The 112,428-nt window shown below is 39.7% G+C and overlaps 16 protein-coding genes, 1 non-coding gene and 1 pseudogene across 19 annotated transcripts in view; 12 read left to right on the top strand and 6 right to left on the bottom strand.

The window, feature by feature from the left end:
* The window catches only part of LOC129108518 (histone H4), a 374-nt gene extending 308 nt beyond the window's left edge, over positions 1-66 (top strand). The window contains exon 1 of the mRNA XM_054620359.1: positions 1-66. This exon is cut by the window's left edge and continues 308 nt beyond it. Within this exon, the coding sequence (XP_054476334.1) occupies positions 1-59 (59 nt within the window). The 3' untranslated portion in view covers positions 60-66.
* A 2,290-nt stretch (positions 67-2,356) lies between these two features.
* Positions 2,357-3,815, top strand: LOC129108485 (histone H1-like). The gene has a single exon (XM_054620328.1). It carries the CDS (start codon positions 2,683-2,685, stop codon positions 3,292-3,294), a length of 612 nt encoding a protein of 203 aa, XP_054476303.1. The 5' UTR covers positions 2,357-2,682; the 3' UTR covers positions 3,295-3,815.
* A 1,049-nt stretch (positions 3,816-4,864) lies between these two features.
* LOC129108502 (histone H2B-like) lies at positions 4,865-5,695 on the bottom strand. Its single transcript, XM_054620345.1, has one exon. The coding sequence runs from the start codon at positions 5,678-5,680 to the stop codon at positions 5,306-5,308; it is 375 nt and encodes a 124-aa protein (XP_054476320.1). The 5' UTR covers positions 5,681-5,695; the 3' UTR covers positions 4,865-5,305.
* Positions 5,696-10,370: 4,675 nt separating this feature from the next.
* LOC129108499 (histone H2A) lies at positions 10,371-11,684 on the bottom strand. The gene has a single exon (XM_054620342.1). It carries the CDS (start codon positions 11,435-11,437, stop codon positions 11,051-11,053), a length of 387 nt encoding a protein of 128 aa, XP_054476317.1. The 5' UTR covers positions 11,438-11,684; the 3' UTR covers positions 10,371-11,050.
* Positions 11,685-11,773: 89 nt separating this feature from the next.
* LOC129108498 (histone H3) lies at positions 11,774-12,225 on the top strand. The gene has a single exon (XM_054620341.1). The coding sequence runs from the start codon at positions 11,796-11,798 to the stop codon at positions 12,204-12,206; it is 411 nt and encodes a 136-aa protein (XP_054476316.1). The 5' UTR covers positions 11,774-11,795; the 3' UTR covers positions 12,207-12,225.
* A 2,507-nt stretch (positions 12,226-14,732) lies between these two features.
* On the top strand, positions 14,733-19,076 carry LOC129107928 (uncharacterized; annotated as a pseudogene).
* A 2,010-nt stretch (positions 19,077-21,086) lies between these two features.
* tgm2l (transglutaminase 2, like) lies at positions 21,087-29,901 on the top strand. The gene is made up of 15 exons (XM_054620605.1): positions 21,087-21,102; positions 21,813-21,983; positions 23,151-23,381; positions 23,882-24,000; positions 24,582-24,710; positions 25,092-25,269; positions 25,620-25,761; positions 25,860-25,963; positions 26,290-26,432; positions 26,556-26,655; positions 27,004-27,149; positions 27,344-27,473; positions 27,628-27,788; positions 28,649-28,785; positions 29,449-29,901. Exons 1-15 carry the CDS (start codon positions 21,087-21,089, stop codon positions 29,621-29,623), a joined length of 2,082 nt encoding a protein of 693 aa, XP_054476580.1. The 3' UTR covers positions 29,624-29,901.
* A 1,545-nt stretch (positions 29,902-31,446) lies between these two features.
* trnal-cag (transfer RNA leucine (anticodon CAG)) lies at positions 31,447-31,529 on the top strand. Its single transcript has one exon. It is a non-coding gene; the product is annotated as a tRNA-Leu (tRNA).
* Positions 31,530-32,893: 1,364 nt separating this feature from the next.
* pllp (plasmolipin) lies at positions 32,894-42,810 on the top strand. 2 transcript variants are annotated; one of them, XM_054619841.1, is made up of 5 exons: positions 32,894-33,023; positions 33,196-33,505; positions 39,192-39,365; positions 40,045-40,161; positions 41,260-42,810. In XM_054619841.1, the coding sequence occupies exons 2-5, from the start codon at positions 33,341-33,343 to the stop codon at positions 41,365-41,367; spliced, it is 564 nt and encodes a 187-aa protein (XP_054475816.1). In that variant the 5' UTR covers positions 32,894-33,023; positions 33,196-33,340; the 3' UTR covers positions 41,368-42,810. The 2 variants fall into 2 exon arrangements, with proteins under 2 accessions (XP_054475816.1, XP_054475815.1); XM_054619840.1 differs by having other exon boundaries at positions 32,894-33,064.
* An 849-nt stretch (positions 42,811-43,659) lies between these two features.
* arl2bp (ADP-ribosylation factor-like 2 binding protein) lies at positions 43,660-46,223 on the bottom strand. Its single transcript, XM_054619842.1, has 7 exons — positions 46,113-46,223; positions 45,672-45,747; positions 45,202-45,263; positions 44,743-44,849; positions 44,398-44,483; positions 44,047-44,143; positions 43,660-43,805 (listed from the first exon to the last, which is right to left on the bottom strand). Exons 1-7 carry the CDS (start codon positions 46,129-46,131, stop codon positions 43,707-43,709), a joined length of 546 nt encoding a protein of 181 aa, XP_054475817.1. The 5' UTR covers positions 46,132-46,223; the 3' UTR covers positions 43,660-43,706.
* Positions 46,224-46,659: 436 nt separating this feature from the next.
* rspry1 (ring finger and SPRY domain containing 1) lies at positions 46,660-61,527 on the bottom strand. The gene is made up of 15 exons (XM_054620701.1): positions 61,108-61,527; positions 59,990-60,608; positions 57,019-57,071; positions 55,439-55,551; positions 54,228-54,354; positions 53,785-53,843; positions 52,417-52,483; positions 51,889-52,020; positions 51,637-51,752; positions 51,288-51,431; positions 51,075-51,186; positions 50,694-50,796; positions 50,268-50,420; positions 49,316-49,420; positions 46,660-49,099 (listed from the first exon to the last, which is right to left on the bottom strand). Exons 2-15 carry the CDS (start codon positions 60,385-60,387, stop codon positions 49,003-49,005), a joined length of 1,779 nt encoding a protein of 592 aa, XP_054476676.1. The 5' UTR covers positions 60,388-60,608; positions 61,108-61,527; the 3' UTR covers positions 46,660-49,002.
* A 1,168-nt stretch (positions 61,528-62,695) lies between these two features.
* On the bottom strand, positions 62,696-63,342 carry LOC129108893 (piercer of microtubule wall 2 protein). The gene is made up of 2 exons (XM_054620817.1): positions 63,284-63,342; positions 62,696-63,121 (listed from the first exon to the last, which is right to left on the bottom strand). The coding sequence occupies exon 2, from the start codon at positions 63,071-63,073 to the stop codon at positions 62,756-62,758; it is 318 nt and encodes a 105-aa protein (XP_054476792.1). The 5' UTR covers positions 63,074-63,121; positions 63,284-63,342; the 3' UTR covers positions 62,696-62,755.
* A 442-nt stretch (positions 63,343-63,784) lies between these two features.
* anapc13 (anaphase promoting complex subunit 13) lies at positions 63,785-65,282 on the top strand. The gene is made up of 2 exons (XM_054620695.1): positions 63,785-64,181; positions 64,989-65,282. The coding sequence occupies exons 1-2, from the start codon at positions 64,083-64,085 to the stop codon at positions 65,112-65,114; spliced, it is 225 nt and encodes a 74-aa protein (XP_054476670.1). The 5' UTR covers positions 63,785-64,082; the 3' UTR covers positions 65,115-65,282.
* A 171-nt stretch (positions 65,283-65,453) lies between these two features.
* On the bottom strand, positions 65,454-70,866 carry LOC129108713 (lathosterol oxidase-like). Of its 2 annotated transcripts, none has more exons than XM_054620613.1 (8): positions 70,757-70,866; positions 69,818-69,854; positions 68,970-69,166; positions 67,184-67,401; positions 66,977-67,109; positions 66,704-66,804; positions 66,244-66,372; positions 65,454-66,087 (listed from the first exon to the last, which is right to left on the bottom strand). In XM_054620613.1, the coding sequence occupies exons 4-8, from the start codon at positions 67,391-67,393 to the stop codon at positions 65,818-65,820; spliced, it is 843 nt and encodes a 280-aa protein (XP_054476588.1). In that variant the 5' UTR covers positions 67,394-67,401; positions 68,970-69,166; positions 69,818-69,854; positions 70,757-70,866; the 3' UTR covers positions 65,454-65,817. The 2 variants fall into 2 exon arrangements, with proteins under 2 accessions (XP_054476588.1, XP_054476589.1); XM_054620614.1 differs by having other exon boundaries at positions 65,503-66,087; positions 70,750-70,866.
* Positions 70,867-73,205: 2,339 nt separating this feature from the next.
* LOC129108399 (metallothionein B) lies at positions 73,206-74,246 on the top strand. The gene is made up of 3 exons (XM_054620196.1): positions 73,206-73,399; positions 73,519-73,584; positions 74,010-74,246. The coding sequence occupies exons 1-3, from the start codon at positions 73,375-73,377 to the stop codon at positions 74,099-74,101; spliced, it is 183 nt and encodes a 60-aa protein (XP_054476171.1). The 5' UTR covers positions 73,206-73,374; the 3' UTR covers positions 74,102-74,246.
* A 647-nt stretch (positions 74,247-74,893) lies between these two features.
* On the top strand, positions 74,894-76,129 carry steep1 (STING1 ER exit protein 1). Its single transcript, XM_054620680.1, has one exon. It carries the CDS (start codon positions 75,155-75,157, stop codon positions 75,830-75,832), a length of 678 nt encoding a protein of 225 aa, XP_054476655.1. The 5' UTR covers positions 74,894-75,154; the 3' UTR covers positions 75,833-76,129.
* Positions 76,130-77,375: 1,246 nt separating this feature from the next.
* Positions 77,376-78,751, top strand: LOC129108547 (metallothionein B-like). The gene is made up of 3 exons (XM_054620403.1): positions 77,376-77,602; positions 77,734-77,799; positions 78,492-78,751. The coding sequence occupies exons 1-3, from the start codon at positions 77,578-77,580 to the stop codon at positions 78,581-78,583; spliced, it is 183 nt and encodes a 60-aa protein (XP_054476378.1). The 5' UTR covers positions 77,376-77,577; the 3' UTR covers positions 78,584-78,751.
* A 2,227-nt stretch (positions 78,752-80,978) lies between these two features.
* Positions 80,979-108,120, top strand: nup93 (nucleoporin 93). The gene is made up of 22 exons (XM_054619704.1): positions 80,979-81,176; positions 82,699-82,879; positions 83,440-83,557; positions 93,942-94,004; positions 95,557-95,685; positions 96,732-96,806; positions 97,854-97,946; positions 98,111-98,250; positions 98,435-98,567; positions 98,862-99,019; positions 99,123-99,288; positions 99,444-99,537; positions 103,267-103,458; positions 103,542-103,668; positions 103,859-103,931; positions 104,350-104,394; positions 105,915-106,031; positions 106,165-106,283; positions 106,372-106,489; positions 107,039-107,122; positions 107,224-107,352; positions 107,729-108,120. Exons 2-22 carry the CDS (start codon positions 82,701-82,703, stop codon positions 107,837-107,839), a joined length of 2,463 nt encoding a protein of 820 aa, XP_054475679.1. The 5' UTR covers positions 80,979-81,176; positions 82,699-82,700; the 3' UTR covers positions 107,840-108,120.
* The last annotated feature ends 4,308 nt before the right edge of the window (positions 108,121-112,428 follow it).

Genomic DNA, 112,428 nt, shown 5'->3' with positions numbered 1-112,428 from the left:
TGGATGTGGTGTATGCTCTGAAGAGACAGGGACGCACTCTGTACGGCTTCGGGGGATAAACACTGAACGATCCTTAATAAAAATCAAAGGCCCTTTTAAGGGCCATCCAATTACTCTATTTAAAGAGTTTGCTTCCTTTACACTGACATTTATTTTCATTAAACGTTGTGAAATGCACTGATTTTGTAGATCATGCAATATATGATGATGTGGTTAATATTCTATTTGCGGCTGCGAACGATCAGTTTTGTTAGAGTCCATGTGCTCTGACTTGACGTGATTCGGTTACTAATGTTCCAGGTCTGTAAACGGTGGTAAAAAAAATCCTAAAGATGACCGACTCTTCCTGTTTCAGTTTTAGGTTGATGCAACACAGACTTCTTTGTGTCCGACGCTGTTAAATCGGAGACTAAAAATGAATGGTCCAGAATATAAACCACACAGTATTTGCTCTTAATCTTCAACTGACATAGGACCTCAATCTCCTCCGCAGATACAGAGCAGACTGTATCTACTGAGGAGACTGAGGTCCTTTGGCGTGCAGGGAGCAATCCTGAAGACCTTCTTTGACTGTGTGGTGGCATCAGCCATTTTTTTTTTTTTTTTTTTTTTTTTTTTTTTTAATGCAGTGGTCTGCTGGAGCAGCAGCATCTCGACAGCTGACAGGAAGAGAATAAATAAACTTGTCAAGAAAGCCAGCAGTGTGCTGGGGTGTTCACTGGATACGGTGGGAGACAGGAGGATGATGGCCAAGCTGTCATCCCTGATGAACAACACCTCCCACCCCATGCGGGACACCCTGGCAGCTCTGTGCAGCTCCTTCAGCCACCGGCTGCTTCACCCCCGGTGTGTGAAGGAGAGGTACTGCACAACCAGCTCTGCTCCCAGCAGACCACATGACACTAATACACTGTGCAATACAATATTTATAATAGTTTCTGTCTGTATATATAATATTACCGTGGATTGTCTACTGTTCTTTACTGTTTTTTATTGCTCATTTGCTTATTTATAATACTTATTTGGATCTTGTGTTTTTTATTTATTTACTATGTCTCTTGTTTTGCACTATCCTCTTTGCTGCTGTAATCCTGTAAATTTCCCCACTGCGGGACTAATACAGGATTATTTTATCTTATCTTATCTTAAAGCAATTTCACAAATGATGTGTCAAGGGTCAACCGACATTTTTTTTCTTCTTCTAATTGTTGAAGTATTAAAATAGAGCTAAAGATGATCCTAGACAACTAGTAGTGAGAGGTTGTCTATGGGATGCATGGCAGACAGAAGATAAAGTGGTTATTTTGTAGTGCTAATAAGTATATGCTGTATATAATTGTGATTTAAGTAATATATTAATAACCATTATATTTAAGATGACCTCAGTACAGCAATGAGGAGCGAGGCCAGGCCTAGAACCAAAGAAGGAAGTAAGACTTGCAGTTCTGCTCCCAGTGATATAAAACTAAATGACCCATGGTAGAAGTAGTGATACAATAGGTCAAACATTTGGAAATGTATCATTTTTATTTCTACAATGACAAAAATACTTGTTTTTGCCCTTTTGGATCAAACCGGTTTAATTATGTTAGAAAGGGGACTATGAGCTGTTTACACTAGCTCTAAGCAGCTTAGAATACAGTATCCACTAATGACTAGACTAAGATTTGTTTTAATCAATAAATATTAACATTTCTTTAAAATGCCTTTACCAGCTGAATTGTGTTTTCAGCAAGAAAAAAAGATGATGTAAAAATTATAGTCGGGAGCCTTGTAGAACATCTGTATAATAAAAAATAAAGGGATCTATATGTGCTAATATGGATTAGCATTGATCAGCAATTAGTATCAGCAGCTAAAAAACATTATCAGGAATCTCTAAAAGTAATGTTTGTTTCCCTTTTTTCTTTAGTGCCCATGTCTTACTCTGATCCGTGATACAATCTGAACATTGAGTTTTATAATCTGTTGCACAACTATATATAAAGCATTACTTTTCTGTCCCATACAGGTGACATTTATTTGACAGTGTGTTTGATCATTAATAGTAGATCTACTTCTGACTATTTAAAGTAGTTTTTAGAAGAGGACATGTTCCTTCTCACAGTGTTCAGCTCTGATAGTAATTCTGGCTAAAATGCACCATAAGCTTCGGCCATCATCAGTGTGTTTGCTGCTCCAAGAATAACTTCAGTTTATTAAAAACTGATCAGTGTTAGATAGTTATTTTTACATTGTGGTCCCGAACAAACATGTGGACCAGTTGGAAAACAACTTTTGACGGAGCTCTGATGCATTTAAATCATTTTAGGAGAGAAATTAGAGGGAAAAGTCGCTCATCAGTGCTGTCCACGGCGGTAAGTAGGTGAGGTTTGGAGGCTCCTCAAACAAAATACAGAGATCATCAGAGCTCTACATGACTTCAATATGAAGAGAAACATGTCCGCTATCGGCTCCCTTCACTGTTAGTCTTCAGTACTTCTTCCACATTCAGTTTTTCCTCTTTTATCGGTGAAGAGAAAACACAAGTGACTCTGCTTTCAGAGTGCACAGAGGAGCCACGAGCTGGGTTGAGTCTCCACGGTTCTCATGGTGTGTTTAAGTGCAGCCCCCTGCTCTGAGCTCTTCAACAGTCAGACAGACTCTCTGTTACCGTGAGGACGAACACATCAACGCTACAAAATGGCAGAAGTAGCTCCAGCTGCAGCTCCCGCTGCGGCCAAAGTAGCCAAGAAGAAGGTGTCCAAGCCGAAGAAGACTGGTCCCAGCGTCGCTGAGCTCATCGTTAAAGCTGTGGCCGCATCCAAGGAGCGGAGCGGCGTGTCTGCGGCCGCCGTCAAGAAGGCTCTGGCCGCCGGAGGATACGATGTGGATAAGAACAACTCCCGGGTCAAGACCGCCATCAAGAACCTGGTGACTAAGGGGACTCTGGTCCAGACCAAGGGGACCGGGGCCTCTGGCTCCTTCAAGATAAGCAAGACGGCTGTCGAGAAACCGGTCAAGAAAGCCGCTCCTAAAGCCAAGAAGCCCGCAGCTAAGAAACCCGCAGCGGCCAAAAAGCCCAAAGCAGCGGCAGTAAAGAAACCAGCAGTCGCTAAGAAGTCACCGAAGAAGGCCAAGAAACCCGCAGCGGCCAAGAAACCAACAAAGAGCCCCAAGAAGGCGACCAAGAGCCCCAAAAAAGTAGCAAAGAGTCCCAAGAAGGTGGTCAAAAAGGCCCCCGCACCCAAGAAATCCCCCGCTAAGAAGGCTGCCAAGCCCAAAGCAAAGAAGGCAGCACCCAAGAAGAAGTGAGCTGTTATCTCAACAACAAACACTCCGATAAAAGGCTCTTTTAAGAGCCACCCACATCATCTTTAAGAGCATATTCCTGAAAATGTTTGTACTGAGATTCATAAAACAATGTAAGGAGGAAAAGTGCATTATAAGATTACTTCACTAATCACAATCTAAACCTATGTAGGTGAAAAGGTTAAGAATATTGACCTCAAACTGAATTGATTTACTACATAAATCAGTTTCAGTCCAGTTGAAAATGAACGTGAATGTCTGAAAGTTCAGGATGAGATGGAGCAGCACAATTTGCAGCTACTCTTCACATCTAGCCAGTGACCCTAAACAGATGCGTACTTGGCACAATAAAAACAGATTTTTAGGCACCTTATTTACATCATACCAATAAGTGCAATCGCAGTAAGTGAAACAGACCTACATGAATTCATTGATATCATACTGTTATCACTTTTTTTGACAGGTTTATTTTTTTTAAAGGCATACAAACCAGACAACTATTTAATAAATAACATGAACTCTGATTTTGTATTCTATACTTTGTGTCATTGTACTGGCATAATGATGGTCTGCATTCGCAAAACAAAGCCACATCCATGAACAGTTATTTAATATGTGTTTAGCACCAATTAGCATAACATATTATTAGTATTGGACCAGGTTTTACTTTCACAACTCAAAAACATTAAGTGATTAATCAGCACTTGGACAACAGGAACACGTCTTCTTTAAAGAGCACTTTCCTGTTTTTTTGAGATTTCAATTAACTGTTTAGGTTAAATTATCTTCGATTCAAAATAGATTTAGGAGGAAAATGAGGTATTTATGGCAAATTAACAAGTGAAAAAAGGCTATATTCATGTTGGCATAAAATTATATAACTCACTGGTTTCACAAAAATTCTGTGAATACAAATACATCCCCACTTCTAGTAGTGGTCACTCTACCTATTTAACAAACCTTGATATGAAAGCTGTAATGTATCAAATGGGTTATTGTCCCTCCAAATATCTCAAACACATTAAGTGGTTAGATGCCTTTTAGAAGTTTTTTGACCACCTACATTAAAATGAGCTAAGGGATATAATTTCATTTTTAAAAGAATCATAAGTGACTTCATTTGAAAACATCTCAACTGGAGTGTCATGGTAAGATGTGTTCATGAAAAGCTACTGTTCAATTTTAGATCCTAAAGTCAACTCTGCCAGCTGGGATTGGCTCAACTGCAATGCTAAGTGGGATAATCAGAAGCTAATTATACAGATATAAATTCAGAATGATTGATATCATGAAATCAACTTCATTTTTGGCAATAAGATTTTTGCCACTACCATAACCTACAAATGAGGATTTTGTAAACTCATCTGTCGACTATCAACAGGTTCATGATCTAAACATGTAGACTTTGAAATTGGTTAGTAAGACAAAGTTGAACCTTTCTGGTATAAGTGCTTAAGATTTTCCACAGATGCTTTAAATTGATCTGTAGATATCAGCAGAAGACACATAATTAGAGACCGCTAAAACATAAGTTGAAAAACTCTTAAATAGGAAGTAAGAAAAGGATCCCCGACTTAGTTTCTTTAATATTTATAACAGCCAGATGCATTTTTGCAGTGCTCTCTGGTTACCCATTAAGGACTGAACAAAGAACCATAGTAATATGTGCAAGACAAGATAGCTTCTGATCATATGCAGGTTATACTAGTACTCTTGAGTTTCATAATCAGCTTTATTGCACATACAAGATTGACTCCAATTCTCCAAAGATCATACATTTTTCAGGAAAATAGAATTACTTGATGGTCCTTGTTAATAAAGGCTGATCTAGCCATAGTATATTCCACTGCCACAGTGAAAAGACAGCCTTGTGCAGCAGCATCATGTAGATTCTTGGAAATAACATTCGCATTTAGTCATGAATAATCTTATTGAACAGGAACAAGTCTTCAGAAGAAGTGTGTGGCTCTTAAAAGAGCCTTTGGGTTGTTGGTCTACATCAGGTTTATCAGGTTTACTTGGAGCTCGTGTACTTGGTCACGGCCTTGGTTCCCTCAGACACGGCGTGCTTCGCCAGCTCACCGGGCAGCAGCAGGCGGACAGCGGTCTGGATCTCCCTGGAGGTGATGGTGGAGCGCTTGTTGTAGTGAGCCAGACGAGAGGCCTCACCGGCGATGCGCTCAAAGATGTCGCTCACGAACGAGTTCATGATGCCCATGGCCTTGGAGGAGATGCCGGTATCAGGGTGGACCTGCTTCATCACTTTGTACACGTAGATGGCGTAGCTCTCCTTCCTGGACTTTCTCCTCTTCTTGCCAGTCTTGCTGACGCTCTTAGCGACGGCTTTCTTGGAGCCCTTCTTGGGCGCTTTAACTACTGCGTCAGGCATGATTCTTGGTTTCCTTCTGGGACTGAAGATGCCTGAAATAGCGCAGGCCGGTCAATATATATCATCTTGATGCAAATTAGACTGTGCTGTTGCTTGAACAGGATTGGCTGTCTTCTGAGTGTATCAACTTGATGCAAATTGTACTGTGCTGTTGCTTGAACAGGATTGGCTGTCTTCTGAGCAGGACTGAGCATGCGCCAAAGGCGTAAACGTCCCTGTGAGCAGATTTATTTAGTGTTTGAGTGACTAAGTTACTGTAGGTTATACAAAGTTATAAAACAAACAGGTTTACATCAATCTTCAAGGGAACAAATGGGTCATATTATACCTGATGTAATTATGAGAGATGAAAGGTTTTGTACTGCACAAACCTGCCTCTCTGTATAAGCACAAATTATTTAATTCACTGGAATAAATAACTTTAAAGGTTCTTAAAACTTCCAAGATTTATGCGTTTGTTTTTTTATTTCACCAGACAGGGTTGTACAATTAAATGTAAATTGTAACCCCTTCTTGCAACACACCCATAGAACATGCAAATATTTTATTCAAACATATTACAATCCATGATTATTATTATTTTTCTTCAGAAAGCTTTGAGTTCATAACAAGTTTACATTTCATAAATACACACGCAATTTATAAATATACATGCATAATATACAATTACTGGTACAGATACAAGAAAAAGTGCTGTGTGCAGCTTTTCAAATTCTCATATTGTGCCAAGGAAGGGTCTGTTTTTTATTTATCTAAAGTTCTCCTCCTTCTGAGTTCAGTCAGGAGGTGTTTGATCACCATGTTGCTGTCTATAACAGTTTGATCTATTGCCATAATACATCTGGTTTTCCAAAGTTTTAAACATGTAATGCTGATGATCAGTTGGAAAAGTTCTTGTTGTTTGACAGGAATTTTCTCATCCAACAGACCATACATCCCAGAATTATAATTAAAATGAAAAACTAGACCAAGACCATGAAGCATGGACCAGACCTCTCGAGTTCTGTAACAGTCCATAAGCAGGTGTTGTTGCATTTCATCCTCGTTACAATAAATCATGGGACATTTTTTAGTAGTTACATAACAATTCCATGAAACAGTCGCTCTGATGCTCTCTGAGAGGTTTTTGTTTTTTATTATTTCAATTACATCCTTTCCTTCAATATCAGTTCAGTTTTTGTATTTAATAAACCCACCATATTTGAAATTGTTGATTTAAAAAATGTTTTACTAGATAGACCATTCCAGTCTACCCCTATGTGTAGATACTGAGTAGAAAAACTTCCAAATATTCATTTATATGCAGGGCCTTGTCTGAGTCTCCCTCTTCTCTTTCTCCATCTGGAGCGATCTCCTACCCAGAGAGCATTTCTGGGTATGGCAGCTGAAACATTTTTAACAAAGGCGATATATAATCCAGCACCCAGCTCTACAGCCCCTTACCCACAGTATTCTTTACTTTTAGACATAAATTCTCTTTTAGTGACTTCCCTCATTGTGCCCCAGATTAAGTTAACACACTGTTTGTTCAACTGAATTATAATTTTGTTGGATGGAGGAAAAATATTAGATAAAAAAAGTAGTTTAGATAAGATAAAGGTCTTGACTATATGAACTCTACTTTTATAGTATTTTTGTTTCACCTCTTCTTTAATTTCACACAATTTATTCTCCCAGTTTTTTTACTACTTTCTCTGTTACAAAAAGTTAAACCCAGTATTTTAATTTCTTGATTAACTTTATTTCTAATATTCCATTTATCATACTCGTCTCGAATCCAAACTCCCTCTGTTTTGTTATGATTTAATTTAGCTCCAGATGCTAGTTCGTATAGCGTTAGATGATTAGTTATTTCATTCATCCATGATTACCAGCTCCTCAACCTAACAAATGTCACATAAACCAGTTAAAAGCTTTTTCTTTTTTTTTCTTGTTCACTATTTTACACTGTCCATTGACAGGGGTGCTGAATTACTGTAGCTGTGGCCCTTCGAATCCTCCTTTATTTCAGTTTTTTTCCAATTGCTTAAACACTAACAATGATTTACAACAGCCCTTGGTACTGCACTCCAATCTACACTTTCCATGTTGCCTAGCTCAAGACAACATTGCATGTGATGAGGATGAAGTTTTATTGCTACAGTTAAGGCGATATCCAGCCCTTATTTTTCTTTTTCTTTTCCGAGCACAAATGTTTTTGATTTCTCCTACTGCAACATTGTTTTTTTGAGGAGAAAATAATCAAGTTTTCCTTCTTACTTGTATTGATATTGTGTTACCTTTGGAATACACATCCATACTTTACACATTTTGGTGCCTGTGTGTATGTGTGTTTGCTAAATGTATGTCAAAACTTTGTTGTAAACCGCTAAGCCTGCACACAAAAAGAGTGTTTATCATCTTAACTATTTTATGCGTAACTGGTGCTTCGTGTGTTCATTCAAATGATGGTAAGTGTGAACCTTATTGACAAAAAGACAATTTTCTAAAAGAGTTTACGATGTCTAACTTGCTTGCTGTATCTTCTGCATACACATACACACACATACACATACACATACACATACACACACATATATATACATATATATATATATATATATATATATATATATATAAATATATATATATATATATATACAGTGGGTACGGAAAGTATTCAGACCCCTTTAAATTTTTCACTCTTTGTTTCATTGCAGCCATTTGCTAAAATCAAAAAGTTCATTTTTTTTTTCGCATTAATGTACACTCAGCAACCCATCTTGACAGAAAAAAACAGAAATGTAGAAATTTTTGCAAATTTATTAAAAAAGAAAAACTGAAATATCACATGGTCATAAGTATTCAGACCCTTTGCTGTGACACTCATATTTAACTCACATGCTGTCCATTTCTTCTGATCCTCCTTGAGATGGTTCTACTCCTTCATTGGAGTCCAGCTGTGTTTAATTAAACTGATTGGACTTGATTAGGAAAGGCACACACCTGTCTATATAAGACCTTACAGCATCACAGTGCATGTCAGGATTGGATGGTGACAAATGAGAATCATGAGGTTCAAGGAACTGCCCAAGGAGCTCAGAGACAGAATTGTGGCAAGGCACAGATCTGGCCAAGGTTACAAAAAATTTCTGCAGCACTCAAGGTTCCTAAGAGCACAGTGGCCTCCATAATCCTTAAATGGAAGAAGTATGGGATGACCAGAACTCTTCCTAGACCTGGCCCAGTCAGCCAAACTGAGCACTCTGGAGGAGAAGTTTTCCCAAAGATCACTGTGGCTGAGCTCCAGAGATGCAGTAGGGAGATGGGAGAAAGTTCCACAAAGTCAACTATCACTGCAGCCCTCCACCAGTCGGGGATTTATGGCAGAGTGATGAGCAGTGCCTCTCCTCAGTGCAAGACATATGAAAGCCTGCATAGAGTTTGCCAAAAAACACATGGAGGACTCCCAAACTATGAGAAATAAGATTCTCTGGTCTGATGAGACCAAGATTGAACTTTTTTGGCGTTAATTCTAAGCGGGTTTCATGTGTGAGAGAAACCAGGCACTGCTCATCACCTGCCCAATACAATCCCAACAGTGAAACATGGTGGTGGCAGCATCATGCTATGGGGGTGTTTTCTCATCTGCAGGGACAGGACGACTGGTTGCAATTGAAGGAAAGATGAATGCGGCCAAGTACAGAGATATCCTGGAAGAAAACCTCCTCCAGAGTGCTCAGGACCTCAGACTGGGCCAAGGTTCACCTTCCAACAAGACAATGACCCAAGCACACAGCTAAAATAACAAAGGAGTGGCTTAGGAACAAGTCTGTGACCATTCTTGACTGGCCCAGCTAGAGCCCTGACCTAAACCCAATTGAGCATCTCTGGAGAGACCTGAAAATGGCTGTCCACCAACGTTCACCATCCAACCTGACAGAACTGGAGAGGATCTGCAAGGAAGAATGGCAGAGGATCCCCAAATCCAGGTGTGAGAAACTTGTTGCATCAATGAACCAAGAAGACTCATGGCTGTACTAGCTCAAAATGGACAGCTTCTACTCAATACTGAGCAAAGGGTCTGAATACTTATGACCATGTGATATTTCAGTTTTTCTTTTTTAATAAATTTGCAAAAATTTCTGTTTTTTTCTGTCAAGATGGGTTGCTGAGTGTACATTAATGCGAAAAAAAAATGAACTTTTTCAATTTTAGCAAATGGCTGCAATGAAAGAAAGGGTGAAAAATTTAAAGGGGTCTGAATACTTTCCGTACACACACACATACATATATGGGAATCTAGACATGTAGCCCATAATCGATAGTGTGGTTCTTGTGCTTACTATGAAATAGTTTGGGGCCAGCAACACCTCAAGGAAACTAGTACAATCAATTGTTTCTATGAGACAGTTTATTTAGCAGAAGAACTTCCTTTGTCAGCTTGTTGCACTTCAACAATGGCAAAAACAACGGGTTTAATAAAAAACGTAAAAACTTGCACTTTCAACAGTGAAATCCAATTTCACAACATAATGAGCTGCTGTTTACATCACTGAAGGTGGACAACATTTTTGGTAGATAAAGTGGCAACCAAGTGCATATTCTTAAAATCAGGGTCAGTTTTATATTCTGTCTCTATTTAACTTTCCAATTAGATCTTAATCTGCAACCAATTTGATAATTGTTGGCCATTTTTTAAAGCAAAAAATATAAAAAAATAAAATCACTTTTTCATAGTGAAGTTTGGAGGCTTTTCTTTATCATACGGGATAGCTCACAGATTACATTTGGGTTTTGTAGCATTTGGACACAGTACATTTGAATGAATCACCTTGGGATGTAGAGAATTATGAAAGGCATTTTATTTTACATTAGAGACAAGGAAGATTATTTGAGAAAATAATTGCCATACAAGTTGATAATGAAAATCAAATGCAATTCCAGCCCTGAAAAAAACAAGCATACCATTACTATTATACTATTAACAGCTTTACATGGATTTTACATGACTGAAATGATACAAACATAGCACTGATTGCAATGCTTTCCCGTCACATTTTGCCAAAACAGAATAACTTGCTTTACTCGTGTTCTTTTTTAAAATCAATAGATTTTTCTCAATGTATCAAGCAAATGGGACACAACCCTTATTTTGTGTGCAAAGTCAACTCTGGAATAACTACCGTTGGGCCCAACTTTAGATCAATAAACCAAATTAATATTTTAGATTTCATATGCACATTAACATCTTATTCATGCGGTGATGTTCATTTACAATATGGTTTTCGCCAGTAAATGGCATGAATGAATAGCTCTTTATCAGATGAGTGTTTGGCTCTTAAAAGAGCCTTTTTGGTGCTGGTTCCAGCAGACAGAGAGTCTCCATGTTTACTTGGACTTGGCGGCCTTCTCGGTCTTCTTGGGCAGCAGGACCGCCTGGATGTTGGGCAGCACGCCGCCCTGAGCGATGGTCACTCCGCCCAGCAGTTTGTTGAGCTCCTCGTCGTTGCGGACAGCCAGCTGCAGGTGACGGGGGATGATACGAGTCTTCTTGTTGTCGCGAGCAGCGTTTCCAGCCAACTCCAGGATCTCAGCGGTCAGGTACTCCAGCACCGCCGCCAGGTAGACGGGGGCGCCGGCACCGACCCGCTGCGCGTAGTTCCCTTTACGCAGCAGCCTGTGAACACGACCGACTGGGAACTGGAGCCCAGCACGAGAGGAGCGGGTCTTTGCCTTAGCTCTGGCTTTTCCTCCGGTTTTCCCTCTGCCACTCATCGTTAGATGCGTTTAGAGAAATGAAAGTGGCAATACAACCGAAACCCTCCTTTTTAAGTCCGCGGAGGGTTCTTGACACACAAACCAATCAGAGAAGAGGTTTCCAGCAGAGAAGCAGAGGGCGGCCCTCTCTGGATTTTGGCGGACATTTTGAAATGTTTTTCCGCCAATGATCAGCAGAGACCGGGCGGGGGGTCGCTTCTCCAGGCGGGGCTGAGCTCCACGAGGAGCCCCTCACCAATCAGGAGCCGGAGGTCTGAAGCTGCGTCACCGTTTCTCCGCCGGTCCCACAGTTTAAGAGCAGCGTGTCTCCGCTTTGACTTCATATTTCTCCCGATCAGAGCAAGAAGAAGAAGTCATGGCAAGAACCAAGCAGACCGCTCGCAAGTCCACCGGAGGCAAAGCCCCCAGGAAGCAGCTGGCCACCAAGGCTGCCCGTAAGAGCGCCCCGGCCACCGGCGGCGTGAAGAAGCCTCATCGGTACAGGCCCGGTACCGTGGCTCTGAGAGAGATCCGTCGCTACCAGAAATCCACCGAGCTGCTGATCCGCAAGCTGCCCTTCCAGCGTCTGGTGAGAGAAATCGCTCAGGATTTCAAGACCGACCTGCGCTTCCAGAGCTCCGCTGTTATGGCTCTGCAGGAGTCCAGCGAGGCTTACCTGGTCGGCCTGTTTGAGGACACCAACCTGTGCGCCATCCACGCCAAGAGGGTCACCATCATGCCCAAAGACATCCAGCTGGCCCGTCGCATCCGCGGAGAGCGAGCTTAAACTGTCTGCTGATCCACAAACCACAACAGCTCTTTTAAGAGCCAACTCACTCTACACTGAAGAGCTCATTCCTCTGAATTCCACTGAAAACGCATGTTTTACTATCAATGGAAACAGATCCTTTAGGGTTCAGAGTACTGGTATTATTCTTGCTACAGCCTAATAATTTGAAGGCTGCATGTTAGGGTGAATAGATTATTAAATACTAAATTGGAATCCAAGCAAATAACACAGGAAGAACAAGAAATGGGAAATGACTTGACACATGGCACAAACCCATTCATTCATAAATAAAGGTACAAAGTCGAGGAGAAAACAATCAAAGCCAATAACATCAATGACATAACATGATAACCTAATAAAACATTGAGAAACAAAGGGCTACATCTCGTACCAGGTATTCAAGGACATCCCCAATAATAAATAATACAGAGACACAATCATTTTGGTGCGATGGTAGATTTTTGATATAATCCAAAAAATGGTTGTGAAATCTTGTTAGATGTTTTTTATTTTATTCTTCAACCGATATCTTATTTTCTCTAAAGGTATACAACCAATCATAACAGAGAGCCACTATCAAATTTAGCGAGGGACATCTGATTTCCATTCTCTCTTGTTCTTCTTTATTTAAGCAAAGAGTATTTAGCTGAGTTAAAGATTTTAGCTGAAAGGCCGATGCTCCTTCATGCACAGATGAGAGGAGAGCGACCCTCTAGCATAACAATTAATACTTAAAGAGTGTGTAAGTGTGGGAAGAGATTGGGTGACGAAGTTAGAAGCTTATCAGCCTCACCATTTCTAGACACATTTCTCCCAAAACACACTCTTTGCACAATAATTTGCACTGAGTCTGAAAGAGTACCACATTTTGCTCCCACATATTTCTTTGAGACTTATCGTGTTGCTAATAATAAGGTTGGTAAGATTTAGTAAAGCTACCCAATAAACATATCTCCGGGTCCAATAGAAAGTCATCACCATGACTCCTGGAAAGGGTGTCACATACCCCCTGCCAAATCCTCTTTGGTTTAGGGCACTGCCATGTGGAGTGTAACAATGTTCCCTCTTTTAAGTTCACATCTAAAACAAAGGGGAGAAATGTTGGAGTTGTACTTGTGCAATGTATACAGGGTGAGCTAGAGATGATGGAGCAAGTTAAATTGTGTCAATCTTTATCTAGAATTTAAAATAGAGGTAGCACCATTTCTGCACAGTTCACCCCAAAATTCCTCATCCAGATTTAATCCCAGGTCATTCTCCCATCTAATTCTGGATCCATCCAAATCAGGTCTTAATACACTCCACATAAGAGCTTCATCCACTCTACAAATTGTTTTAAACAATTTGTTGGTCGGAATAACACAATTTTTCCACAGGAGTCACAGTTTGTAAATTCCACAGACATTCACGTTTAACTCTAATGAAATCATGTGACGGCAGGTAACTGAAGAAATCTTTATTTGTCTAGCAATATTTCTGTTTAAACTGTTCAAAAGACATAAAGACCCAATCTTCATAGCAGTACCCTAGATTACTAATTATCTAACCATAATCTAAAATGTAAATAAAAGTTAACCTTCTGATTTATCTTTGGTATCAGTATATTTCTCCATAAAGGGGTTTAGGGGAGAGGTTTAGTGTCTGCTCAGGGAGAGAGCACCACCACTAACAGTTAGTCTCTTGAAAAATTGTCTCTTTCCCACAAAGCATATAATCAAACCTTATTTCATAAAACATGATGAATACAGTCTAAAGCAAATTATCTGACTGATATGATTTGTTAAAGTCTGCTGATTTCTCCGGTTTTGTTCTAATATATTTTTGTTAATTACAAATCATACAGACCAGAAATTAAGCTAAACCACACTATGTAAACTTAACTTAAATAAATACAGTGAGAGAGTGAACTAAATAAAGACTCAAAGAGACAAGAACAACAGACAGAATACTGAATTGATATCTACTGATTTGTCTACACAGAGTCCCATCATGATTGTCCTCTACATTGTACTTAAGTAATTATAAAGAACATTTTTGAGTACAAAACTCTTTTGATTGCCTTTCATCAACATGTAGTTGGAGACATTATATCCTGAATAATGCTGTTGCTCAGTAGGTGAAGCTAATGCACCAAAGAGTTAAATATCAACTGTCATTAAAATCCAAAGCAGAAGAATAGCCCTGCCTCTGTCTTCAATTACCTCTGTAGGTTCTCTTGTTTGACTCAAGATGGATTAATACTAGTTGTCTTTACGCCTTCATAGCTTACCTACAAAAGAGACTTTGAAGTTCTCTTCTTTCAAAAAGCGCTTCTTGAAAAAAAATGCTAACCAAAAGTTGAAAGACTTTCAAAAACCCTTAAAGAATAAGAGCTTTTAGATTGTTCAATAATTATTAGGAAGAGCAAAATCAAAATAGCCTTTTCAATAAGAGGGTAAAGGCCATTATGTTTTAAGAAAGCAGGGACATGCCCATTTACCATATTAATCATGATTGATATGTGATATAATTCTCGGCAAAACAATGCGGCAGTTCTGTGCCAACTTCCCTAAGTTGGCATTAGGGACGAAGATCGAAGTGACGTGCATGGGATCATACGTGGGATAATGTGTGTCAGAGGAGAGACAAATTGGTTCAAATTTGGTAAGGACTGAGGGCGATAAGGTTAATTCAAACTGATCATAGGAGGGTAGTGAGATCTGTCAATTTAGCGATTAAAGAATCTAAGGACATATATAATTGATGTATTTTATAGGCATAGTTATTGATGTATTTATTTAATATAGGTTAAAATGATTATTAATATGGTGGATTAATGAAATATAAAAGTTTAAATGATAATGAAGGTACTGAGGTAATATTTACTCAGAGGGTAATAGAGATTCAATGGCTCCTCTCTTTCAACAGACTTGCTGTTAGAACTGTTGTTTCATGGAGTTTTTTGGTAACAACAAAAACATGGCCAATGATTAATTGTAACGGTGATGAAACACGGCAACATCTGTTTGTAGACTGTTACAGAGCTCCGGAGGTCTGGTCCAAGGCTTCGGTCAGGTTTTTTGTATCTAAATGATAACTCTAATGAATGGTCTGTTTTATGAGATCATGTCTGTCAAATAAAAATTACTTTTTCCAACTCATCGTCAGTATAGTGTGTTTGGAGAGGTGGAGAACGAGATGTTCCATGGTCATCCAGCAGAAAGTGATAGGCAGCGACATGATAGTTAAACAGGAACTTTCTGACCTCACAAGGAGAACTTTGGACAGAAATTAGATCCTTCCCTTGAATGAACTGAACGTTTGATCTTGGAGTCTCACATGGGCTCCAACGCTCCCCAAACTCACCTTCATCACACAGAACCTTATTTGTATTTATTGTATCTGTAATTTGTGTATTTAAGTAAATGTACATTTTATTTTATTTTATTTTGTTAAAAAACAAAAAGCTGTGGAAATGAATACCTCTCTCTTTGTCATCTGTTGTCTTCATTGTGCTGCCAGGTCACGCCTTAAACCTGCTCCTAATGCCTGTTTGGCCAACTATGGATAAGACTGAAGTTCACTGGGTATGATCAAGCACCTACACGTTAGATTTTTGGTGGAGATGTTATTTCAGTCTGCCTTGAGGCCCCCCTCCATTGCTTCCTGGAAATAGCTTCCTTAGAAATTGAATGACCCAAAATGAATATATTGGACAGTTGAATCCTCAATCAAGATTGATGTCACAACTGTGTTTGTTAAATTCCCCAAATAAAGATCACATTTACTTTTCACTTGCCCAATCGGACAACTGCATGAGGCGTTCCACTTGCTCAAACACAGAATTCACTTGCCCTGAAATGATTATAATGATATTTGATCAAAAAGGTAAGAAGGTAAACTTTTACACCATTAAGTTATACGATAATTTATATTAGTAGTTACAGTGGAATTTTGAAAGAAGGTTACCTAAAAAGTGTTCAAAACAGGAAACACTTCTATTAAATATAAAACATGATGCTGGGATGTGATACATATGGCAGCAAGTGCATGTTTTTCTAGCAAGAATGCTAATGTTAGGCTATAGCCTGGCCAAGCTAATGCTAAAGCTATATATATGTATGTATATATGTATATATATGTATATATATATATATATATATATATATATATATATATATATATATATCTTATATATATATGTGTATATATATATATGTGTGTGTATGTGATATATATATATGTGTGTCTGTATATATATATATATATATATATATATATATATATATATATATATATATATATTTATTGATAAAACATGTCATCTTTATAATTCAGTGATATGTGACCTACTTAAGCAGATTAGGTTGATTGAGCATGAAAACACTGTGTATGCAATGCATACAGTAGTCCTGTTAGTTATATACTAGATAGGATATTTTTAAATTGACATCGTCATGTAAGTATAAAAAATAAAATATCACTATATTGAAAATTAATAGATCTTTTTAAAGAGCTGCTGCTACACATATTTGTTACAATGCTGATGTGTTGCAGTAAGAAACGAGTGCTTAAAATGAAGCACTTCCTCTTGTGGCATATAGTTAGCATCTGTGTTTCTACGTGTGAGTCTTTGTGTGTGTGAGTGTGTGTCTGAGAGGGTGCGTGTGTGTTTGTGTGTTGGTATTGCGCAGATTGAGTAGTAGAGGACAATGAAGCATTGCATCGACCTTCAAGTCCCTGACTATCAGTGAGTCACTCTTTTGACACTGTTTTCCTGCGAAATGAGCAACCCAGCCTTCCACAGCTGAGTTCTCTGGAAGGCGTTAACTCAAAACGTTAACTCAACAAAATGTTTGTTTGTTTAACGATCCGATCTTTCATTGGTTTGTAACAGCAAGTGTTTCAACTGGAATTTTGAGGCACAAATGCATAAAGGAAGCATGGCTGTCGTAGAATAAAAGACTTTGCTTGTCATGGGGTGTACCAGATTTGTCTTCTGTCAAAGGAAATTATTCAAGTGACTTCAGGTATTTCAGGATGGGTTTGTAGAATCCAAGCCTGAGGCCATGGACATTGAAAGTTGTTAACAACGCAGACAGGAATGCTAGGGAGTTGCTTTATGGGAAGTGTAGTATCTTGCATTTTTGTAGCCTGATCTACCATAATGAGGTAATGTGGACTTGTATCTTGAGCTGAGTCAGTCAATAACAAGGGGCATGTACATGATACATCCCTTTTCAGTGAAAGGGTTGTAGTGTGTGTCAGTCCATGTCACTGTTCAACCGTTATAGCACTGTAGTGACAATCCTCACTATTCAATGTCTGTATATGTGTGGACTGGGTGCTTGGGTTTTTCCTCGATGCTATTTATTGTACGGTGCTTATTGTGTTTGTGTTTATTCTTATTTCTATGAGTCACAGACTTCATTATCTCCTTGTTTCCTGCCCTTGAGGCAGACAACACAGCAGCCACCACCAGCTATCTGTGGGCACTGGGATCTGTATTACGATGCAGTAAGCTCTCGAGTCACACCAACAGATTCTATGTCTCTCAATCTGGAATCAAACAGTCCAGCCAAAACACCTGACTGTACACAGATGATCTACATTTTATGCTTCAAAGAGAGGCAATACAAACCAAAGACAAACTGAGTGTCAAACCAGCCCCTGCTGGAACACTGTTCAATGTTGACGCAACATTACAAAATTGACATTGCAGACTGATGTTGGCATCAATAGAGTCATGTTGTTAATTCAGCTAAAAATGAACTATGATATGCACTGCGTTGGACCGTTTTACGAGGACTCAGCATGAGATACAACACACTCAGCATGAGTGATTCAACTGAATGAATACATAAGGTCAAACTAAGATGTGAAATAAAAGGCTGGTCAGAAGTTGGAGACCTCACTTTGAAGCAGTAGCTCATATTGCATAATTACTTTCGTAAGAGTCGGATGAGAGAGGAAGTAACTGGATGTGTATCCTCTATTGTGTTGGAACTGCGCTGAGGTTGTGTTACGGCCCTCTCTCTAAAACATATTCATGTGCACCGAAAACCAACATTCAATATAATCTGTTTTCTAAAAGAGAAGAAGGGGTAGGAAATAAACATTTGAAGTATGATTTATTATATGAAATACATGTCTCGTAATACTGATGGAGGTGTTTATTTTATTCTACAAACCTTCCGTTGCATAACATTAGGCCTTCTTTACGGCGTGGCTACAAAACTAAATAGAACGGTAAATGACTTGTTTAACTAAATGCAAACAATCTGCATAAACGCACTTTGTTAAAGTCAAAGTGGAGAGAGACAGACACACAATCAGATGGTGGAGAGGAGAACCCTGCAAACAATACACTGGATGAAATTAATTGTGTGACTAAGTGAAATACAACTCTTTTTAAAAAATATTATAATAAACCAATGTTAACATGGACCTAAATACTAAAACTACAGTGTAAAATAGTCTGTTACAAGTAAAAGTATTAGCATCAAAAAGCCCCCAGGAAGCAGCTGGCCACCAAGGCTGCCCGTAAGAGCGCCCCGGCGGCGTGAAGAAGCCTCACCGGTACAGGCCCGGTACCGTGGCTCTGAGAGAGATCCGTCGCTACCAGAAATCCACCGAGCTGCTGATCCGCAAGCTGCCCTTCCAGCGTCTGGTGAGAGAAATCGCTCAGGATTTCAAGACCGACCTGCGCTTCCAGAGCTCCGCTGTTATGGCTCTGCAGGAGTCCAGCGAGGCTTACCTGGTCGGCCTGTTTGAGGACACCAACCTGTGCGCCATCCACGCCAAGAGGGTCACCATCATGCCCAAAGACATCCAGCTGGCCCGTCGCATCCGCGGAGAGCGAGCTTAAACTGTCTGCTGATCCACAAACCACAACAGCTCTTTTAAGAGCCAACTCACTCTACACTGAAGAACTCATTCCTCTGAATTCCACTGAAAACGCATGTTTTACTATCAATGGAAACAGTTCCTTTAGGGTTCAGAGTACTGGTATTATTCTTGCTACAGCCTAATAATTTGAAGGCTGCATGTTAGGGTGAATAGATTATTAAATACTAAATTGGAATCCAAGCAAATAACACAGGGGAAGAATAAGTAATGGGAAATGACTTGACACATGGCACAAACCCATTCATTCATAAATAAAAGTACAAAGTCGAGGAGAAAACTCAAACAATCAAAGCAAACAACATCAATGACATAACATGATAACCTAATAAAACATTGAGAAACAAAGGGCTACATCTCGTACCAGGTATTCAAGGACATCCCCAATAATAAATAATACAGAGACACAATCATTTTGGTGCGATGGTAGATTTTTGATATAATCCAAAAAATGGTTGTGAAATCTTGTTAGATGTTTTTTCTTTTATTCTTCAACCAATATCTTATTTTCTCTAAAGGTATACAACCAATCATAACAGAGAAAAATGTTCCCTCTTTTAAGTTCACATCTAAAACAAAGGGGAGAAATGTTGGAGTTGTACTTGTGCAATGTATACAGGGTGAGCAAGAGATGATGGAGCAAGTTAAATTGTGTCAATCTTTATCTAGAATTTAAAATAGAGGTAGCACCATTTCTGCACAGTTCACCCCAAAATTCCTCATCCAGATTTAATCCCAGGTCATTCTCCCATCTAATTCTGGATCCATCCAAATCAGGTCTTAATACACTCCACATAAGAGCTTCATCCACTCTACAGATTGTTTTAAACAATTTGTTGGTCGGAATAACACAATTTCACAGTTTGTAAATTCTGTGGAATTTACAAACTGTAAATGAAGCATTGCATCGACCTCCAAGTCCCTGACTATCAGCGAGTCACTCTTTTGACACTTTGGTGTGATCGGGGAATGCTTAGGTCAGTTAAAGACCTTGTTTTCCTGTGAAATGACCAACCCAGCCTTCCACAGAGTTCTCTGGAAGGCGTTAACTCAAAACGTTAACTCAACAAAATGTTTGTTTGTTTAACAATCCGATCTTTCACTGATTTGTAACAGTAAGTGTTTCAACTGGAATTGTTTGCATTTTGGTTTATTCTTTAATACTACATCATCATTTATTAGTTGATTATATTTTTTATTATTTATATGAATCTGCAAAGCAACTTAAACAATTGAATAAATGTAATGGAGTAAGTCTTACAATATAAACATCTGAGATGAAGTGGAGTAGAGTAGTACCTCAAAATTGTACTTTAGTATAGTTCTTGAATTAATGTAGTTAATAAAATTCCACTAATACTAATTACGAACAACTACTTATATTTTGAACATTAAAATGTATAATTAATCAGGAAAGTAAACAATAGAACTTGTCCATAAAAAAGAAATCCTTGTGGAAGAACCCCCATACTGAGGTCCAGGCTCAGTCCCAAATGTCCTGAAATGTTATACATTTTTACATATTTGTACACGTTTATCAGTCTTAATAATTCGAAAAATAACTAAAAACACCTTTTCGTAGTAGTTGTAGCTGGATGCCTTTTTCAAGTTAGAGCAACAGCCCCTCAAAATGTACGTGCATGCCCCTTGTACACAAGAAACAGCCACCCTTCAACATATACAGCAACAAAGACAACAGTGTCTCAGACGGGATGAGAAACTCACTTTAAACTTACACTCACACACGGCAAACCCACTCACTCATGCTCACACCCAAAGAGAACTGTAGGGTTTTAGTAAGTGATGTCAGAGGTCACAGATGTGAAATTGTTGGAGTGAGTGAGTGTTTTAGGGTGAGTGTGTGTCAGAGAGGTGGGAGGGACAGTCTTGTGTGTATAAATACAGGACTGTGATGGACACCGACAAGAAGAGTGTAAAGACACCTGAGGACACTTGGAGCAACATTTAATTAGACGTGTATAGGAAAGAGCTATGGCGAACCTCAGTGGTAAGTGATTCTATCTATTTATCGTTCTACCATTCTATCTATCTATCTATCTATCTATCTATCTATCTATCTATCTCTCTCATTTGTGCTTTTTGTCAAGATATCTTGCTCCCTCTCTCTGCAGTCCATATTTCAAACTTTATGGGAGATTATAATGTGTGTGAAAAATGTGCTGATGCATGACTTGACACTTGGGTGTGATAGTGTGATATGACCCATCCTGATTCCTGCAGTGAGTACAAGTCTGGCTGAGACAGGGATCAGACTGGCCAAAGGAGGCTACATTTGATAGAATTTTTTTAATATATATTATTTGTTTGCTTTTAGCATAGCATCATGCTAAAGTACATTGATTGAGCTACATTTATCGTTCGAACAGATTTAGTTTCCCCCAGTTTAGCACATTTATTGATTTTACTTTAAAGGAAAGTTCAACATTATGGGAAATACACTTATTCACTTTATGGCAGAAGGTAGATGAAAAAATGTATAATGTCTTAATTTGAAGCTACAACGAGTAGACAGTTAGCTTAGGTTAACATAAAAACTGCAAACAGGTGTATATTTCCCAAAAATGTCCAACTATTTAAAAAAAATAGTGAGGTCACAACTAAGGTGAACACTTCATCGCTGCCAATATTTTATTTGGCAACAATACAGCCGACCACTGACACAGTTTATTGCAGACTGATTGTTGTTTGTCTCTTTAGGTTTGATTATGGATGTGGATCTGAGAAGTCATGAAAACAACTTGGCTCACCGCACCAGGGAGATCGATAGGGAGCGCCTGATTGTCCGCAGGGGTCAGCCGTTCTCCATTACTGTGCAGTGCTCTGATACTCTGCCTCCTAATTACCACCTGGGACTGGCTCTGCATCTTGGTGAGTACAGCCACACTGAGAAGATACTCGGGTGGTTAGCTTAATGGGTTGTCCGCTAGTCCAATGTAAACTATTCTCCATTTACAAAGGAAATGGTCTACCTTTTCAAGACAAAATGAGTTTAAAACAAAAAATACCTATTCAGTAAGTAAGTATGCATTTTGACACATCAGATCTTGACGCCACAGTCAATTCAATCCTTTAACCAAAAGTTTCTTTAGCCTGCTCTCTAGACCGGAGTTTATTATTGTCTTCCAAGTAAGCTTCATCATTCTCTAACTTTGAATAACTTGTAACTTTTACCAGATTCACTACCAATTCATAGCTAAAGCAGAAAAAAAGAGGCAAATATGTGCAATATTAGGTGACAAGGCTAGGCCACGTGGTTATCTGAGTGGTAGAAGCTTAATATTGATTCCCAACACTCAAGTCCTGCTGTACATGAACATTAAACACGTTTCATACATGAAAATAAACAAGCTCACAAGCAAGTAAAATATATATATATATATATAAATATATATATTATATATATATATATATATTAAATATAAAAAAAATACATTATAAATTTTAGAGCAGCTGTCTCTGTTCTGTGCTACATTCAAACTGGGTCATACCCGGGAAGCATTACTTGTGCCTGTGTTTATAATAAAGAAAAGCTCATTGACCATTTTTAATATTTTTTTGGAGGACTATGAAGCTCCATGTAACAGAGGAATTAGCTACATCAGGTTTTGGCTACACAGGCTTGTAACTCACTTGTTACTTGTTAGTAGGGGCAGTTGGTATTTGTTGCCAATAAAAACAGAGTATCAGCAGCTCTCCTTAATAATAACAAATAAAAATAATAACAGCTTTCCTACAACAACCTGCGAGTTGCTAGATATCCTGAGCCCTTTAAAAAAGGAGTAGTGAACAAATGGAGTTAAGGTAGAAGTTAGTCATTCTTAGACCCAAACTACAGTGTTCGTATGTAAACAACTTGGTTTCTTGTCCTGAATCCTCCATTTAATTTATGGTGACAAAGTGTTTTTCCATCACCTGTCCTACGCAGACTGCTAATGCAATTTTTAGTGATTCTGGCTCAGACAAACAGCAAGAAGCTGAACTGATGGTACGACAATCCGTTTCATTAACTGTATAAGTGTTTTTATGTTTCTTCAGGTAAGAAAGACGAGGTGGTGATCAAGGTTCAGAAGGAGCATGGGGCCGGAGACAAGTGGTGGTTCAACCAGCAGGGAGTGCAGGATGAAATGCTGCTGACTCTGCACAGTCCACCGAACGCTATCATTGGCCACTACCGTCTGGCTGTGTTGATGATGTCACCTGAAGGACGCATTTTGGAGAAGATCGACAAAAATAGGTTCCACCTGCTCTATAACCCGTGGTGCAAAGGTAAACATAAAGCAAAGTGCACACTCTGTCTCTTATGTGCTTTCTCCAAGAGGACTGACTACACATTCACACACTACAGCTTTTAAACGTCATCATCCAGCTCCTGACATTTTATGTTTGTTCTCAGTTTCATAATCAAACATGCATCTTGAGTCCTCAGCAGAAAAAAAAACATAGTTTACATTCAGCCATGGTTTCCCACATCATCCCCTCGCATGGTGCACCCATGACAAAGACATAAACCTTATGACAGGTCTCCATCGTCACGTTTCAACCCCACATTTATCATCACCAGCATTATGAAAACACCAAATGCTGGAGATTCTCACAGTGCAACAGTGTCAGGTTTTTAGAATTGAGGCCCTCAAACGCTATGATAATAATAAAATAATTCATACTGCAAATTTATGCTGTTGTTTCTGCTTTTTGGCTGCTTCTGATTCCTGTGAATGTGTCACTCTAAAGAGTTTCTTGTGTGTGTGTGTGTGTGTGTGTTCCAGATGATGTGGTGTACCTCCCTGATGAGAGTCTACTCCAGGAGTATGTTATGAATGAAGATGGAGTCATTTACATGGGTTCCTGGGATAGCATTCGCAGTATTCCCTGGAGTTATGGACAGGTAGCTCTCTCTCTCTCTAACACTAACACACCCGCCACACACGCACACACACACACACACACACACACACACACACACACACACACACACACACACACACACACACACACACACACACACACACACACACACACACACACACACACACACACACACACACACACACACACACACACACACACACAGTGTGAATGGGTTAAGTATGTCTGTGTCTATCAGGCCAGTAGTTGGCCTGTGTGAATTGTCACAGCATTGTGACATCGGACAGTCGAGGCTTCAGCTGGATCAGGAAATCTGTTTGTTGGACGGAAGAAACTTCTGGACGGGAGGTGAGAGAATGTATCCAAACCACACAAACAAGGGCTTGTTCCTTCGCTGCTCACTGCTGAAGGCAAAGAGGAAGACAAACAGATAGAAAGCAGAAAGACAGACAGGGAGGTGATGTAAGATACAGACTGGCCAATGGGAAACAAATGTGATTTGAAATCTGTTTTAAACAAGGTTATAAGCCTCTCCTGTTCAACAACCAACCTTACCTCTCTTGTTTTCTCTCCTTCACACTGTGTTTCTCTGTCTCTCAGTTTGAGGACTATGTGATGGACATCTGTTTTGAAGTCCTGGACAACTCCAAGGATGCCCTGAAAAACTCAGAGATGGACATCAAGCTCAGATCTGACCCCGTCTATGTCGGCAGGACAATCACTGCAATGGTGACGATCTCTTTAACGCTCTGCTTAAACAGCACAGAAGGTTTAAAAACACTACAAGAAAAGACATTTTATTTTCTTAGTCGACACTCATATGATATCCAACCAACCTGATCCAACCAATATGCCAATTATATAAGCTTTTACATGTAATGTCATAAGCACCTGGGAAAAGTCGCTCCTTCTCCAAAAACAGATCATTAGGACCCCATAGAGGAGTTGTCAGGGTACTTACCTCCCTGTATCATTGTCAAATGATCCCTACATTCAAACCTATACACATTTTGTCAGGAAGATACATGAAAGTCTTACCTATTCACTGCTTCATGAAGTGATACTCAGCTTTCAAGATTTTCCCTCAACATGTTGTATCCACCCGTCCAGGTGAACTCTAACGATGACAGGGGTGTGTTGATCGGTCGCTGGGAGAAGCCGTACTCTGGTGGAGTCGCACCGTACAGATGGACCGGAAGTGTGCCGATCCTCCAACAGTGGAGCAAGGGCGGGGTGAGGGCGGTCAAATATGGGCAGTGCTGGGTGTTTGCTGCTGTCGCCTGCACAGGTGAGGCTCCCACAGATTTCACTGCTGCATGATTCAATGATCCCCATGCAACTTGCAACTGTATAAGGCATGTTTTGGAAGGAATATTTTGGGAAATACCATTGTTTGCTTTTAGTAAGAAAAAAAACTGATATCACTCTCGGGTGAATTCCCAATAAAAGATATGCATACTATCTAATTTAAATATATTCAAATAGAAAGTGTCCCCCCAATACCTTAAAACCCAAGTATCAACAGAATAAAGTCAATTTGGGGAGACATGAAAAAAAAAAAAAAGTTAGGATTGAAAAGAATTTAGGCAGAGAACAAAGGAAAGAGTTGTCACAATCTGATCTGTGTTATCCTCACAGTGCTGCGCTGTCTGGGAATCCCAACACGCCTCATAACCAACTACGCCTCAGCCCATGACGCCGATGGAAACCTTTCCATTGACATCCTGCGAAATGAAAGACTGGAGAGAATTAACGGAAGAAACACAGCAGACAGTAGCTGGTAGGACCACACACAGATTCTGAATTAGATTTAGTAGTAAGCGTTACATCATCTCATGTAATGAATGAATTCCCCTACTCCTCTCGTCATGAATTTAGGAACTTCCACTGCTGGGTCGAGTCCTGGATGAGGAGAGATGATCTACCCAAAGGAAATGACGGCTGGCAGGTTTTGGACCCGACCCCTCAAGAACGGAGTGATGGTACGTTCCTGATTTTTAACCTTATACAGTATGTGTTATTCACCTCTCTCTCCTACTCATCTGTCTCTCCGTGGTTTGACAAGACATTTCTCACTGTGACCACATTGAAATCTAAACCATATTACATCCTACCTGTTTATTGTCGTTTTTCATCTCTTTTAACTGTTTGCAGGATGGTCACTGCTAGCTTTTTGTGTGATCATTTAGTGATATTTTAGATCAAAGTCTGGTTGGTGTTTCCTATCAGCCAAATAATCCAACTGTAATACCATCTTTAAAGAATAATGCAGGGAGTGATTTATAGAAGAAATTACTTTTATCTTTAGGTGAGTTTTGCTGCGGACCGTGTCCAGTGACGGCCATCAAGGAGGGAAATCTGGGAGTAAAGTATGACGCTCGGTTTGTATTCGCCGAGGTGAACGCTGACATTGTCCAATGGATCATCAAACGCGATGGTAGTCGACAGAAGGTGATTGTCTTTTTTTATGATTCCCTCTCATATGTGCTCAAGTTAAAAAAAGCATCTGCACTTTTTAAAGCCAAATAATTTAAAAATGAATAGTGATAATGATGATTGCTGTAATTGTTACAGCTCGAAGTGGACCAGGCGAGTGTGGGGAGAAATATCAGCACCAAAAGTGTTTACGGCAACCACAGAGAAGATGTCACTCTACACTACAAATATCCTGAGGGTTAGTTGGAAAGTCTAACACACTGGAGTAAATAGAAAAGGATAAGTGATGGCAGAAATGAACAGCAGCCATACTGATAAACTATCAGTACTTATTGACTATCATCACATTCAATTAAGTATACAGCCTTAACCAACCGTGTGTAGGCTCCACCAGTTTAATCTTATGATTGGAAGACTTGTGAGTCAAGAGAAATCATAAAACTGATTGAGCCTTTAACTGATGGATGCTCCAAAGCTCCATGCTTACTGTTACTTCCGTTGTTTAACGTGTGAAATATCTGCTCAGAGTCATCTGTTTAGGCTCATGCTTAGGATCAGTTGTCATTGACAAACGACTTCTCCACAGGCTCCAAGAAGGAGAGAGAGGTGTATGAGAAGGCGGGACGCCCGGTCACGGGGTTGCCCAATGAGAGCACAGAACCAGGACACCTGAAGCTGTCAATCAAGCATGCTAAGCCTGTATTTGGGACAGACTTTGATGTGATTGTTGAGGTATGTCATGCTCAGACTGTAGCTAAATGAAAGGAGGGATTAAATGATAAAATAAGTAGGCTCAATAATGTCATGTATCGAATGTTTCTGCTTATATTCTGTTCTGATTTATGGACATTGTGTGGTATAACATCAGATTGATCACATACAGCGCTCAATCCATTCATCCAGTCATGAATCCATTCTCTCTGCAGGTGAAGAATGAAGGAGGAAGAGAGGCTCATGCTCAGCTGACCATGCTGGCCACCGCTGTAACTTACAATTCTATCCCCCAGGGGGAGTGCAAGAGACAAACAATCAGTGTGACAGTGCCAGCTCACAAAGGTTAGTAGCTCAAATATACACAAAAGGTCCCAGGTGCGGACGCAAACTAAAACAACAGTGATGCTGTGTCCTGCACTCTTTTCTCGCTCTTATTTTGTAGCAGAATGATGTACAAGTTTCCCATTTAATATTGTCCGTGTGTGTGTGTGTTCAGTCCACAAGGAAGTGATGCGTCTGCACTATGACGACTACGCCAGGTGTGTCTCTGAACATAATCCCATCAGGGTGAAAGCCCTCTTAGAGGCTACAGGAGAGAGCGAGCCCATCATGACCGTAGCCGACATCCCACTGAGCATGCCTGAACTCCTCGTACAGGTGAGTGCACACTGAGCATGCCAAGAGGTCATGTTTGGACCGTGACAGCATTTATAAGGTTTAATATGCTTGTATAAGATGTTTAAGATAAGATAAGATAAGATAATCCTTTATTAGTCCCGCAGCGGGGAAATTTGCAGGCTTACAGCAGCGTAGAGTAAAGTGCACACAAGAGACATAGTAGAAGAAGACAAGATAAAAAAAAAAAAAAAAAAAAGTATTATAAATAAGCAATAAAAAAAAAAAAAGTAGAAAAACAACAATGACTGAAATATTATATTTACAGACAGAAAAAAACTATTTTAACTATTTTAACTATTATTGCACAGTGTAATGTAATGTGTAATGTATTGAAAGATAGAGGACTGATTAGAACAAAACTATGAACAATTTGAGTGTGTGCATCTTAGGTAATGTTAAAATAAGATTTAGGGAAGAGTTTGATATTTCATATATAAGATTTAACTGCATGAGACACATTTCACAAATCATTCTTAGAGTATGTTTCAACAGATTCAAAGGTAACGGGAAATATTTACATGAAATTAAAAAATCACCACATTCCCTGTGCATTTTGATATATAAGATCATAATGTTAGCTTTCAAAATGTTCTTCCGTGACCACGTTTGTTTCAAGTTTCTGTATAAAACCACATTTAGATGTATTTGCAATCAGCTGAAATCTCCTTGGATTTTCTGAACATTTTTTGGAGCCCAGCAACCATTTTAGGAACTCAAGAACCTTGCCTGCATTTTGACTGAAGCAACCAGGGTCTGGATTACGTTCTTGGTTCTCGGAAACGGTGCTGTCCTACACTGTAATTTATACCCCGATCAAACAGCTGTCGTCTATTTCCCAGGTGCCTGGGAAGGCTGTTGAATGGGAACAAGTAACAGCCTTCATCTCCTTCACCAATCCTCTACCAGTTCCTCTGAAGGGTGGCGTGTTCACTGTGGAAGGGGCCGGCCTACTGTTGGCCACTGAGATCCTTGTTAAGTGAGTACTGACGCTGCCACCTTCCCTGCAACGCATATGCAAAGAATTGACAGGCAATGTGTAACATCACTGCATATATCACACACACTAGAGTAAGAGACAATTGTTATATCTAATCATCCTTTCAAACAAACTGTCTAAAAGTACATTCATATGCAGTCCGCCCGATGAAGGTCAGGCGCCGAAGCCTCACAAATAAATATACCCTTGCAAGTAAGACAGCGTGCAGGATTTTGTTTGCAACTTTCGATCACTTCCTCTCTCATACACACTCATAACACATGTGCAAAGTCTTCTTCTTGTTTGAATATCTAAACATCCAACATGAATTGAAAAATGAGGCCTAGACTGACACTAACTGTCAGCCTGGTCTCCAAAAACTTTGGAGTCTATGTTAGAAGTTCAGAAGCACAATAGATCAGAAATGTGTATTTTTTTCAGTTCAAAATTTGCTTTTGTTTCCAAACTAGCAGTATTTCTTCAGTGGGTCTTGTTGTATGATAATTTTCAATATGAAATAAACTATTTAGCAGCAACTACCTTGATTGTCATTCATACTCCCCTGAGGATGACTCTCAAATACTTTTCATGTAGCAATGGCAACAGATCAAAACTATAATATAACATTTAAGCATTCATCTCTCTCCCTCTCTTTTTTTTCAGTGGTGATATATTTCCCGGCCAGAAGGTGTCTGTCAGGCTGTCCTTCTCACCCACGCGGCCTGGGGTCAAGAAGTTCCTTGTGGACTTTGACTCTGACAGACTGAAAGACGTGAAGGGAGTCGCCACTGTGGTTGTCCACAAGAAATACCACCCTAGAAATACTGGGCGTTATTGAATTCCTCACAGTATTTTCAAATGATACATGTGTCTTCCATGATAACTGTGACCTTATCCACTAAGAAATACTGGATACAGTGTTTAATTACCTTAAAGCCACTATTTGTCAGATTAGAACATTTCTGACTTTGCATTATGCCTGGCACTGGATGGAAATGCCCAGAAAGACAACAGGTGATGCCCTCTATTCCGCAAATAACGTAAACAAAGAATAATTTTCCTTTTGTTTATGTTCCTCCTGAGTACCATTTCTTTTCTTTATTTCTTACTTGACTGAGTTGCTAAATTTAATACATTTCCTTCCATTTTTGTTATCTTCTCCTGATCAACTTTACAGCAGATTTTTTGTCTCTGATAATGAAATAACCACCATCAGGGTTAAACACATTGTGCTACTTGCTTTGTTTTGCATACTTGCTGAAAAGTGATTTTACAAAAAATTATGTTTTATGTTGTGTTTCTTAATTTCCTCATTGCACTGTTTCCAATGTTCCAAATGTGATTGGAAGAAACTATAATTATTTCAGATTTGTTAATCCTAATATGATTATGAATGTTTTGTAATAATGCTGTATTCAAGCTGATATGACACATGCTAGCATGCTTTCAATAAAAAAAAAATATATTTTCACCATTATATACTTGATCTGACATGTTATTACTGTAACACTGATGTCTTAGCTATGCAATGGGATGGCTATCTGCAACATTTAAAGTGTACAGAGAAAGTTATTCCGCATAAGAGAGACTCATACTGTCAGTCAAGGAGTTGGAGTTTAAAATACTCTCGAAACATAAGACCTCTGCAAGCTGTGAAGGAACAAGCCCTTGTTTGTGTGGTTTGGATACATTCTCGCACCTCCTGTCCAACAAACAGATTTCCTGATCCAGCTGGAGCCCTGAGTCTCCGATGTGTGACAATTCACACAGGCCAACTACTGGCCTGATAGACACAGACATTCTCAACCCATTCACGCAGTGTGTGTGTGTGTGTGTGTGTGTGTGTGTGTGTGTGTGTGTGTGTGTGTGTGTGTGTGTGTGTGTGTGTGTGTGTGTGTGTGTGTTAGAGAGAGAAAGGGCTACCTGTCCATAACTCGAGGGAATACTGTTGATGTTGGATGTAATCCCAGTTCCCCATGTAAATTACTCTTTAGTTAAGTTGTTTTACTTACTCTTCATTACTAACATACTCCTGGAGCAGAATCGCATCACCATTTACGCATGGTGTAAACCGAGCCCAGGTGTGTCCAATGCTGCTGATTACACTCAATCCGTTCTGCAGTCCTGGAGATCGAAAGCAGAGATGAGGAACCAGATAGAGGTGCCGTCACAGTGGTGCCTCACATACTGGATTGCAGATTGTAGTCTCTCCAGACAACCAGAACAGTATTACAGTGAGATTACTCATGGGAAAACAGGAACGTGAACCACACTGGGCCACACTAGTTGTCTGCGACCTTTAGTTTCCTATTTCACAACAAAGAGTTTTCTAAGGAATTTACGGCAGCTGGTAAATGCACAAAACTATTTTCAAATTTCAATATTGATTTCAATATTGCTCAATTTGTAGGTTTTGTCCAAAATACGAGTCGGAGTCTGACGATTAGCCTACAACAAAAGGCAGGTGTTTGTACCACTACAGCTAAAACACCAGCAGAGAGAGCAAGAGAGCAATGTTGTTGTGACGCTGTTGCTGCTGTGAAACATAGCAAAACTACGCTGTCTTCTGGTAAAAACATAGTCTAGTAGTATAAATATTTAAAAAAACGTGGAAAGTAGTAGCATCTATTTGGATAATTGTTTTACAATAAATATCTTCAAGTCAGGATGGCCGAGCGGTCTAAGGCGCTGCGTTCAGGTCGCAGTCTCCCCTGGAGGCGTGGGTTCGAATCCCACTTCTGACAATAATCTTTTCTTACAGATAAATGCTACGACCAGCAGAACTCCGGTCATTGTCGGTTTCTACACATTTACCACACACTTAACGACTTGTTTACGCATACGACATCGTTTGCCAAACATCTGATAAACACACATTTTACATACATATTCAATACAAACTTTATTATCAATTTTAGTGGAAATTTGAATTTGACTTTTTACTGCTCAGCAGAATAGAGTAGGCCAATCAATATGTAGGCCTACCTCCATAAAGAAAGAAAATCAGCTTAAATTAGGGCTCGGAAATATATATAAATTGTGATCTATTTATTGTACTGTAGGCTATAGTCTTTTTTTCTTGGCTGTTGTGTTTTTGTGTGTTTGTATGTTATTTGTACTATCCGTATGTTTCATGACACTTATATGACATAGTGTGTATTAAGTAAATGTTATGGGGTGGATGATGGTTGCTATTATTCTCTTTTTTCTTCTTCTCTTCTTTCAATGTTAGAAATAAGATTACATTTTTTCCAGTAGCCTAAACACTGAACCAGTTTCACTTAGAAACACCAGCACACAAAAGTCTTCCTCAATGTTGTTTTCTGCCAGTTCTGTAGGATTTTTTTGATTTTGAGTTACACATTTTACAGCATCAGTCATATGTGTCATTTATTAAACTCACCTAGCTGTCTTAATATGATGGCCAAGCTGTCATCCCTGATGAACAACACCTCTCACCCCATGCAGGACACCCTGGCAGCTCTGTGCAGCTCCTTCAGCCACCGGCTGCTTCACCCCCGGTGTGTGAAGGAGAGGTACCGCAGGTCCTTCCTTCCTGCTGCTGTCAGGCTGCACAACCAGCTCTGCTCCCAGCAGACCACATGACACATGACAATAAAAACACTGTGCAATAATAGTTAAAATAGTTTTTTTTCTGTCTGTAAATATTATATTTCAGTTGTTGTGTTTTTCTACTGTTTTTGTTGCTTATTTATAATACTTTTTTTTTTTTTTTTTTTTTTTTTTTTTTTATCTTGTCTTTCTTTGCTATGTCTCTTGTGTGCACTATCCTCTATGCTGCTGTAAGCCTGCAAATTTCCCCGCTGCGGGACTAATAAAGGATTATCTTATCGTATCTTATCTTATCTTATACAAGGACAAATATGCACATACAAAAACATCAACACCAAGAGGGTGTAACTGAGAATAGTTGTGCTTTTTCTTGCTCCACCTCCGCCTAGTTTTCAAACACATTAATGAGTCACACACACAAGCCTTTGAAACCTATATGGGAGGTGCTAGGAGGAGATAAAGATGGTAAAAAAGGGACAGAATAAAGCACATAGAGAGAGGATGACGAAATACTCAATGTGTGTTTTTGTGTGAGTGTAAGAGAGAGAGAGAGAAAGAGGGTGAGGTGTACAGACACACACACACACACCTGCACCATTAGACACCTGTCAGAGCAGTTGGAGAGAGTAACTGCTGGATATCGGAGCCTGGAGGTTTCACTGGAGGTCTCCTCTTTAACTCTTTGGACAGTTTTCTTTTTATGACTGTATGGACTTTGTACATTTGTGTTTTATTTAATATTTGTGTTTTGGACATAACTTAACTTTAACCTGAAGGTTCAGTCTTGCTGTTGCCGTCAGTACATGTTGTGAATGGTTACTGAATCCCAACATTCAGGTATTTTTGGAGGAGTGAAAACTGTTGGAGGAGGAGAGCTTTCATCACAGACGTTTATCCTGCGACTGAATCCCATCCTTAAGGAGAGTTTGCTTTTGGTGCTGCTGTTTTCCAAGACACCCGTCTTCAACTAAGCTGCGTGATCATGGCGGACTTCCCGTCCAAGGTTACCACGGAAACCAGCTCCCCAAACTCCCAAAACTCTCAGCAGGGGGGCAACAGCCTCGGAGGGCTGGCCGCCAACGTCACCACTATGATGGACATGTCCTTTATCCGAAGCATCCCGGCCATCCTCATGATTGCTGAAATAGTATGTAACAGACGCAGAGCTGTTTTTACTCGATTCAACTGTGTACAGTGCAAACTTCTGTTCTATTCTAATCTATTTTGATTCTCTCTCCCAAAGCATTCTGACTTGCTTACCCCGTCTGTGGCATACATCTTTAAAAGAAACAGTTAAATAGTAATAGTAAAAGTTTTTATTCTTATTCATTTCCTTAAAAGGCTGGGCTTTATACTTTCTAGCAAATCTTACTCAAAGAGGAGTAAGATTCATTTTGGAGAGTCTAGTCTCTAGTCTAGCATTTGGCTGGAAAGAATTTAAGGCAGCAGGACAGTGTATGTGTGATCAACTCAAAATAAACTGCAGTGGCCATGCTCATCATAATGAAGGAACATGTAGCCCAATGCACCTGTGTAGCTCATTTGTATGATTTTAATAGTTTTTAAATGATAATGAGGCTATATGAAGACATATCAGACGTTGGGTGTTAAAGCAACACTTCAATTCCCTGTTTTTTTTACCATAAAGAATATGTTCAGAAAATCTCAAAACTTGCCTTTAAACTGGTATTTTATTTTACACGTATGAAGTTGGTTTGCTCTTATTTTATACAAATAGACAACTTAAAACTGCCAGTCCATGTTTGCTCTCATATAACGGCAGCACCAATGTGTTAACAAGCCAATGTGTGGATAGGGTTATCTAGGAAACCTGTTTTACCTGTCATTACTGAGGATGAGTTATGAGCAAAGATGATAAACTGTCGAACATGCATTCAACATTACAGCTGCTGCTATATAGATATTTGTATGGCTTTTTCTGCTGCCACAGGAATTTGAATGTGTGTCAATAAGCTTCAGTTGGTGCACCATAAATATCACTGACTGTATATCAACGAAACAAATGACTGTCAGTGGTCAAAGCCTCTGCTGTTTTGCTTGGAGGTGTTCACACAGGGTTACGTCTGGTCAAGTCAGAAACAGGCATAGAGCTGAGAGCTGAAAATTAAATTAATGAGGCATTTCTGAGATAAAATTTGATTGTGAGAGTGAGTGGGACGTGTAATTATGTTTGCTCTAATGCAGGGTTGGAAGATTGAATTAAGCACAGAGGCTATCAGGAACACAGTGCTGAGCTTCAGCTCAAACTCATTTCCCCTCTCCGGTGATGTATTTGCTTTAAACTCTGTCCACACAGAGGACATGTGACAGGAGATCTTTGTCCCCTGGTAGGCCCTGTCCCATCCTGTCACACCCCTCTGACCATCCCTTCATTACATTGAACCTATAACTTCGTCTTTAAGGACCGAGCTACAATGTTTACTCTGTATATAATGTGACTGATAATCATATGTCACCTATCCGTGCTTTATGAGTGGCAAACTTTTATTGGCTTTTGATGGCATTGTAGTAGTAGGGCCAGTTATTTAGGGGTATCAAAATGTTTATTAACTCTGGTTAAGTTTATGAGGTGTGGCAGGTAAACCTTGAGGGGAATTTCAACATTTCTCTCCCAAATGACAAGGAGAGGGGACAATGTATTCAAGAAAATCAACAGCAACCTTGGGCTATAATGTTTCTGGTAGTGCGTGAGTGTGTACAAATAAACAGGCTTGTTCCAATGTGAATACACAATAAATAAGATAAGATAAGATAAGATAATCCTTTATTAGTCCCGCAGCGGGGAAATTTGCATATATACTAAACTAATGTGACAGTAAATCATCATGGCCAAATTTAGCCATACAGGAGCTTAGTCTTTACAGGCATGTTGATAATGTGTGTTGTGGCACTTATAGTTTCAGGTGATTTGTTTTGAGCAGAGATGTGTTAGCCTATCTTATCAGGTCATCATTTGAGCTGCACCTGACTGAACTGTATTAAATATGTCTAATTTCACTTACTTGTCAAACTTAATTCCAAACTAATTCTTACCCAGAATGAGTAAGACGACTTTTTCAAAAAGGTTGTTTTACTGGTCAGACTTTTCACATCTAGTTACTTCAAGCTAACCGTGGGCAGGTTTTATTGAAACTGGATACATATTTAAATGATGCCACCACTTTTATAATTACACAATAATAATTTAGCTACCGCTTCCAAGAGTTGTATATAGTCAGTTTAAATAAAGAGAATTTGCTGCAATTTGATAGCATCAAAAACCAGTCGCAGCAAAGACAGAAACATATTGTAAGTATCTTATTCCATGGTATTTGAGTCTTTTTATCTCAGTTTAATTACTTTAAGCTTGTTGAATCTTGGTTCGAGTTGGTGTGACACAGTTTCTTACAATGACACTGTAATTTAAAAGGGTTTGTTTGTTTGTTTGTTTTTGTGGCCTTTAATCCTCATAGAACAGGCATTTGCTGGATTTCCAGTAGTCTTCGTGTGTGTGTGTGTGTGTGTGTGTGTGTGTGTGTGTGTGTGTGTGTGTGTGTGTGTGTGTGTGTGTGTGTGTGTGTGTGTGTGTGTGTGTGTGTGTGTGTGTGTGTGTGTGTGTGTGTGTGTGTGGCAAGGTAATTTTCCATTTTCCCCGCCCATACTTGGGCAACAACAACAGAAAGGGAACTAGTAGAAAAGTTATTTGAAAAGGTTTCAAAACCAAACGTCTTTCTTTTCTACGTCATTCATTTATCTTCAGTGTGTGTTACATTGATAGAAGAGCCAGTTCTCCTTTTAAACTGTCAGCACTTAATGGAATACTGATAAATAATATGCCCAATCCATTCAGCGGTATAAGAGACATCTACATAATAAATAAGTACTGGAATCTGTTGTGATGTGCATGGTTAAACTTGATAGATGTTTAGACAGACAGTGAAAAGATAAAGTCCTCCTTATCACACCATTACACATTATTTCCCCTTTATCCTGGGACTGTTTTGTAAACAGTTATAAATTCAGTGAAAAAGCAATAAAAAGGTGGGATACATGTGTTTAATTTAAGTTGCTTTCTGCACAAGTAATCGTGTTAAAACCCTTAATGCCCCGGTAGTGTAGTGCTATTAATCATGTAATAAATTTGCTGTTTATCTTGGTGGGAACATATAACAGTTTTAGTCAGGAAGTTAAGTATATCTGCTGTTCCTCTAGTTCATAACAGAGCGCTTTGTAAAGGTCAACATCAGAGTGTTTACTGTGTGTGTATCAGGTGTGTAAAAAGTGAAACTTGAGCTCTGCATACATAATAGACTGTTCTTTCATGTCCTTTCTCATGGGACAGAAGCAGAGAGACACAGAGGCAGAGAGAGGAGCCTGGTGTTGTTTCTGTCTGGATATTGCCTCTGTTTTAAAGAGCCTATGTGGTGAATTTTAGGTTTGAATTTCAGACATAAATGTACTGTAAACTATAAAGACCCTGGCCAACGATGCTGGCAGCATCTATCACTCTCTATATATTACATTGACCGTTGTTTATGAGAAAATAGGTTCACATTTTTGCCATGAAATGTAGTGCACACATTCATGTTCTGCTGGGATGAATTGTAATTACTTTTGAATTCATTTTAATCTAAAAGTTCAGCAGCAAAATTCCCTAGTTATAAGCATTTGTGGATTAAAGCTAAATCAATAATCATGATCAACGGTGAATACGTTTAATTTATTAATTTCCATTTGCTGCATGATCAGAAACATTCATTTGCAAACATAAATTAGTTTTGTAATATGTATAATTTAGTTTATTGCTGTGACAGCAACGACATGATAAGGATTTTTGTTATTTCATTTTTTCAACTAGCGACAATGGCAGCCAGCCATAACAGAATAAAGCTCTTTCTGTCATAACAGTTAGTACTACTATACCGAAGGCCTCTCCTTTACTCTGGTGACTCATTACAGCCATCTGAAGGCAGCAGGTGTCCGTTCCATTTGCACTTACTGATGTTACACACCCTCATGTTTACGCAAGGCAGATCCGCTGGTTACATTTTGTGCAACCGGCATCAGACTGTTGTAAAATAACAACAGAACCTCTCCATGCTTATGTGCACATCAAAACGTGATTTTGATTCATTATTCTGCACAGTTTCAGCAGGCGTGTTGGATGCTGACTCATTGAAAAATTTCCATGGAGCTGTAAACTGTTTTCAATGTGTCTGTTCCCAACACCTCTGTAAAATAATAACTTAAAATAACAGGTTTGATTTGCTCATAACAATTGGGCTTTCTGTTATTTCAACAGTCTGATGCGGGTTGCATAAAACGTAACCAGCGGATCTGCCTTGCGTAAACTTGACAGTGTGTAACATTATTCCAGTAAGAGACTGCAGGTGGAACGGATACCTGCTTCTTTCAGATGGCTGTACAGAGTCACCAGAGTAAAGGAGAGGCCTTCAGTATATTAACTGTCATGGACTCTGAACTCCTCCCTCTAGCCCCCTCCTCACATACTACTGACATTGACTGTTGTTATCCGTACTCATCTGGTTTGTGTTTTTATGTATTTGTGCTTCAGAGGATAACATATTGTATCAAAAGCAAATTCCAATGTCCTTTGTCGTATGGCTAATTAACAATCTAATCTAAACTTGTGTGACAAACTTATTCTGCCACAGCTGGCATTAATGCCATAACCCTGGTTGAGATATTAGCATTATCATGTTATAGAATAAAGTTACTGATGCTATCAAAGAAATTAACTAATTTATACTTATGTTTGCAAATTCAGCTTTCTGTTCACGTAGTAAACAGATGAGTCAAATTGAATATATCAGCTAACGAACCAGATTTTTCCCTTTAGGAGTTAGTGGGTATAAACAGAACTAAAGAGAGTGAATATTGGTCATAAATTCCTCAGGGGACCGAAAACTGACCTCTAAAAATTGCTAATGTGATTTGATAATTGATAATGGGCAACTGTTTGCTAACATGTTAGTCATGTCATCGTATAATCACGTGATAGTAATTGTTGTCTTTACAGCTACCGTTTCCCCAAAGTGGCCAAACAATGGATCAATACAAGTTTAAAAAGACTACTTTCTGAAGATGCCCACATAAACTCAAACTACTGAAGCCTCATATTAACTTTGGCTGTGGTCAAACTGGTCAGCCTATCTTTGCACCGAACGAGGACTGTGGATTTCCCGTCTCTAACATTGGATACTGCCAGTATGGAGAGGTGGAGTGATTACGTCAAACTAGAAGGGCACTCCGAGAACGTTAATTGAGCAGCAAATAACTATTTGATGTGTAAAGATATAATGGAGTAATGCAGCCTGAGCAGAGAATAAAGTCGCTCTCGATCTCTCTGTGCGTTGTAAACTAAGCTTCTCTTCTTTGGCAGCAGGTGAGTCCCTCCCTTTATGTCCCACTAGCTAGCTAATAATCACCGCTCTGCACTGCTTTCATATGGTGGTTACCGCTGACAACGCATCATAGTGGAAGTGTAACGCCCACACTCAGGTCCTGTTGGTCTGCGAGCACCGTTAGCCGCCATTGTGGCTGAGCCACTTCTATGTTTGCTTGCGGTTTAAGAAACTATATCCTCCTCTGCGGAGGTAATAACACTTTTAATGCACATGTCCTTTAACAGTTGTGTTAGGATGCAATTGTGTGAGGTAGAGGCTACAAGTTGTCCCTGATATGGTCTCATTTACACATATTTATAAAAAATATTACTACTTTTCTTATATTAAGTTGATGTCTTTTAATGTCGGCATATTTAAGTTGCTGTCGCACTTCAACTCTCTGCTTTATGTCTCTCACCTCTCTAGGTTCTGGGGCTGCTCCAGTGGGCGTTGATAGCCAGCGCCCCCTACACGTTGTTGCCAGCGTATGGCTGGGTGATGTTCGTGGCCGTCACCCTGTGGATCCTCACCACCATCCTCTTCTTTATGATCCTGTTCGGCGCCAAGCAAAAACTCACCTTCGTCCCCTGGCCCATGACGGTAGGATGGGATGAGTGGATGAGAGGGAAGGGGAGAGGAAAGGAAGGGAAAGAGAGAAAAGTGGAATAAAAGGTTTTTGAGAGTGTTATTCCAGGGAGTGCATAAACTAGATTAAATGTGTTTCTTATTTTAAAAATCAAGAGGGCTTTATTGTTATAAAACCCTCTTCATAACAATAAACAGTGATGGCTTAAAAAGCAACAATCTATTGCTTTTCACATATTTCATGTGAAATCATCAAAACTAATTTAAAATGATATCATTGACACCACTGAGTCTCCCTGTGCTGTTGACAATAGTTATATTCAGATGTAGTCTGACTGACGGCACACTCTGGCGAGACAATCTCTCTTCTGTCTCCAAGCAAGATATGAGGGCATTTGGTCATTAAATGCATGATTAATGGTTCGAAACAAGATGAAGATGGATTTAAACTGATGTATCACTGTCAAGGATCAAGGATCATTTTAGGTTTGATCAAATGAAAAGAGGCTGACAAAATAGGACAGTGAAGTAGGTTATGAAAAGAGAATGCCAGAGCAGTGGAAGAGGAGGCAATATTAAGAAAAGCTTGCAAGGGACAGAAAACAAAAGAAAGGTAGGGGCCAATAAGCAAAAGGGGACACATGGACAGAGGCTCTCAGATGAAGTGTGGCTAATATTTCTTCTCTTTTGCTAGGTGATGGCGTATCACGCCATAGCTTCGGTCCTCTATCTGACGGCCTTCCTGGCCAACGCAGTATCCGTGCACCCCTTCCGCTTCACCTATTTCCTTGGATATATGGCAGCTGCTGCTGTAAGACGCCTGACACCACTAACACTGATTCACATACAAACACCTGGTTAATTATGCTACATTATTCTCTGATAATCGGTCAGCAAAGGCACATCCCTGTGAGAGGAAACCAAAGTTTGGTCAACAGATAAAAAATATAGGCCTGCATTCCTCCATTCATTCAGTCAGCCAATGTTTGAACACCCTGCACCTTATCTATTTCCTCCCTCCGTCCTTCCCTCTCACTGCTGTTTGTCTAGGTGTGTTTCTGATAGCATGTTTACTTATCAGGCCGTGGCAGGTACACACACACCTCCGTGTTAAGATGTAAAACAAGCAGGAAAAAGACAAAGGGTGAGGGTTTCTTATGACTCACGTCTGCAGCAAGTCATGTGAGTAGACGTGTTTTTATGTCCAGTTACCTTTGGACCACTGCTGCCACTAGCTCCTCCCCTATGACTAGTCAATGTTCAATCCAGAAAAATGTGAAAGTACTGCATCATGTGGGAAGAGAATGTGTGTGTTCACCAGTGTCAGGAAAAGCTTGCTTCATATGCGGCTTTACATTACATTACATTACATTACAGTCATTTAGCAGACGCTTTTATCCAAAGCGACTTACAGGAAGTGTATTCAACATAGGTATTCAAGAGAACTACTAGTCACCAGAAGTCATAAGTGCATCTCCTTTCTTAAACAAGCATCTCAAAGTATAAGCCAGAGCAAAAGTATAGTGCAGAGGCAGATTACTACGAAAACAATAATTGCGGCTTTATAGTCTTTTCCACATGCTAAAGTCCATGCTGGTTTACAGCCACGGTAGCATTTAGCAGACGTGATTTCACAGCCACACACAGGACCCTGCCCCCTATCCTATCACACACACTTATCAGCGGTCCAGATATACTAGCATTTACTAGGTATAATGGCCGATTAGGACATTAAAGCCATTGAATCACAACTACCTGGAATCTTTATAGATGTGTTTATATAAAGGTGTAAATCTTTGATTTATGTGGGCTGTTGAAGGTTTGATACCTTTGCCCTGCTTCCTGAAGTCATATAAGAGGTTTGATTTTACCTGTTCTTCCCTTTTTCTCTGGTTCTGTGTCTGTTCAGTTCTTTGGCGCCGTGGTGACCTTGGCGTACGGTGCCAGTGCTTTCTTCTCCTATCTGGACTGGAAGGGAGATGGAGGGAACGCTGCCAACAACACAGTGCCATCCTAGGACTCTGGGATGCTGATCTCCTCGTGTTTTCTTTCCCTCAAGATGCTGTAGTTATTTTGATAGTCAACTGTTTAAACGTATTACTGCTCACTCTGGTAACCCAAATCCTGACCTCTTCTCAACCCCAGTATTATCAATAAAATGAAACCTTAGATATCCTGTATTATATTAGTTTTTGGTCCAACTCATTTCATTTGCCGTCACACTACGAAAATAAATTGGAAAATGAACTGTATTACTACAACACAATGTCTTTCTGTGCTGGTGGCCTGCACTGAGGCCTCAAATTCGGGCATTCCTGAAATTATGAAATGAGTGATAATATTGTAAATACGCAAATAAAGACTCTAGATTCAATTATTGGTTATAGTACAGCCTATTGGCATCATATGGTTAGCAACACCGGGTTGCATTTAGAATACACAAAAGATGCCTCACTATGCACCTAAAGTAATAGTTTGACATTTTGGTAAACTAAACTCTTACCTTCTTAGACAAATTGATACCACTCTCAGGTTTGTATGATAAATATGAAGCTACAGCACTGGCAGCAGCTGGTTAGCTTAGCCTAGCATGAAGACTGGACACATGGGGAAACAGCCCTCTTGTTTCTGTCCCCTCACCAGTTCCTCTAAAGCTCACTGATTTATTTTTGTTCATTATCTGAATGACATACTCTGCCATTCTAACAAACATAAGAACATTGTTAAAAAACGTTTCATACAATGGGATCCATTTTGATGAGCTCAAAATATCAATATTAGTCCAAACGGCTTTAAAGGTGTCCTTGGTCAGTCATTGATGTGAAGATCAGATAAGCAGTGTAAACCGTTGTCTTCTGTGAATCGGGGCTTTGAGAAAAAGAGATTAAACACTCTGGTTTCAAGAACTTACTCCAAACTTGACAGCCTGACCAAACTTTGATTATAAAGCTTACCCAAGTGTTTGGTACTATGTTGTGACATTTATCAAGGAGAAACATGAAGATTCCTAATTATTCAAGTTGTTTGTTTAGTATTTCCTGTTTACAGAAAGAGGTTGTTATTGCATTGGTAAGCTTGGTTGAGTATCACTGTGGGTCCATGTCATAACATGTTCTCCTGCCTTTGTTTATGTGACACATCGAAACTTAAGTTCTCCATTGACCACGCCAAAGTACTTATAACGAATTAAAAAATGTCCATGGGAAAAGGTACTCTCTTAATCACGCATGTTATAAAGATGCAGGAAATGAATTACTCTTTAATTATTCAAATGTTGTATTCATAGAGCTGTGGAAAAAAAGTTTGTAACATATTTCCTTTGATTTATATGATACAGTGCTCAACTCCTGTTGTATGTGCCTTTATGAAATGTGTCTTTTTGTACCAAGAATTTGAATACTTGTGAAATCCTGTGGTGAGTGCTGGAGTTCAAGCTGCAAATAAAGCACTAGGTGATGTCAATGTAAGGCTCGTACCTGTTTATTTAAAAAATATCTTTTCACTAACAAATAAAGCATTAACAGTAATTCACCAGTGACATAAGTGTATGTTTACAATGACAGCTGTCATGTTAAGACGAGTAGAAAATACTTGGACATTGTACTGAAAACTATACAGTAGATCAATTGCAGACACATGCATACATCACACAATCACTTAATACATTAAAAATCACTTTCCCAGGCACAAAACTCAATTCTGAGTTTTCAAACTTAATAATAATTTAAAACTTCATGAAACATATTAGTTCTGCTATATTCTTTTCTTAAGAAAAACACATGACGGGCAAAGAGTCAAACATTCAATCATCAAATTGTTTTCCCTGCTTACAAAGAGATTTGTTGATGCCTTTTACATAAGAACCAGTAGGATGAACTGAAAAACACAATCACAAATCTAGTACCAGCCACAGAATTGGGTTCCTTCTCCCCAACCAGGCAGATCTAATAAATGTGAACTCTTATTAAAAACATATAAGTAAATGAGATAATTTGTAATCAAAAGGATTTGGCCTCTCACCTGCAAATTCCAATTTAAAAAATTTGAATATTTCAAGTAGCTGTTATGTCCAGTGAAGTTGCTGGGGGAGTAGAACGAAAGCCAACACCTTCCATCTTCACTGTTTAACTACAAATAACCTCTTGAACACACATGCCATCTTACCAAACACATAAAACACAGAGGAATGCATATGATTTTGCACAGACTATAGATTTACGAGGGAAATGTATCCAGCAGCTCAACATTAGAGCACAAAACTCCCCAAAAAGTGACCACAAGCTAACAACTTTCTGAAGGCCCATGAACTGTAACATAAACATAAAGAGGAGGAGGCAATTTAAAGTTTTGTGAGCGTCACTGCGGTTCAGTGAAGCCACTGTGTTTGGAACCAGCAGGGATCAGAGATGTGACCACCAGCCCTTGACTCAGGTCCAGACCTCGGCCCTCCTTCTCCTAGAAACATACAGATTCATACAGCTGGTATTAAAGCAAAGCATTAAAACAGGACTCATCACCACTTGTTTTTGACCAATTAACACACAGAAAAAGGTGGCACAGACAGTCAACATACCTCCTAAAAGATAGAAATGTGGTGAATTCAAAAATTCACCAATTTCTATTTTGATGAGATCTCTTGTTAAGATTCTCAGTGAAAACGGGATTAAAAATATTCTCCAGTTTGCAAACCACTCACAGCTCTGTATTCCAGAAACATCTCCTTAAAAGCCATGAAGTCAGTGAACGTCAGCAGCATGTCAAAGATATCACCTGGCACCTCCTCTTTGTGTTGCCTGCAGGGTGGAGGAGAGGCACATGGTGAATCCAATCACATTTGCAATGTGCCTTTGTGCCACCTAGTGGCTGGCTGCAGCATAATATTTCTTAGGCCCAACGGGTGCATCAAACAAACTACTGTTTGAGCTATATGGTTGCTTTCACTGACACCATGTATGTCACCAATTGAGTTGAAGTGGTTTAGTTGTTGTAGGAGGAAAACAGCAAGAATAAGATGGTCTCAGGGGAAAGTTATGATGTCAGATCTTACATGAGCCTCTTTATGAAAGTGTTCATGTTGAAGGCGGGGATCCTCTCAATCAGCTGCTGCTCCAGATGTTTCTCCAGCAGGTCAACCTACACAACAGCCATGAGTGTTATTATGAATTAGGTCTCAGTTTACTTTCCTGACTACTTCAGACGTTCAGTAAATCTTAATCTTTGATAGAGCTCTAGGTTGAAATTATAGACAAGGTGATACAATGGTCATGTTCCTGAAAGTAACTGCGTACTAAACTAAGATGGGTTATACAATTCAGATAATCGTCATTGTCATATTCCTTGAAGAAAGCTTTGGGAGTTACATTAGAACATAGCGAGATGTCCAGCAACTCACATATTCATTGAAGATTGGTGTGTAACTGAGCTTGTTCTCGTCAGAGTCCTCAAACTCCAGGTAGTGTTTCTCCATGAAGCTCTGCTGAAGCTGCTGAAACTCCTCCTCTAAAAGGAAGTTATTTGACATGTAGAACATCACCTATTTTCACCATTATATTTATAAGATAACATAAGTTAAGATAAGACAAGATAATATTTTAATAGTCCCACAGTGAGCAAATTAGCAATACTACATTTCATAAAGTCACAGAGGCCTTCATTTTCAGGAAAATTTACACTGTTTTCCTACTCTGTAGATGGATCCATTTGATTTCTAAGCCCAAAGACTGCTAAGATGTGTTTTTCACAACATAATACTATGATGTCAGGTTACTGAAAAATTCATCTTTAACAAATGGGGACATTGAAATAATTATTTAGAAAAGACTGATAAGAGCGATCTCATCACTAATAATACCCATGATGATGTCCTCTATGCAGCCAATAACAGCGTCAAAAGCTGCGTCTGCAGCCGAGGAACTGGAGGGAGAAAAACAAAAGACAAAGATCATATCACCTAAAGGTAGACTTTATATGCAGTTTATCACAATATTACAGTTGTGCATTAATTCTGCTGTCTCTAGCTGTAGACTTGAGTCTCAAAAGGAGAATTTAAGACTTGACTGACCATGCCGTGATACTGCCCTCAAACTTCTTTTGAGTCTTGGAAGTAAATGCTTGTAGGTAAATAAGGTTTTTGCCTGGTAAAGTCCCAATAAAAACAAATAAAAAATAAAGACAGCGAGATACAAGCCTTGCATGGCCACAAAGCTTGAGCATTTACTTTAGCCTTTGCATTTTACTTAAAGAAAACACTATCCACACTGTTAATTACACAGAAGGAGGAGTCAGTGTCAGCAGGTTTGTGACTGGACTCTGGAAACCTACCTTGAAATAGCAAAGTTTTCTTCATCCATGTCAACCATATCTACGATGTTGTCTCCATCTCCACAGCCTCGGACATCTGAAACATGAAAGCAGGCCGCATCTGAATACGCACGTGTTGGTGAATTAAAGCTGTCAGTGAGCTACCAGACAGCTGGCCTCAGACCAGATGTTTCGTTCAATCACAAAGCTGCCTGTCGGGCCTCACTGGTTTTGGTCATTACTTAACGATAGCATAGGCTGGTTTACTGGCTAGGTAAGGTAAAGGTAAACGGTAAAGGTTAGAGCAACGTCAGCTGGACACACATGACGTTAGTTAGCCTTTAAATAACACCAGCAGTCAGTTTGTTGGCTGTATTCCGCATTCTCCGAACTAGAAGGATTACTCTACAACCCCTTAAGAGAAATGAATGTGATTCAGAGGAATTTAATGTAGCTACTTACTGAGTTTCTGAATGTCCATGTTTTTGAACGTCTGGTAAATAGCGACGGTAACGTTGTTACCAAGGAAACGGCGAACGTATGTGCGCAACCGAGTCCCGTCCGGTAGAACAATATTTGTGAACATTGGTTCCTACCTGAGAACATTTCCGCGGGATTATCGAGTTGAGACTTTGTGGTTTCATTTTATTCATTTATTTATAGTCTAAACACATTACTGAGACAACGTTTGCTTCCAAGGTCTCACAAGTTCCCCTGCTCCCTTTGCTGGAATTTCACTCAAATTAAGGAGATAGTTAGTAGTACATAATCTGATTATTACAATTTTTTTCTATCAACAGTTTAAATATTGGCACCTACATTAGTTGTAATAGACTGTTCTCTCAATAATTAATGTCAGAGAAAATGAATGTATAATAGTGTTTAAGTATTTTGTTCTTCATACTGTAAAACCCCTAAATTGGCAAGAAATAATCAGAATATCCTCCTGTTCTTGGGACAAAAGAAGATTTGAGAAGTAAATAAAAAACAATTAGTCAGACAGAAAATATCACATGAACATACATTTATTACAAATATCACAATCCAAGAAACAATAATTCTTCATTCACATCTTTGGGAACTCTGGGGCAAAATTCCTCAATAGATGTTTTAAATACGATCCACAATTTATTCTTTACAATCCTGAATCTCATCTCAAACCTTAAGAGACAAACATATAATTTCTCTCACCTGCATGTACAGTATTAGGTGCTCCAGGAAATACAAGATAGCAAACAGTGACCGGGCCCGTCTATTGTCGCCTACTAAGAGATGCATGTTACCTTTTAGAAATCATTCCAGTATAGTCTCAATGATTTTACAGATCCTGTTCATGCAATTTGGTGGAGCAGTAACTATTCATAAACAATTTGACCAAAATGAATTCAAAATTATTCATTGTGATGATTTGAAATGTCACCAGATTTCTTCTTTCTTTAGTTGTACAAATAGAATTTTTCTACGATCACCATCTCTCATCACCCATTTCCCAAAAACAAATGTCATTCAGTCAATCCAGAGATGCTTCAAGTAAAGAATGGACAGAAAGACGGACAGGTAACAAGGGGTTCTTATAAAGACGGAGGGAGAAAGATGGAGAAATGGCTAAATGAGAGCAGGGAGATGTTTTGTTATGTTGTATAAAGCACAAAGAGGGTCAACACAATTTAATCAGTCTTAAAGATGCATTGAAAGATACGCTTTCAATGTAAAAACTTGTTTTGACAAGATCTATTCTGTAAGCTGTGATTGGTATCAAGTGAAACATAACATGTTTTATTCTGATGTCACTGTGTTGTGTGTAGTTGGTTTGCTAGTTCATGTCAAGTATTCACTGCCAAATCAGACCCAAAATGACAACATCTTAAAAATGACCCTGGGATATTTAGTTAACTGATATTGGTGAAAAACAATTCACTTAAACATTTCACATTTGTTTCAAGCATTTAACTGATCGGCTAATACAACACTATCAATCAACAAAACCTGTTGTACCTCTCAACCGAGTCTCTACATCAGTGTTCACCATCATTAATAACACTAAATTAAATCACATCTTGAGGATTGAAAATAGTTGTCTTAACACAGACGACTATTGTGTGTCATAACAAACTAAAAAATAAGACATATTTACTCAATAGAGCCCGCCTCATGGTTGTGCTGCGTTAAAAGTTGTTGTCAAATTGTAAGCACCAATCAAGCAATCCCAGATACATTCTGAATGTGGTGGAAATTAATTTGTATACTTCTCCCTCACTTGCTCTTAAAACATAAGCACTTATCATTGGGGAGAGAACATGTGATTCATTTACAGATTACCTTTCTGTAAATTCTAATCGCTGTGTATTTATTGGCTGTGGTTGTTGCATACATGACAAAGACTAAGGAAATATCAACATCTGAGAAAAGTCAATAAAGCACAAAAAGCAGCCGGGTCAGCTGTGTTTGAATCAGTTACTTATAATACAGATTCAAGTTGTTGTTTTTTTTTCACTGGTTGTAAAACAAGGATTTTGTCGTTAACGATCTCTATCGCTGATCTCATTTCTAACATTTGTAAACCGAATCAGAAAATTCAAATATTGGATTTGTTTACATTTGACAAAATTAGGTCTTTTTTTGCAAATGGCAAAACCTACCAATGGGAAATCAGTCAGTTCAGAGGGTGAAGCTTACCAAAGGATAGGTGTTGGTATAAACTTGAGAAAAGAGAAAGAAAATGTATCTCGAGAACACCACAATTCGCATATCCCCAAAACATGAAAGTGAGATTCTTAGCAAATGTATCTGTACCTTGAGTTTACTGTACAACAGGCTGTGATCTTTTATGTTACCCAGCCCTTTCAGATCTGTAGACGTGTGCATGACGATGATGGGATTAAATAGTAGTAGCCTGTTGGCTCAAAGCGCAGTGGGATCCTCATATCATAGAGAGGATGTCTGATAACTCTACGCAGGGGCTTGCAGATGAGAGAATGGTTCCGTCTGTAATCTCATTAAATTGTTTCTGCTCCTCATTTTCTGAATCAAACGCCGTTTATAGAAAGTTGACGATACTTGAACCGGCTTCTGTAAAGAGTTGTCAGAAGGATACAACAGAGGAGCTGTAGGCCATTGGGAGAAAGCTCCTGGGGATCCAGCTGTTGTTTAAATTCCCCTCCTCTCATCTCCTCTTTTTCTCCGCTCCACCCCTGCATCGTCGCTTCCTGGTACCAGAAGTCACAGTTCTGGTATCATCACAACTCCCTGGCCCTGTCCTCGTAGCCCCGCTGGGTGATATGGGATTAGAGGAGGAGGGCGAGGCTGTAGGGCTTGTGTGTCTCTCCTTGTTTGAGAAGGGGCAGGAGGTTTGTCAGGAGATATGTGCAATGAGTCTGACGCGGGTCTGGATGTCCTGGCGGCACAGGGGGCACGTCTCTAACTGTAAGGCACACTCCATACACATACCACTGGAGGACAGGGGGGGGACGACATAAAGGAAGATTTTACTATCCATTCATAGCAAATTGACTTGGGTATTAGTCTAACTAACATATTATTTACAAAGACAATACGCTCTCAATGATATTCCATTGAACTATTTGGAAGTTCAATATAATAATTTCAACAGTTGGAATAGTTTGTGACTATCAAGCAGCGTTTGTTCACACCAGATGCACACATACCCATGTCCACAGGGCCGCAGCTCCGTGTCAGCCATGACGTCACAACACAGCGTGCAGCAGTTGTCTCGGATGCTAACCTGCTTAAGTAAGGCCAGACGCCGGTGTCTGTGAAAAACACACAAAAAAAATATTCACAAAAAAGCAGATTAACATTTACCGACATGTATTTAAAAGTGTTTTCCTCTGTGCATATATACTTATTTTGTTAATTATTCCAGTTCTTTTTGCTTGTGTCAATAACAAGTACACCTCTTTGATTCACTGAAATGCAATTCAGTTTTTGTTGATTTTGTCTCAGAGACTTCTTGATTCAGCTTTGTTAATGTTCCAGGTTGTGTTGTTGCATGGGATTGCGATAGAATTGAGTATACAACCTTCTGACAGAGTCATTAAAACCTGATCATTTTAAGCTTAACAAAAGGTGTTATTTAATACAGGCTGGTAGACCCTTCAAATGCCAGACGTTCTGTCTTGTCAAACACAGGTGTAATAAGTCACATTAATAGTGCATTCAATTTCAGTGTTCCACTTCCAGAGTATTGTAGATGCTGGGTCCCTGCCAGGATTTACTGGAAACCCTTAACTGAATAGAGCCATAACTAAGCGCCTGCCAAAAGACGGCTCTGTTGCATTATACAGATCAGACTGTAAAGAGGATGAGTGACCTTCTCTTGTACAAATTTTGTTCTATTCCTTCAAGTCATCTTTTAACCAGTCATTCAATTTACAAAGAGTCTAAAGAGCTGCTTGAATGTGGCCAATAAACTAATGAGAGATCAAAATGTTCTACGTATGCTGGAACAACCCCAAAAGTGTTGAACACTGTGTGCAAATAAATGATTCACTAGTCAGGGGATGATTAGGTAAGACAACAGATTGCAAACTGCCTTCCCAAATTCCAAGTCTATTTTAAACACAAAAGATCACTGTAAGGACCTGCTTCACTTTTTACCTGGGTAGGATGATCTTTTCACTGGGCAGCAGTGAAGCGAAATCGTTGAAGGTGCTGAACTTTACAGAAGGCGGGTGACGGAAAGGCTTGGCCCCAAAGTTAAACTCGCACTGCTGGTAAGACATGAAGCTGGCTGCTGCAAAGAAACCGGACCTGATGGACACAGAGGTGAAGGAAAGATAGGGGTTAATTTGAGAAAGGGACATAAGAGAGAAAAGAGAAATCCACTGGAAAAAGGGAGGAAGGACAGAAAGACAAAGGAAAAGTGTGTATTAAGGAGGACAAACGCTGAAACAAGTCACAGGACTGAGAAAAGAAAAAAAAGGTGACAGATATTAAAGAGATGACTGTGTGTGTGTGTGTGTGTGTGTGTTTGTTTGTTTGTTTGTTTGTTTGTTTGTTTGTTTGTGTGTGTAAGGGGCTTACGTGGCTGAGGAGAAGACCTGTTTCTCCGGCGGCAGCTGATGTCCGTTCAGATAGAAAATCATCTGCTTCTTGCTGAGGTCCAACAGGAAGCCGATGGCATCTCCTAAACAGGCCACACACGCAGAGGAATAAAGTGTTGGCGCGCAGTTATTACTATTATCCGACACTCTGTGTGGGAGGTAAATCAGAGCCTGGCGCTGACAGCAGCGTGTGGGTGCTAAAAATCACAAAAACATCCCAGAGACACTAAAAACGATAAAGCTATTTCTAAACAAATAAGTCATTTAAAGGGTGGTCTCCTCTCTTTTCTAACGTTCAGTCAGACAAACTTTCTTCGAAGTATATTGTTGAGAAACGCTAGTCAGTGTGTGTACTGCATACCCTCCTTCCAGCAGTGGTGAGAGTGAGGTTTACTGCGAGCGTTGTACCAGATGAGCTGCCTGCAGCCATCATACGCACACGAGTATTCATCGTCGCCTATCCCATAGCCCTCCTGTAAAACACACACACACGCACAAAACGCTAAATCATGCAACTGCAAAAAGAAAAACGGATGTGGAAAAGCTAAACAGTACAGACAAAGAAGAGGCGTACATGGTTGAGGAACTTGCTGTCCTTGGTGGCCCATCCGATTTGCATCACGCCTGATGTAATGACCGTCACCTCGTAGTACCAGACGCCTGAATCCACGCAGAATGTACAACGCACGCTCTCAAAGGACGAGGCATCGCATCGGGCCTGAGGAGGGGAGCAAAGAGAGCGAGAGAGAACATCCATAAATCATTTAAATTTTAAATATACACATGAAAAACATTTATAAATCAGGCTAATGGATACAACTTATTAAAATCTCAATGTTGGAAAAGGAGTGGATCTGTTGTTTATCCATGAATTATTCCATATGTGGTTAATTACATAACACACACACAACACACACACACACCTCTAGTCCAGAAGGGGAGATCTTGAGGTACTCGCTGACATCATTGCTGTTGAGCATGGCATTGATGTTGGTGAGGTTGACCTTCTCATAGGTGAACTGACGACCCTCCTTTAGGACTGGACGGAGGACAACAGAGGAAACATTCTCACTTTCCTTTCTTGAGTGACTCACACACTCACCCACAAATTCCTTATTAAAGAGCCTGTAATATGTGATCCATGTTTGTGATGGAATGTGGCTACTTGTACTCACACAGGTTGTCGAGGCTCCACTGTGAGCAGAATCCGACCTGCCTCTTCAGGTAGTCAGGATGCTCTGCCCATGACTCCAGGACAGCGAGTCGATTGCTGATGCATGACTCAGACACCGTCAGTTTGTTTTCACCTGAGGGCAAGAAGATGCACCAGGCACGAGTGTTAAAACAGTCAAACACATTGACGCATTTGGCTGGTGGGGACTACAACAAGTGGAGAGTTTTAGACGTTTTTGCATTTTCTACCAATCAGCAATTTACATTTTGGTTTGGAAATAAACAGGAAAATACTGGTGATTGACAGCACATCTGTGTCTCTACCTTACAGCATACTTTTTCATATGCAAAAGTAAACAAACTACCAACAGTGAAGTTGTATAAAGATTGCCCGTTGTCATGGTATTCCTTTGATTAGGGCACTTTCTGTTTCATCTTTGTGTTCTTTTGTAAGGTAGTCACAAGATTTCAACTGACTCATCATGAATCTTTGATATGAAATGGCCTTAAAATACAGCGAGTGAACTTACTGGTCTGGGAAAACTTCTCCAAAGCGATGAGAGCAAACAGCATGACAGTTGGGTGGGCTTCAGAGCTCTGGAGGAAGATTTACAGGAATGATCATCAACATTTTCTTTCATGGCACTATAATAACAATACACATCTTATATAACTAGGCCTTCTGTTCTTAATTCACAGTGAGCGTGCTTCCAAGGACAGACGTTGGATGAAACACAGATGGTTGAGTGTCTTGTAACTGACATGTCTGAATGCCACTTCACTTTATTGACTTTGTAACCGTCACTCTGTCTTCCTTCTGCAATAATCCGGTAAAATTAAATTCAAATTGTTTCCATATTTATTCAAGCAGCCTTGCACTCTGCATATTTGCACTTTTATATACATTTCATTGTTTTTATGTTCATATATATATATATATAAATATGTATATATACTTTTGCATTTTATATTTCTGTGTAAAAAATTGTTAATGTTTATCCTTTTTTATTCTTCAACCTCCTTGATTTTTTGTTTATTTGTCTGTTTCTGTGAAACCAGTGAGTGCAAGTAACCGATGTCAAATTTGTACGCATACATGGCCAATAAAGCTGATTCTTCCAGGACAAACTCTACTAAGAGAATTGGTCCTCATACATCTGTTAGCTCATGACTTAGAGGTCACTGACAGTCGTATAACTAATATGTATCTACAAAACATATTATTTTTCTTACTCACTCTTCCTCTTTCTCTTTCTATCCAAAGTCCTCCTCAACACATGTTGCAATCATATTAAAAACATGCTTCATATTAAAATGACATTTTTTAAAAGGCAGAACTGAAAGGCTTTTTCTGAGAATCAGCTGCAGGGTTTTTTTCCACTAAAGTTGTCTACATTTGGATGTGGTTTATTACTTTTTGTTGAATCAGTATGGAACTTAATTGCAGAATTGACTCCCTTATAGCTCTGACAAAGCACAGAAGAGCGAGTGGATTGGAAAACACTGAGGTTTTTATCTGATGAATAACAATAACCATTTGAGAATTAGTAATAGAGAGGTCAAATGCCCAACTCATTTGTAAAAACTACCACCCTGGCTGTCTGACATGGTATGGTTCATTTGAAGCATACTCACATCTTAACTTTACATTTACGCAGAATCAGCATGTCTTTTCATCTTTGACTTGGCTTGGTTGCTGCGGTATCACCAGTAAATCAATGACCCTCCCAACGCAATATCCTTGCTTCCACCACAAGCATTAGTGTGTGTGTGTGTGTGTGTGTGTGTGTGTGTGTGTGTGTGTGTGTGTGTGTGTGTGTGTGTGTGTGTGTGTGTGTGTGTGTGTGTGTGTGTGTGTGTGTGTGTGTGTGTGTGTGTGTGTGTGTGTGTGTTTTCACCAGACTCTCTAGAAGGTACTCAAGGGTTCCAGGGCTCAACAATCCAATACTAGCCGGACCTTAAGGAGAAATGTAAAGAAATGGTGTTGATAACTCAAAATCACAAGGAAAAACTATTTCAACCTCTGTGTTAAGAAAGTGACTGTGTTTTCCTAACTTTTAGAGGAGCTGCTTCATGATTCTAAGATTATTTAGTGACTCAGCAAAACTGGTCAAATCTGACTTCAATAAACCACCAAACTGTACATTAGGACATTAAACAGCATCCATGACTCTTTATTTATATAATATATATATATATATATATATATAAAAAAAAATATATTATTCTATTATTAGAATTATTATTAAAATAGTAGAATTACCCCTAAAACAATCCTAAATTGTAATCTGTTGTTTTTCAATGAGCTTGATCACGACTATCGTTAAAATGTGGACTTTACCAGCCAGTTTCTCTGCCAAGCATCCCAGGACAGCTGTGGTGTTTCTGTGTTTAGCAGGATTTAGAGCGTCCTGTTTTGCTACAGCCGAACTCAGACTCAGCATGTCAGACAGTTTCTGGAGAGCATCCTTATGAGAAGAGATGGAGCAGTTACTCTTATGAAAGTCACATACACACAGTCCAAACGTTCAAAGAATGGAGGGATGTAAAATTACAATTTCAGTCACAATGTTCCCAGACCATACATGATTGTAATGGAAATTCTACCAAAAAGATCAAGTTACAAAATATTAAATTCAAGTGTGGGTAAAAGCACGCACACACACACACACACACACACACACACACACACACACACACACACACACACACACACACACACACACACACACACACACACACACACACACACACACACACACACACACACACACACACGCTACTGCTAGCAGTGATTCTCCGGACCAACAGCTGGTGATGCACACCACAAGTAAATCAAATCCACTTTGTGTCAATGATGCAGCAGAAACCAACCCTCATACAATATCATCTGCAGAGCTGCAGTGGCAGCACTTTCATACTTGCAGTGCTACTTATACGCATCACCTGCGGGCAAGGAGTGATACAAGTTTTTATTTCCTTTTTATAACTGCTGTGTGTTAGAGGCTTTGCATCTTATTCATTTTTAAACCTGCACAATATGTTTTGTTAGGTGGAGAATAACTCTGTCGAATACTGGAATGACTACAGAGTTCATACTGTTCAGAGTGTCATACTATGTCCTTTGTCCTCAGGTTACTTTGGACCAGGAGGCAGGGGGTCCCAACCAGATTTTATTTGTCCAAAGGGGAAAAAAGGAGGTGGTGTGGGAGAGAGAGGGAGGGGGGAGCATAGGCCAAATGAAAACAATACATGTGATTAAGTTACAAGCCAGTTCCTCGAGGCTTAAAAACAGCTGATCATGAGGGGTTCCTATCTATGTCCCATTGTACAAACAAGCAATCACCAAAATATACAGGAAAAGCCAAGGGAAAGAGGAAGACAAAGATTGGTTTTCTGATTATAGCTGGGTTAGTTTTGAGATTTCATGTTTTCCCCCTCAGGCTTTGGTCAATGTTGGGGTAAGAAATGTCTATGTTACAGGTCATATCAATTTAAAGTTATTACCCCAAATGACTCCTTCTGTGTCAAACACACTTATTAGCCACTAACCTTAGTGGGCAGGGGACACTCATCCAACAGAAGGGTTATCACTGCAGGGCCAAGCGGATCGTCCAATGGGATCACTCGAATCAGAGACTGGACAACCTCCAGCCAACCATCATCTGAGGGAGAAGAGGGGAAATTATTTAATTAAGACTCAACGGATTCATTGAACGGACCATTCAGATGGTTCTCCTGTTCTCTCATTTTAATGAAACACACTTAAAGTAATTAGCACTATTAGAACCAATGAAACCAGATAACTCGAAGGTAACTGAACTGCGCTGAAATCACTTTGTCAGACAGACCCCTGGATTATGACTATCAGCTGCAACATGAATACTAAAACATCCATTTCCTGTCCATTAGATGGCTCAATAAGAAACTCTCTAACACTTATGAAAGCCCCAGCCAACTGGCTGATGAATAATGTAGCATCATGGCACATGTCAAACAGAAAGTGACTGGCTTGCGGCTTGGCTGCCTTCAAGGTTCAGTGTCTGCAAGCTAACCAGCTTGGCTGTTCAACAACTCGACAACACCACGCCATGTGAGCATCAAACACCATGCGTTCAACTCAAGAATTCAAAAGGCTACTGCATAAACACACACACAGCATGAGAGCATCATTCAAACATATGCAGAAGAAAGTGCCAAAAACACACACAAACATCGACTCAAGCTCCAAAAAGACACCAATCAAAACCAGCCCTGTCAATAAGTAGTGACCAACACATGATGCTGCAATGTTTGAAGCTTGTGACTATGCACCTTCCCCAGGTGATGTAATGTGCTAGAGAAATGCTGAGGCAGGGATATTACTGCAGGATTATAAGCAGCAAACACCTTAGTTTGGCACGAAGGACCTTTTTTACACCTCATTCAAACCTACCCATCTTCTTCAAGTAGGTTTTTAGCGTTTTAGCCCTCAAAACTGTGTTTCTTCTGAACAACAAAACTCAGATCAACCCAATTATGCTTAATGTCAGATCTGCTTTTGAACAACACGTATCAATGGCTAAAAATATAATATCTATATACATCATGGACAGAGTATCAGAAGAGGGCAAATAGGAAAATACATCACTGAACAGAGGAAGAGGGCTGGGACTGTCCGCGGCTTACAAAGCTACTGTAATAATCACTGCCTCAGCAGTTCTCAAAAACAACCCATCAGCTCAGCCCGAGGGGGCTGGGGCAGCATATTCAGAAGAGACCTGTCAAAATTCCTGGGACTCCTCACCAGTCAGTAGAAACTATAAATCCCCTTGATAATTTATGAAAAGCTTTAACTGTACAGTGGATGGTCACTTCAACCTGAAAAAACTTGCACAAGACTAAGAACCAGCCAAGAAATCTTTTCGTCTGTTGAGACATTAGCCTCTTCGTCAAATTACTGTTTCTGAGGAGAGGTAATGTTCCTACATTTTCACATTATAACCTCTGTCTCATTACAAAATGCACAAAAAGTGCTTTTGCATTAAATTAAGTCACATTGTTTTCCATTTCTCAACCAGCTTTTTAACTGGACAAAGTGCTGTCTAATAAGTCCATGCACAGTGAGTTTTGGAGTGTCATTTTTTCCTTACCTGTCTCTGCCATCTCATGCAAAGTGATCATGGAGTAAGGGGGTTCTTGGTCACTGAAAAACAAAAGTTTGGACAGAATGTGATAACAGCCTGTTTCCCACATCTTTTTCATCTGACCTGAAAGCTCTACATCACAAACTCTGCTCTTTTATTTTTTTGCAATATTTGCGTTTATTTATGTGCATCCTTTTCACAAATAAAAGTGCTTTTCATTAAGAGTGTTCAACCAGTAACTTCATCTCATGTCTTTAGGACACTATGATCACTGCATGTGAAATATTATCAAACAAATGATTAATTGCTTTGTGCGCCACTTTGATTGCATCCCACAGAGAGGGGAAGGCAAGCGTAAAAGATTTACTTCAGTGGTTGTTGCTTTTGATGATGATGCTATAACTGTTGCTTGTCATGACTGGTCCCAAACGGAAAACTGCTTTCATTATTACAGCCATAACTTCAGCCAACTTGATCCTCAAGATTCCTAACACAACTAAGAATTACTGTAACTTAGTTTTCTTTAATTCAAGTCAAACATGAACGCATTCTTGGAAATGGACATGCATGTTTCATAAAGGGCTGAAAAAGTATTCAAAAGACAGTGGTTCAAGCTGCAGTATTTATCAGTATTCTCATAAAGTTGTTTTTTTTAAAGATAGAATAATAATTTAGGCTGAAAAATGTCATATTGTACAAACAAGTAATCTTAATATTTTTTTGCAACGAATCCAACACAAACCAAAACTATAGTTTCAAAAATCAACAGCTCTGACAGAGAGTCAACAAATCTGAAGAGTACAGATGTACACATTCTCCACCATATTAGCATTACAACTGCCACAAATACTGAACCTCGACCCTGAAATGCAGTTATTAATTGACAACGTTGGGTGAACTTCTTTATGTACCAGTGCTGCTCAAATGGTAGACTACAGTTTATCTGTGTGGACAAACTGTGCAAGAATAAACATCAATAAAGTGGTGTAAATGTGTGAATTAACAATACTATATGCAGGCAGTTTAACAAGTGGCTGATCAGACATATGCTAATAATATGAAGAAAGTGGTCCGCTTCTTTAAACTATAAACTAGAATTTCTAAACTCACATTTACACAAGTGGTCAAACCAATGGAAAGCTACAGGGGTAGGTGAAAGAAAAGAGACGTACATGAGGCTGCACAGAGCTGTGACAAAGACCCAGGTCGAAATAAATTGATATTAGGATACTTGAGATTTGATAATCTGGAGAAAAAAAAAGATTTGTGCCTAAAGCTGGTGAAAATGGACGTGGAGTCTCTCTGCAGGTGGGACTTTTTACTGCATGAACTCAAGAAGTACAGCTCCACACAATACCGGATCATAAGTGATGCACTAGTGGCCAAGTTCTTCGAGAGGGGACTGAAAATGGTTTCTCATCAAGGTAGACAGAGAAAATTAGGCAACTAGCCCCGAATAGGACCAGACTACACTACCTGTACTTAACATGGGCTTATTTTAACATTCGAGATTTCATTTCTCATGTCAATTAGATATCTCTTCCCTGAACACACTCAATATTCATCCTACCCATATTTTGTTCTCAAAGCCACCCAAACCTCTCCTGATAAAATAGCTGAAAATCCTAATTGGTCATGCTGAACAGCTTTTCTCTATTGAGAATGATAGCTTAGGGGAACTGTAGGATAATGAAAAAAGTGCTTCAGCATCTACGCAGGCAACACAAATCTTACTTCATAATTGCAGCAAGTCATCGCTACATCAAGAGAGGAAACGCAATACATAAAGGAAACTGACTTCCACAAAGTGCTCTCTAAGTAGTTGTACCTTTTGAAACCACTGGTAAAAAAAAAAAAATCGAAAGACTTCTGTGGAGGATGACCAAGGTTTTTCAGTCTGCTGACAATATTTTATCAACATACAGAACAGGTTAACTGTAGAGCACATTTTAACAATAACTTAAATATAAAGATAAGTCCTCAAACAGTTCTGCTCGTTGCGTTTCTTTAGATCGGGTGAAAAAAGGTACTTTTGTCAGTTTGGTCCAAGGTATTTGTTGTCAAAATTGTAGCCTTAAAATGTAAATGTTATAAGCAGGCTATTTTGTGAAATGACAGATTTATTATAAACTTTTAACCCTGACAAGACTACAAAGATGACATCAGGTAAAGACAGAGGAAGTCTGATTTGCAAAGCAGTTTCACCTCGTTGTTGGTGATCTGCAGTAAAAAATGTACAAGACAGAAAAGGTGATATGAATGTAGATATATGTTTGATAGTGCAGTGAGGTTTGATGCCCATGGCATTGTCAAAGTGATAGGATAAACCAAGCTTACACAATACAACATTAGTTGATCTCGAACAGCATTCGTCGCAGTACTTCCCACAGGGGAATTAAAGTAGTGTTGCTGGGGTTTCTGCACAAAATATTTTACTGTGCCGTCAGTTCCAAATAAAGGACACAGGACTTAGTCATCTCAAAGGCGTGACTTCACTGTGTACCCACTACTCCTTCAAAGAGTCGTGCGTGCCATGTTTTTGTGTTCGTGACAACGAAACAACCTTGTGTGATGCTTCTGCTGGAAGACAGTTTGACTGAGCTTCAGTGTCATGAGTAACTTCTATGGTGTCAGTGATGATGGCATTTTACTCCCGCTGCTGTAGTTGACCCTGATGTTAACATAACTAAATTCATGAAAACGAAGAACCCCATCAAGAATATCCAAATGTGCCGAGCAATCACTTCCACTTCTAGTAAATATGCTAGTACACCTTGTGTCCTTTACAGAGCACCGCGGCTGCCTTACATCCACATTTAATTACTACTACTAATTATCTAAACGTAAATGTTCACAAAAGACTTAATCTATTGTTTGTCTCATTGAAAGTATAGAAAACTTATTTTAAAACTGTACAGACCACTGACTCTTCCATTGGCTTTATCTATATAATATCATTACTCTTATTAGGACTTACTTGTCCACCAGTGTCCTGATGACAGCCAATGTGTCCAGCACCAGGCCATCCACATTCTGCTTCTTCCGTCTTGGCTCATGGGGCCCGCGCCCCCGGCGTGGCGGCCTGACTGGGTCCCTGGGTCTACTGCTCCGCGCCTCTCCAGCATCGACACCTACGCCTGTACCGTGATCCACCCGCCTAGCTTGTCCTCGGGTTGCCCTCGACGACCCATGGTGATGATCTTCCAAGTCACTATCCTCCCGGCACACACAGCTGTTACCCATGGTTCCAGTGCCGGAGACCACACTGGCAAGGGTCTCCCAGAATGGAGAGAGGGAGTTTGAGGAGGAAAGAAAGAGCAGAACCCTTGCAAGGCTCCTGCAAGCACAAAAAGTGATCCAGCTGGCTACTATCATATCATTTGGCGAGCTTGGTTTTTGGGTATTCTTGTCCCAGTGGGCTGGGTGGGGTCAATGTAAATAATCATACTGTTGCCAAGCAGATATGTGGGATTGGGTTGGGAGTAATAATGGCAAGTCAAATAGACCGGGAGGGGTCAGGTGATGCAACGAAAAAAGCTTTGAACATCATAGACCGCCCCAGGCTCAGGTCCAGTTCTCATCCAGGGCTTGCATGTCTGTGGAAGCGACACAAACAAAACAGAAAACAAAGAGAGATATTCTAAGTTAAGTCTGTTAAAGCAGTATTTTTTAATTGTTTCCCAGCTGATTTGTGTTTTGCCAGCAGCAAAGCTTTACAGTAGCCGAGGAAACACAACCCTTGAGATAAATGTGAAGCCTGGAAGAAATAAAATAGTGAAAACTAGAAAGAAATCATCAACATTGGCCATTTAGAAGTTTATCTCTCAAGTAAAGTAGCTGCTATACTATGTCTAACATTAGCTGTTTCAATCCATGGTTGTGTTGTGTACGTAGACAGCTCACCGTGTACTGAATTACTGAGACATTTTAGTATTGTTGATAAACAAGATATGTCCAGCTAGCCGGCTAGCCAGCTAGCCACCCACCAAACAGGCACTGTAACATTAGCAGTACCAAATGACAACCAAGTCTCACAAACTCATCATTCCGTCAGTAAACTAGTATGGTCCCGTGTTGACCCAAACGAATACTTACACTGCTACCACTTGGAAAACAGCAGAACTCAAACTCAGTCGATCCGGACTGAAGAAGTTAACACAGCACAGCGCTAACTAGCCAGCTAGGCTACGTGTTGCTGCTAACCAGCTAACCAGCTAACCAGCTAGCGGTTAGCCGGTGTCACTCTCTGATCCTGCTGTCACACCACACCAGTAAGCTAGCGCGAGCGGCACTGGTCTGCGCGTGGTGCTCAGACGCCGGTTCGGTCCTGGGGCTCGTCTGTTTCCTTCACGCGCCCTCACTGGACTCTAAAACAGCACATCCACATGACGACAGGCTCGGACCTCACGCTCACTTAACGACGCTACCCCGCTAGCTGTCGGCTAAGTTCCGTAGCGTTTGCAGCTAAAGGGTTGGCCATCATCAGCTGGGGAGGAGGAGGGGAGGGGAGGAGGGTTTCTGATGAACTCAACGTCAACAGACCTCCGGTTCCCCCTTTCTGTGTCTCCCTTTCTCTCTTTTTTTCATCATCGAAGGAGTGCTACTGCAGGCATCATGTTTTTTGTTTTTTATTTCTGTACCATGTAAACGTTTTCGACATAAAGAACAATGCAACAAGTTATATCAATAACACATGACACAAGATGACAATGCGTCAGGTGAAGTTGCATAAAGTAACGTTGATTACATTGGACAATAGTACCAAACAGGTTAGCTCCTCCAAGTGTTTTATGTCAGAAGATAAACCAACCAAAACAGAGATAATGTGAAGGCACGTGAATGCCAGAAGGGGACTTTCCCAGAGTACATGAACGCTCACCAGAAGTCACAAGATAGAAAAGAAACAACATCAAAACACGGATGCACAGGGCAACTAGATTATCTCCATTTTAAAGGGCACCTTTAAATACATGGTGTCGTAAACTTGAATATTTGAGTCTTTATTGTATAAGAATAATCAAATCAAATTGACGTGCTAGAACAATACAATTCAGAATACATGTGATATTATCATACAGTGGGGATTGTTTCTTCTAACTTTAAAGCTAGAGGAAATGTAATGGGGGAACTAGGGATCAAGAGGTTCAATTTCCCAGGTGAATCTTAATTGTAAATGGTAAAAACAATAAAAATGTTCCAGACTGCAGTCCATTTTAGTAAGTTTATACTTCCTTCTCTATGTAATCATAACAAAAATGGTTTGACATCTATAGGCTTCAAGCCCTTCAGCTGGGATAAGCGACCCGGATGATGGATGGAACTCATGTCTTGTTTGATGTCTCAGAATTTGGGCATCTGAGCTCTCACTCATAGATACGATGGTATACCTAATATAATGGCCACCATATGCAGTTTTGCAAATATGACAGACCAGAACAAATACAATCTTGTTTTGATCTTTACAGCCAGGGATTAAACACTGAATTCCCTAATACCATAAGAAGCAGCTGATGTCTGACATTAATAATTTCTCCATAAGAATGAATAATGAAAAACCTCATAGGCTCTGACCTGATAACATAATATAATGCTGTAATAAAAGGGTCTTGTTATTAAAGAGGACGATTGTGCATGCATTGAGGCATTCTTTTTCCATTTAGACTAATTCACTTAATGGCCCATATCTTCTAAACTAAAACTTCTAATGAATTAAAAACACCACTTCAAGAAGTCAATCATGCATTTATACAGTGTGCTGTAAATTGGGACAGTCATACACCCTGCTTCGGTCTAGGGCAGTATTGAAGGAGTTGTCACAATACATCCCACTCTTGCACAAGTCTTTGGAGAAGCTTTGTGATTTTGGGTGGAAAGTACACGGAGAGCTTTCAAAGGTTGGAGGGAGAAGTCCATATTGACTGGAGGTGGTCCTGTACAGTAGATTGTGGGGCGCTGGAGGGACATCTTTAGCCGCTGGAGTCATCATGCAGGAGAAAACAGGGTTTCCAGGGTTGACACATGTTTCTCTTTCTTCTGCCTGCTGTTCTTGAGAGGCTGACATCACTGCATGGGGATGAGTGATGCTGAGGTTTTCTCTGGTTTTGTTCACCTAATACAAACATCAAAATCAAGCGTATGAAATACATGTGATTGATGAAAAAATAAATATTTAGCTATATAAGGATTTGATGAGTCTTCAATATTGTACAACTTACAAAGACACAAGTTACAAACTCAGAGCTTCATTCTGTCATAAGTTTAATATAGTTACCTTCAAGTGGTGTAAACCAACACAACAATCTGCGACGTCTTTATCTGGCCAAGGCCCGCTGCAGGAAGAGACGTCTGGTTACCATGGAAACTACAAAACATTAAGGGAATGGCCGGTTATAGTCGGTTATATTCGGTTATAGTCGGTTATATTCGGTTATATTAATTGAAAACTGTAATCTGACTAAATTAAATAATCCTACCCAGGGTCCGTTTAGTAGATTTCCCTAGGTCTTTAAACCGCAGCGTTTTTATCTTTTATATAAAATACAGAATACATTTTACTCTTATTATTATCATCATAATTATGAATGTAGTATGTTATTGTTATATGTTATATGTTATTATTATTATTATTATTATTATTATTATTATTATTATTATTAACGTATTATTTGTATTATAGCTATCATAGTTATTATTAATTGGCTGTGACTGAGCTGGCACTGTAACACAGAATGTGTGTAGCCAATGTTCCAGTTCCCCTGCACGTGAAGGCATCATTGTCTACGTCATCACCAAGCGTCAGCTGTTTCGCGCAATTGCCGCATCTGCTTTGCTCAAACGGCTGAGCTAAAAACTAGAAACTGAAATCCGCTTGTTAAAGGAACCATACTCAAACCCAGTTGTTCAAAGACTTTGCTAAATTGTGTTACTACTTGTTTTTTAGGCGTACTGTTCTATGTGTAAGGGTAGCGGAGGACTCTGACAGGCTATCTTTAACTTCTACCATAGCTTGTAAAGTGTTGCTGTTTGCTTGCGGCTGACTCGGCCAGGGGAGAACATCTGTGAGTCAGAGGATGGACAGTGAAATCCAACGAGACGGGAGAGTCCTGGACCTCACTGATGATGCCTGGAGGGAAGACCGACTGCCGTATGAAGATGTCACCATCCCTCTGGTAAATGCTGTGCAAGCAGATCAATGTTAGCATGAGCAACACCTTTTTATAGTTTGATCCCAGGCCAGTGCCGAAATTTCTCTTCGACATTTTGAACAAAGATTTGGTTTTCGTTTAGGAGGACATGTCACTCAAAAGCTAACGTTTCTGTCAATTCAGCGTATTGTATTGATGACAGACAGTATAGTCCCCCAGTGGAGGTCATGACAGGGAACTCCCTAGCATTGTTGGGGCTACCAGTCTTCAACAGGGCACAGTACAGTGTTTTAGGCAATTTACAAATCTAATGAAGCATGCTAAGAAGCAGCCTCAAGTTAATGTTTCTTGAAATCCAGTCAATTTGATCTGCTCTGAGGCAATTGGTGCTAGTCTCAAACTTTTAAAACTGAGAGCAAGTAGCTTTGAGGATGGTAAGCAAAGAAAGCTCTACTTACCTGCTCAAAGTGACAGTGGTCCCCTTTCAGGCTCAACACACTAGCAAATCAGGCCTTACATACTTTCATCCAACATACAACTCATTCTGATCCAACAAATTTGCCCCTGTATGCTTTTAAATGTTGACATACTAATTACTTTTAGTTTAGTTATTTGTTTTTGCAAATAAGTTGTTGTGTCAATAATGAACAACTAAAAGCTCCTCCCCTGTCTAAATATCTGACAAAAAACATTCCTGTTTCATTTGAATTTAGATTGATCTTTTCACCTCAAATATCCAGTTTATGTCTTGACACCATCATACTATTGGTAAAAATGAGAGTGAAGTGCTTCTCTTTTTCAATGCATCTTTTCTCTGCTGTTTTCTGTCAGACTGAATTGCCTGAGGCTGAGCAGGACAACGGAGGCTCCACAGAGTCTGTGAAAGAACAAGAGATGAAGTGGACAGACCTCGCCCTGCAGAGCTTGCACGAAAACACACCGAGCACTGGAAGCTGAAAGACTAATCAGGAATCCAACCGTAGGACAGAAAAAGAAAGTGGACAATGGATTCAAAGACACATTTTATTGTGTCTTTTGAATTATTTAAATTATGTTCCAACTAAGCTGAAATGATGGAAAATGTATTTTGCTTTACTTTTGGATTTATACTGTAGTACTTATAAATATGAATGTAAAATAATAAATTCATAATAACATAAATGAAAAAGAGTAGCATTCAATGTTCTGCCTCTGTTGTTTCTACATTTTCTTCTTATTTTGTGCTGAATTCAGAAAGTCAGGGCGCACATTATGTGTGAGCTCTGGGTAAAAAAACCAGTCTGTCAGCCTTCCATTCCAACAATTGAGGGTTTATTTGAACTAAACGTTCATTTTTGAGGCTTGCTTGAGTACAGGTATCACTTAAACCTCGAGATGGCTGTTCTTTATTCAATATGGTACAGTGTTATTTCCAGCCTACTTGTCTCTAGGCAGTGCATTTATCCATTGTATGGGAAAATATGATGCCCTACAAAACTGCTTTAAATTTTGTTGTATTTAACATTTTCAGTTGGGAAAAGCTCTGTTTAGAGTCACTGGTGGCTGGTTTTGCATCTGATGCATCTGTCTCTTGCATCGTGACCCAGGCTGAGGAATCTCTGTAGGAACCTCCCTGGGGAAGTTTAAACCAGTAAAGAACATCCTGAGTGTAGCTCCGTCATCACTGTGTGTGTGCAGCCTCTGCCATGAGCTTGCGAACGTGGTCATGTGGTCCCTTCCCCAGCAGGGCTGACGGGTGCCGGTAGGAGCCCCCAAAACGATCCCAGAGTGTGAAGTATTGTCCGTAGTTGTAGTTGAAGAAGAGATGATGGTCTACGTGGTGAGCGGCACCATTGATCAGACATATCAGGGGGCCGGGGAGGCGGTAGTCTCCATCGTGTATAGAAATGGTCCAGATGTTGACAAAGACAAAGAGTGAGAGGTAGACCACCTGCAATGCAATGTAAACATGCATATGTCATTTGACATGCAGCTGGACTTGAACTAACTAAAGTCAATTTTTAACATCATTGTGAAATATGCAGTTAAGCTCCTAATTTCCTATACTGTAACGTCAAATGTTTAGAATAGTGTCAAGAAGATTCACCTTGTGAAGGGGAAATATGAAGGGGTAGATGTGATAGGGTAAGCTCTGCAGGAAGCCGTCCAGTGGGTGGAAAGCGTGGCTGGCAAAAGGCGTAGGGATCTTGAATATATGGTGCTGCTTATGTAAGTGCTGAGAGATGGGAACACAAATGCAATGACTGAATATTAGGACTGTGAAAAAATACGTCAGGCAAACGAGGTACAAAAAGATGAAAACAAGTTGATGAGAGCGGTAAAACAGGACCAAAACAGTACAGTAAAGACCTTGCCTTTAAAACCAAAACAATGAAGTGAGAGACGCTAAAATCATCTGAAGAGGGGAACTGCAGAGTCAGGTGATAAAGTACTTTTATCACTTCAAAGGACACCTCTCAAATGACACAGCCATTTGGTTTTATTGTTTATATAAAAACAGTTGTGAGGAGCAGCATTAAACTAGCCATAAACATGTTCAAGCTCACCTTGTAGATGTTCTTATGGTGCATGGAGCGGTGTATCCAGTAGATACACATGTCAGTAAATAACAAGAAACCAACAATGCTCAGGAACAATCCAGGCCAGCCTGAAACAGAAACAAACCAGTACGTTAATGGATATCATTCAGTTTAATTGTTTCATACTCTGTTTTAATAAAAGGAGAAATACTTGATTGTTAGCTATTTTCAGTCAACATTAGGTAAGTCAATTGTGAGTTGAACCCTTGGTTTTAATGTTTCATGTTACTGTTTTCTCACCCAGAGAAGATTTACTGATGTTGTCATAAAGTTTGCTGTTTCCCCTGATCTCCAGGAAGAAAAGGGCCACAGTGGGGAAGCTCATCCAGAAGATGGAGACCGTTGATAGTTGAATCTCTTTTCTTACCTGGTTCTGTAGTTGGATCACACACAAAGTTAGAATCTGCAACAAGTTTGCTTATGAATAGTTTTTAGTTGGTTTCTTACTTTAATAAACAGTGGATGTTTCATGAGCTTATGGTCAAACACATAGTGGAAGCTAAGAGCACCAAAGCCCAGGTAAATCAGCACTGCTCCCAGGTTGGTCACCACCCACAGGCTGATGATCTGACGGAGAGCCCAGTCCTCAGGCCATGAGGCCGGGTAAACAAACGGACTGAAGATGTAGCTATCAGCAATGTTCAGCACATGGTCCATGGCACTGTCTGTGAAGAGAGTGTAATGTAGTGTATGATCAATCTTGCGCTAAACCACCTTGACAGCCTTCTAAAGATTTGTGTGGAAGAGAACGAAACAACAGCACTGTGACGGAAAAGAGCTGGATAAAATTCTGTCAAAAACATAATGTGCAAAGGTAGCAGTTAGTATTGTGTGTTAGATATTCTGTTTCTTTGTGAGGACTCTGTAAAAGACTTGTAAAATCCCAATAAGAACTGGATGGCATTGCAATTTAAAAGAAGCTGTGGATACTGTGTCCATACTTTGAGCTTATGGTTTATAAAAATAAAAATAAAACTTCTTACTACTTAGGCCATTCACAACATGATAAAGTTTCAAGAAAATATAGTTTTAATAGAACCGAATTAAAAGGTAAAAAGAATGATTTCAGGTATTTTAAATGTGTAAGACAAATGATAAAGTTAGACCAAGGTAGCATAACAAACAAAACAAAAACAACTTGTAAAAGAAGGAGCGGAGAGATGCTGCCGCAGCGAAGCAGACAGAGGGAGGCCAACTGGGAACACCAGGCCCAGGTCTCCCAGTCGACAATAAGGAACGCCTGCTACCAGGTATATTTGGAAAACATGACGGACTAACCTGAACAAGACAGGCAGCTTACATACACATTCACCATAGCATGAAACAGCAAGGAGAAAAAAAGGCTAGTTTCAAGACAATGTAATTAAACCATCATACCTGTAGAAATTGCCACAGTCCCAACGCAAACCACTATACCTGTGCCATAATAGCTCAAAATGCTTTATGTCCCCTTCTTTAACTCCTCTATTAATACAACTGTACTTTTTTGAGTGGATGCTTGTTAACTGGACTTCAAATGACAGCCCCTCTTCACCCTTGCTGCTGCTGATTAGAAGTCCTGAGCTTGCTTCTGATATGCTCTGTTTAACATGATTAATTACCATCTCTCCGACCCAATCAGATCACTCAACAGTGAATGCCCCACACCTTTGTTGTGGAATGACCATACGATGCTAAGCACTGTGGACACAGCAGCCACATACATGTGAAGGTAATGCAGAGTAAGTAGAAACTGCAGAAGCTCCATGCAGGCTAGAGCTTCTCTCTCTCAAAAGTAGTTACCCAAGTGATGTAGTTCTCAATATGTCTCAGCTCGACCTTTTTTTTTTAAATTCTTTATAATGGTTTGTATCTAATTTAGATAACTGATTATGACCCTTCACCTCATATGTATGTTTCAAAAACAGGAAGAATGAACCCAAATGGATGAATCGGGAATAATCACCATTAGCAAATGTTACTGTTATAAATCGGAAATAAATACAGCAGCATATCAATTATTCTGTAGGACAGAATGCAGGGCAGTTGCCTTCACTCAAAACAAAATATACCACACACTCTAAAAGCATTTTCACCTTGTTAGCAGCTTTATAAAAACTGAAAATACTTCAGTGTTAAACTCTATGGCTTCTCTAAGAAATCTCAAAAAGGTGTATCATGCTTTTCAAGGATTAATTTGGCAGGACTTTGAAAAAGAGCTCATCGGTGAACTGGTTACTGCTGCTGAACTGACCTGCTTAAGGACGACAGAAGTGTCTGAACCTTCCTGGAATTGGAGCCCTCCTTCCTCCACACACGTATGCGTGTCCACCAGCATTCGATTTGCGACAGTAAGCATATGGCTTAATGTGACAAATTGTTTACTGAAGAATGAACCACGCCCTGCTGATGTCAATTCACCATGCATTCTAGGAAGAATTTTTCTAGAAGCTGGAAGAGAAATAGATGGAAACAGAAATAAACATTTGTCCTGGTGAAACAAGATCCCGACATGCTCAGCAAATAACAAGGAGCCCAGTGACAGCAAGACTTGATCTTCCAGTCAGATCTGCTCTTTTCAGAGTCTTGGTGACATAATCTTCCTTAACATGCTCATAAAAAGTTGTTTTTTAATTAGTTAATTTCTAATAAGTATTGATTCCAATTAATGGAATGTGCTTCATCCTATTATGATATATTAGATTATGTATATAATACATGTAAAATCAACTGAGGTCTTTATCAGATGCATTTATATTCACATCCATAAGTCATCAGAAATGGTATTACAGGAATTAAACCTTGCATTGCCTATTTCAAACAACCCTACATCTGCTTTAATGCAAAATAAAATCACTAGTGCTTGTTCCTTGCCCCATACTGGGTTCAGGGATCAAATTCCCCCCGAACCGTCCCCTGAACTCTGCCCTTTACACACACACACACACACACACACACACACACACACACACACACACACACACACACACACACACACACACACACACACACACACACACACACACACACACACACACACACACACCCCAAAGCATGCACACAGCAAAAGTAAGAACTGGAGGAAAACAAATATTTATTTACCTGTCTTGTGGCTGGACTGTATTTCAACACTTCCAACCTGTCACAAACAGAGAAGTGTTTACTGTGAATGATCTCATGCAAGGAGCTCCTCTTTCTACTCTATGCTTACTGTAGTTAATTTTATTTTTTTAGTCCATTGACACTTATTTAATGTATATCCACACAAGTAACTCTTATATAGTTTGATTAAAGGTGACAATATACAGTGATCATGTTTTGGTTTCCTGCTCCTTCATACATGGGTACATGGTGTACTACATGTCACAAGTGTATCTTTCACTTTCCCTTTGAATAACTTCTAAATATAACAGTAATATTAAAGGTTGAAATGTATGCATACACAGATTGATTCCATTCACATGGCCTAGTTGATTCATAGATTTGAAAAAAATAATTCTGCAGACAAAGTAAAATGCATACTACCTTTTTTTTAATATGCATCTTAAAAACAAATTGCTCAAATACCTGATTTTGGAATTGAGTTCTTTCCTGTCCCACAATGTTTCTCTCTATGTATATAAATGTGTAGATGTCTCCCTCTAGAGCTCGCTGACACAAACAGCACCTCTCTGTGCAGTGTTTGATTGGCACATTTACACCTTTGTGTTCAAGTTACTACGCCAGAATCCAAACTGAGTCCTAACAAACCAAATGAAGAATCACGGCTCACTGAGCTTAATTGGTGTTCTGAAGTGATTTTGCATTTATTATACTTCACTAATCACCTACTCCAACATCCTGTTTAAATAATTAATCTTAACCACTGCAGATGAGTTACTGTAACAATCACACCATCTGTAATTATGTCCCTTCCGCTGAATCAGAAATGACAGAAACTGATTTACACAAGAAAGTCTAGGCTGTTGTAAACGATAACTGTAACTGTCACCCAGGAGGGTGATGGCCAAGCTGTCATCCCTGATGAACAACACCTCTCACCCCATGCAGGACACCCTGGCAGCTCTGTGCAGCTCCTTCAGCCACCGGCTGCTTCACCCCCGGTGTGTGAAGGAGAGGTACCGCAGGTCCTTCCTTCCTGCTGCTGTCAGGCTGCACAACCAACTCTGCTCCCAGCAGACCACATGACCACAGGACAATAATAACATAATAACATGACAATAGAAACCTGTGCAATACATTGCACATTGCACTGTGCAATAATGGTTAAAAAAGTTAAAAGTAGTTGAAATAGTTGTTGTTTTTTTCTCTGTCTGTAAATATAGTATTTCAGTTATTGTTGTTTTTTCTACTGTTTTTTTTATTTTTATTATTGCTTATTTATAATACTTGTTTTATTTTATTTTTCATTTTTTATTTTATTTATTTTTTATCTTATTTTTTATTTTTTATTTTTAGCTTGTCTTCTTCTGCTATGTCTCTTGTGTGCACTTTACTCTGCAAATTTCCCCGCTGCGGGACTAATAAAGGATTATCTTATCTTATCTTATCTTACATTGTTTACACCTCAAGGGTGCCTACGATTCTCTATTTGTTGTGTTTCCCCTTATTCATCCTGAAAGTTACAAAAAAACGTTTCATCACAGCATCACACCTTCTCTATTTCCGTTGAAAGTAGGCTAATTCACTTAAATTAAGTGAAATAATAAAACCAAGGGTACATTTGTTACGGTTGTACTACATAGAGTGGGCATTTTTACATGTGTGTTATTTATTCATTTTTCTGCGTAATTTTGGTTTCTTGGAAGAATGTGGGATCTTATTTTCTCCCAGGAGGCACGTTTCTCGTAATGCCATGTAGACCGTAATGGATGTGTTGTGTTCCTTTTCTTATTATAGTTGTTTGAAAAAAAAAAAAAAAAAAAAAAAAGTTGCACTCAGCTCCAAATCTTCTCTTTTGTAAAGTGATTCACATCGGTCGCGTCATCCCATAATGACAGTTCATTTACCGACGCACTCAGTGGAAAAACACCCAGAGCAGCCGGATGGTGGCGAGCGCAAAACCAGGGGCGATGTTGCCTTCAGGTTCCCACAACAAGCTCCTACATCCGAGAACATTAAAAGTGAATAGTTACCCACCTGCGTCTATGTCTGCTTGTACCCTAATAGTGTAGGCTTCTAACTTCAGTTTCATCATGAAATTGTGGTGATTGTTATTGATAGAAACATTGCTGATCTTTTTGTCCTGCCTATTATTTGATATAGTCTCTGCATTAGCCTATCAAACGCAAAGGCAGCATATTACAACAGCCTATTTACTTTGGTTTGCTCCCGAGCGCTGGGTGAAACGGCCGGGTGCAGAGGAGCGCAAAGGGAATGCACAAAACAAAACACTTGGCAGGTTGTTTGCACCGTGTGCACAGACCCACCGAGAAACCACACGGACCATGTGATGGGAGCAACATGAATGAGGGAATGAAACTGTTCCTGGTATGTTTATCTGGAATTGTTGAACGTCACAATGACATTTACATTTTCATTATCGAGACAAAATAACTTAAAGTTTTTTTAATTACACAAAGGCTAGAACTGAACTGGTATTAGAAATATATATGCAATCTATATCGTGTAAGATGTACTAAATTAAGTAGAGGCATCCATTGTTTGACTCCTCATTGATTATTAAAAATAATAGGTAGAGCAGCAGCTAAATCTATGCTATTTGTAAATTCGGATTGTTTTTAAAAGCACACTTCATATGCTCACCATTAGATCTCAAAATATGAATATGATATTTTTGATATTTATAATGATGTATGCAGTATATCATACACACAGACAGTGTCAGATAATGATTCATGATAAGGGAAATGTCTGACGGACTATCAATGTTGATAAAAAGTAAAAAGCTATACCGGATAATATATTTTAAAATGTTATTTTACCTAATTAAAAAAAAAAAAAATAGGCTATAGGACTTGAATGCTACTAATTTTCTCAACTTTAGGAGCCTTCATTTTGTGAGTAATTACCTAATTACATTTGCCTATTTTATATATTTTGCTCCCCATGGGCTAAATCGGAAGTCTTGATTGCACCCGTGACGCATCTTGACCTTTTCACTCCGCCACATTACTGGACATTTCATTTTGCAAATCCGTGCGCAAAAGAAAAGAGCATGACTTCTATTGAACTTTGCACAACGCAACGTCTCTTCGGCCACACACATGAACAAAGACCAGAACAATAGTGGTAGACACAGGTGCTACTTATTGCCCCCATATAGACTCCCTGAAAATGAAACACTCTATTGCTGAACTCCCGCGTGAGTTAATGCCACAGTTTAAGCGTTGTCTCTCTCTCTCTCTCTCTCTCTCTCTCTCTCTCTCTCTCTCTCTCTCTCTCTCTCTCTCTCTCTCTCTCTCTCTCTCTCTCTCTCTCTCGCTTCTGGGTGGTTAACCAAGAAGTCGTGTGCACAGTCCTCTTTGTAATCATCTACTACGTGCCCGCGTGCTGCGCGACAGGCTCAGTTTGCACCCGGCTCTGTTGTCTCGAGGATGCTATAAAAGCCAAGCCCAACGCTCATGTTCACAACACAGACTCATCCCAGACTATCGACTCAGCATCTTCAGACGAAGACACGAGACATCAACTGAAAAATGGATCCTTGCGACTGCTCCAAATGTAAGTCTCCTTTGGTAACGTTTAGGTTTGGTCTTACTATTTCTCATGATTGTAGTAGTATATTTTTGTTTGTTATCAGCAGACATATGAAGCCCTTCTGCTTGATTTTTGTTTTCCAGCTGGAACCTGCAACTGTGGGGGATCCTGCACTTGCACAAATTGTTCCTGCACCACCTGCAAGAAGAGTAAGTCAAATGACATCGTTACATCGAGTACGGAGTAATTTGTTGGTGATTTAGTTCATCCATTCAGAATGACTGTAGGATGCAATTTGTCCTAATGTCTCTCCCCCGGATCATTAAATTGACTGTGATTTTATATTTCATCAGTACTCTGTAATTAAGCCTGCTAGAGACGTATAATTCTTCCCTATGTTCCGAGTTTATCTAAAATTGCCTCTTTAAATGAAATGTTGGCAACAGCCAGGTGGCTCTAATTGGCTTAATTAACATAACACCTAACATAAAAGGTGTAAACAGTTGACCATTTTTTGCTCAAATATGCAGTGTCTATGTGTGGTGGAATCTAGTCTCAGTTAAACTCAAGGGACTTGCCTGACTAAATTAAGGTTTACATAACATTTTTTTTTTTTTTTTTCTCTCTCTCTCAGGCTGCTGCCCATGCTGCCCCTCCGGCTGCACCAAATGCGCCTCTGGCTGCGTGTGCAAAGGGAAGACATGCGACACCAGCTGCTGTCAGTGAGGAGCCTGTAACATCAGCCCTCTTCTGACCTTGTGATGGAGCCAGTGTGAACAACTTGCAATTGTTAATTGAAGTTGCAAATGTCTACAGATAACAATGGATTTTGTACTTGTCCTCAATGTTTAAATAAACAAGTTTCCTTAAAGTGGATGTGCTGTCTTGATTTAGATTAAAATGGTCAAAGCAGTGAATATGGTTTGCAGCGTCAGTCTAAAATGAGCTGATGTTATGAATTGTGTAATATCATCCGACCAAGGTCACACTCACAGGGAGGCAGTAAACCAAGCTGAAATTTGTTTTTGCTTTGAGTATCAAAGGGAACATCTCTTCACCAGGTGGAAGGTCCAGGTTGACAATAAGCCCTTTAATGAAGAAACATGTTGCTGCTTAGTATTGTGGCGCAATAGTGCGAAAAGGGGACTCTTTAGTTTACATTTAATGTCAATTAAGTGTAATTTGAGCACATGGGAGAATTTAAACAAACAATATCTTGCCCTAAACTTATAACCGAGCAAGTTTATTGCCTTACCAGAGTATATTTCTGGCATAAAAGGTCTCACTTATGTCATTTGTTAGCTCCTAAATAAATTCAGTGTGTTAGACCCGAAGTGTTTGTTGGGTTTGCGGTCCAAGTCAAATGCTTGTCCTGCAAGTAAGCCCATGTCGACCAAAAACTGATTTTATTTATCTAGGCTTTTTACGAACAAACAATTTACCTAACTTTAAAACAAACCAGTTACTTTCTCGTCCTTTATCATCATGTAGGTCAGAAACGTAATGCATGGAACTGTTAGAGTTGGCCATTACCACGTGAGTGTCAGCAACCAGATGGGTTCATTTGACCTGCGTATCCCCGGAACGTTATCACGCGGAACAATAAGGAGATTGGTTTTCGGGTAGGAACAGTAACAGTGACGGACACCGGAAGTCCCGCGTCGTTTCTGATCAGGAAAACATTTCAAGCAGTGTTTCGTCGCCATGGCGTTTCAACACTAGGCTTGAATTAGGCGGTGACTTACTGACTAGTATTATAAGACATTTAAGTGACTAAACATGCCGAAGGTCGTGTCTAGAAGTGTTGTTTGCTCGGATACCAGAGACCGAGAGGAGTACGACGACGGAGAGAAGCCTCTTCATGTCTACTACTGCCTGTGCGGCCAGATGGTTTTGGTTCTGGACTGCCAGCTGGAGAAGCTGCCCATGAGGCCCCGGGACCGAGCCAGGGTTATCGATGGGGCCAAACATGCCCACAAGTTCTGCAACGTGGAGCAGGACGAAAGCGCGTACCTCAAGAGGGCCGAGGGCATCGAGAGGCAGTACCGCAAGAAGTGCGGCAAGTGCGGCCTGCTGCTCTTCTACCAGCACCAGGCGAAGAACAACCCGGCCACCTTCATCGTGGACGGAGCCGTGGTCAAGTTCGGGCAGGGCTTCGGCAACACCAGCGTCTACAGCCAGAAGCAGCCCGAGGCTCCCAAGAAGGTCCGAGTGATGATGACCAAGCGGACCAAAGACATGGGCAAGTTCAGCTCTGTCACAGTTTCCACCATCGACGAGGAGGAGGAGGAGATCGAGGCCAGGGAGGTGGCGGACTCGTACGCCCAAAACGCCAAAGTGATCGAGAAGCAGCTGGAGAGGAAGGGCATGAGCAAGAGGAGGCTGCAGGAGCTGGCTGAGCTGGAGGCCAAGAAGGCGAAGATGAAGGGCACCCTCATTGATAATCAGTTCAAGTAGAGGAGGCTCAATGGGGGACACACTGTGACACAAAGTTATCCTCTGGAGACCATCATCCACAGTGGACATTATTTGTCGAGTACTGTCCAGTAGTTTCACAGCCAGCAATGGGCAGCACTCCAGTACATTGAGAGGACAATATTTGGACATATCAATGCGGGACTGATGATGTGTGTATGTGTTGCATATTAAGATGGTGATCTTGGATTGAGGTTGAAGACCTTTTTTATATTAGTTTGAAATGTTATTTTGTATAAAAATTAAAAGACCAGATCAACCTGTTTGGTATTTCTTAAAGCATTTGTCCTGTGTGTTTTATATTCAGTGTGGTGCCTGTAAGTCCTGCTAAAGTATTCAGGTGTTGGAAATCATGAGGTCGAGGTGGATGATCTGTTAAAACTTCTTGAAAATGTGTGTTAGTGCACCCTGCTTAAAATGTCTTAAACATGACTCTTTGAATAATAGATAATCAATGACGGCATAAATTCTGGAAAATCCCTCAAGTAAGTATCAAGAAATATTGCCAACTGTTCTACATTGAATATATTTGTGATTAGGACAAACAAAGTTTTTGCAAGACAAAACTTAGGTTTCTAAAGAACAATTCACCCTAGCTAGAATTAATCAGTATTAAAAATTATAATTTGTTGCAGCCTTGAAAACAGGATAAGAAACTGCTGTCACAAGGCCTTTACACACAGAAGATTTTTCAACATTTCGCAGTGAGAAAAGGACAGGTCTTACTATTGAAGTAATTGATGGCTGGATTCCATTTAGCTGCCTCAGTTTAATTAGTCAAACTATCATGGATTTAGGGGTATGACTGAATAGGATAAAGCCATCTTTAATGTTATTACATTGAAGGTAGAGCAGCAGCTAAATCTATGCTATTTGTAAATTCGGATTGTTTTTAAAAGCACACTTCATATGCTCACCATTAGATCTCAAAATATGAATATGATATTTTTGATATTTATAATGATGTATGCAGTATATCATACACACAGACAGTGTCAGATAATGATTCATGATCAGGGAAATGTAGGCTAATGTCTGACGGACTATCAATGTTGATAAAAAGTAAAAAGCTATACCGGACAAATTAGGAGAACAATGTTATTTATAGACTGGCCTATACACCTTGGCCACAGCTCTAGGAGCGCTTTTGTTAATTGCAGACAGGGGCGCCGCTAGGGATTTTGGGCCCCATGAAAAGAATCTTTACAGGGCCCCCAACACAGCGGCAAAATTTTTTGATGCTATTTTACATACAATTATGCATTTTAATGGTATTTTTGACTATCATTACCATATTTGTGAAAGAAGAACAGCATGACAGTTGACATGTACAGTAGGGGAAGAACTGAGCACTCTGAATACTAACTCACTAACTCTGAATTTTTTCTGTATTATAATTTCATCATCATTAGGGGCCTCTCTGGGCCCCCCTCCATCATGGGCCCCTAGAATCCGTCTCCTTTACCCCCCCTTTTCGGCGCCCCTGATTGCAGACAACACTCTCTCTCTCTCTCTCTACTCGCTTCTGGGTGGTTAACCAAGAAGTCGTGTGCACAGTCCTCTTTGTAATCATCTACTACGTGCCCGCGTGCTGCGTGACAGGCTCAGTTTGCACCCGGCTCTGTTGTCTCGAGGATGCTATAAATCGCCACACATCTCATTTTTTCAACACATTAACACAGTGACACAGCATCTTCAGACGAAGACACGAGACATCAACCGTAAAAATGGACCCTTGCGACTGCTCCAAGAGTAAGTGTTGTTTGTTAACGTTTAGGTTTAGTCGCAACATTTCTCACATTGTTATTTTTCTATTTTGTTTGATTATTTGTTATCAGAAGACAATATGAAGCCGATCTGTTTGGTTTGGTTTTGTTTTCCAGCTGGAACCTGCAAATGTGGAGGATCCTGCACTTGCACAAACTGCTCCTGCACCACCTGCAAGAAGAGTAAGTCAAATGACCTCCTTACATCGATTAAATGACGGGAGTAATTTATTGGTGATTTCATTTTCACCCACTCAAAGAGACTATTGGATGCAATGTGTCCTTGAAGGTCTCTCCCTGAATCACATAGGCTATATTCTTTAGCTGTGATGTAGCCTTATCAGTCATAATTGATGTTAGCTGTTACTATTTGTTTAACTTTAAATGTCCTTATTGTTTTATTATATTATGTCGCTATTATCGAGATGGACATTTTAGCCATTACTTTTAAATATATATATTTTTTTATGTTCTATTGATAAACCTTTGCACTGGGACCATTCTTGGAAGTGAGATCATTCCAAATTGCATGCTTTTCTTCTTTTAGTACATAATTCAGCTGCTCTTACAAAGTATGTACTATTGTATGCATCCAATTGGGGCATTCTATTTTGCCATAACATTGCACCTCAAACTGTGACCCTCTTGGTCTTATATCCACTGTGCAAAGGATTTGGGGTCAGAATAGCCAGGAAAGCATGCTGGCTTATACTGCAAAATTTGACCAGATGAAGTAGGACATATTGGTATTTTTGGCATACTGCTTTGTGTTCGAACATGCTAAATCTTCATCTGAGTATTCATATTGGAACTCAATGTTAATCTCAAAGGGACTTGCCTTTTATTAAATTAAGGTTTGTATTCATTTATTTCAGGCTGCTGCCCATGCTGCCCCTCCGGCTGCACCAAATGCGCCTCTGGCTGCGTGTGCAAAGAGAAGACATGCGACACCAGCTGCTGTCAGTGAGGAGCCTGTAACATCAGCACTCTTCTGACCTTGTGATGGAGCCAGTGTGAACGACTTGCAATTGTTAATTGAAGTTGCAAATGTCTACAGATAACAATGGATTTTGTACTTGTCCTCAATGTTTAAATAAACAAGTTTCCTTAAAGTGGATGTGCTGTCTTGGTTTAGATTAAAATGGTCAAAGCAGTGAATATGGTTTGCAGCGTCAGTCTAAAATGAGCTGATGTTATGAATTGTGTAATATCATCTGACCAAGGTCACACTCACAGGGAGGCAGTAAACCAAGCTGAAGTTAGTGTGTTATGGCTGTTTTGTTTTGTTTTTGCTTTTGCTTTGAGTATCAAAGGGAACATCTCTTCACCAGGTGGAAGGTCCAGGTTGACAATAAACCCTTTAATGACGAAACATGTTGCTGCTTAGTATTGTGGCGCAATAGTGCGAAAAGGGGACTCTTTAGTTTACATTTAATGTCAATTAAGTGTAATTTGAGCACATGGGAGAATTTAAACAAACAATATCTTGCCCTAAACTTATAACCGAGCAAGTGTATTGCCTTACCAGAGTATATTTCTGGCATAAAAGGTCTCACTTACGTCATTTGTTAGCTCCTAAATAAATTCAGTGTGTTAGACCCGAAGTGTTTGTTGGGTTTGCGGTCCAAGTCAAATGCTTGTCCTGCAAATGTCTACAGAGAACAATGGATTTGGTACTTGTCTTCAATGTTTAAATAAACATGTTTCCTTAATGTGGATGTGCTGTCTTGGTTTAGCTTAAAGTGGTCAAAGAAATGTTTATGGTTTCAAGCCTCAATATAGAATGAACTGAGTTGTTTAAAATCAGGTGTGCTGCTGGAGTGCAAAGTAATCTTATCAAGATCACATTCTCAGGGAGGCAGTAAACAAATCTGAAGTTCGGGTCTGATTTCAGTATCAAAGGGATAATTTGATTAATCAGAGGGAAGGTCTAGCTTGGTCATCTTAAGACCCTCAGTTGAGGAACATGTTGCTGCTTTATATTTAGTGAACTACAAAGAGGGCTTATTTTCTGTCTGACCCACGTTTCATATCGACAAAATAAGGTAGTGACATTAATTAGAGGAGCAAAATTATTAGTCTCCATGTGGTAGCCTGAGCTTTTGGTTCAAGCTTGTTCAGAAAGTAAAAGCAAAACCGCATCAACCAAAAACTGATTTGATGTTCTCAGATTCTTTATTTGTATTTAGCAAGCAGGAATAATTTACTTGAATTTTTAAACAAATGTAAATGTAGCCTTTTTCTTTAAATCCTATTGTGATGCATCAGAATAATTGATCACACCTTGCCACAGCTGATATAAAAGTAAACATATTAAAGGCTGAAGCATATGAAGGCTTGTCTGTCTCTTGGCAAAGAACAAAACTGTGTTAAACATGTTTTACAGTTATAAATAGTAAATGCAACAACAAAATGTAATGTTTACAATAATGTTACTGTACATGGCAGCAAAACACTACCATAAGAAGGTGGTGTTCCTAAATGGCTACAAAATATAAATGAATTCAGCAGTATGAGTAAATATTTTAAAAAAGTTGAGTAATTATTATTATTTTTTAATTCAACCTCATTAACATGAAAAAAATCTGTTGTAATTTGCTGACGGTGCGGGGCTTTCCAGAGGCACAAAGTGGACTGATCACTGTTGAACTAGAGATCTGTTCAATTTAGGTCAGGAGCACTGTGTTTTGTTGTAAACAGTTTAACAAGCATATAGCACATTATATAATAAAGAAGCTCTGGGGTATTGGCCCCACATGACTAGATCTGCTGATTCCCCTGCAAAAACAAATTGTGAATATCTTAACCTTGCAAAGGACATGTGTTTTTTTGCCTTCAGCCCAATGCATCTTGGGCAGGCATAGAGGATGGTGGAATTATGATGTTACTATGGGCATTAAGAAATATTGTATAGTATTGTAATTATTCCTCTTTTTGACAATAACAACCTGCACATGTTGTAATAACACTAAAAATCATTGCCCTATTAGTCATGTGCTTTTCAGCCAAGCGTTCTTTAATAAAGTTATTGTATAGTATTGTAATTATTCCCCCCAAAATTTGCAAAACAAAACAATTTTTTTTTATCATGATAGGCAAAAACTAGTCCAAAACCTGAGAACCTGTAGCCTCTTTTTGACAATAACAACCTGCTGTCACATGTTGTAATAACACTAAAAATCATTGCCCTGAAATGAAACCAGAGAAATGAGACCTGTCATGGGCCTGTTTCTGTTGACTGACACGGTTTTAGGTGTGAAATCTGCACTGTGGTTTCTGGTCGGTGCATGTACAGTTTGCTGTTGGACTGTTTGTCAAAGTCCTCCCGTCCAACAGGGCGGAGCAGAGATGTTTGTCGCGTCTCTAAGAAAGCGAGCAAGAGCCACATCCGGTACGGTCCGGGTATTGACCAATCAGCATCGACTCCAGAAGTACCGGGGCAAATAACATACTTTCATGCATGTTGGACCATACTACTGCTTAGCAATATTGAATAAACTCAACAAATTCACCCGATAAGATAAAGGCAGGACCTTACTTACGACAATCCCACACAAAAGGTACGAAGTATGTCTGCCTGTAACGGTGTTCAATCAAATATAAAGATTTTAAAGTTGATGCGACTGTGAGCATGCGAGAGAGCGGTAACAGTTTAGCCTGCTAGCTAACGCTGTAGCATTCATCCATTCATTCTGATACAAAGCTAACTAGTGTAGCAAACTAAGCTGGGCCGGATAGCAACACTTTCTAAAAACGTCATCATGGTTGTATATATACTATCTAATTAATTTGCTCTTAGCAGCGGTTGAAATTGCCTCTACGACACGGTGCTGCTGCTGTCACAAGGAAGGCTAGTTTCTAAAGTAGCTAGCCGAGCTGTTAGCATTGTGCTAACGCCGAACTTATCTGACAACCACGGCACTCCATGCGCGCGCTGCAGTTGTCACGTTGATGATGTCAGCTGTCAGAAGATGTTATGATATCGGATGTATGCAGGCTACATGTCATTTATTCACAGTTTGTTTGGCATGTGCTCTATACTAGATGCTTTTATTGTGATGGTGAATGGCAGGTGTCAAGTCTGTATGTAAAGATGTTACATACCGGTATACAGTCTTTGACCAGACCTCTACAAGGGAAATGTCATATTAAAAGAATCAAGTATAGAGACAATGCAAACTGAATGAAGTGCATCTATATATACAGTCTGTATGTCAAGTGGTGAAACACAGAAGAGACCCTGTGAGGGATGGAAGTCAGATATACAGAGCAGCCACAACTAACATGGCTTTATCAGTTTTCTTTGTGGTAATGTAATCCTAGGTGAATCAGTTTAATACATTTATGTTTCTGTAGTCTCAATTTATACAATGTCACTTTTTACCCTTTTTTTTGTTGTGTTTGCGCTGTACTCCAGCGTTTTGGATTTGAAATACAGCTATTGTTAAAATGCTACCTTTTTACTTTGAATATGAACATTTTCACTACTCTTTCCTGTTGTGTTCTTCTGTCAATGAGCCCTTGAAGTCTTCAAGCCATAAACATCAGCTGAGACCTTGCATACTCGCAGGTGATGCTCAGCCAGGCCGGCGCAGCATCCGTCTTTAGTTATGCCTTGTTTTGGGTTACATTTTTTTGTCTTAAGCCTGATCTTCAGCAAGTGAAATACACCATCTGTTGAACTGACGGCAGGTTAACTGTTAACATTTCACTTTAAGCCCTCGAATGTTAAGGGTCCTTCTGTTGTTGCATATATCTAAACAAACAAAATGTGTTTATGTATTCTGTATTCATCCAAATAATTTGCATTTGTTGTTGTATCCATAACACACTAGTGTTCACCCAGTATTTATGTGACTTCTCAAATTGAAGCTGAAAGTTGTCATTTCAAGCTCATAGTCATTGTTTCATGCCAAATCAAATGAGGCGGAGCACAGAATTTAAACAATAAAGAAAAGCTTAATCACTGTCCAACTATTAACCAGCCTTATTTTGTACAGTATACTCAATCTCCCAGCTATATTTAGATGTAAACCAAATAAAATGTCTTTACTCACACACTCTTTCTCTCTCTCTCAAGAGGTATGGATGCGGAGGGCTTTGGGGAGCTGCTGCAGCAGGCAGAGCAGCTAGCTGCCGAGACAGAAGCAGTGTCAGAGCTGCCGCATGTTGAGAGGAACCTCCAGGAGATACAGCAGGCGGGGGAGAGGCTTCGATCCCGCACCCTGACCCGCACCTCGCAAGATGCTGCCGACGTAAAAGCGTAAGGAATATGTCCCATGCACATAGTCATGCCGCACAGTCAGAAAATCTATGTTAAGATAAGATAATCCTTTATTAGTCCCGCAGCGGGGAAATTCACAGTTGTTGTTCCTGTATAGTGTTCAAAAAACCTATACAAGTGGTAATAAAGTCCATCTGCTTCCTTAAGATAAACAGTTGTTTTTCATTTTAAATGACTAATCACCTGCCACTTTGATGTGCCCTTTTTATTCTGGTAATAATGTATAGCTATGTTTTGAATATGCATTTTTATAAGAAGTGACACAGTCAAAGCCATTAAATATTATGTTCTCCTGATTGAATAACCCTGGAAATCAAAATATTTGTGACATTTAACATGTAATATTTTTATCTTTTAAATCCTAACACAAAACCTTCCATGATCTTTAGTTAATGGGTAGTACTCCAAAAATAGTAGCAAAGCCTCTTGTGACCTCTATTGGTTGTCAAGCAAAACTACAGTTCATTGTCTGTCTTGCTCTTCGTTTAGTTCTTTCATTATATTCATTAATTCTTACCACCTCTCTGTCCTACTCTCAGGTCAATCCTCCTTGGTTCCAGAGGTCTAGACATCTTCCACATCTCCCAGAGGTTGGAAAGTCTTAGTGCGGCCACCACTTTTGAGCCCCTGGAGCCTGTCAAAGACACTGACATACAGGTATGAATGACCTAATGGGCCACGAGTCCAACTGGATGCTAGCTCACTTTCATAGATTATTTCTTAAGAGAAAGACTCTATGTTTCATATGAAATCCTTGTTTCAAATAGAGAGAATAATGGTTCTAAGGAACCATCTTTGCCTGAGCATGCATTGTTTAAACATTGGCTTGCGGAGAGATTGCGTTAGCCAGATAACCAGGAAATAAAATGTATTTTGTGATCCACGGTAGTAACATTAATAAGCTAGAGATGATAAGATTTGCCCTCAAAGTATGCAAGTTAAGGTCTGAAAAAAAGCTTGACAGTTGTTGTTTTTTGTATGGATGGTAAAGAAAGATTATTCTGGTCATGGGAGATGTTTTGATGAGCCTTTCCTTTACACAATACATGGTTCTATAGGCTACGCTGTGATTGTGTCAATCCACACCATTTGAAGTAGATATGTAGTTTGTACTTTCTCATGGTAAGTCAGGCGTAAGAAGGGAATAGAGTTGGATATCTGAAAGTAAAAATGGTTTACAATGGTTAGCTGGTGGGCAGCTTTAACAGTGAAGCAGGTGGACATGTTAAATTAGCATTAACAGATGCGTAACTCTCCAGACTTTGTTACATTTCCAAGCAGAGTAGATGAGAAAAAACGTAAGTGTGGTGAATTGTCTGAAGTGAGGTTACTTTAAAAAGCCTCGGGTGTGGAGTCATCTCTGCTTGAGGCTACATTAGTTGCTACCAGCATTAAATACCAGTAATGTAGGCGCCAAGTTAAAAATAATTGAAATGACTCTGCTGTATTGATATTGACGCTTTAAGAAACTAAACAAAACTATAGAAGTGCATTCCCAAATCCCAAATGGTGTTAATTTTCTTCATACTGCATAAACCCTTACAATGCTCCATTTTTTATTGATTAAACAAGGATCTTTGCCTCTTCTACTCTTTTTCTTCCACTTCATACAGATTGCCTTTTTAACTCTCTTTTACCACAGCTTACACTCTCTCTTTCAGCGATGTTGCTGCATTTCCACGAGCTCCATCTGTTTCTCTCTTTATCCCTCTTTATTTAACCCCGGTTAATCATCTGTCTATATCGGTTCTCACATCTCTCTCCATCCCTTCTTTTCCTTCTGACCTTTTCAGCCATTGTGACATGTGACACCAGTTTGTCTCACTCTTTCTTACTCTCTCTATGGTAAGTTCTGGTTCTCTTCCATCACTTTCTGCCTTTCATTCTTTTACATTAGCTCATTTTTCATTCCTCTTGTCAGCCGGATGTAGGCTAGCCTGGGTGAGTTTGAATGATTGACTGGAAGAGCACTTAACTTCTGGCAACGTGGACACACACACACAGAGACACACAAACACACACAGACACTCCCTATCTATTCTTGATCTTCTACCCTTATTGGTTTATAAGAAGACCATACATTACAAATTTCCTTCAGAAGAAATGTGCAATTCTCATTCAATAGAATAACTCCTCTGCTGTGTTACAGAAAAAAACTAAAACACAGCTCCATTTGAACAACCAAATCCCAGGAAGGTGGTGGGAATACAAGGCAAGCCAGTTGAGATAGTTGCATTGTATTACAAATTCATCATCTTAAGGTCCATTTATTCAGTAATATTTTATCTGAATAATTAATAAAACAAATAGCATTGCAGACCATGGTCCGTGAACACAGTAAACACTACCAAGATATAGTTATTATTGATCCAGGATCATAGACTAAAACATATTGGGGCTTAAACAGAGCCTCAACATCTCCATCACAACCTTTTGTCCTGACAACATTTCGAACCATTTTTCACAGAAATAGTATTTGTAGAATATTGCATTACAAAGTATAGGGGTTTCTACTTTTCTGGTCACTCAGCATATCTGACTATCTGGCCAAAACTGAAGTGAGTAGAAATCTATTAAGCTGGTTATTTGGATATTATTATTATTATTTATTTTTTTCAAGATCATGAGATGATACACAAACAGTTGACTCTTATTGCAAATTGTAACTGATCGTGACTCTAATCTCAATGAGTTTATTGGGCTCGATGACAAGGCAACAAAAAAATGAATGGTACTCAGGAGGCCTGTTCAGCAAGAAATAAAAAAACAACAAGAAAAGCAATGCAGCCCACTTTTCTCCCTCCTACAGATCTCCATTTTACATCCTGCTGGAAGAGTTTCAGTCATTTTACATCACCAAATACACTGAGGAAAAAGAGTTCACAGGATTGACATTCAACTTGTTGGAATAAAGACTACAGCATCACATTCAGTATGCTTTACACACCCGATTTTAGACATTACAACATTCATTTCACTGTAAAGGCTTTGGTCTAGTTGTCAAATGTTAGATATCAAAGGAAATTCACATACTGTATGATACTGATGATTGCCAGTTGAAGTTACTAGATAAAAAAGCTATCCAAGACATCGTGAAAGATATCCTTGTATAGATATTTGGGCCACTTTGCTAGAAAACAACCTTGTATCAGATACTTTAGATTACTCAAAATTCACCAACTGCGGGCATGATGTAACATGATGCCAGATGTCAAAACCAAGTGTGATGGTGCTTCTACTAGCATAACACCTAAATCGACAAACCGTCAGCGTCCGAGTTGTGGGTACTGTTGGCAATGAAGGTGCCAGGTTTTGACAAGGAAGAAGAAATCATGGAATAAAAGACACATCTCCTTTTGTAAACTGTCCACCGTGAGTCCAACAGTGTTATCGAAGTGAAATGCTAATTCAGTGCAGTACTCTTTAACATTGTGCTACGTGGGGATGTGCATTTAGACGATGATTTCAGGAACTGACTATGTTTAGAGCAATCACCAATAGTCGATCCCTTTCCCAATTTTAAAACAATATTTCGTCTGTTTTACCAATAATGTATTCAATTATTGTTATTACTATTAGTTGTAGTATTGTAATTATTAGATTTTCTTTGCCCCCATTCAACATCCCCCACTTATTTCCAAAGTGTGTGTGTGTGTGTGTGTGTGTGTGTGTGTGTGTGTGTGTGTGTGTGTGTGTGTGTGTGTGTGTGTGTGTGTGTGTGTGTGTGTGTGTGTGTGTGTGTGTGTGTGTGTGTGTGTGTGTGTGTGTGTACACTGGCATTTCAGCAAAGACCTCTGACCTTAAATAGGCATTGTGTAAAACTTTGTTAGGAAACAAACCTAATGTAATTGGTAGACACGAAAATAAGCAATGTTTTCCTTACATTCCTCTAGTTAAGCCTTCGGTTCAGACCTTATTCTAAATATATTCTGCAATGATAATAATAACATCAACAACATAATAGACTGTATATGATCATTGCTTTAAATGGTCCAAGGACATGAGATCAGGGGAGTACTGGAGGTTGATAACACAAAAATGACTGTGTGTGTGTTTGAGTGCGTGTGCGTGTGCGTGTTTGAGTGAGCATGCCTCTTTGTTTCCTGTGTGGAACACACACACACACACACACACACGGACACACTGAAGGAATTGATGTGTGGCTGAACACAAATTAGAGAGAATCTTACTATATTACTTACTATAGAAGGATATAGAGTCCTAGATTTAGGGCTTCATGGGCAGGGAGTGGCTGATTATGTGCAGGCCATGTTTGTAGACTGCATGCAGTTTGTTAATTTAGGTTTTCATCCTGTTTTTCTCAGCGTATAGTTAAAACATGGATGCATTTATGCTGCGCCTCATTCAGATTTTTCTGCTCAAATGTAGAGGAAGCAGATACTCTACAATACTGACACACATCTCTTTCGGTGAACACTATAGAAAATGTAAATCATCATTTTGAGTCCCAAAGACTATGATAAAGTTGTATATTTGTATTAACATGACAATGTAATCCAAATGGATGGACATCCGGTCATAGTTATCAGGCTGTTTTTCTCAATGTCCTAGTGACTAGTATTTGCACAGCACGCCATAAAGAGTTTTGTATAATTTGAATTTGATTGATTCTGATTATACTTAGAGATTTGTGGTTCTCATCTACAGTACACATGCATGCATGGATACATGTGTAAAACGGGAGTTAGACGGAGGCACACTAGGTTCCAACAGCTGTCATTACCACGTTTTTATACCCTTCCTAAATCCTTGTTCTGTGCTCTGCCAGGTTTGCATTTGCATTTTATGTTTTCTGTGTCGGTAGTTGTCGTAGCTGAATCGCTTTGGGTTGGTATTTGGCAATTCTGTGTTCTTTGTTTTCTGTGTGATAAAATATTATATACAATAGTCAACAAAGGAGGATGACGGATATATAGAGAGGCTAAAACCATGAGAAAACAGGAGGTAAAAAGCATCTGAAAACGATTGCAAATGAAAATGAAAATCATGGACAGAAAAAATGAAACTGTAGAAGTGGAAGGCTGAGAGCCGTGCTGGTAGAAAAATGGCGACCAGCTGCAGTTTTTTCTTTCTCTGTCCTCGTCTCACTTTTCACTGTTCCATCTTTCTCTGCCAGGGTTCTCTCTCTCTCTCTCTCTTTTTTTTTTTCCTCACCTCTCTCTCTCTCTCTCTCTCTCTTTTAGCTGGTGCCTCTCCTTACTCTCCTTTGTCTTTTACTTTACCTTCTTTCATCTCTTGCTTTTCCTCCCTTTCAAATTTACATCTTTTCTCTCCCTCTCTTTTCTCTTTTCCAGCCCTCCCCAAAGCCACACGCACACGCACACACACACACACACACACACACACACACACACACACACACACACACACACACACACATATCCCTCAGCAGTGATGGCATGCGTTCAGCGGATGCAGTTGGCTAAGCCCAGAGCATCTGCTGAGATAGACGAACACCACTGACATAGCTTTCCTGGATGTGTGTGTGTGTCATGCACAGGCACCTTGTGCCTGTATCTGTGTCAGTTGCGATCGATTTCTGGCATACACTGTCTCTCCGTGTGCTCATGAATGAATGAATGTGTGTGTGTAGCGTAGATTTGGCCGCACGTGGGCGCATTCATTCTCAGCTTGTCTATTACGGCCTGCACATATGAATGCGGCTATATGGCATGTAGCTGTGTGTGAATGAGTGTGTGTCATGTGCACAAGTCTACAAGTGGAGAGGTGTTCGTAGTAACCTGCTTAGTAACCCCCCCCCCAATCCGCTTCCCACATGTGCCTCCCAAACCCTTCATTAACAAAACATGACCCTTAAGAGCATGATTAGCCTCATTTCAAGACAGGATGTCGGAAGCCATCAACCGAGGGGGAAAAAATCCATTACTATAATTGCATTGAGCTGAGGGAGGGAGGAGAGAGGGAGGGAAGAAAGGAAGGATGCATAGATGGATAAAAAAGGAAGAAAACGAGTGGGATTGAGGGAGGGAGGGAGGAGGCGGAGGGCCATAAGAGATGCTGGGATGAAGTGAAGGAAGGATAGAGATAGAGAGAGAGAGAGGATGGAGGAGGAGGGCCAAGGGAGTGGGGGATGCCAGCTGATGGTAGGAACTGATATTCTATATGAATCCATAGTTCCTTCTCATGGATCCCCCCCGTGTCTGAGTGCTCAGTTGGTACAGCCCTCCGACAATAAAACCACCACCAGTGAGTCTTGATGTGGCACTTTCATTCGGCACTCCGGCTCACGCACAAGAGTCACCGGCCTGCTTTCGAAACGGAGAAAGGCTGCAAGCGAAGCACCATGCCGGCTCGACAGGGCACAGGGAACACGCCCCAGCATGGCGTCCACTGCTGCTGCCCCGGCACGGCAACAGAGAGGGATGGAGAGACAGAGGGCCGAAGCGGGTCTCCCAGGCCTTCAAAGCCCAGATACCTGGGCACAGACAAAGAAACCCCAAAACTATTTTTTTTTATTCTTTTCTTGCCTCATCCTGTCTTCTCATCTGTCAGTCTGTCTGCCAGGCAGGCAGGAGCTCAGCATGAGTGAGTATCGCCTATACACATAGAAATGCACACCCACTCACAGACAGGCATGTGACCTGTCACCTGTCTGTCTCTTCCCTGGTTATGCTACATTGTCTGTGGCTGTATGGCAGCCATGGATATGGCGCTGATTTTATAAACAGGCATGTTTATGATTTTATCATCAGAGTTTCAATATATAAACGCACACAAATGTGTATAAATGCTGTAATACTTTACATATATGTTTTATATTAGAAAGAAAGTGGAAAGGGTGTGGTTTCACACACACACACACACACACACACAGGCACCGGTCGCTTATTGTGTCATGGCAAATGAGGACAGAAAGCCTCCCTCACGTACTTTCACGATGACTGGCACAGAGAGCAAGGCTCCCTGTCTCCATTTACCCTTAAACTGCTCTTTGACTGTGTCCTTATGTAGCCTTTCGATTCCTCGAGACCATTTATCTCTCTAACATATTTCATATTGTGCAATGAGGCAGATCGAAAGGGTGAAATATCCGACTTGCTGATTTCCCCGAACATACTGTGAGATTGCAGTCAGACGCAGACAGTGTGACTATCTTGACCGAAGGCTAAAAGAACGAGGGCCTGTGTGTGCCGGCACAGAGAATGTTCACATGCGTACATATGAACATTCGTATTCGAAGACGCACAGTCACATGAATTACAGAGATTTTAAATGAATGATTTTATGGGATTTTCTAAGATATGGTCATGTTTGTACCTTGGCATGTAATAAGCAGTCAGATGCCTACAGATCTTCATAATACATTATAGCAGAAATTAGAGACAAAGATTTGGAATATCCATCAGTTGTATTTTCAAATAAAAGCAGACTCGCCTTCGATTCTACCTTCTTTACCCTTTTGCGGCTGTGTTCCTGTTCCTGTAAAATCTTCCGGGATGTCGGGCCGGCAGGCTGTGGGTGTTCACAGTGGGCTGCAGATCTCTGAGGATACACGATACAGGGGTGGGGCAATGGAAAACGTAGATCTTTAGATACACCTATTGCCCAGCACTGAATTGATACTTGAAAGCGATCAACATGCTGTTGTCTTCTGCTTAAATGTCTTGCTTTTTTCAGGGCTCTTTTTTAGTAGAGATAGTTAAATAGATAGATGTTAAAAATGATCTCTGTGATAAATCCTCTCAGAATTTAGTAAAACTGCACATAATCCTTACAGGGCATCAAATATACAATGTTTGTAACAGTTAAAAACAAAAACTAATTTGAGATTGATTTCTTTGTTAAGTAATGTCTGATAGCAGTGACATGTCTTGTCCATAAAGAGTTCTCTCTTAAAACAAGTATTTCTTGTGAAAGGGAGGAGCATTTCAATCTCTGACAAATGACAAATTTTGGCCACGGCTGTTTGGTAGGTTATTAATTTACATTTGGCACAAAAAAATGTTGCATAGGCAAAGCTGTTGGCAACGCAAGTGCAGCTGGCTACAGACAACTAAACGACAGCGATGAAAAATCTTTGCTTCCTGTTGTACTTCAGTTGAAGCAAAATTGCTGAGGCTCCTGCCTGGCAGAGTCATTCAGTGTTCCCCAATCTCCCATCAATGCTTCATGCCCCTCCCTCGTGTTTCTGGAGAAGATGACCATTTCATTTCACCTCCAATTTACTGGAATAACAGTCCGTCATCACCAATGACTAATACAGTCTCATTTTCTCTTGTAGTACATATATCCCATAAGCCTCTGTTACAACTACTCTATTCTACTCCTTTTTCCAGTACAGCTCTCCAGTGAGCGTTGACCTGAGCTCTCCTCTGGTTGGAGTGGTTAAATATAGACCTATTCTCAGCATCTCCTGGGAAAAAAAAGTGAGATGGAGAAAGAAAGCGGGAGGGAAGGAAGGTGCGGGCGGAGGGAAGGGCATAAGGGATTGGACCTGAGGGGTAAATGGGCACGTTGATGAGAGAGAAACTTAGTTTCCTCCTTAATTGATTCAAATAGTCTAATCTTATGAAGCATTTTAACTAGTGAGACCCTTTAGTTTAAGCCATTGTAATGGTAGGTAATGCCATGCAACTGTAAAACAAAAAGTAAAAACGGCCTCATAGATTTGAAGTCACCTCTGCAGATTTAATGTTTTATGAGGACACCAGTAGAATTGTCCCACTACACTTGTGTTGGACTTTGGCTCAGACTCTGCTTTAGTTTTGAATTAAAGATGTAAAGATGTCTGACTGGTCTTCTTATCTTTCTCTGTAAGTTATTATTTGTGACCTGAATGATTGCTTTTTCCTGATATTTTTAAAGGCACATTTTAGAGAGCACAGACCCATTTAGAGTCGTAGCAGACTGCTGTCCACTGTGACTGACCAAGATGGAGTTCAGAGTTTTCCACCCATGAATTGTGGTTTCCTTCTTCTCTTGTCAGATGATAGCACTTCATTGTCTTCTCTTAATTGCACATTGATAAAAGAATACATTAAGTGCAGGTTAATTGGCCCAGCCAAGCCATTCAAACTTTTCTAGCATTGATGAACTTTCAATGCAGTAATTATCGTTTACTTTGGTATTGATATTATATCAAGAATGTCTTCATTCTCACAGTGAACCTTTTGTGCTTCCAATTTGCTCTCAATAGTCAGAACAGAGTGAAGAGAGTGAAAGAGGAGGAGAGGAATGCAATGACAGACAGAGGTGAAGGCTGAGAGCTGGGGGAAAAAAGGGAGAAGAGGAAATGAGACTCAAGTAGGCAGAGCAACGAGCAGGTGGGGGGAATAGGGACTCAAGAGAGAGGTGAGGAGAGATGGAATGAAGAGAGGAGAGCAGAATGATCTCCAGCTTTGAGAAATGGTATTTCTCCCACCAGGTGCTTGCTCTTCAAAATAAAAGGATCTTACGTACATTAAACCCGCACAGACAATATGGTGCTAAAAATGTCATCAGTGAATTTAAATGCTATTATCAGACTGAGGGAACAACTATTTCCACCAATTTAAGACATTATTATGTCAAATGGTTTATATAAACTCTAAGAATACACGCTATCGCAGGACTTTCTTGCATTTTAAGGAGAAGCAGTATTTAGCAGTATATATTTAAAAATTGCATAGTCATTGAAGTTCAAACAAAAGCAAGCCATCATAGGCAGTGAAATCCCTTCTTTCTGTTCAGTTTGTGCCTCAATTTAGCAGCTAGTATTCTTACTTTATGCTCTGTCTAAGCCAAAGTAATTGTATGTGGGGTTTTTTAACCACTCAAAATAATAGAGGAGCACTTAAACATGGAGTGCAGTACTCGTGATATTGTAGGGCTAAAAAACGCCTTAAACAATTGTTTGCAAAATGCTGATATAAAAGATAATCATGCTATGTTTCTTGTGGTCTTGATGATCTATTGGAAAAATAATAGATTAGTTGATCTGTTTTTTTAAGTGCTACTAATCAGTGAACAGTACAACATAATTAGTGAAATTTTGCACAAGCTCATGTTTTTGCTCCCTTTTTTTTCACTATTTGCTTTCTCAAAGCAGTTAAATATATTGAATGTTTGACTTTATATTGCCCTGTTTTTCATGTGAAATTCTGTCTCCTCTTGGTATCAAACCAGATGCATCTATAAATATAGATCCAAAAGCATTCCCATGTCATCAGCATGATGACAGGAAAGGCTATTTTGTCAATATCTCTGAATTGAGAGATGATGCGACGTTTTTTTCCTCGGCTCTGCCTCTGACTCATTCGCAGCTTAGGAGCTGTCATTGTTCCTCCGTTAAAATGCTGCACATATGTCATGATATTCTGCACAGGAAAGAAGAGATTTCTCACGTCGACTTGTATTTTTGATACTGTAACGCTGCCAGTGACCCATTTTTGTGTTTGCCAGTAACGAAGTGCATTGCAGAGCAGCCACCATTTTGTCGCTCTCTCAAGATGTCTGTCTCTTTATGCACGTCAGCGCTCACCGACTTTCCCTCCGAAGAGAGCTACCGTGTTCTCTCCTGCATACTCCAGTTGTTACAGAAGTACCACTTACTCACTATAATCAGTTGAGTAGGATGTGAATAAATATGATTTTCATAGGAAGGACCAGGGGAGGGGGGTGTATGTATGCAGGGGCAGCCATCTTGAGATGACTTCAAAATGGAGGCCGACTGCTGTCTGATAGCAAAATGGTGTGTGAAAAGCATGGATGCTCGTGTGTGTGTATTAAACAGCGACCAAACGTTTGACTAATCCTGACGTAAGAATGCACATGTCTAGGAAAGGGAGAGAAAAACAGGATGGGAAATAGAGAAAAAGCTTCTATCTCCCGTAGAGCAAATGATGGTGCACCTGCTAAATCTGTACCCACTGAACTCTCTGCATACAGTTTATCTCTGCTTCACTGTATCCCCAATGTTTGAGCTAAAATATTCTTCTTTCTCTCTCCGTTTGTCTCGTCTCATTCTCTGTGTTTGCCACGCGTCTCTGCCTCTCTCTGTCCGTCTCTACCTCGTCCACAGGGCTTCCTGAAGAACGAGAGGGACAACGCCCTCCTGTCAGCCATTGAGGAGTCGCGCCGCAGGGTCAGTATCTGCCTAGTGTGTTATTGCTACGTGGGTGGACATATAGCTACAGCTGGGTGGCAGAATCTAAATCCTACAGTGTTGGAAACCAGATCATAGGCCTACACATGTCTCAGCATTTTTATTATTTTCATAAAATTGTAATTGTTCAATTTTTTTAAGGACAAGATGCCGTAATTAGACTATCGTCACATACAGTAGTGTTTCTTTCGTTGCCTCATATGTAGTTTTATGAAATCAGATGAGTTTTCAGCACTGCAGTATGTATGAACATTAACACATCACAATATAAAAACACTTAAAAAACAAATGTTTAGTCATTTCTGCTTGCTGCGGTCTAGAAGTCCTTCTGGTGTGAACCTTCGGGGAATAGTTTTGAAATGGCTTCCCTGATGTGCAGAGCTAATAGGCTCTGCGTTTAATTAGCTGCCGTTCCCATTATCTCTCTGCTCCCTGAGAGAGCAAAGAAGAACTTGTGTGCAAGGGTGGAAAACTCAAATGCACTGATTAAAAAGAAAGTGGATGTTAAAGATGTTCTTGCAGATTTCTATCTTGACATCTGTACTTTTCACATCACATTAAATGTGTGCTCTTGGCCTGCTGAATGACGTATTCAGTCGAGTTGTCCAGTCTCTTAGCAATCACTTGACCTGGATATGATCTCAATTAAATTTAAAGCCTTTGGATTTTTAAGGCAGATACCAATATCAATATTTGAGAATCACTTTTAGGCAGTTGGTAAAAAGGGATATATACTGAGTGGTTAAAACATCTACAAATTATTTATGTAATGAAGACACATTTTTACCTCAAATGTATCTTGTCATTTTTGCACTGAAATTTCTTGATTCCATCATAGTTTTTGACAGACTGCTGTGAGGCAACTCAGAAAAGTTAAAAGTTAATGCCTTGACATGCAGGCAGTGACCAAGTTAACCAAGTAAATGATGGCTCTAAAGGTCTACATTTGTGTCTCCCTGAGCTTGAGATTGGAAAAATTCAATTATCTCACGTTCCCATTATCTCACTTTGAGTCTCTGCGGAGAGTCAAAATAGACGGCACTGTGTCCTGATGGAGTAGTGCAATCATGACAGGGGTCTGCTGCTAAATCTGGTGTGTGCGTGCGCCATATATGTCCTTTAACCAGGGAAAAGTCTCAAAAAGAGTAAAATCTCTTCTTCAAGCTTGACAGTATACACATTGTTACAGCAATAAACACAAACGATAAAGCAGACAGATACAACTGTCACATGCTACAAGGGAATGAGCACAATATCCAGTTAATATGCAATACTAATGCATAGAACAGGTCAATTTTAAACAATTTTCTTTAGATATTTAAGATATATCACATGAGTGCTATTAAAATGGGCTTAAATCCCCATAGTAATCAGTTTTGCAGTATATTTTTTACTTTGGGGACCAACATCTGTAGAATATTGTGAAAGTGCATGCCACATTGAGTTTGGTCTTTTTCCACATGAATGTACACAGATAACAAGGAACAAGCACAAGGAGAGATTTCCTATTTAGGACTTTGATGTGTTTCAGACGTTCCTGTTGGCTGAAGAGTACCACCGTGAGTCCATGCTGGTCCAGTGGGAGCAGGTGAAGCAGAGAGTGTTGCACACGCTACTCGGGGCAGGAGAGGACGCACTGGACTTCAGTCAAGATGTGGAGGTATGGGATACACACTAAAGAGCTGCTTTAGTAGGAAGGACCTCCACAGTTAAAAATGTATCTTCACCACCAAGAGAGACAAAGTGTCTCAGTCTGCTCCGATAAAACTACTTTAACTCATGGCAAAGCTAGACCTGCAGACTTGAAACACTTGCTGCTGGGACTATTGAGGTGTGCATTACTTGCTAAAAGTCGATATTACTAATGTTGAGAGTATATTATATTGGTATGTCAGCTAATTTTAGGTTTCCCTCTGGACCCAGCTCTGCACAGGCCCTCCTCCGTTTGGCTGTCATAAAAAATGAATACGTTTCCTGAAAAAAGATGCTGGTCCAGCTTTGTTCATTTTTAATAACAAAGACGCCTGAGGAAACGTCTATTTTTGGCATTTATGAGATCACAGATATCACAAGTCTGTGTTCTACCTTTTCATATTTTACAATTAAAGAGTACAATTCTTAGTTATTTTAAACGTTTAAATTTGTGGACTGTGTAAAATATTGTTATGTTGATATAATGTTGTACATACTTTCTGTGCAAAAATCAAGTGTCATTTCTTTTCCAATTAATTTAGCCACATACACAAACGTCAATATATTATATTATATTTAACTCCCTGGGCTGATTATCTGTATTAATAAACAAGTCTCAAGTCTTTCACTGTCTACCAACACATCTAAAGTAACCAGAATAACTGTGTCATCTGAGACTCGGATACTATTTTTGTCTTGTTCCTGAATAAAGTAAAATACTTAAATCATCTGTGTCATCCTGCGGGAGCCAATCCCAGCATGCTTTGGGCAACCGACATTGAAACATTGTGGTCCTTCTCTGGGCTGGAAAGACTCAAAACACAGAATATTCAGTTTGAAAGAGGATTCATTTAAGATGCTAATTGATTGTTACATCAGACAAAATTAATAGTTTTATTGGTACATGATTGGCATTCCTGTTGTTTTCTAGCTTTAGTTAACCTCCATTTAGAAATGCTTCTTGCCTATGTGCAGCTTATTTATGAAGTCATCTTCTGACTCTGTTTATTGTAGCCAAGCTTTGTGAGTGAAGTGACAGCTCCAGGAAGGAGTGCGTTGGACAGCGTGGAGGTGGCCTATGGACGACAGGTGAGTGGACATCAGACTGATCATTTAGGTGTACAACAAAGCTCCAGTTAAGGGCAGACAGTTTAATTTAGTATGAACAGTGGGCTCTTTGGATAAAGATATTTTCAAATAAAATACAAGAAAGCTCCAAGGCACTCTCCTTTTAAACAATTAGAATGCTATTATTGTAATGGCATCGTTAGACCTAAAAACAAAATCAGACGTGTTTGGGCATCAATCTTTAGTTTGGGAGTGCAAATGTAAAATAGCTTCGAACCCATTTATCTCAGTGCCGCCGGGTCTTTTTTTTTTTCAGTTCTAAATATCTGAAAACTATATATCTGAATATATCCATTATTATCACATTGAAACACATTACATAGTTTCCGACCTTCTTGCTAATTCTTCTTCAATGAATTTGCTGTAGTACAGAGAAATACTCATACCAACATAAGTGTTAAAACTTAAATCTAAGAAAACTCCACCTCTTTAATGAGTGATAGTTAAAGTAAGTTAATCACATGTGTGAATGAGTCTGTTTGTGATGCCCTCTTTCTGATCGCTCAGTTAAAATGGGGTCACAGGAAGTAGGAGATCAAACATATTGATTGATTGGGCAGTAGAGGGGGGCTCTGGGTAATTCTCTCTCCCACTCTGTCTCTGTGTCTCTGTCGTCCCTCCTCCCTCATTATCCTGTCTGACCTTCTCTTTCTCTCTCTGTTTGTCTCTGTTCTGATACATGACGCATTACTTTAAATGTGGCTTTTCCTCTGACCATGTGTCGACACATTGCATGCGGCGTCATTTGTCTAGTTTTTTTTATCCTCTTTGATGACATTTTAAACATTTTGATCCTTTTTTTCTTGTTTTTCGTCGTGAACCATTTCACTCGATGGTCATAGCGTTGGCTTTTATTTCGGAAGCTGAGGATGGTGTTGTAGGCGGATTTTAAATTTCAAACATTCATTTGAAAATGTAGAAATTTAACCTTCACGCTTTGACTGTTTTCCTTGTCTCTCTCTCTCTCTCTCTCTCTCTCCGTTTTATCACGACGACTGCTTTCTCCAGATTTACATTTTCAATGAGAAGATCGTGAATGGTCACATTCAGCCTAATCTGGGAGACTTATGTTCCTCTGTAGCAGAAAGCCTGGATGACAAGGTAAGAACATCTGCTATCACCATGAAATGGTTGTTTTCAGATGTAATTATTATGCCCTTTGCAAAGATATAGCTAAGTTTTACTCTGACAGCTAATATGCATTCTGTTTTTTCCTATACATGCCTTTAAGTAACTTCGACTCTTGCCCTCTCTCTTCAATCCAGAATGTATCAGACATGTGGTTGATGGTGAAGCAGATGACCGATGTGTTGCTGGTTCCAGCCAAAGACACTCTGAAAAGTCGCACCTCTGTTGAGATGCAGATGGCCTTTGTACGCCAGGCGCTCAACTTCCTGGAGAACAGGTAACTTTGCTTGTTTTTGTTTTTCTAAAGTGCAGTGGTCGGTCTTATGTTTTGAAGAGATAAAGCTTTTCATATATCTAAGTTAGTACTGGCTAGTTCAAATTTAACCTGAAAGTTAAAATTTAACCTGAACTGCACCATGATGGTGAACTCAGTGTTTATGTGTGTGTCTCCTCACTCCCAGTTATAAAAACTACACCATGGTGACTGTGTTTGGGAACCTCCATCAGGCCCAACTAGGTGGAGTGCCTGGAACGTACCAACTGGTCCGCAGCTTCCTCAACATTAAACTACCGGGGCCTTTGCCTGGCATGCAGGTAACACACACAGATTCTGAATGTTTTTGTTTTTTATCTGACAAAAATATAACTGCTAAATCAACAGAATGTCATTTTTAAATATTTGAAAAACCTTCCAATCGTATTGCACCAACAGTCTGATTGTGAACTGATCTTCACTGATGTTTGCAACCAGGGACTTCTACATGATGGGTTTTTTTTAGAACAAGCTTAATTAGTGTGCAGGTCACTAATATGGGGACTGAATCTTTATTTGAAATGAGTCAGTGGAATACTGTCACCACTGTATCAAATGTCTCTGTGTGGTTGCAGGATGGTGAGATAGAGGGCCATCCAGTGTGGGCTGTGATCTACTACTGTCTGCGTTGTGGAGATCTGAATGCAGCCATGCAGGTTGTGAACAGAGTGCAACATCAGCTGGGAGACTTTAAGACCTGGTTCCAGGAGTACATGAACAGCCCTGACAGACGGTGAGAGGACCTAACCTCCTTGTCTTATATGTATATGTTTCCAATGCACACAGAGGTCAAAGAAGGTCAAACCGAATCATCATTTATGATCTTTTCCCTTCAGCCTTTCTCCGACTTCAGAGAACAAGCTCCGTCTCCACTACCGCAGAGTGCTGAGGAACAGTGCTGACCCTTACAAGAGAGCCGTCTACTGCCTGATCGGGAAATGTGATATCAGTGATAACCATGGAGAGGTGGCAGACAAGACTGAAGACTACCTATGGCTTAAGGTACAGCAGACTTAATTTAGCTCTTTTTCTTTTTGGTTTATTGAAACATAAAGCACCAGCACACTGGCCAGAGGAGAAGTTGGCCCAGATAATGTTCATCATTAAAGTTCCAAGGCTTGTTTAACAAAGTGTGTATCGTGTTTTTGTCCCTGCAGTTGAACCAGGTGTGTTTTGATGATGACGGCAGCAGCTCTCCTCAGGACAGACTGACCCTGCCACAGCTGCAGAAACAGCTGCTGGAGGACTACGGTATGGAACTGCATTTCTGTTTCAGATCTACAAATGACCACAAATCGTTCAACTTTATTTTCTCGACATTGTGATGCATCACTTTTGCCTCTCCGCCTACCCCCATTCAATTATGTTTTCCTCAGGGGTATTTGAGAAGCAGAGGGGGCACACACGTGTGCATGCACGCTGTTCCCTGTGGACAACACTATCCTTTGGTTGTCTTTCGCTCATTGCAGAGATGCACAAATTGCAATTTTCTCGACCGATTACAATTTCGCAATTTTTTAAAGTCTTACCAGACGATTCTGATTTTTGCCGATTCTAATTTTCTTTCCAATATCTATAATTTACTGCAAGGCTCCAGACTATGTTTTTTTCTTTACAGCCGTCTGAGAAAGTAATTAATTGAGTAAGTCAGTGTAAACTGTCAAAATATCTACATGTTATCCTCTTTCAGTTTTATTGTCTTCTGTAGTGGTTATTTTCATAAAAACACACAATTTAAATGATTAGGAAATAAATGGTTTTATTTTTATTTAAATACAAAACATCTTGGCAATAGTGGTTTCAATTGTGTATTATAAGCTGCTTATAGCTAGTGTTACAAAGATCCTAATTTCCTCTCTTATATGTTTTTTATGTTACTGTGAAACATCTCCTTAAAACTGTTTCTGAAGCAAAAAGTCTTTCACCATTTCATTTGAACACCTCATGATAATTTAAGGGTACATCCCTTTTTCCACCTGTCTTCTGACTTGTTTTTGTACATTCTGAACTGTACTCTCATTAATTCCTGCCATCTCAGTGCTGGTTTTGCTTGGCCTGTCTTTACCTTTGCTACAAACATTTTTTTCAACTTTAATCTTAAAGGAGGCGGCATACAAAGATTTGTGAATGCAAAAACCTCAATATGGAGAAGCAGATAAGCCACCTTAGAAAAAATATAAATATATAGCAAAATGAGCAACTAAGCAGGATCTGGAAGTAAAGTTGGTGCATGGAGGATTTAACAATACTAAAGAAAACGGCTATGCATAATTCAATATATTTAGTTCCTTAAAAGTCATGTTTGTTCCTTCATTTTGGTATGTTGAACAGCTTTAAACACTGCAGTACCCATGAGCCTCAGAAACTTTATCTATTGACAACAAGCAAGCCAGAAGTGTGACTCAGACCAGTAGCAAATTCTGGACCCTTTGTCAAAGTAGGCAGGAACAAAAGTTTGTTAGTTTTTGGGAAAAAGTGCCAGAATCTGTTTGTGAATTGATTTTTAAACTGCCAAATGTAGAAATAGCAAACCAGTTTCTCATCTTCTGTACTTATGATTCAGCCAGGGGAGTTTCTTGCTTGAAAGCGCTACATCTGCCAGTCACCTGCTGCCTGTGCAGAGAATTAGATTACGCCTCCCGCTTCGTCTCTCTGTAGGCCTTATCAAATGCCTTTAGTGAAGTTAAAAGAACAGCTGCAGTTGAAACTCTCATCCAACAGTTCTTCCTTCTGGCTGCATCACACTGTTTCCCTGACTGCTCTTCAATAATTCTGTAGCATTGATGTTTCAACACAATGAATATTACATGAGGGCACGAGAGGCACTTTTGGATAGACCCCCTCGGCATTTATGGAAAATGGACACATGGAAAATGGCAGAAGTAGTTTTTAGAGTAAGCTGAAAAGGTTTTAAGGTTTTTATTTGTCACATACTCAACATGTTTCTACATTGTGCAGTGATATGCTTATTTGTGTTCTCCAGCACTGTGCTTGAAATATAAATAAAAAAAATACAATATATACAACAATACAATTGTTTAACAATACAGCATATATAACAGATACTAGAGACCATCTTGCGATGGGATCACAACAGCTGTCTATGGTGACGCTATAACGTTGACAAAATCTGTCCACCCACAGACAGAAATATATACATCTGGAAAAGTACTCAAAACCTCTTCTGTGGTAGTTCCAAGTCCTGTTTTTAATTATTTTTGCTCAGCAACCAACAAATCACCTCTCTTCTTAATTCATCCAATAAGGCAATTGGAAAAAAAACGCAAAGGACGTGGGGCTCTTTTCTGTTCAGAGTTGAAGTTTCTCAACTGGGGGAGTAAGAGAAAAAGCCTAAAAATGTGAAGTACTCAGCAATGCAAAAGCAGCGTGCAAAAAGCTTCACTCTCATTGAAAACAATAATCAAAAGCTGCCCCAGGCTGCTAAAATACAATCTGCCTGATCAGGGCCTCAAACAGCCACATGCCCCTAATACACAAAAAAAATGGGAGCATAATGGCATTAGGCCTTTTCTCCCTCAAATAGAGAAAGCAGTTTTCTCCGCTGGGTGTTGCCTTCTCCATGGGCCGATCCTGCTCCGTTCAGATAAGACTGCACTTTCCCATTTCCCCTCTCCCACTCTCTCTGCTCATTGGGAAGTACAGCCTGAAGCCACATTCTGTTTTCTCTCATGCTGCTCTGCTCCTTCGGTTGTCTGGCTCAGTGTTCCTTGTAGTTCTCCATCTTGCTTCACAGCGGGACGTAAAGCCCAAAGCCCGTCTGTTCCTCTCTCCTTCGGTCGCTGCTTCTCGGTCCTCTCCTTTTTATCCTTTTTGCCTGTTTCTCCTTACACCTGCACCGCTGTTACCCCTCTTTCCTCCCACTGATTTCCGTCCCCTTTTTACATCTCCTCTCCTTGCATGTGCATGTGTTCTTTCTCATTTCTTGTTTGTACAATCTGCTGCAGCCCCCCCACGCTCTTATCTCGCCTCCTTCGTCCTTTCTCTCCTCTTCATCGCTCTCGCCCTCTTTTCTTCTCTCATGCGCTTTCCCTTTTTGAACTAAAGTGCTGTAAGTCTGAGATAAGGCTGTAAAATGGCTGACATGGTCCACCCTGTTCTACTCCTCAGCCCGCAAGAGGATTAAGGATTATAATTAAAAAGTAAACTTGATGACTAAGTACCTGAACTTGACAGCATATTTTTTCTTACATATTAGTTGCAATAGTAACTGTCAAAAATTGATGTGGCAGGAATAAACCCAGAATTAAACCGGTGTCTCAGATGGCTGTTATAGTTTAATACATTTAAGTACAGTAGAAGAGTTTCTATAGTTACTGTCAGATAAACGTTGAAAAACCAACAAAGTGATTTCAATCATTTTCCTTGATTAGACCTTGATCTTGTACAGACTGTGATTAATTGACTTGTCCCTCCTTCATATTTGCATTCATTAGTCTTATGCCTTATTTCAACTGTATGGTTTGACTCGAATCTGTTCACTTTTAGTATAGGCAGGATTCTCAGCTGAACGTCACAGCAAAGCCGCATTAAACTCCCATGACAACATCTTCAATGCGACTCTCGCTGAAGGCATTTTTGCATCATTTGGTAATTTTGCATGCTGCCATTTTTTTTTTTTAAGAGGGTCATTTGAATACAAAAAAACAAAAAGTCATTACTGGAGGTCGCTTGGGCTTTTAAAAAATTCAGGATGTCCCTTGTCAGTACCAAAAAAAGTAGCAGGTAATAACCACGACTTTTGCTAATGGAACACCAAAAAAGAGCCCGTCGATTTAATGCAGTGAAAATGCAGCAAAAGATTGTCACAAATTACTCAAAAATTAAATATGTCTGAACACATCCGATATTAAAAATTGTGACCTCTTTTCCTCCTGAAATGATATGCTGGTTTAATTATTGCAAAGATACTTCAACACTTTATCTAAACCAACTCCCTCTCTCTCATCTTGTGTCAAACAGGAGAGTCCCATTTCTCTGCGAGCCAGCAGCCCTTCCTGTATTTCCAGGTGTTGTTCCTGACGGCTCAGTTTGAGGCGGCGGTGGCTTTCTTGTTTCGTGCCGAGAGACTTCGGAGTCATGCTGTGCACGTGGCGTTGGTCCTGTACGAGCTGCGGCTGTTGCTGAAGTCGTCTGGCCAAAGCGCTCAGCTCTGTGAGTGTAATCACAGTAGAGTGACACAGACCGTTGAGAAAGAAATTTTAGTGAAAGAAAATCCTTTGACCTGTTCTCCGTAGTGAGCCAGGAGCCCGGTGATCCTCCCATGGTGCGCCGCCTCAACTTTATCCGTCTGCTCATGCTGTACACTCGCAAGTTTGAGTCCACTGATCCACGGGAAGCCCTGCAGTACTTCTACTTCTTACGGTAAGTGATCTTACACTCTCACAGTCAGATGAACATCCTGTAATGTGATTTTATGACCATGTACCATAAAGATAGTTGGTAATGGAAGAGCATGTGTGACAAATATTATGAATGAAATATTGCTTTTGTCTGGTGACGTTCACCATAATGCCGCTGTTTCTAATTCCTGCTGTATGCGTCTGTTCTGCAGTAATGAGAAAGACAGCCAGGGAGAAAACATGTTCATGCGTTGTGTCAGTGAACTTGTTATTGAGAGTCGTGAGGTGAGTGAAATGTCTATACAGTTGTTTAATGCCTTTTAAACCCTGGTAATGCAGCCTCAGCTAATACCAAGTGCCCACTAGTTGTGTTTCTTAAAGAGGGATAGAGCATATCCATTTAATTCGTTTTCCTTTGCTCCTGATCTTGTCTCGGACATCCTGATCTTCCATCCAATACTTATCTATAGTTAATATTAGCCTATGAATAAATGTTATGTTTTTTGATTTAGATTTTTCTTCGTTTAGACTTTAGACTTTGTAAATATAAGTGGACAAAATAGTGGTTTGAAAAGACCTTTCATCATATTGTAATCCAGTAAAACTAAACAAAAAATAAAAAGTTTTTACCTACTTCTCTGGTTTAACACTGTGTACTTTAAATGTCATTGATTTGGTATTTTGACTTTGTCTTTTTTTACAGTTTGACATGCTGTTGGGGAGATTGGAGAAGGACGGCAGTAGGAAGGTAGGAAGATTGTCTTTGATCTCTCTATCTCTCCCTCTTATCTATTCTGTGGTTGTTTCTTTTAATGCTTTGACTTCTCACCTGCTCTCTTGCCGTGCCTTTCTCTTCTTCTCACTCTGCTTCACATTTCTCATCTTTCACTCGTTCTCTCTGACTCTCTTTGACACTCCCCGTTTAGCAGCACTTTGTTCCTCTGCCATGGATCTAAAAGCTCTTCACAATGCTTCTTAAAGCCTTTGGTTGCAAATGTTCTTGACATTTCTCACAATGCCGGCAGCACTCTGCAAAATGTGATGCTTGAGGGTAGTTGTTCCCCTCAAGTTCACATTTCTGTATGTTTCCTTCCACACATGTGATGAACACACTGTGTAACCTGTTTTGTCAGAGTCTTTTGAATCATTTACCTACATTCTGATCAATCAGGAGTTGCGCTGCGGTATATTTACTTTAAATTTAACTAAGCTAATAAAATGCTAAATGAATGTTACAGTAGTGGTTTATAGTCCTTTACATAAAAATACTTTTTGGGAAACATTATATTCAGTGTTTGATTGTGAGATTGCCGTTTACTGGATTTGAGTATTATTAAGGCAGATTCTTTACATTTTCTGCATTTAATAGAAGGAATATATTGGACGTGAGACTTTTCAATATGTTTATGCTTTAGATCAATATGATGATCATGTAGCGTGTACTTGAAATAATTGCGACCTGTGTGACTAGGCTCAATCAGCAGAAAATTTTGTCAGAATCAGTGTTTATAAATAGAAGAACATTGATGTTTAAAGTGTCTAACCTGTAAAGGTGTCACAATAAGAATTTGCGTTTAAAAATGCTAATTTGTTGTGATTTTGCTTATGAATTATATTTTTGGACATACTGTAGGTTTAATGTTTATAATTGCTTAAATGTCTAGGCTGCACTTTTTAATGGAGCATAATTAGAGAATTACATGATAAGCGAAATCTGTGAATTCTTTGCAATATATCTGTCATCAAGTAAGGGCAATTTATCTCAATCCTTAAAGATTTTGATTAGAAATGGAATTTAAACAAGCTATTCTGGTGCAGCTATTGGATGTCAGATATAATAAAGCAGTGGTACTTGTTTTTCATTAGATATGAAAATGTTGATGGTTGTTCTAATGGAAGTTATGACAAAAATATTAATCCAATTGGCATTTTTGATGGTAAGAAGCTGCAGTATGTGAATGTTGGTGCCAAAGGGTTAGTCAGTCTGTCACTGGTAGCAAATCAGGGCCATGTTTATTGCTTTGGTGATGTTGGTTATGATTTAAGTTGTGGGCATTTCCCTTACAGGATCCCTTTTCACTCTGGGTTTTCTAACTTTGCTTATTTTGCTTCTTTTGCTTTTATTTGATGTATTCGCTGCTTTTTCTTTTTATCTCATGATCCATTGCTGGAATCAAACCAACAACTCAAAGATAGTTGCCATCTGCTCAATCATCAGAACTCTGGTATTCTCGGTCTCGCTCTGATCTTCTCTCCTCCTCCCTCTAGCCTGGAGTCATAGATAAGTTCGCCGGGGACACCAGAGCTATCATCAGTAAAGTGGCTCTGGAGGCCGAGAACAAGGGCTTGTTTGAGGAGGCAGTCAAACTCTACGAGCTGGCTAAGGTGAGCCGACCTGTTTATGTGATCTCTGCGTCCATAGATGCACCTGTAATTCTGCAAAGCTGCTGTCATTTGCAGCTGTTTGTTTCGAGTCCTCTCACTGTCTCTCTGTCCTTTTCTGTTTGTCTCTGTCTAGAACCCAGATAAGGTGTTGGAGCTAATGAACAGGCTGCTGAGTCCAGTCATTGCCCAGGTCAGCGCTCCTCAGTCCAACAAGGAGAGGTTAAAAAACGCTGCAGTGGCTATTGCAGAGAGGTAGGACACACGCACCATGCACTGGTTTAAATCTAATCAAGAGCATCTGAATCTGAAAAACATAATAATTTCCTCTTTTCCGCTGCAGGTATCGTTCTCAGGGCGTATCAGGAGATAAGTCCGTCGATAGTACTTTCTACCTGCTGTTAGACCTGACGACGTTCTTTGACGAGTACCACGCAGGTCACGTTGACAGAGCATACGACGTGAGTGCAACACAACAGTCCCAATACAGAAACAGACCTAGTATATGATCCCAACATTACTATATTGAAGTGATCTGTGTTGTTGAATATGTGAAGCTCGTTAAAAACCAGTACAAAGACACGCACATCCGGTGTCTGATAGGATGGGTGCTGGACCAAAGCACACATCGTGTATATAATGGTTTGTTCTTTTTATATCCCATCATCATATTTATGTACCTTTCTGTACTTTTTATATATCATATATGTCGCCTTGATATACTATTTTTGCATACGTTTGATATACAATGTATTTTTCTTACTAATATTCAATATTTGATTGTTTATTTGCAACAGGTGTGGTATGTCATGTGAGCCCTTTTGTGCATTATGTGTATATAATTTGGCGACTCTGTACTTATCAGACGTATGAGGAAGAGCTTAGTGCTCGAAACGTTACGCAGCAATAACAGTATTTTAACAGGAGCGCCTTGGTCTATCTGTTTAAACTCTGCTGAATATGCAAAGCTCCTCTGTTAACGTCATTCCTCTCTTTTGTTTCTCTACCAGGTGATGGAGCGTTTAAAGCTCCTTCCTCTCAGTCAGGACAGTGTCGAGGAGAGAGTTGCTGCTTTCAGGAACTTCAGTGATGAGGTGAGATCAAGATCTGAACGCTCAAAAGGGACTCTCAGACTTTCTCACAATACACAGCATTATTCTTTAACTCTTTCTAAAATTGTCCTCTGTGTTCCCAGGTGCGCCACAACCTGTCTGAAGTGCTGTTGGCCACCATGAACATCCTGTTCACTCAGCACAAACGGCTGAAGGGGGCGCCGGCAGGAACACCAGGACGACCACAGAGGACCATAGAGGACAGAGACATGGTGAGAAGACAGGCTCTGATAGAGCAAAGCGATACATTGTAACAGCTGAAAGAGATGGATAGTAAATTAGAGCAAGATTTTTAATACAGATCGCTTCAATTGTTTATTCAAGAATTGTGACCAAAGTATGTAGTGTAACATCTCTAAATTGAAAAATCCGCTTGTCATTTCTGTCTGTCAGAGAAAATATTTAATGTGTACTACCATTTTGGTACTGCCATGTATTGTTACTAATATGCTGACTTATGTGCCAATATTTGTTTGCTCAAACCGTGTGATGGGATGAACAGAAGCAGTCTCTTCTTACAGTGTTTTAATGTCTATGTGCCCTTCTTCTTCTTCTTCCTCTTCCTCTTCCTTTTTCTACTTTAAACAGCAACTCCGCAGCCAGGCCAGAGCCCTGATCACCTTTGCTGGTATGATTCCCTACAACATGGCCGGAGACACCAACGCAAGACTGGTGCAGATGGAATTACTGATGAACTGAGACAGTGTCTCACACACAACACATACACAAACATACAGCTACAAACACACAGCTACAAACAGAAACATTTTGGCTTATTCAGACTCATCATATTCACACACACTCACTTTTCCACTATTTTTGTTTTGTAGTGAATACTTCATTCGTCATTGTGTTACCAGATACATCCATACATCATCCGTCTGAGTTCCCCTTAGTTGTCGGTTTCTTTTTGTTCTGTTCTCTTTTTTTCAGTTTTATTGTTTCATATTTGTATCTTTGATGATTTTGAATAAAAAATAAGTGTACTTTTCAGTTGCCTTTTTTTATTTTGAACCACTACATTTCCATTACATTTACTTTTTTTTCCCCATTCAGCCTGTCTTTTTAAATACATTGTTTACACAGTAATTGTTTCATGTGCAGCAGTCGGTTTTCAAAATAAGAAGACAAAAGAATTCTGCATTCATTATGAAACCTAAGTCTTGTAAATGTTCAATCAATCTACCTTTCAAATTGGAGAGTTTATATTAGAAACACGGATGAAATTTGCATTTGCGAGAATGGGCTCAATATAATGTACACAGCTAACTCTCAAACATTGTCTTACACCTCAGAGCTCATCTTTCCATAGAGTAAAGTGTTTATTGATTGTCATTTTTAGACATTTCTGCTCCCTCTGGTTTAATATGAGCAAGTTACTGTCTACAATTCCTGGTCCTGATTTTAGCAGGCAGACGCCATGTTGTCTCCACAGGCTGTATTTCATTATCTGTGACATGTTCTGTCCCCTGGCAGATGGTTGGTTGCCTTGAAGCCGACTGCAGGACTGGAGGGACATTTCTGTGTGCTTCAGTATCAGAAGGGGGGTTTCTGGGGGTAACAAAGGGATATACATATTTTAACACATTCCTCTTGTTCAATCTTTAGGTTTCACAACATTTGACAGATGAATAAGTTGCGGGTTGACATCCTCTTACAAAAAGCCTGTTTTCATTAAGTTAATACTGAATTTTCCCACAGTTTTGGCGCTTAATGTTTTTACTGTTAGGAACAATGGAAATGGTGTTGTGAAAAATTGCTCAAACCCTCTAATTGGAAGTTAGCTGGACTTCATGTTTCAAATAGTCATAATTTGCTGGCTCCAAATGTCCTTCAATCTTTGAACAGGTCCCTGCACTTTCAACAATTTCAGATTGAACTGTGATTTCTCACAGTATAATGCTTAAATGTAGCATGGCTTGAATGGTATTACCCAGCTGACTTTAGACTTTGGCAACAACAGGGAGATGCCATAGCAACCATCCAGAACACCATAGTAACTACCTAACAACACTTTGATATATTCAGCAACAACCTAGCAGTATATTAAGCAGCAAAAACTGACTCCGGCTGAGGTTTGCAAGCCAACAACCACATGCAAACTTTCAAAAAACAATCATCCATCATCCCCTCTGTTAAATTTGTGGCCCACACTCTCTGTCCTTCAGTCTGGCCTGAGAGAACACAGATGGAGGCTCATTCTGTCTTGGCGTCTCCACATAGCTGTACTGAGATGTTGAGACAAAGCTGAGCCAAATACTATGGGATCCATGCTGTTGTACTCCTTTCTAGTGCTGGGAGCAGAAACACACCCTTGCCCCTCCCACATTTAATAATATGCCCGCCAATCTGGAAATAACCTGCTATATAAATGACTGAATAGCTATCCTAAACTAAAGTAGTCGTCACAATGGGGTGAGCAGGGCTGCTGCAGAGACTCTTCTTGAAGTATTTGTACAACCGGCCTTGTGTGTGTGTGTGTTTTTCAAAACATCCAGCAGCAGAAGACCAGGCTCTCAGGTGTGTGTGCCGCAGCTGGTGTTGTGAATCAGGCCGATGACAGACACCTCCTATAACCCGGCTATTTCACAACACCAGGGTGGCACTGCACCACTGACGACGAGACAAGATTTCACAACACGATGATGCTGAGGGAAACGATGCAGCGGCTGCAAGGAAAAACTGTGTTCGATGGTATAAGATGCACATGCACACACAGCTAAGGGTGCTTTTAAGATCCTGTGGAAATTAATTCAGTGGACTATAAACTGTTATGTTTGTTTGCTACGCAGGTTCTGTCAATTACACCTGCTGTGCTGACTTTATAGCCTTTCCACCCAATCATAAGAGGGGTTTTTTTTCCACATCATGATTTGGACTCATTCACGTTCACTCAGGTATAAGATCCACTAATGCATATTAAATTAGATAATGTGAAGATACTCTGTGTTGAGACAGAACAAAGCTACATTCAAAGGTGTAAACAACAAACGTGAAATCTTTCTAACCCCTTTGCTCTGTAAATAAATAACATTACCAATATTTCCTCTGTAGATTTGTTCTGTTGCTGTTATGGTCCAAATTATGTGTGAAGTTAAGGTTGTAACAGCACAATAAAATAATAATTTACAGCCTAAAATCATAAATTGAAATTTATGAACTGTACGATAAAATGTACAGGGTAAGAGCAAGATCATAAATGTGTGCTGGGAGGTTTCAGAGGAGCAATTTAACTGTTTGATATGCTAATTAAAGCCACTGTCAGAGAGTGGAGTCTTGGGGTGTATGAATAGAAACCATCCTCATCATATGCTTTTGTTTTGGTTAATGGGATGCTTCTGAACAGAGAATAGATTTGTGTTGTTGTTCAAATGAACTATAAGCATTTCTCCACCCTTTGTGCAAACAACCTTTCCCATCTGGATATTTGTAAATCATATTATTACTTTTTTACTCTGAAGGATCCATCAGAGAAGAGGGCTTGAGAAGGGAGCCATCGTTGGAAAAGGAACAAATACAACACGCTATTATAGGTCATCAGATCTGATTTAAACCTTCCTCATCAATTACTGTGCCTCCCTTATCCACAACTTATTCTGGCTCTGATCGGTCCCATCAAAGACAGATGGTCTGCAAACAAAAAGGAGAGAGGCCTGCCTGATCAAGTCTGAGAATATGGAGTGTGGCCTGCGGGTGTGTCGTGTTTGCACTGTTGGAAATACAGTGACCCACTTATGGCTTTCCCTTAAGACACTGTTGAGCCCATCACAGTTTTGACCTGCTCACACTAAAAAACTGATTTCTATTCCTTCTCTCACAAAATCTTTCTCTAGTTCCCCTTAAGTGTTTACATGGTTTGAGAAGTGGAATCCAAAAGAAGTTGTATAAAAGATTTCCCATTCCAGTTATGTATTGATTTGCAGTCTTTAGGCTTCATATTTTTCTGTTTAATTGTAGTGATATTTCACATACTAGAGGTGGTGATGGGGAAACTTTCCAAAGCACTGAACCAGCAGTTTGTGCTGACATAGTGACATCTAGTGGAGGAACTGGGCATTTAGTTTCTATAAGACTATTGATGAAACAAGGCAAAACTACAGGTTTTCAAATGAACTCACCACTGGTCACACAGTGCAGAGTAGGGGGGGAGTAGCTTCTTAGGAGAGTATTACTTATTACATTTTCATGTTAAAAGCCCCCCAAAACACATTTTCATGTTAGGTATGACTTAGGGAAACTTTCTAAAAAACATCGTCTTGCTTTTTTCCTTCCTTCTAGATTGATGAATAAAACTTGACCCAGTTGCACCTAATGATTAGGCTATTCTCACTGATAGCTAAAATGTCAGAAAACTGACAAATACCCGCCAAAACAAACCACCTTCTTTAAATAACTTATTCTAGTCAACAAACAGTCCAAAACAACCAAATATTGAATTCACAATCATAGAAAAAGCAGTAAATCTTCAATTGTGAGAAGCTGTTAGAAGTAGTAGCAGTAGTAGTAGTAGTAGTAGTAGTAGTAGTAGTAGTAGTGCTGATTAAAAACAGCCATCACTGACACTAGTCTATAGTCCAAAAGTATAGCCTATATACAATCTGTTATACAATATGACTAAAAAGGCATGGGCAGAAGCATAATGCTCATTTATGCCTATTGTACATTCTTATCATTTAAGCTACCCTCAAGAAAAGAAAAATATATTATTATATATATTATATAATATACACTGTTTTAGCTCCGGACATTGTCTGCATTATCTTGTAATATACCAAATAATTACATTTCATAACGTGAGATATTACAAACAATGGATTTGTGTGATCATAGTAACTGGACATATTCACAATACACCGCTCGTTTTGTGAATTTAAAAATGTTTTATATGTTGACCCCCTGACCTCCAGGCAATAAGATATGTAAGGATGTATAATCAAGCAATACATTATATGCAAGGCCTTTTAAGTTAATACATCTCTAGATTTACACAGTATTGCTCCTGACTTTTAAGTTTTAACATTAATGTAAATAACAATAGATTACTCATTGTTTTCCACTGCCTTTGGGATTTTTTCCACTATCTCCATAAGTGCATAGGTAGTAGTTCTATTTTTTCATGAATCCATACTGATGTTCACTCAATAATTCATATTTACTAATAAACAGATCCAATTGTTACACAAATAATTTCTCTAATAGTTAAAAAAAATTGTGGAATAAGGGCTACCAGTCTATAATTATTAATGTAATGCGTATCTCCTTTTTTTAAAGATTGGTATTACCTTTGC

This window comes from Anoplopoma fimbria, chromosome 19 (genome assembly GCF_027596085.1).
Source record: "Anoplopoma fimbria isolate UVic2021 breed Golden Eagle Sablefish chromosome 19, Afim_UVic_2022, whole genome shotgun sequence".
NCBI classification, from domain to species: Eukaryota; Metazoa; Chordata; class Actinopteri; order Perciformes; family Anoplopomatidae; genus Anoplopoma; species Anoplopoma fimbria.
This window is presented reverse-complemented; position numbering and strand designations above follow the sequence as displayed.

Coding starts and splice junctions, on each gene's coding strand:
- LOC129108399 (XM_054620196.1), top strand. CDS start 73,375: ATGGATCCTTGCGACTGCTCCAAAT. Junction 73,400..73,518: donor TCCTTGCGACTGCTCCAAAT/GTAAGTCTCCTT, acceptor TTTGTTTTCCAG/CTGGAACCTGCAACTGTGGG. Junction 73,585..74,009: donor CTGCACCACCTGCAAGAAGA/GTAAGTCAAATG, acceptor TCTCTCTCTCAG/GCTGCTGCCCATGCTGCCCC.
- steep1 (XM_054620680.1), top strand. CDS start 75,155: ATGCCGAAGGTCGTGTCTAGAAGTGTTGTTTGCTCGGATACCAGAGAC.
- LOC129108547 (XM_054620403.1), top strand. CDS start 77,578: ATGGACCCTTGCGACTGCTCCAAGA. Junction 77,603..77,733: donor CCCTTGCGACTGCTCCAAGA/GTAAGTGTTGTT, acceptor TTTGTTTTCCAG/CTGGAACCTGCAAATGTGGA. Junction 77,800..78,491: donor CTGCACCACCTGCAAGAAGA/GTAAGTCAAATG, acceptor CATTTATTTCAG/GCTGCTGCCCATGCTGCCCC.
- LOC129108485 (XM_054620328.1), top strand. CDS start 2,683: ATGGCAGAAGTAGCTCCAGCTGCAGCTCCCGCTGCGGCCAAAGTAGCC.
- LOC129108713 (XM_054620613.1), bottom strand. CDS start 67,393: ATGGACCATGTGCTGAACATTGCTGATAGCTACATCTTCAGTCCGTTT. Junction 66,805..66,976: donor CATCAGTAAATCTTCTCTGG/GTGAGAAAACAG, acceptor TTTCTGTTTCAG/GCTGGCCTGGATTGTTCCTG. Junction 66,088..66,243: donor TCATATTTCCCCTTCACAAG/GTGAATCTTCTT, acceptor ATTGCATTGCAG/GTGGTCTACCTCTCACTCTT.
- tgm2l (XM_054620605.1), top strand. Junction 23,382..23,881: donor CTATAACCCGTGGTGCAAAG/GTAAACATAAAG, acceptor TGTGTGTTCCAG/ATGATGTGGTGTACCTCCCT. Junction 24,001..24,581: donor TTCCCTGGAGTTATGGACAG/GTAGCTCTCTCT, acceptor TCTGTCTCTCAG/TTTGAGGACTATGTGATGGA.
- rspry1 (XM_054620701.1), bottom strand. CDS start 60,387: ATGATAGTAGCCAGCTGGATCACTTTTTGTGCTTGCAGGAGCCTTGCA. Junction 51,432..51,636: donor TCTCCCCTTCTGGACTAGAG/GTGTGTGTGTGT, acceptor TCCCCTCCTCAG/GCCCGATGCGATGCCTCGTC. Junction 50,421..50,693: donor CAGGTCTTCTCCTCAGCCAC/GTAAGCCCCTTA, acceptor TGTGTCCATCAG/GTCCGGTTTCTTTGCAGCAG.
- LOC129108893 (XM_054620817.1), bottom strand. CDS start 63,073: ATGTCAGCCTCTCAAGAACAGCAGGCAGAAGAAAGAGAAACATGTGTC.
- LOC129108498 (XM_054620341.1), top strand. CDS start 11,796: ATGGCAAGAACCAAGCAGACCGCTCGCAAGTCCACCGGAGGCAAAGCC.
- LOC129108499 (XM_054620342.1), bottom strand. CDS start 11,437: ATGAGTGGCAGAGGGAAAACCGGAGGAAAAGCCAGAGCTAAGGCAAAG.
- LOC129108502 (XM_054620345.1), bottom strand. CDS start 5,680: ATGCCTGACGCAGTAGTTAAAGCGCCCAAGAAGGGCTCCAAGAAAGCC.
- nup93 (XM_054619704.1), top strand. CDS start 82,701: ATGGATGCGGAGGGCTTTGGGGAGCTGCTGCAGCAGGCAGAGCAGCTA. Junction 103,459..103,541: donor TGGCCAAAGCGCTCAGCTCT/GTGAGTGTAATC, acceptor TGTTCTCCGTAG/TGAGCCAGGAGCCCGGTGAT. Junction 106,032..106,164: donor AACTCTACGAGCTGGCTAAG/GTGAGCCGACCT, acceptor GTCTCTGTCTAG/AACCCAGATAAGGTGTTGGA.
- arl2bp (XM_054619842.1), bottom strand. Junction 45,264..45,671: donor GAAAACTTTGCTATTTCAAG/GTAGGTTTCCAG, acceptor TTCTCCCTCCAG/TTCCTCGGCTGCAGACGCAG. Junction 44,850..45,201: donor CATAGAGGACATCATCATGG/GTATTATTAGTG, acceptor ACTTCCTTTTAG/AGGAGGAGTTTCAGCAGCTT.
- pllp (XM_054619841.1), top strand. CDS start 33,341: ATGGCGGACTTCCCGTCCAAGGTTACCACGGAAACCAGCTCCCCAAAC. Junction 33,506..39,191: donor TCCTCATGATTGCTGAAATA/GTATGTAACAGA, acceptor TCACCTCTCTAG/GTTCTGGGGCTGCTCCAGTG. Junction 40,162..41,259: donor GATATATGGCAGCTGCTGCT/GTAAGACGCCTG, acceptor GTGTCTGTTCAG/TTCTTTGGCGCCGTGGTGAC.
- anapc13 (XM_054620695.1), top strand. CDS start 64,083: ATGGACAGTGAAATCCAACGAGACGGGAGAGTCCTGGACCTCACTGAT. Junction 64,182..64,988: donor AAGATGTCACCATCCCTCTG/GTAAATGCTGTG, acceptor GTTTTCTGTCAG/ACTGAATTGCCTGAGGCTGA.